Here is a 114,722-nt window from a genome sequence, read left to right as displayed (position 1 = left end):
TGCAGAAAGAACGCAGCCCTGTGTCAGGGACCGGTATGGAAGCCTCAGTAGGGCTGAAGCCCCATCATGCCCCTTCCGAGCAGATCAGCACAGACCAGCTGGTCAGGTGGACTCCATCCCTGCCCTGTCCTTCACGGAGTTGTAGGGAGAGTCCCAAAGGCAGGTGGTGGGGCTGGGGCCTCCAACAGCTGGGTCCTCTCATATCACTTAGGGCCCAACAGCGCACAGTCTCCCAAGTGTGCCAGGTGCCACAGCACGGCCATCCCTCTCTCCCAGCTCCACCCCGCCTGCCTGCCTGCCGCCATCTCCACAAACATATGCTGCAGCTCCACACCCGGCAAACACCACATGCTCGCTTTGGTGGGCAATGGCTCCCTCCCCGCTTGCTCACTTGCTTCCCAGGACCCCAGGCCCAGCACAGCCCCCTACCCCACCTCAAGCCCTGGGCTAGCCCAATTCCTAAGGTGGCCTTGGTCAGTCCCCAGATCTCAAGCTCCCAGTAGGTGACATCTGCTCATTCCTTGCCTGTCCCAGGCCTTCATTCATTCCACATAATGTGGTCTGGGCTCCCGTGGGCTGGCTCCAGAGACAGAGACAGATAGGAAGCAATCCTTTCAAATGTCTGCAACTTACTCAAATGAGTAAGAAAGAAAATATGTATGTCTATGCACACACACACACACACAGCAAACAGAGCACAATATTCACAGTAGTTGAACATATCCCCAAAAGAGCACGTGTGTCTTTTGTACTATTACTATTCTGACAACTTTTCTGTAAGTTTGAAATCATTTATAAATAAAAAATAAAGAAGAATAAGGAAAGAAAGAAGGAAGGAAGGTCCTTTCCCTTCTCCGAGCTCTAGGCTATAGGGAGAGACAGCTGGACAAGTGGCAGCCAAGTCACTGTACCCCTGCTGGGTGGGGCCAGGAGGGATTCCCTGAGGTGGTGATAACGGCTTGGGGAGGCAGGGTCTAAGGGGCACACACCTCTGACCCTTGTATGGAGGGTGGCACTGAGGGGCTGACTCTCTGGGAGTCTCCCTGTCACAGCTTTAGGCAAGCCCTCGCTCCCTCCCCTTCTCCTACTCTCCAAAGAACTTGCTCTGGGAGTCTGAGATGAGAAAGGGAACTTCCCTTGGTCACAAGGTGTGGGAGGGTGGCTGGAACTTCTGTGCCTTTGAGTGTAAGAGGAGGCTGAGCTGGCCCGGGGGCTGTGCCTGGTGGGGTGAGAGGGTTGGGACGGCCCTGCTCAAGGCCATCCTGTCCTCCCTCCCAGCGAACGCTCACACAGACTCACCGAGCTGACTTCCCCAGGCAGTGCCCTTGCCTGTCACAGCAGCACTTGGCAGCAGGAGGGCAGCAGCAGGGAAGTGGCTCATTATTTCATCCTTCATTAGCTCGGCATTAGGCAGCCTGAGAATTGTGGGGTGTGGAGTGGGAGCCTCTGGTTCGGCGGTCTTGCAGCTCCGCGCCCACCCCTTGCAGCCTCCTTCCCCCCACCCGCTCTCTCTCCCCTGCTTCCCTACCTCTTTCATCCCCACTTCTCTCCTCCCTCCCTGTGCTCCCTACCCTGCCCTCCTCCCTGGGATGGAGGCAGGGCACACACTCTCCCTAAGAGGGGGCTTCCCCTACCCAGTTCTCAGTCACAGGATAGGCCCCATCAACCATCCCCTTCCCGAAAAGACAGTGACACCAGCATCCTCATGTGTGGTCAATCATGGTGTGTGTCCTGGTTGTTCTGAGCCCTCAAAGAATGACTGGGACCCCTGCCTGGCCTCACAGCCCATCTCCTCTCCTCTCCACCTCAGGCCGCCACTTCAGAGCCTGGACCGCCCCAGAGTGGATCTGCCCCCCGCCCCCACTCCAGGAATCTCTGGCTGGGATGCTCACGGCTGGGGCACCCAGGGGTCAGCAAAAGCTGATTCCTCCATTCAGATGCCGTTGTTTCTTTTCACGTCTTTGTTGCCTTGCCACTGGCCGCGGTCCTCCCAGCCAGCCCACCAGCCCAGCCCCTTACCCAACGGCTGGCAGGTTCCCCTCCCTGCCAGTCCCCTTCATGCATGGCCTTCTGCCATTCAAGTCCTACTGGTCTCCCGAGTCCAGAGGCTGGCATGGGATGGGGTGGGGCCCCTCTGCCCAGCTCAGCCATCACCCACCAGCCCCCTGCAACCTGCCTTTCACCCTGCTCCTCTCCTGCCCACACCCCTCACTTGCCCTCCACCTCCTCACCCTGTCCCTGCTCTCCCGCCCCTCTAACAGTCTCCCCACTCTCAGTCTGGCCCCTCACCTCCCCTGCCCCCTCCCCATTTCCTCTCCCCTCCTCTACTGGCCCTTTAGTCCCTGGGTGTCATGCTTTATCTCTCGGTGGGCGGCAGGCTCGTTGTTCTCCCCTCCCCTCTCCTCTTCTCTCTCATCCTCTCCCTTCTCTCTTCCCCCTCCAGCCTCCACTCCTTCGCCCGCTCACTCACCCTCTCCCTCTCCCGCTGCCCCCCCTTTCTCCCCCACCTCTTTGTTTCAGCTGAGAACCAGCTCCTCGGGACAGTTCCCACACTGCAGTGCCTCTGGTGAGGAGACAGCGCCACTGAGGTGAGCCTTGGGGATCTGGGGACACAGGCACAGGGTGGCCGGAACCCTGGGGGGCAGGCAGGTGGGGAGAATGCTTCTCTGCCCCAGGCAGTGGGGAGCAGCAGTGGACTGCCAGCTTCAGGTCCCCCGGGGGTCAGCAGGAGTGGGAGGCAGAGGGGCGGCCAGTTAGCCGCGAGGGACAAGGCTGGCCGGGAGCTGGCAGGCTCCGTTCCTGCCTGGGTGCCTGGCTTCTGTGGGTGGCCCTGGGCTGAGAGAGACCCTCAGGGGGACCTGAGAGGGTGGGCAGGGGCTGGGCTGCCTGGAACAGTGTATGCCCAGTCCTGGAGTCCAGGGCTGTGACCCCGACTCTGACTGGGCTGCAGCTATGGGGTTGCTGGGTGCCAGCAGCGGCACTGTCCAGGGGACTGTGACCCTCACAAGTGCCTGTGCTAGCAGGGGGGTTGGCGGCTGGCTGGAATGTGCTGGGGCTACTCCCACCGCCCAGGTGGAGAGTCTGAGTGGAGGGAGAGATCTTCCCCCTGCCATAGGCTCACAGGTTTTACTCCAAGCTACTGATCCCCAGACCCAAAGACCCACATGGCAAAGACAGGCACTTCTCCCTCTCCTAGGGGTCTTTGACCAGCTCCCTCCAGACAGCATCCCTAGAAGAGCTTTGCTCAGAGTTGCAAACAGCAGGGTTTCAACCCAGAGCCTAGATATTCCTGCAGTCAGCTTCCTGGAACTGGGCTGGACAGGGAGGAACGGGGGCTCTGTGGATAGGGGTGGGGAAAGCAGGTGGAGACAGAGGCCTGGCTCCAATGAGGCTACAAGTGTGATTTTTGGAGACAACCAAGGGCCACAAGGAGATCTTGAGACTCTAAAGCTGTGCAGGTGGGTGGGAATGATTTGAAGGGGCAGAAGCCAAGTGCCAAGGGCCCCGCCCCCTTCTCGGCTGGTAGCGGGGATGGAGAGGCAGGGCTGGAGAAATGTATGGCTCACACCTTTCCAGGGAGGTGAGCAGGGCGGCTCTGCTGGCTGCTAGTGGAGGAAAAGAAAAGGCCAGCCCAGACGTGAGGGGACACCAGGGAAGACCTTCTCAATGGGATGCATTTTGGGGGTCTAGCCTCTGGCTCTCTGGTTGGGGCACAGCCAAGTCCTACAGCTCCCTGGCTCCCCAAGGAGGCAGTGGTGGACCAAATCCTGGTGAGTAGTGGTCCCATGAGGCGGAGCTGCTAAGGGCAGTGGCCTCATAGGACTGGGCAGATGGGGCACTTGTTCCAGGAGCCAACTGTTTTGCCCTCTTCCCTTGGCTAGAACTTCCTCATCTGAGCTAGGCGACAGCTGCACCTGCTCCCACCCCTGCCCCCTAGAAACCCCTGGATGGAAGCAACATGTCTAGAGGGGTGGAATCAGAGCTGTGGGCACGAGCTGGTGCCAGGCTGAGTGTCCACCCCCAGCCCACCCTCCTCCAGCCACTACAAACCAGCCTGAGTCAGGGGAAGTGGAGAGCAAAGCCTCAGAACTGGCCCTAGCGGTTACTGGGGAGATGTCTGGCCCACAGCCTTGGGGAGAAAGCCCATCTCTCCTGGGCTGGGCACAGCTCACGACAGCCCCATGGTCCTATAGCTCATGTGGTAGCCTGCCTAGGTCATTGGCTTCCCTATCATCCAGGGTGTGTGTGTCCCCCACCCCTGCATACCCCCTCCCTTCCCCTAGCATATCCCAAATCCTCTTACCTAGCTAGGGATTCTGGCCTGGGGTTAAGCCAGTCCTCCCTCACCTCAGTCTGGGCCTCTTCATGCCCCTCGCACATGACCCAGACCCAGAGGGAGGCAGGTTGCCCTACCCATTTTCCAGAGACATTAGGGGGCTCTCTTCCAGGCGGCTCAGCTCACTCTGACTCCAGGCGATCATCCATCAGCTCCGTGATCTCCCAGGGCACTGTACACCCTACTGGCCATTAAAGACTCAGATACCATGCCCTGCTGGTGCCTGCCTAGTGCCAGAGGCCAGCAGGTTGCTCACTCAGCCTCAGTCAGTGAGCACCAAGGTCCCGCTGGCTCTAACTCTGGTCCTACCATGGGAGAAGAGGGCCTCCCTGAGCCAAGAGCTCCCTGAGATTCCCCTTGGAAGAGGCCAACACCTCTACCTTCTTTCTCTCCCTCCCTGAGCTCCCCACTTCCACAGAGCTTTCCCGCACAGATCCACCTGCTGCTGATACCTCCCTAAAGAGATGATAGGGCAAGGATGTTTTCCCCATTAAACAGATGAGAAAACAGGCCTGGAGAAAGGAAGGTGGGAAGGCCAGGACTCGGACTTACCACCTGACTCCTACTCCAGTGCTCCTTCCAAGCCACTTAACTGCCACCCTCGTGAGATCCTACATGAGTGGGGTCCCTATGCCCACCAAAGTGTCCACTAGCTGCCCAGCCTCTGCCCCCACAAATCCTCAACACCCTGAGGCATTCCCAGAGACAGATGGGCTCAGTTACTCCCAACAGTGTTTGAGCCAGGGCTTTCGGCCTTGGTTCCAAAGCAGGCATCTAAAGGGTTCCCTGGGCTGGCTAAAGGCTTTGGAGCTGAGGCTGCATAGGGGAGGTGGGAGAGGGTCTCAGAGCCTGGTAATGCACCTCTCCTATCTGCAACCCCTTCCATCTCCTTGCATGCCCCCAACCCCCGCCCTCTGCTGTAAGGAAGCTGGCTCTCAGCATTAAAGTCCCAGAACAGCTTCATGACATTATTCCCTGCCAAAATCTTCATGAGGTTTGCCATTGATGTCAATGTGAAGTCAACTCCCTCGGCCAGGCACACTAGCCTCTGCCAGTCTTCTGGGCCTTCTTGCCCAACTTGCTCATTGTATCCCCTACACTCTAACTACACGTGTGTGTCTCCACCCTGGGATGGGGCACAGCAGAGCTCAGAGACTGGCTGTGGGCTGCACTACACATACACATGCTTATACATATATTCATGCACACGCACACACGCGTGCACACACACAGATGTGCATACAGATGCAGACACACATTTATGTAGAAGCCCACCACTCAACTGCGCATGGTTTTCTGCCAAATCACACACACAATGGAGCTGTCCCTCTGAGCCAAGAAGGGTCCAACACATCTGCTGTGTGGATCCCTGGAGAGGCCAAGCATGGTTGTGTCGCCATCCCAAGCCCTTGAGGGGCAGTGGGGAAGCAGAAGTAGATCCCCTGGATCTGGCTGAGCCCTTGCTTGGCCCCAGGGTATCTGAGCCCCAGAGAGTGGCAGAGGATAGTCAAGCAGGTTCCAACTAGGTTCTTACCCTGGTTCTGTGGCCCTTATGTGGGACTGTACAGTCCCCAATAAGCCACCTTCTCTCTCTGAATCTCCAACTATAAATCAAACGGTTGGGACTAGCTGACACTGAAGGGCTGCCCAGGCCCACTGCCCCACTGCTCTTGGCTCATGCCAAGTGCAGAGAATGGAGAGGCCTGTGAGGGTTGCTATAGCCAGCAGGGCCAGACACCCTCCATGGTGAAATCCTCCAGCTGGGCCAGGGGAAGCTTCAGAAAATGACGATGAGGTGGGCACAAGGGCAGCAGCAGCCGGAAGAAACAGAAGCCAAGAGCAAGGGAGGGGCACTCTAATGATCCAAAATTGACATTTATGGAGCAAGTAATGAATCCTATCAAAACATTCACTGTGCAGGGTTTATCTCATCTCAGCATCTAGACTGTGGCCAAATACATCCTTTCTTATCTCTGGGGTATCCAGTGAGCAAATCTAACGGGTTAGGCTCACAGACCATTTGGCCCTATGGGGTCCAATCCGGGCCCTGGCCTCCCAGCCCCTACAAACAGAAGTATAGGGAAGGGGTCAATGTAGAGCAGGGGGAACCTCCTGCAAGATCCTATCCATACCCAAAGCCCTCAGCAGGGATGCAGGGAGTCATGTGCCCTGTACTAAGTATCTATGTGTACACTCAGAGATGCATTCCCACTCTCAGTACGCCGACACCAACGTCTGTATACTCACACACCTACCACCCACACACACACTGGGGACATGGCTGCCAGGCCCTCAGCCCCTGCAGCCCCTGCCCCAGCTCTCCTATCCTGCTTTTGCCTGGAACTTGGAACCCAGTGCCAATACTCATGCTCCCAAGAGCAAGGACTGAGGCAGGAACAGGCTACATGTAGACGCTGCCAGAGGAGCACCACGGCACAGGATCATGCAAGGATCACCATAACCCCAGAGACTGTGACCCTAGTCAGCAGGAACTCCATGCCAGCACAGAAGGAAAGGAAGCAGCGCCTGCGCATCCCAGTGGGGTGCAAGCTCCCCTCTTCCTAAACCTCCCTGGTCCCCAGAGCCCGCTTACCATGTTTACCTCCCTCCCAATCTCCAGCCTGCCCTGTGTGAGCCAGGCCCCCAGGTCATGAACTGTCTGCAAGCTAGGCTGCCCAGAGCCCAGGTGGGGAAGGGAAACCCTTCCCAGGGGAAAGTCCTGCCAGCCCTGGCCCAGGGCCCCTCCACACCCTCAGGGAGGAGGGGAGGGTTGGGGTGGAAGAAGTGCCTGCAAGAGCAGCCCCAGGCCTCGCTGTTCTCTATGGCTTTTTATTCCTATGTGATTCTACTGCTCACTCATATAGGGATTGGAGCCGTGGCGCACGGCGGGGACAGCCAGCGGAGGGTTCTGACACTGAGCAAGGGGGCTCAAAAGGAGGCAGGACAGTGGCACCTCCCTCTCTCAACCCAGGCTGCTGGCCAGGCCAACACAGCCGTTCCTCTATTCCCACTTGCCTCTTCTCCCGCCAGTGGTCACAGGAAGGGGTGTTGGCCACTGGACCTCATCACTGGCTGGACCCACCATCCCAGTGCTAGGACCCCCACTGAAGGGCTGACATCAGGGTCTGGACTTGGTCCCCAGAGGAGTGGCTGAAGGAACTAGGGATGTTCAGCCTAGGACAAGGGCTGTCACAAGGAAACAGCACTGGGGGGTGGGACAAACTTCAGCTCAACCAGAAGTGCAGTATGTGGCTAAGGGCTGTCCAAAGACAAAAAGGACATCCATCCAACGAGGCCTACAAGCTGAGGCTGGAGAGGCCATGGTGACAGTGCCATGGCGGAGTCATGGTTGGGTGGGTGGGTGGCTGGTCACCCCAGACTGCAGTCTTTAGGCCTGTCCTCCCTGGGGTCTCTGCTCACGCACATCAAAGCTGTCAGGAGCCAAGCTCAACCCTCACATACTCCAGAGAGATGGGCACAGGCTCCTGTTATGTGAGGCACATCCTGCATGTACCCAGCCCAGCAGAGGGGTGTTAAAAGTCCTGCCAGGCCCTGGTACTGTGGCTGCAGCCGTGCCACGCTCCCCTCCCAGCGGCTCCCCCGTGAGGCCTCACTCTGAGGGAAGGCGCACTGAGAACCCATGGCATGGTCCTATTTATTTTCAGACATTCTCGCTTCACAGAAAGAAACAGGGTGAGGGGCTCAAGAGAGAGGCTGCCCAAGGGAGAAGCACGGGAACACTGAACTGGCCGAGGGGCTTGTCCTCATCCTCAGGGGTAGGGGGAAGCCCCCATCTGCCAGTCTGGCTGGAAGGGAATAGACATAGAGCAGAGGCCCTGAGTGGAAGGTGACAGTTAACGAAACAGCCAAGGCCAAGGAGAGGAGGGGCCCTAAGGCTTAGAGAGGCCCTGAGGACCAACCTTGCTCTGCCATCTGACCTTGCCCTTGTAGGCCTCCTCTGAACTCCCAAAATGTGACCTATGCCATCACCGAGGCCGCAGGAACAAGAGGTGGGTGTCCATGACATTGGTACCTGTCATCCCTGTGTGCAGCAGGTGTGCCCCACCCTGGAGGCGGCAGAAGAAGGTATGTGAGTCATTGTGGGCTAGGAAGGTGGCTATGTCCAGGCCCTCAGCTGCAGCCTGGCTGGCAAGCTCAGGTGTGACCCAGGCCCCAGCAGCCTCTGTGGGCCCATCCTGCCCATCGGTGCCACCGCTCAAAAACAGCACATCTATCGGCCCCAGCGGCCACCTTCTCAACTCTGCTCCAACACGCAGGGCCAGTTCCTGGTTCCGGCCACCCCTGCCTGAGCCCTGCAGCTGTACTATGGGCTCGCCACCAGCCAGCAGGCAGACTGGGCCCCTTCCCTGTGCCATGGTCTCCAGAGCCTCCTCCAGCTGCAGGTCTGGGATCTGAAGCTCAGCTGCCAGCTCATGGAGCTGTGCATCTTCCTCCACAGAAGCCCCAGCCATGGATGGGGTGAGGCGGGTTCTAGCCACATGGGCCAGCAGCCCGTAGAACTGGGCCATACTTTTTACATCACCTTGCATGGCTGCACTCAGCACCACAGCCTGGTAGCCCAGTGCCTCGGCCTGCCGCTGGGCCTCAGCTAGCGCCAGCACATTAGAGCCAATGATCACATTCAGGACATGGCCACAGGTGTGTGGCCCATGGGGGTCAGAGTCGGCCCGAGACAGCACAGTCTTCACGGAACGTGGCAGGGCTGCACGGAGGCCGTAGCGATTGAGGATATGCAGGCAATCTTGCACATTGTGGGAACTGGCCACGGTGGGGCCGCTGGCAATCACCTCCACAGGGTCCCCCACCACATCTGACAGGATGAGGCTCACCACCTGGGGAAGGGCCACCAGACAAGGCTCAGGCCCACTTCCTCCTCCCCTCAGAGCCCATAAGGACAAACTGTCCTTTGGGTATCCACATACCCTCCTCCAACTCAGTGCATTTCCTTACCCATGGTTAACTCCTCTCACGTGGGCTTGCAAAACACCTGGTCATGCAGGCACCTCCTCCCCGTCTCTGGCACCCCTCCCATGATGTCACCCAGCCGGCCCCATGGTCTTTCACACCATGCCCCTGCCAATTTGTATGCTGTTCCAGCTTTCACATCCCTGGCACATGTGGGCCTGGCTCCACCAACCCAAGGCTGCCTGGGGAAGAAGGGACTCATACCTGGGCAGGGTAGGCGGCCTGAGCCAGCCCCCCACCCTTGAGCTGGGACAGGGCCTTCCGAATGGTGTTCAACTCCTGGATGGTGGCTCCACGGGCTGCCAGCAGTCTAGTGAGTGTCTGCTTCTCCTCCAGTGTGACAGGTGGGATGGGGGCAGGCAGCAGAGCTGAACCCCCACCTCCCAAGACAATGAGGGTATCAGGCAGAGGGGCTATCCCAACCCAGGGAACCAGGCAAGCAGGGGTGACAAGCCCACATTAGAAAAAGGGGGCTGGAAAGGTGGGGTTAGGGTGCCCCCCTGTGGATATGCAATATGTGTACAGTCACCACATCCTGGCCACCTGAGGTTGCCCCTGCCTTGGGGTACCCCAGGTCCCAGTAGGCACCAGAAGAACTAACTACTCCTTAAGAGACTAGAACAGGAGGCAGGGCAGGGGGCACACAATGGAAGATCAAGGAGAGGACTCCATGAGGTCTGAGGGCCTAGCCCCAGGTGACATTAGTACAGACAGCAGCAATAGCAGTGACATTTTCCAAGGACTCTATGGATGTGTCAGGCCCTGCATTATGTGCTCCCCATGCACCCTCTCACTGTCACCGAAAAGGTCAGCTCAGGGGGAGGACTCCACAGCTCAGGGGAGGCCAGACGACTAGCCCAAGGCAACCCAGGAGTCACCATCCAGGCTCCTCATCACCTCCCTTGCTCCTAACTTTACCCCGTGACCCCGGGGGCTCAGACCTGATCTCTCGAAGACCTGATATTTGGTGCACTCCCCACCAACAGTCTTGGGCCAATGTGGTACCACACCTGAGATCAGCACAAGCAGCAGGTCATCAGCTGTGAGTCCCTCGGCCAGTTGCTGGATGGCCAGTGCAGCCCGCAGCGCATCGCGGTCCGGGAGGTTGTCCTCCGCACCCTCGAATACCTGGACACGGCTATGTGGCTTCAGCAGCATCTCCCTGGGGAGGGAAAGGTCAACGCGCAAGAGATGGGGTGGACTCCTCTCCTCCCACCTGATCTCTCAACTTTACAGGTGATGGGGGCATGAACGAAGATGCCCACTGACATGCATCCTGAGGCCAGGCCAGACCCAGGAGAAATGGGAAGCGGGTGGGGAGGGGAGGTCCGATTCAGCCTGTGTCTGGGCCCAGGTTTCCCTCCATAAAGACAGAGGGAGGCAGCCCCCCATGGCTCCTTACTGCTTGCCGGCACGCTCCATGGCAGCACGGATCCCCTTGGGAACGCTGATCACGCCCTGCACAAGATGCTGGCCCAGTAGTTCCTCAGCTGCAGCTGCCATGCCTAGCACAGCCTTGCCAAAGCCCACCAGGTAGAGGTTTTGCCTCAGCTGAAAGTTCCGGTCCCGCACCTTCAGCTGTCTGCCACCAGGGTCCAAGGATAGTGCCCGGTGCAGCATGGGGCCCGGCAGCACTGCACCTACAGCACTCTCAAACAGCTGCCTGGCCTGCTCTGCCAAGGCCATGCTGCTGGCCAGACGGGCCACTGAGCCCCGCCAGAGGAGTGGATGCAAGGGGGCTCGGGCCAAGCGGGGCAGGACCTGCAGGGCTGCAGCCATGCCCCACTGCTCTCAGCACTGCCTGGCACCCATGGCTGCCTAGAGGGAAAAAGCACAACTGAGGCCCTTGCAAGGCAAAAGACAGGAGGTCCCCCACGGCCGCCCCTCCGAGGGCTCAGGGGCAGTGGACCCCACAGCTGCTGCTACAAGAAGGAGCCATCTGATAGCCCCAGGAGACTTCCTGAAGCCCACAGCTGCAGGATCTTACTCGTCCTTGGAGACCAGCCCTGCCACCCAGCCACGTCCTCCTCTTCTGCAGACCACATGCCGGCCCTCTGGATACTCTGCCTCAAGTCCAAAGTTCCTATTAGCTGGGCCCTCCTCCCAGGTCACCCCTTTGGCTGGGAGTTAATCATTGACAGAGGGAGTAATTTCTACCAGTGGGCTCCCATCCCACCCCTTTTCCACCCCCTGCACTTCTGAGCTCTTACCCTGGGGCAACGCCCCTTTCTGGCACTCCTTCCTTGCCTCTTTACCACCTCTGCTGCCAGGAAGCTGTTGATTGTCCCACCAACTGACCCCGAGCCCATTGACCTCCAGTCTTCTCTATTTCATTATCTCATGAGACTGGGATTAGGAGCCTGGGAAGTCAGGGTCTATAGGAGGCTGCAGGTTTATCAGGTCAAACCCAGAACACATCCTCAGGGCAAGCAATCTGAGGAATCTCAGTATGCAGGACCAGTTCAGCAAGAGGTTTAGGTTCAAATCAGGAGTGAGGGCAAAGTCTGGCTCATGGTGGAACCTTAGAAAAGTCCCCAGGCACCATGTGAGGCCATGTGCCATGAAGCCCAATTGCAGGACAGAAAAGGATGCCCTTCTACCCACACAGTTGGCCAGACCCAACCCTGCCAAGAACACCCCTTCTGGTTCCAAGATAACAAAAACAAGTCCTAGGTCACACCACCCACAGTGGTGAGAGCCCAAGGGCTGAAGTAGGCAAAGGCCAGGCTCCCATAACTGAGCCCATAGCCATTTTCCCCACTGGGCAGAGTAAAAGCTAAAGAAGCCTTGGGGCGAAGGTCAGGAAGCTGTAGAGGGGTATAGGAACAATAAAGACCCAAACACCTCATCTGTACTACATATGTACTATTGCATCTACTTTAATAAATGCCTACCATAAATGCTGCAAGCTGACTTCATCAGCAAGTATGGACTGAGCAGGGTAAAGAGGCTGGGAATTGAGGTTCCAGCTCTATTATAGGCTTTCTGAGTGGCTGGGACACCTCCATTTCTCTCACTGGGCCTCATCCGCAAAATGAGACATGGGGTGAGATTAACACTACGCTCTCCCCTTAACAACCTCAGGCTCTCTGATACTGTCCACTGCAACACAGATCTCAAACACCGGTTTACCCCACACCCAAATATGGTGGTTACTTCTAGACTTTGACCATTTTGCTTGCCTAGTTCTCAGCCGAGCCTGACTTCTGTTGTGAAAGGGAACACAGAGGGCATCGTCATGGGGATTCCTAAAATGGGTCCAGTTTTGGCCAGGGGGACCCCTGGAGCTTGCCCATTAGACTTGGAGCTAAAAGCATCTTAGCAACTAAGACAGCCGGTCTTTATAGCCTGGATGAAATTAGTATCTATTTCCCAGATGGACAAGAGCCTAGAAGATCCCAGCCTTGCCACTGGGTATGAGCACAGGACAGGGGGACGCTCAATGCTAAGGCTGCCAGAGAAAATACAGGACGTCCGGTTAAATTTGAATTTCAAATAAACAAGTAATTTTTAAAGTATAAGTATGTGCATACAATGTTTAGGACTTAACAATTATTCGTCGTTTATCTTAACTCAAATCTAACTGGAAGTGGCCGGGCGCAGTGGCTCACGCCTGTAATCCCAGCACTTTGGAAGGCTGAGGCGGGCGCATCACCTGAGGTCAGGAGTTCGAGACCAGCCTGACCAACGTGGTGAAACCCCGTCTCTTCTAAAAATACAAAAATTAGCCGGGTGTGGTGGGCGCCCGTAATCCCAGCTACTCGGGAGACTGAGGCATGAGAATCATTTGAACCGGGGAGGCGGAGGTTGCAGTGAGCCGAGATCGCGCCACTGCACTCCAGCCTGGGTGACAGAGTGAGATTCTAACTCAAAAAAAAACATAACTGGACGCTTTACATTTTTATTTGCTAAGTCCTCCAATTCTATCCAAGACACGGTCTCTCCGAAACTCCGGGAGGCTCCAGAGCAAAACAACGGAAATAGAAAGACTACCGGTCTTGACTCCTCCCCGCCATCAAAGAGGGCTGCTACCATTTCCGGCTTTCCCTAGACAGTAGGGGTCCGGAAGTGACGTCATCCTAAGGTAGGGCCTTAGCGAGGGAAATGGCTGCCGCGTAATGCCCGGTGATGCGAGAAAGAAGGGCCTACTGCCACCAGGACCCGTCGTCGCCCAGCCCAGGGACCGCTTCTGAAGGCCATGCGAGCCCTGGCGGCGCAGACTTACCAGCCCACAGCTGCGGCCGCGGTGCCCAGCGCTGGAGAACGGAAGTACTAGGGGGTGGGCGGAGCGGAAGCCGGAAGTGCGGGCGGGTGGAGCGGCGCAGGCGGGTGCGAGCTCTGGCTGAAGCCCGTGTCCGGGAGGGGAGAGTTTAGCATATTGGCTCTTTGCTGGCCACTGACAGACCTGGAAGGAGTCACCTTCAGTCCTCATTTTTTAAATCTCTACATTGAGGGTAATAATCCCCGCCTCACCGATTGCCGATTTTTTTTTTGAGACGGGGTCTCACTCTGTCGCCCAGACTGGAGTGCAGAGGCGCGGTTTCGGCCCAATGCAACCTCCGCCTCCCGGATTCAAGCGATTCTCATGCCTCAGCCTCCCGAGTAGCTGGGATTACAGGCATGTGCCACCACTCCGGGCTAATTTTTGTATTTTTTAGTAGAGACGGGCTTTCGCCATGTTGGCCAGGCTGGTCTCGAACGCCTAACCTCAAGCGATCCACCCACCTCAGCCTCCGAAAGTGATGAGATTACAGACTTGAGCCGCCGCACCCGGCCTGTCCCTTCCTTTATCCTGTACGGTCAGTCAGCAGATGCACCCTGAGTGTCAGGCACTGGGCTGAGCAAACGAACTGAGAATCACTACTTCCCCACAACTCACCCCTTCCCCACAACTCACCCCTTCTGGAGCCAGATTAAGTAATTCCCGCTCCTCTCCATGGCTTTTATTCCACAACTTATTATTGTTCTTCCCTCTCCCACCATGGGCCACCAAATACAGCTCTGGCTTAGCAAGAGTTCCATTCTGCGATCCTCAAGCACATAAGCGGCATATAAACGCTAATGACTCTGGGCCTACCTCGCTGTCCCTCCTCTCATCCGGGGCCTACCCTGTGTTGGCTGGATGCCTTCCCACATTCATAAGATGAGTCTTGATCAGACTCCAAAAATACAAAACAGTTCACTGTTTTTACTGATGTTTTCTTAGGGAGATAGAGGAGAGAGTTGCATCACAAATCACACACTTGATTTCCTAACAATTTTATTGAAACATGTTTCTTTGCAGGGCGCAGTGTTTCACGCCTGTAATCCCAACATTGGGGAGGCCAAGGTGGGCCGATCGCTTGAGCCTAGGAATGCGAGACCAGCCTGGGAACATGGCGAAACTTATCTCTACCAAAAAAAAAGAAGAGCCAGGTGTGGTGGCATGCTCCTGTAGTCCCAGCTACTCGGGAGGCTGAGATGGGAGGATCACCTGAGCCTGGGAGGTAGAGGCTGCAGTGAACCTTGATCACGCCACTGCACTCCAACCTGGGCCCCTGTCTCAAAAAAAAAAACCAACTAACAAAAACACATTTCTTTCTCTTGGTTTTGAGGTGGAGTCTTGCTCTGTCACCCAGGCTGGACTGCAATGGCACAGTCTCAGCTCACGGCCACTGCACTGCAGCCTGGGCATGATGTCGGCTCACTGCAACCTCCGCCTCCCAGGTTCAAGCAATTCTCCTGCCTCAGCCTCCCGAATAGCTGGGACTACAGGCGCCCGCCACCACGTCCAGCTAATTTTTGTATTTTTAGTAGAGACAGAGTTTCACCATGTTGGCCAGGCTGGTCTCGAACTCCTGACCTTGTGATCCACCGCCCTTGGCCTCCCAAAGTGCTGGGATTACAGGCATATAAACAATTACAGGCGCCCGGCCTATATAAACAATCTTCATCTTTCCCCATGCTGGAGAACACTAATTGCCACTGCTTGGTGTCTGTGTTTCCCTGGATGGCTGCCCTCACACTTTATGCTTGAATAAATTCTTTTAACTGGATCTCGAACCTTTTGATGATTTTTAGGTTGACATTAGAAATGTGTTTTTGGGACAGGTGCAGTGGCTCATGCCTGCAATCCCAGTACTTTGGGAGGCTGAGGCAGGTGGGATCATTTGAGGTCAGGAGTTCGAGACCGGCCTAACCAATATGGTGAAACCCCATCTCTACTAAAAATACAAAAATTAGCTGGGCATGGGCCGGGCACAGTGGCTCACACCTGTAATCCTAGCACTTTGGGAGGCTGAGGCAGGTGGATCACCTGAGGTCAGGAGTTCAATACCAGCCTGGCCAACATGGCGAAACCCCGTCTCTACTAAAAATACAAAAATTAGCTAGGCATGGTGGTGTGTGCCTGTAATCCCAGCTACTGGGCGGGCTGAGGCAGGAGGATTGCTTGAACCTGGGAGGTTGCAGTGAACCGAGATTACGCGACTGCCCTCCAGCCTGGGTGACAAAGCGAGACTCCGTCTCAAAAAAAAAAAAAAAAAAAAAAGATTGTTTATATAGGCAAAAACAGGAGTGCTGACCGGAATTACAACATTTTCCAAAAAAAGGCTAACATAAATACAAGATTTGGTTGGCTACTATTGATTATACTGGAAGGAGTTTGCTTAACATTCTATTGTAAAGAGACAACAATCACAAGGGTCTCTATCTCCCACATCATCTAGTCTAAGTCTGAATGAAGAATAGGGAGCCTGGTTAATGTATAACATTTCAATACAAAGGTCAGGAAGCAGCAGTCATGCATCAGAGAAGAAAAAAAAAAGCAATGCCTGCTCAGTTTCCAGGGCTTCACTTTTCTCCTTCACATTATAAATTGAGAACGTCCTGAAATTTTATTTTCTTTTCACACCCCCTACCTGCTCCCTTTGGCAGTTGCTACATCTCTCCGTAGGTCTCCAAACCATGCTGTGCTCTTGTCATGAACCTTTCCCTTCCTCTGGCCCCCACTTCCATCCAGCTCTCTCCCTGGATTTTTCTTTTTCTTATATATACATATATTTTTATTTGAGACAGGATCTCACTCTGTCACCCAGGTTGGAGTTCAGTGGCATCATCTTGGATTATTGCAACCTCCACCTCCGAGGCTCAAGTGATCCTCCCACTTCAGTCTCCCAAGTAGCTGGGACCACAGACATGCACCACCACACCCAGCTAATTTTTTGTATTTTTTGTAGAGAAGTGGTTTTGCCATGTTGCCCAGGCTGGTCTCAAACTTCTGCGCTCAAACCATCTTCCTGCCTCTGTCTCCCAAAGTGCTGGGATTACAGGTGTGAGCCCCCACACCCGTCCTTCTCCCTGGATTTTTCCTTTTAAAATATGAGACTTTGTATTCCTTCTCCTAAATGATTTCCCACCACATCATCAAAACAAAGGCATCCGTAGGTGGAATTGCCCTCTTTAATGTGGGAGAGGTTGTAAATACTGAAAATTTTATTGTTTTTTCTTGGTTATAGTCAGCTATATTCCTTCCATGCATTTATTCCTTCCTCAGACATAATTCAAGACATTTCCTGAGTGCTTCTGTGTGGGCCGAATGCTGTAGCTGCTGGGACAGGTAAGAAGTGGTACTTTTAATTTTAATTTTTTTTTGTTTTTAGGAGACAAAGTCTTGCACTGTCGCCCAGGCTGGAGGACAGTGGTGATTACAGCTCACTGTAGCCTCAACCTCCTGGGTTGTAGCGATCCTCCTGCCTCAGCCTCTCAAGTAGCTGGGACTACAGGTGCACACCACCATGCCTGGCTAATTTTTTGTGAAGACAGGGTCTTGCTTTGTTGCCCAAGCTGGTCTCAAACTCCTGGGCTCAAGCAGTTCTCCTGCCCCAGCCTCTGAAAGTGCTGGGACTATAGGTGTAAACCACTGTGCCCAGCCTGGGCTTGCAGGGTTACTCCGTGGGAGGGAAGATCAGCTGTGTTGGAGGCAGGGTAAAGTGGAGCTGTGTCCTATGTAAGGGCTGTACAACACCTTAAAACTGGGAGGCCGAGGTGAGCGGATCACTTGAGGTCAGGAGTTCGAGACCAGCAAAACCCCGTTTCTACTAAAAGTACAACAACAACAACAACAACAACAAATTAGCCGGATGTGGTGTCACGCACCTGTAATCCCAGCTACTCGGGAGGCTGAGGTGGGAGAATTGCTTGAACCCAGGAGGTAGAGGTTGCAGTGAGCTGAAATCACACCACTGCACTCCAGCCTGGGTGACAGAGTGAGACTCTGTCTCAAAAAAAAAAAAAAAAAATTAAAAAAAATAAAACATCTTAAAGCTATTTTTCTTGGAAGGAGGAGTTGGGGAGAGTAAAACAAAACACTAGGAAGCAGTTCAGCATGACTCTAGGCAAGCACTGATGAGAGGCCACTAAAGCTGTGTATGTTGGATTGTTTGGGAGTTTTTAAGCCTTAGGAAACAGTGCTATAGTTTTAGAGACAGCGGCCTTGGCCCTGAGACTCTAGGCAGTTCCTCCTGGCTCTGAGCAGTCAAGGCTTATCTGGGAAGATTCCATCCTTTCCTTCCAGACTAAGAAGGTATTGTTTACTGACAGTGGTCTTTGTTAAATGTGAATGATTGCTTGTCCTTTGCCCTGGAAACAGAACACAAGCTTTCCAGTGCTGAAGCAGAGTGTGAATCCAGACTTCAGTGCTTATTGGTTAAGTGACCCTGAGAAAGTTAACCTCTCAGAACTTCAGAGTCTTCATCACAGTATGTTTCCAGTGCATGTAGAAAGGCTCAGTGTTGTTGCTGTACTAGTCCTGGGTTGAGCCAGCTTCATGGGTGTGTGACTTGTATAGTCAGAAGGACCCTGCACTTCATTTAATATTCTGTTGTTGTCATCTTGAGATTCTTAGCAATTTTTTAACAAGGGGCCCTACAAATTGGGTAGTTGGTCCTGCTGCCAGGGAAAGATACTTTCTTTTTATCCAGGCCCCCTGGTCCTGGAGTCTCAAGACCTCTCTGAGGAATTCCAGTAGAAGTGGACATACATTAGTAACTAAATTTATTTATTATTTCTAGTCATATTCATGTATATCCCACAAGATTTTCCATGCACACACTTATATTCTGTCTAAATAAAAATGGCTTACTTCATCCTTGTAATATTTATTTTTTTTCTTTCTTTTTTTTTTTTTGAGGCAGAGTTTCACTCTATCGCCCAGGCTGGAGTGTGATCTCGGCTCTGCAACCTCCGCCTCCCAGGTTCAAGCAATTCTCCTGCCTCAGCCTCCCGAGTAGCTGGGACTACAGGCGCACACCACCATGCTTGGCTAATTTTTGTATTTTTTGGTGGAGTCGCAGTTTCACCATGCTGCCCAAGCTGGTCTTGAACTCCTGACCTCAAGTGATTCACCCACCTTGGCCTCCCAGAGTGCTGGGATTACAGGCATGAGCCACTGTGCCTGGCCCTTATCTGAGGAATTTAGAAGGGAGCAAAGACCACCTGGTAACCATCTAACAGGCCATCCAGAGGCAAAACTCCTTATCTGGGGAAATTAGAAGTAATTAAACTTCCCTAGTATCTAAAGTGGGCATCTGGTTCCAGGCCTCTTTCAACTTTTATAAGTAACTAAAATTTCTAGGCATCTCTGGAATGTCATGCTGAAACTAATTTTACAACCCTAAGCTCCTGCCTGAAGGTCCATAAATGCACCTAAGGAAAATCCACCAAGGCCCTCAGTCCTCTCGCTGGGGTGCCCCGCTGCACTCTTCTGCAGCGTTCTTTCTAAGAAATTTTCCTTTTTCAAACCTATACTGTTGTCAGTAAATTTTTTGCCAACCTGTGAGGCGACCACTTCCTGGTGCTGGGGCTCAGACACCTCACCAGGCATTTTGTGTTCTAGTGTTCTGCGTTTCCTCTTTGGCAATTAAGCTCACACACACACACACTCAACTGTCCCAAAGAAGAGAGTCACCTGATTCTAGTTATTCCGAGGGCTGTGTAAGCACTGACACACACACACACTGTCACACTTACACACATGCAACTGTCCCAAAGAAGACAGTCACCTGATTCTAGTTATTCCAAGGGTTGTGTAAGACGTTAGTCAATCTCTAGGGAAGCCCTGCTGCTGGGCACTGGAGCTCAGAAATTTATCTCAAAGAATTAGAATTCATAAGAAGCTCTGTGTTTTGGAAAGAGGACACATTGTTTAGGACAGTTTCCATTCCAATTGTGCAGCATGAAATAGAAAAATTTAATAAATGGGCCAATCAAGTATCTGGAATCCTTTGGATAAATTCATTTATTCAATTAATCCATACTGAGCTCTGGCTGGGCTCTGGACAAAATGGGAAGCAAAATTACTTTACAGCCATATAATAGAATAGTTTGTAGCCATTCAAAATGATTGTATCGATATTTATTGACCTGGAATATGTTCATAGTATGGGTAAACTTACAAACAATATATTATGAACCCAATAAAAATATATTTCAGGGATTGGCTGGGTGTGGTGGCTCATGCCTGTAATCCCAGCACTTTGGGAGGGTGAGGCAGGCAGATCACCTGAGGTCAGCAGTTCAAGACCAGCCAGGCCAACATGATAAAACCTCGTCTGTACTAAAAATACAAAAATTAGCTGGGCCTGGTGGCGGGCATCTATAGGAGGCTGAGGCAGGAGAATCACTTGAACCCAGGACATGGAGGTTACAGTGAGCTGAGAGCACGCCACTGCACTCCAGTCTGGGTGACAAAGCAGGAAAAAATATATATATATATGAAAAAATTGGAAAGGTTCTACATCAAAATGGTGAATTTCATGTTATATATATTTCACTATAATAAAAGATTGTTGTAACAGTGGCTATCTCTGGATGCTGTTTTTATTATTTGTATTTTTTAGTTTTTTTGCAATGAATACGTGACAAGTAAAAGAATGACTACAAATAAAAGGAAATATAAAAAATTAAGTCTGATGCTCTTTTAAAGCCCATCTGATTCACTCCTGACTGCAGCTTTCTCTCCATCCACCCATCCACTGGAGCCGGCTTTCTGTGTCACTTTTTAAAGTCCATTTTTTTTTGAGACGGAGTCTTGCTCTAATGCGCAGTGCAGTGGTGTGATCTCGGCTCACTACAACCTCTGCCTCCCGGGTTCAAGCGATTCTCCTGCCTCAGCCTCCCAAGTAGCCGGGATTACAGGTGCCCGCCACTGTGCCCAGCTAATTTTTGTATTTTTAATAGAGACAGGGTTTCACCATTTTGGCCAGGCTGGTTTTGAACTCCCGACCTTGTGATCTACCCACCTCGGCCTCCCAAAGTGCCACCGCACCTGGCCTAAAGTCCATCCTTTAAGGCAACCATGCTGTTGGGCTGGAAGCCAGGAGACCCCCACTATAATAGGGCAGGGAGCTAGGCTAGGAATTGGAAACAGTAAGAATGTGAAACAGGATGAGGATTTGAAGACCCTCTTAAAAATGGGGGAAAAAAAAAAGACTGCATTCCAAAAATAATGCAGAAAGTCAAGTCTCGGGAGGAAGGTTTGGTCTTAACGGTGAAATCTGGAAAAGGTATAGGAAGTACAATACTTGAAAAATACCCTGCGAAGATTTCTTTTGGCTGGCAACATTCAGTAGATTACAGCTGTTTCTGTGGTTATTTTTGTAGATTAACATGGACCAAAATATGGCATCATCTTACTGGGTGTGTTCACTTCCCGACAGTTCTAGAACATGGTACTCGATCTGTCCTTGTTGCCTTCTAAACTATTCGAAGCAGACACTGTATCAGACTTTCTAGCTTCTGAAATAAAGGCACAGGAATTACAGGGAAGCAGAGCAAGTGATCTGGGACGTGGAGGGTTTTTCTTCCATTGCTGTGCAGTTTGGAAAGTTGCCATCTATTCAGGTTTCACTCAAACCGGCTTTTTCCAGACCCCAGAACAAATTGTAGCCAGAAGCTCTGCTCTTTGTCAGGAGGCAATTATACCCCAGACTTAGCCAGGAACTTGCCTCTTCCCTTAGAGAACAACTTCTCTTTATATATAAGGATCCTGGCTCTCCTTTTACCCTGGGGGTTGGGATATAGCCTCTAGTTCTTTCTAGAAAGACCCCAACTGTCCCAGGGTTTCCATTTTGTTTTTTACCATTGCACAGCTCTCTGGATATCACACCTTCCTAATAGCGACTGAAATGTCTCACAGCCTTTCCTCGTTTTTGTTTCTCTTTAGCTAAAGAAAGCAAAAATAAATAATCCCCATCTTCATTGTTGGAAACCCCAGGCAATTAACCTTTTGAGGAGCTTCACGCAAGATAGAGATCTGTGAAGCCACATAGGTTAGCATTGAGTTTAACCCCTTGCCCAGAAAGTTAAGGTTAGGAAGCTTGGTTCCTATTTTCTGTTCAAATACTGCTTTCCTTTGTTAGAGATAAACTTTCTTTTAAGGCAAATAATCACTTATATGATAGAACCTTTAAAATAATCCTGTTGACTACAAACAGGATAGTGCAACTCTTCCAAATCTTGAATGTGGTGGTGACTGCATGACTGTGTATGGGTGTCAGAACATAAAACTAGCCACTAAAAAGGCTAATTTTTGTGGGGAGACCGTCTGCTCTGTCGCCCAGCCTGGAATGCAGTGGCACGATTTCGGCTCACTGCAGCCTCCGCCTTTCTCAATTCTCGTGCCTCAGCCGCGCCATCATGCCCGGCTAATTTTTTGTATTTTAGTAGAGGTGGGGTTTTGTCATGTTGGCCAGGCTGGTCTCAACTCCTGAGCTCAAGCGATCATCCCGCCTCGGCCTCCCAAAGTGGTGGGTTTAAAGGCGTGAGCCACCGCGCCCGGCCTAAAAAGGCTGATTTTTACTGTACCTAAAGTCTACCTCGATTAAGAACACGAGGCCGGGTGCGGGTGAGGTCAGGAGTTCGAGACCAGCCTGGCCAACATGGTGAACCCCCGTCTCTACCAAAAATACAAAATTAGCTGGGCGTGGTGGCGCGCGCCTGAGCGAGAGACTCCATCTCAAAAAAAAAAAAAAAAAAAAGTAAAGAGGTCGAAGCTGTCTAAGCGGACGCTGCGGTGGACTAGCGGTCAAGCTTGCCTGCGAGCGGCTCACCTGAGTCACCCCCAAAACCGGCCTCCAGCGGCATACCCGACCCTGCAGTACCCCCTCCCACGCAGCCTGCGATCGGGGCGCCTGCAGGAGGCGCCAGAGTCTTCGTGGGGATTGCAATCCCGCGCAAGGGCCCCTGGCTCCCAAAGCACCCGCAACCTTCCGACCCCCTGGGAAGGCCCTGCACGTCTCGGCCGCTCCCTGCCAGCAGCCCGCCCCGCCACTACACTCCGCCGCGGCCGCGCTGACGTCACCACCCCGCCTCCCCGCCTTGCTCCGCCGTTCCCGCCCCGCCCCCTTTCCCGGCGTGCGCCGCGGCTGAGGCTCCTCGCCCTCAGCTTCTGCCTGTCGCCCCAAAATGGCGGACACAATGAGCCGGCGACCCGCCGGTTGTCCGTGAGGTGGCTGTGAGGACGAACGGTCGGCGAGGCTCCACAGTCCAGACAGAAGACCCTCGACCAAGCAGGAAGAAGAGGAGGAGGCGGCCCAACTGTTGGCCGACTTCCCGCTAGCCGCCGGCGCGGCGCCCGCCCCGCCTGGGTTGGCCCCTCGGCAGCCCGCCCGCTCGCCGCCGGGCCCCGCCCCGGCCCTGCGCCGCCGCTGCCTTCCCCAGCCGCCGCCATGAAGCTGACCGACAGCGTGCTGCGGAGCTTCCGCGTCGCTAAGGTGTTCCGCGAAAACTCGGACAAGATTAACTGCTTCGATTTCAGCCCCAACGGCGAGACGGTCATCTCGAGTAGCGACGACGACTCCATCGTGCTCTATGACTGCCAGGAGGGCAAGTGAGTGCGGCGGAGGCCCTGGGCCCGAGTCTCAGTGCCTCCCTCCCTCCGGTGGCCCAGCACAGGTCCCTCGGCCTGCCCTCCGTCCCGACTTCAGCCCCCAGTCTATTTTGCACGCGTTCCTGCCAGGGCCGCCTCAACCCCGCAGCCGTCCAGGAGACCTTTTATTTTTTATTCTTAAAAAAAAAAGATAACGATAGTCATAGTTTTATAATATTATTATTTGTATGTCTTCGGTCTCCTTTGAGCGCTATGCATCACTTGCCAAACCCCACCTTGACCTTGACCTTTAAACGCCCGGTCCGCCCACCCTGGGCCCAGCAGGTAGCGTTTTCAGCTCCTCAGGCTGTCAAAGGTGCTGGTCTGCTCCGGCCTCGACGCAGGACTGCAGGGGCTGCTTTTCTGCCTCCTTCGGCAGCGTCAGCTCTCTCTTGTGCTCTCTCCACTGTGACCTCGATTCCGCCCTGGCACTCCGCCCATCCCCTGCCCCTCAGCTTCCCGCGGCCTTTCTGCCGTCAGACCGCGTGGGTTGCACTTCTTAGCTGTCAGGATTTATTTGTTGTGCCCCTTTGAGCCCCCTTGCTTTTTCTTCCTGCTCCTAGCCTTTCTCTTACTCATTCAGATTTGGTGCCCACGTTCATAAGTGAACTTTTCAGCAACATCTAAAACTTCCTTTTTGCCACACACAAACGAACTTGGTCGTCCCATCCTGACCTGAATGTGAGCTTCCGTTAAAACAAAGCAAGCATCGTAGAACAATTTCAGGTTTCCTTTCATACTTTTTTTTTCTATTACACTTTTTGGTTCACTTTGAATTCCAGTTCTGATCATGAAACTTTTATGTTGCCACAAGTCATCTGGAGACCCACCATACCTGCATCTTTTCGCAAAATCTAAGCACAGCACTTTGCCTTTTTCCCTGGGGGTCCTTGTCAGCCCTCCTCACCGCACGCCTGTGGACTTGCAGCTCCTCGGAGCCAAAACTAGTTTAGATTAAATTCGTTTTACCCTTAGCCACCTTCCCCAAGAAGGCTTGCTGATGTTTGGTTTAATTCGGTGGCCCCTGGTTTTTTCAGACTTGATTTTGTTACCTAGTAACAGATCTTATTATTATTATTTTTTTTTTTTTTTTATTGAGATCTTGGGTTTTTCTCTACCTTCTCCAGCTGTTCCTTTTGCCTTTTTTTTTTTTTTTAAACTGGTGTCCTTCTTTTGGAACATCTCTCTTCATTTGTGAATTTGGTTATCTGAAGTAATGCTAGTTTGGACTGAGCTATAATGGTATCCCCCCAGTTTTTTTCCCCACTGGGGCTGTGAGAAAGTATTATGTAACTGGCTCTGGATCCGCCTGCAGTATGTGGCAGAGTGGTCTGCAGTGGTGGTCTTAAGGAAGAGGGAATTGTTAGCTGGACAAATACTTAGTTATTTGAGTCAGTGTTACTCATTGAGTAGATAGATTTCTGTCCTGGTCTGGTCACTTGAATCGTTTAGAAGACGAAGTAACATTTAAAGGTGTGGTAGTAGGGTCAGCATTGTGGGGTCCTGGAGGAGTAATTTGAAGCTGGCTTGCATGAAATGTATAGTGCTTATGCACAGATTAGAACCTCTTCCCAGAACCTGAGGGTGGAGATGTATATCCTCATTTAAAGGAAATGAAGGTTGTTACAGCATTTCTTTGCAGTTTGTCCCCAAATTTGGCGTAATTTTGATTTGGGAAGGATGACCTTGACATGAAGTCCTGTCTTTCTTTTTTTTGTTTTTTTTTTGGGGTGGGGGACGGAGTCTCTCTCCGTCGCCCAGGCTGGAGTGCAGTGGCGCAATCTTGGCTCACTGCAACCTCCAACCTCCGCCTCCCGGGTTCAAGCGATTCTCCTGCCTCAGCCTCACAAATAGCTGGGATTACAGGAGCCTGCCACCATACCCTAACTTTTTTATTTTTAGTAGAGATGGGGTTTCACCATGTTGACCAGACTGGTCTTGAACTCCTGAGCTCAAGTGATCCACCCGCCTCGGCCTTCCAAAGTGCTAGGATTACAGGCATGAGCTGCTGTGCCTGGCCAAATCCTGTCTTGTTAAAAGTAAAATGCTAGTTTTGTGACATAAGGCAGTTTATTTACTCGTAGCGTTTTTACATAATTACAAACTAACAAAGTTACAATGTTTCAGAGAACTCCCATGTGATTCAATAACTGGTTACATTTTCTGCATTTGCTTCATGACTGTAGGTAAATATTTATATGTACTGTGTGCCTCCCCCCACCTTTAGAGTTGGAGGTATTAAGCCCCTTTATCCCTAAACACTTCAACATGGATTTTCTTTCTTTTTTGAGATGGAGTCTCGCTCATTCGCCAGGCTGGAGTGCAGTGGCGTGATCTTGGCTCACTGCAACCTCTGGCTCCTGGGTTCAAGCGATTCTCCTGCCTCAGCCTCCTGAGTAGCTGGGATTACAGGTGCACGCCACCATGCTTGGCTAATTTTTGTATTTTTAGTAGAGGCAGGGTTTCACCATGTTGGTCAGGCTGGTCTTGAACTCCTGATCTCGTGATCTACCCGCCTCGGCCTCCCAAAGTGCTGGGATTCCAGGCATGAGCCACCGCGCCTGGCTCAACGTGGATTTTCTAAGCACAAAGACATTCTTACGTAACCAGAGCACAGTTATCCAAATTAGGAAATTTAGTACTGATACAATACTACAGGGCATGCTCTTTTGAGTTTTCTCTGATCAATTAATTGTGACCTTGTTTCATTATCTGTGGTGAAGGAGTGGCCTGGTAGTTAGGAGGGAACTGGGTACTAGTTTGGCCTGTGACTAGGTATGTGACATTGGTCAGATTACTTCTTTGGGTATTAGACAACCTCTTTAGTTTCCATTCTAGGCAATAATATGACGAAAAATTTTGTCACTAGTATAGGTCAAACCAACCTCAGAAGAAAAGAAGTATTTCCTTGGGAAGGCGTGGTACTGTATCTTTTATTTATTTATTTTTTTGATAGGGACTTTTGCTCTTGTTGCCCAGGCTGGAGTGCAGTGGCTCCATCTCGGCTCACTGCAACCTCCGCCTCCCGAGTTCAAGCGATTCTCCTGCCTCAGCCTCCTGAGTAGCTGGGATTACAGGCATGCGCCACCACACCTGGCTAATTTTGTATTTTTAGTAGATGCGGGATTTCTCCATGTTGGTCAGGCTGGTCTCAAATTCCCGACCTCAAGTGATCTGCCGCCTCGGCCTCCCAAAGTGCTGGGATTACAGGCATGAGCCACTGTGCCCGGACTTTCTTTTTGTTTGTTTGTTTGTTTTGTTTTGTTTTGTTTTGTTTTGTTTTTGAGACTACCTCACTCTTTCATAGGCTGGAGTGCAGTGGCATAATCTTGGCTCACTGCTGCAACCTCGCTCCTGGATTCAAGCGATTCTCGTGCCTCAGCCTCCCGAGTAGCTGGGATTACAGGCACCCATCAGTGTGCCCGCTAATTTTTGTATTTTTAGTAGAAATGGGGTTTCCCAATGTTGGCCATGTTGGTCTCAACATCTTACCTCAAGTGATCTGCCCACCTCGGCCTCCCAGAGTGCTGGGATTACATATGTGAGCCTCCGCACCCAGCCCGGTTTTTTTTTTTTTTTTTTTTTTTTTTTAAGACAAAGGTCTTCCCCTGTTGCTCAGGCTGGAGTGCAATAGCATGCTTATAGTTCACTAAAGCCTTCATCTTCTGGGCTCAAGTGATCTTCCCACCTCAATCTCCGAAGTAGTTGGGCCTACAAGCACTCGCCAACTTACTTGGCTATTTTTATTTTTAGTGGAGACAAGTTCTCACCAGGTTGCCCAGGCTGGTCTCAAACTCCTGAACTCAAGCGATCCTCTCACCTAGGCCTCCCAAAGTGCTGGGATTACAGGTGTTAGCTACTGTGACCGGCCGAAGGCATAGTATCTTTATTAGATGACCCTAGTGTTAGAATTTGGGAGTTTGAAAATGGCTAAAGCAAGATTTTGTGTGCTTAGTATTTTCCAGTTTACTGGTCATTTAAATTTTCTTTACAATGGAGTTCGCCCATTGAGTGATATTTCAATTTGGAAGAGTATAAAGGATATTGTTCGTGGTAGGTGAAGCAAATTACTCAAAGTGAAAGGTTAATATTATTTTCCTTGTTGATGGTTGATCACCAGAATTATAGTTTGAGGAAGGAAGCTTACCAAAATATTTGAAAAATGTTGTGCATGTATTTTGTAAGACCCACATGGATGCAGTACAGTATAATCTTGCTTTCAAGTTAGGAAATGAGTCCAGGTGTGGTGGCTCACACTTGTAATCTCAGCACTTTGGGAGGCTGAGGTGGGTGGATCGCCTGGGTCAGGAGTTCAAAACCAGCCTGGACAATGTGGTGAAACCTTGTCTCTACAGAAAAATACAAAAATTAGCTGAGCCTGGTGGCGGGGGCCTGTAATCCCAGCTACTCAGGAGGCTGAGGCAGGGAGAATTGCTTGAACCGGGGACGCAGAGGTTGCAGTGAGCCGAGATCGTGCCCCTGCACTCCAGCCAGGGTAACAGAGCGAGAATGTCTCAAAAACATAAAAATAATAAAAATCAAATCGGGAAATGAAATGAGGCAGTAGATTTCTGTTATCAGGAAAAAAAAATCTCAGGTTAGTGTTTTTGATAAATTTGAGACAAATAGACCAGATCTAAGTGGAACCAGAAATTTTCCTTACACTATTCTCTTTCAACTTGTCAAGTTAGAGTTGGCTCTTCATGTTCTGTCTTTTTTTTTTTTTTAAGACGGAGTTTCGCTCTTGTTGCCCAGGTCGGAGTACAATGGCGCGATCTTGGCTCAATGCAACCTCCACCTCCCGGGTTCCAGTGATTCTCCTACCTCAGCCTCCCGAGTAACTGGGATTACAGGTGCCCACCACCACACCTGGCTAATTTTTTAAATTTTTAGTAGAGATGGGATTTCACCCTGTTAGCCAGGCTGGTCTCAGACTCCTGACCTCAGGTGATCCACCCACCTTGGCTTCCCAAAGCCTGAGATTACAGGCGTGAGCCACTGCGCCCGGCCAGTTTCTGTCTTTGCTATTGTAGATGGGATGAAATAACTGATATAAACTTCTTCCACTGGTAGAAGCAAAGTCAACTATCTAGAGAGTAAGTATACAGCCACACACTGAGACTGCCTCACTGGTTACCTACCACACAGTAACCCCACATCAGAACCCCAGACAGTGGACTTGGCAAAGTAGCCTTTGCTGATCTTTTTAGGAGTGAAGTGTTATTTCAGTAAAGGTAAGAATGTGGAAAATCCAGTGTATTTGTAGTGAGAAGTCTGTTGGAAATGGGTTTCATGTAGGGAAGCCCTTGGCCTCACTTTAACAAAAATTGAAAGTGCAAATAACTGACTTCTTAAAGACTGCTTGAGTCATGTGATTGTTTAGCACCTAGATTCTGAGAGGATTTTACATTGAGAGGGTTAGCTTTCCTTTTCATAAATTGGAACTCTTGGTTAACATTAGTACAGGATTTATGAAATCTTTCTAAAGAACTAAATGTAGGACATTATGTTAAAGGCTTTCCTGTTTTTTCAGTTGATCGTATTGGAGAGTTATTTTAGCATTTGAATCTAGATTTACATAGATATTTAAGTCTCAAATTTTTCTTTTTCTTTTTTTTTTCTGAGATGGAGTCTTGCTCTGTTGCCCAGGCTAGAGTGCAGTGGCACGATCTCAGCTCACTACAATCTCTGCCTCCCAGGCTCAAGTGATTCTCGTGCCTCAGCCTCCTGAGTAGCTGGGACTACAGGCGTGGGCCACCACACCCAGCTAATTTTTGTATCTTTAGTAGAGATAGCCTTTCGCCATGTTGGCCAGGCTGGTCTCAAACTCCTGACCTCAGGCGATCCACCCTCCTCAGCCTCCCAAAGTGTTGGGATTACAGGCGTGAGCCACCACGCCCAGCCTAAAGTTTTTCTAACTTAACCAGTATGTGTTAGAGTTTTTGGTTAGAGGTTCTGCTGAGACCAGTTTTAGCCTTGCTCTTCAAGGTTCTGTAAAGGGAGACATTTAAGGAACTTCAACAAATGGAGATTGGTAACCTCTAGCTTGGAAATGTGTGATTTTTTGTCTGTTTGTTGTTGAGGTGGAGTCTGTCACAGAGGCTGTATTGCAGTGGCATGATCTTGGCTTACTGCAACCTCTGCCTCCTGGGTTCAAGGAATTCTCCTGCCTCAGCCTCTCGAGTAGCTGGAATTACAAGTGTGTGCCACCACACCGGGCTAATTTTTGTATTTTTAGTAGAGACGGGGTTTCACCATGTTGGGCTGCTCTCGAACTTCTGACTACAGGTGATTTGCCTGGCTCGGCCTCCCAAAGTGCTGTGATTACTGATGTGAGCCACCACCTTGTGGCCAGAAATGTGTGATTTTGCATTAGAGTAAAAGCAAAGGAACTATTTAACTGGTTTTGCTAGAGAAAGTTAGGCTTACCTTCTAAAAGGCTCAGCAAGCGCTTTTGACCTGTAGGATAGGAAGGATGGATGTCTTCTGCAAGAGCAGGTTACATTAGCAAAGGCAAGCAGTTTTGCATCTGGTTTCAGTTTTGAGAAATCACTGCCGTCTTGAAAAAAAAAAAGAGCTTCTTTCTAAATGGATGTCTTGAGAAGAAAAGTTTGGCCTCTTGGGTTTGACATATTCCCATATCCCTCTTTGTTGTAAGTTAAGACTTGTTTTGTGTGCCTTTCTTCCCAAGTAGATGTACAGCCATGCATCACTTAGATGGGGATCATCACGTGAGTTTTTGTTGCAGCAGCATCATAGAGTGTACTTACACAAACCTGACAGTATAATCTGTACACACCTAGGCTGTTTGGTATGGCCCATTGCTCCTAGGCTACAAACCTGTACAGCATTTTACAGTACTGAATACTGTAGGCAATTATAATATAGTGTTAAGTGTTTGTGTATCTAAACATAGAAAAGGTGCCGTAAAACAGTTTAAGGGATTTAAAAAATGAAACATCGGTTGTAGAGGGCAGCTCCATTATAATCTTATGAGACCATTACCCTATGTGCTGTCTGTTGTTGATAAAAATGTCATCACATGGCACATGATTGTATTTTTTCTCAAAGCTTTTGAACATTGTAGTAGAGACTGAATTGAATCCCCAGATTTACTTTTACTTCCCACCTAACCTTGCCGTTAGGTGTTCTAAGGTGGAAAGCTTCTTCAGATGGCTGTTGCTTGAGCGTTGTTTTTTCCCTTTTGGAAGAAGTTGTTTATTTCCAGTGTTAGAACTTACCAAAAATCCTCACCTTTGCCACATCATTCAAGTGCTTCTCTTTATGTGGAGATCCCAGATTTTGATGATGGAGAATGTTCATGATTTTCTGTCTCTATTTTCTTATCAGACCAAAGAGAACCCTGTACAGTAAGAAATATGGTGTGGACCTCATCAGATACACTCATGCAGCAAACACAGTTGTTTACAGCTCTAACAAAATAGACGGTAAGCAAGCCTTCTTTTTAGGAAGTTAAGGTCATGGTTTCCTTTGTTAAATAGTTCGGGGAATCTTTGTGACTACTTCTGCTTTGACTATAGTTACTTTAGTTTAAGTATTTTCATATAATGTTAGTAATGTTAATTGCATTGTTTTGACTGAAGGAATGCTGGAAGCAAGCCACTGGCACTTTTGAAGGACTTGGGACTGAGTATGAAAAGTCTTCAATTCAGAGTGGGGAGTGGAAAAAGGAAACAACTAATTGTGTTTATGATTTGTACTTCCTGAAACTTAAAAGAACACTTTTAAAGCCGGGCGTAGTGGCTCGCGCCTATAATCCCAACACTTCGGGAGGCTGAGGTGGGCGGATCACTTGAGGTCAGGAGTTCAAGACCAGCCTGGCCAATATGGTGAAACCTCGTCTCTGCTAAAAATACAGAAGTTAGCCGGGCACAGTGGTGCACGCCTATAATCCCAGCTACACAGGAGGCTGAGGCAGGAGAATCTCTTGAACCCGGGAGGCAGAGGTTGTGGTGAGCCAAGACACGCCATTGCACTCCAGCCTGGGCGACAGAGTGAGACTCCATCTCCAAAAAGAACACTTTTAGAACAAATAAAAGGAAAGAACACTTGATACACAGCAAGTGATAAACAACAGGACTTTTTCTTTTAAAATGATAGAGATTTGAGAAAAGTTTCACAAATGCTTGAACTATGATAGTTTAAGGGAAGTTAGAACAGTTTTGGTGTTTTCCCAACCTTAGTCACTTCTGATTCCAGGAACGTTTTTTGATCTAAAGAGTAAAGAGTTACTTTTAGAAACTGAACTTGTGAGTTTCTTTCTATAATAAACAATCTCTGTTTTTGCCTGCATTTCTCGAGATAAGTCCTAAGTTAACAGATTGTCTTGGTAACTGAACTGTAACACTTATTTTCATGTTAGAATTCTTTAATTTTTAAATTTTGTTTATTTTCTTTTGTTTGTTTGTTTTTATTTTTTGAGACAGAGTCTCACTCTTGCCTAGGCTGGAGTGCAGTGGCGCGATCTCAGCTCGCTGCAACCTCTGCCTCCCGGGTTCAAGTAATTCTCCTGCCTCAGCCTCCCAAGTAGCTGGGACTACAGGCGCATGCCACCATGCCCGGCTAATTTTTTGTATTTTTAGTAGAGACAGGGTTTCACCATGTTAGCCAGGATGGGTCTTGATCTCCTGACCTTGTAAGCCACCGTGCCCGGCCTATTCTTTATTCTTTTGAGACGGAGTCCTGCTCTTGTTGCCCAGGCTGGAGTGCAATGGTGCAATCTCGGCTCACTGCAATCTCAGCCTCCTGGGTTCAAGCGATGCTCCTGCCTCAGCCTCCCAACTAGCTGGTATTACAGGCGCCCACCAACACGCCCGGCTAATTTTTGTATTTTTAGTAGAGTTGGGACTTCACCATGTTAGTCAGGCTGGTCTCGAACTCCTGACCTCAAGTGATCTGCCTGCCTCATCCTCCCAAAGTGCTGGGATTACAGGTGTGAACCACCACGCCCGGCCAGGATTCTGTTTTTAAACTTATTTCAGTGGATTATTGATGATCATCTCACATTTTGCAGTAAGGTTTTTTTTAGGCCAGTGGCTAAATAGTGGCTCATGCCTGTAATCCCAGCACTTAGGGAGGCCTAGGAGAGTGGATCACTTGAGCACAGAAGTTCGAGATTAGCCTGGGCAACTTGGGAAAACCCCGTCTCTACAAAAAATACAAAAATTAGCCAGGTGTGATGGGACGTGCCTGTAGTCCCAGCCACTTGTAAGGCTGAGGTGGGAGGATTGCTTGAGCCCTGGAGGTCTAGGGTGATCACACCACTGCACACCAGCCTGGGTGACAGAGCGAGGCTCCATCTCAAAAAAACAAAAAAGATTTTTCTAATGTCATTCCACAAGGATAGCTTATACTGCTATTTTGGCTGTGCCTATCTCAGAGCAGAATGGGCAGAAGTCCTTTTTTTTTCCATTTCTTTTTTTTTTTTTTTAATGAGACTCTTCTGCCTGTAAGTATGTCATTTCTACTTTTCACGCCTGTATTTCAGAAGTGGTTTTCTAAGGAAGCAGTGTAGTTAATGATTTTGGAAAAGAATGTAAAACCTTAGGATCCTGAGGAAACATGTCTATGTGATCATCCGAATGACTGGTTTATTTCTTCTGTTGGGATGTTTTTCTGAGTGATTAAATGAGGATTCTCCAAATGTGGTGCAAGATGAGGCAAATGTGTGGCACTTGTAGCTTTGCTGCCAAGCCTCTGCTGTGAGGATGTTCCCTTTCCTGTCTCAAGTGCATCCTGAAGAGTTCCTCCAGCGCTCCGTTTCCTTTTGCCTGATTCCAGGCTGAGGTAGTAGTTTGTACAGTTTGAGGGTCTATGATACCACCCGGTACAGGAGATAACTGTACAGGCCACTGCCTTGCCAGGAACAGCGCGCCAGCTGCCAAGTGGGGCTGAGAGGATGGCGTCACCCTGCTCATCTCTGGGAAACCAGGTAATGGGGAGGAAGTCTTTTTCTTCTTAGGGCAGGTGAGTCATTGTTAGCAGTAGAATAACTAGAAATACTTTGTAGTTGTCATTCAAGAAGTTTGAAGATGTTTTCAAGGAAAATTGTGTAGTGTTCAAGTTATGGAATATACAAATATCCCTATTCCCCTATTCCCCCTCCCAAGTTAAATGCCCTCTTATTAGAAAGCACCCCTGTGAACCCCTGGGATGACTCGATGCTTTCAACCCCTTTATTCTTATGTTCTGTTTGCCTTCAGAATGTTCTTTCTATGCTTTTCTTTCTGCATTTTGGTACCATTTTCCCTTAGCTGTTTCTCAACAATTTTTCCTTATTCCTACTCTTTTTAAGGGGATAATACTTTTCTATTTTGCAGTTTTATTCTTTATGGCACTTCATTTCTCTACCGCCACCATGTTTTTTGTTTGTTTACTCTTTCAGATAGAATCATTTGGTTAAGAGTGTCTTATTTTTCCACAAGCACAAATCTCTGATTGTTCCTTTCTTTAATATTGTCAAAATCTCACTGCTATTACTCATTGGTATAAGAATTTGATTTTTTTAATGTCTTAAGATCTTTTTAACCCAGATCTTGACATCACTTCTCTGACGTTTTGTTTATTTTCATTGTAATTTGTGTGTCCAATTGAAGAATGTTCAAATGAGTTGAGGGTGGGTCAACATACTGATGGAGAACTCTAGACAAAACTTGCTGCCAGGGTCCAACCTGATCTTCAGTTTAACTGCCATGGCTGCTCACCTCTTTAAGTCTGTTAGCTCAACAGCCACATATTTTTCTTTAAGGTTTGCCATTCTGTGGACACTAGACCAGTATCTAAAATTATTATGTGTGCTTTACTTGTTTTTGTTTTTTGACCAGGGTATATTTGCAGGGTGGGAGTTGTATTGTAATTATGAAGAAACCAAATTGGTAATAAAAGGTCATTTCAAACATTGCTTTCTATGCTGTCAACTTAAGAACTCTGCTTTTGAGTTAGGTGAAATCTACATACCCACTCTTCAGCTGCAGAGTAGAATTATTCACCATTATTTATTCATGCCTTGCTTGGGATATAGAATACAATGGATTATTTGACCTTGTCTTTTTAAGATGAAAATGTAAAGTAAATTTCTTTTAAATAGTATGATATCATCATACCTTGTTTGTCTTTTTACAGATACTATTCGTTACTTGTCCTTGCATGACAACAAATACATCAGATACTTTCCTGGACATAGCAAAAGGTAAGACCCATGTATTATAGAAGCAGATAGTTCTTTTATCCCTGAGGTTACCCAGAGAATAGAAGGCTAGAGAGAGCTTATTAGTGAACTGAAGCTACTTCCTCACTACTGCTTGGCATTCTTCATCTTCTCTTAAATAGTCAACTCTTGATTTACTGAGGTTATAGAGGTGCAGAGGTAGGTGTTCAGAGATACCTCAGTTAAAATATAACTAGGCCCAGTGCAGTGGCTCACACCTGTAATCCCAGCACTTTGGGAGGCCGCGGCAGGCGGATCACTTGAGGCCGGGAGTTTGAAACCAGCCAGGCCAACGTGTCAAAACCCCATCTCTACTAAAAATACAAAAATTAGCCAGGTATGGTGGCGGACACCTGCAATCCCAGCTACTCGGGAGGCTGAGGCAGGAGAATCACTTGAACCCATGAGGCAGAGGTTGCAATGAGCCGAGATCGCGCCAATGCACTCCAGCTTGGGTGACAGAGTGAGACTCCGTCTCAAAGATATATATATATATATATTTTTTCTAGTTATAGATATATCTATTTCTAGTTAGATATATATATTTCTAGTTTTATATATACATATAAAACTAGAAAAAATGTGGATTAAAGATATTCAGTGAAAACCTATGTAGTAAAAATTAGATTTGGCATTTAGGAATACCAAATCTCACATATCCCTTAATAAAGGACTGTTTGTGTTTATGAGGCCTTCCAATATATGTGGCCCCCATTTCAGTGGGCCCCTATGTAAAAATGTTCCATTTAAAGATCATAATGAGAATGCAAAAGAAAGTCCTTTTTTTAAAATGAAGAAGTTTATCTCCTTTTTCTGTATTGTAATGCAGGTTGCTTCTCTCTGTTCTTCACCCCAATGCCCCTAGTTACTTTTTTCTCTAATTTTTCAACTTTTGTTTGAATGTTAAACACGTTTTCCCCTGGATAATATTTTAATCACTTGGGGGATTTTTTCCTGCATCCATTTGCAAATGTACAGTAACCCAGGATGGTTTCGATTGGTATGGAGCCCTGACAGGAGATGGCCTGAGAGCCTCCTGTTAGAAATTGCACTTCCAGGCTGGGCGTGGTGGCTTAATGCCTGTAATCCCAGCTCTTTGGAAGGCTGAGGAGGACAGATTGCTTGAGTACAGGAGTTCGAAACCAGCCTAGGCAACATGGTGAAACCCTGTCTCTACAAAAAATACAAAAATTAGCCAGGAGTGGTGGTGTGCGCCTGTAATTCCTACTACTTCGGAGGCTCAGGCACGAGAATTGCTTGAACCCGCGAGACAGAGGCTGTATTGAGCCAAGGTGGCGCCACTGCACTCCATCCAGCCTGGGTGACAGAGCAAGACCCTGTCTCAAAAAAAAAAAAAAAAAAAAAAAAAGTTGCACTTCCAGTTGGGCAGGCCATTTGTGTTGCTGAAATACAGGTGAAATAAGGTGGCAGCCGGTAGTAACTGGTTTCAGACAAAGGATGGTTCATGATAAGTAGATGTTTTGCTTGTTTTTATTCAAATTAATGTTCACAAATGTACTATTTGTAATTAAGAGTTGATGCAGTTGTTTGACGTGCTTTCCAGTCTTCCCAATTATTCAACCTCTTGACCTCCTGATTCTTTTTTTTTTTTTTTTTTTTTGAGACGGAGTCTCGCTCTGTCGCCCAGGCTGGAGTGCAGTGGTGCAATGTTGGCTCACTGCAGGCTCCGCCTCTTGGGTTCACGCCATTCTCCTGCCTCAGCCTCCTGAGTAGCTGGGACCACAGGCACCTGCCACCAAGCCCCACTAGTTTTTTGTATTTTTAGTAGAGACGGGGTTTTACCATGTTACCCAGGATGGTCTCGTGATCCACCCGCCTCAGCCTCCCAAAGTGCTGGGATTACAGACGTGAGCCACTGCACCTGGCTGGCCGACCTCCTGATTCTTGATAGATGACTTTGTCCCTCCTTTTATGAGAAAATCAAGGCTATGCAAAATGAGTTCTTTCAGCTGGGTGTGGTGGTTAAGGCCTGTTATCAGCACTTTGGGAGGCTGAGGTGAGAGGATCGCTTGAGTCTGGGAGGTTGAGGCTGCAGTGAGCCATGATTGTGCCACTGTACTCCAGCCTGGGCGACAAAGCAAGACCGTGTCTCCAAAAAAAAGAGTTCTTTTAAACATCTATCCCTTCCACCTAAATTCTGTCTTTCTTGGAATCCTTTCCTTGAGAAAGCTGTTCTTCTTTCACAAAACAAACCTTCCTCTTTCTGCTTGCTTCCATCTCCTTAATTGGCCTTTCCTTTGTTGCCTACAAATTTACTTGGTCTTTCTTATCTTAAATCTACTTATTGACCCTATCACCCACTCCTTTTCACTATCAAACTTGAAAGAAGAATCTGTACATTCCCATCTCCACCTCCTCACACATGTTCACTGTTGAAATCATTTTTGCACTAGTCCCAGAATCGTCTATGGGGCTTTATCCAAACCTTTATCCTTCATTCCCTGCTGCCTCTAGTTAAAAAGCCACTGGTTTGGGCTTTTCTTGGTGCTTAACCTCTCAGTAAAACTTACTTTCCCGTGGCAGGTGACTTTTCCCATGTCGGTTCTGTTCTTGTAGTTCTCAGCCTCTGTTTTGACTCTAAAATAAACAAATATTTTATCTGCTTTCTTATCTCCATCGCTGATTTCATTTACCTGCATTCAGGTGGCTTCCCAAATCAGTATTTTTAGCTCATGTCTGTTATCAGTTTCAGACCCGCCTTCCACCTACAGGTTTTGTTTGTTTTTTTTGTTTTTTGAGATGGAGCCTCACCGTGTCACCCAGGCTGGAGTGCAATGGCGTGATCTTGGCTCACTGCAACCTCCACCTCCTGAGTTCAAACGATTCTCCTGCCTCAGCCTCCCGAATAGCTGGGATTACAGGCGCGCACCATCATGCCCGGCTAATTTTTGTGTTTTTGTAGAGACAGGGTTTCACCATGTTGGCCAGGCTGCTGTCAAACTCCTGACCTCAGGTGATCCATCCGCCTCGGCCTCCCAAAGTGCTGGGATTACAGGCATGAGCCACTGCACCCAGCACCACCTACATGTTTTATACACGTCTTTGTAGCTGTCTCTTCTGTCCAATACTCTTTCTAATACTCAGGTCCAGTACTCTGTCCATCATTGTTACCTTTTTTGGGCCAGCTTCTCTCTATCTTCCTCATATTTATTCATCTCTGTCTCTTCCAATTCTGGCTCAAAGCATCTGTTGTTAGTTCACTCTTTTTCCCCTGCCATCATATTCAGTGAGTTGTTAAACTATTTAGTTCTCCCTAGGTTTAACCTCATGTGTCACTTTCCTCTGTGTTCTCTCCTTTGCTTCTGCCCTGGCTCATGCCCTGTGAGGTAAATTATTGTTAGCTCCTAATTAATCTTCCCATCTCTTACCATCCTGCTTCAGCTTCCTGGATTGCAGTTTGATTGCTTCACAATCTCTCTTAATGGTTCTCTACCTTTTCATTGCTCCTTCCCCTTGTAGTCAGGTTCTATCCCTTCTGGCTCTGACCCATTTTCCCAGCATTTTCTCCTACCATTCCCATTAAGGTGAACTCTGGGCTACTTCTTTGAAATCCTTTCTACCTCAGATGTTGTATCTTTCCAGAAGCCTTCTCTGGTCCTCTTGGAGTCATGTGGACTGGACAGTTAAAATTCCTTACAGTCGGGGTCTTACTTCTCCATGTGTTCCCTGTACTTCTCAGCATAGAGTCTTGTGCTGAGCTCTTGGGCTGAATGCCATGGCATAAAATAACATGTCCACAATGTGTTCTGCTCATTCTGATTTTTGTTTTTTGAGACGGTGCCTTGCTCTGTTTCCCAGGCTGGAGTGCAGTGGTGTGATCTTGGCTCACTGCAGCCTCCATCTCTGGGGTTCAAGCGATTCTTCCGCCTCAGCCTCTTGAGTAGCTGGGATTACAGGTGTACGCCACCAGGCCCGGCTAATTTGTGTATTTTTATTAGTGGTGGGATTTCACCATGTTGGCCAAGCTGGTCTCAAACTCCTGACCTCAGGTGATCACCCACCTGGGCCTCCCAAAGTGCTGGGATTACAGGCATGAGCCACCGCACCCGGCCTGCTCATTGTGTTTTATTACCTCCTCAGCATTCTCAGGAAATTTTGGCTTTTAACAATACCTTTTAAAATTTTAACTTGAGGAGCTGGTGCAGACGTTAGTTGAGTTACATTGGAAGAAAATGTTTTTAAGTGAGTGTCTCTTGATGGTATAACCACAAAAGGGAACCAAAAAAGGAATACAGTTGCTGTTAGCGTAGGCTTGTGGTTCTCTAGGTGTGGTGCCCAAAACAGCAGCCTCACCCATCACCTGGGGGCTAGTTAGAAACTCAGATTCACAGACCCCAAGTCAGGCCTACTGGATTAGAGGCTCTGGAAGCAGATCCTAGCAATCTGTTTTAACCCACCCTCCAGGTGATGCTGATGCCACTTAGGTTTGAGAATATCTGTGTAGTCCTCACACATCTTGATAAGGAATCATGCTTTTTTGTGTTTTTTAAATTGAGATACAGTCTACATACTGTAAATGATTCCTTTAAAAATGTACAGTTCAGTGGTTTTTACTATATTTGCAAAGTTGGACAACTATCACCATCATCTAACTTCAGAACATTTTTATCACTCCAAAGAGAAACTCTGTACCCATTAGTAGTCACTCCCTCAGCCCCTACCAACTGCTGATCTACTTCTGTCTCTATAGATTTGCCTATTCTAGATATTTTGTGTAAATGGATCAGTTAATATCTGATCTTTTGTGCCTGGCTTCTTTTACTTAGCATGGTGTTCCCAAGGTTCCTCCATGTTGTCACATGAGGCAGTACTTTATTACTTTTTATTGCCAAATAATGTTCCAGTGTATAGATACAGCACATTTTGTTTGTCCATCCATTAGTTAATGGACATTTGGGTTATTTCTACTTTTTGGCTGTTATGAATAGTGCAGCTCTGAACATATGTGTACATTTTTGTGTGGACATATATTTTCAGTTATCTTGGGTAAATACCTAGGAGTGGAGTTTCTGGGTCACATGGTAACTTTTTTTGGAAAAACTTTTCCAAAGCAACTGTACCATTTTTACATTTCCATTAGCAATGTTTGAGGGTTCCAATTTCTCTGCATCCTCACCAACACTTGTTATCTCTCTTATAGCTATGCTAGAGGGTGTGGAGTAGTATTTCATTGTGGTTTTGATTTGCATTGGAATCATATATTTTTATTTTGTAGCTTTAAATTTTTTTTTTTTTTATACTAGTTGCCTTTGTTCCAGATACGGTTGTGGTATGTGTGTTTTATTGTGTTTCTTAAAATGGCAATTTGGGGAGAACAGGTATATATATAGGTAGGCAGAGTGGTTTAGAATTCACATCCAATTTTTGCTAATATTTCGCATCAACTCCTATTTATCTCGATGTATTGCAGGGTGGTGGCCTTGTCCATGTCACCTGTGGATGACACTTTCATTTCTGGGTCTCTTGATAAGACCATTCGACTCTGGGATCTCCGGTCTCCTAACTGCCAGGTAATGGTACCTCACAGTTATACTTTTTGAGCATTTTCTTTGGTAGGCACTGTAATGAACTCTACCTCTCAAAGAAGGGAGAAAACAGTGGTTCCATTCTGGGATCACAGGATCTTTTTAAACTTTGGAGAAAATCTGTTTTTTTAGTTGGTAGCTGCTAAGCACATACCCTAATCTAGTGCAGATTGCATTGTACTCTGTGGCTTAATTGTTGTGGGTTTTTTGTTGTTTTGTTTTGTTTTTGTTTTTGTTTTGAGACAGGGTTTCGCTCTTGTTGCCCAGGCTGGAGTGCAATGGTGCAATCTCGGCTCACCGCAACCTCCAACTCCAGGGTTCAAGCGATTCTTCTGCCTCAGCCTCCCAAGTAGCTGGGATTACAGTCATGCACCACCATGTCTGGCTAATTTTGTATTTTTAGTAGAGACAGGGTTTCTCCATGTTGGTCAGGCTAGTCTCCTGACCTCAGGTGATCCTCCTACCTTGGCCTCCCAAAGTTCTGGGATTATAGGTGTGAGCCACTGCGCCCAGTTGGCTTAATGTTTTTAAAAGTGTTCCTAGAGCTTTTAGCTTCAAGGGATTTATTTTTATTTGAATTCTGTGTCTGTAATATTGTGCAGTTAGAGTTGATCAGAAATTGTTGTCTGGAGACCTGTTTTTTAAAAGCTTCATTTTAGTTTTATGTTTTTTTGTGTGTGTTCTGTAGGTAGGCTGATATTTGTCTGTATGCCTTTCTTAGTTTTAATTGGGAAAAGTAAATTATATAGTGGTAAGGTCCTGGATTAATTTTTTTTTCCCCATTGTACCAGCAGTCTTTGGTTATTCCAGGTATGGTTGTGGCATGTGTGTTTTAGTGTATTTCTTATTTCTTTTCTCTTAGGGCCTCATGCATCTGCAGGGGAAGCCAGTTTGTTCTTTTGATCCAGAAGGGTTAATTTTCGCTGCAGGTGTCAACTCTGAAATGGTCAAGCTTTATGACCTTCGTTCTTTTGATAAGGTAAATCTTTGAATCTTTGAGATCTTTGAGCTGTTTTTTGTTTTGTTTTGTTTTGTTTTTGAGACAGAGTTTTGCTCTTATTGCCCAGGCTGGAGTGCAGTGGTGTAATCTCAGCTCACTGCAACCTCTGCCTCCCATGTTCAAGTGATTCTCCTGCCTCAGCCTCCCAAGTAGCTGGGATTACACGTGTCCGCCACCACGCCTGGCTAATTTTTTGTTTTTAGTAGAGACGGGTTTCACCATGTTGGTCAGGCTGGTCTCAAACTCCTCACCTCTGGTGATCCACCCACCTCGGCCTCCCAAAGTGCTGGGATTACAGGCGTGAGCCACCACGCCTGGCCCTGTAAGAGCCTTTTCTACAAAAGGAAAAATATGGTAGATATTAGAGAGTGGCAGAGAAGTAGCTCATTCTCTGCTTTCCTTAGTCAAAAAGTAATCTAAAGGAATAGGATGGGAATTGGCTCTAGCAGAAGAAATTATTAATATGCCTTGGGCCTGGGGCTACTGTTTTTTATCTTTTGCAGGGGCCATTTGCTACCTTTAAGATGCAGTATGATCGAACTTGTGAGTGGACAGGACTTAAATTCAGCAATGATGGCAAGCTCATCCTCATTTCCACCAACGGCAGCTTCATTCGTCTGATTGATGCATTCAAAGGAGTGGTGATGCACACGTTTGGGGTGAGCTGACAGCCTTCAAGCATGGCTATTTCCATGCTCATACTTCCTATGCTAAGAATTATGTTAGCTGGTTGGTGGAGACCAACAGTTACTCTTGACTTACTCATGAAGGCATGCACTTGTATTTTCTTCCTGCTCATGAACTTACCTCTCTTGGATTTCGTAGATGTTCATTTCTCACCAAGTGACCCAAGTTTGGTATTTAGATATAAAATAATTTCCTAACAATAAAGTTTTCTTGCCCCCTTGAGTATACCTTGAATACAGAGTTGAGGGTGGGAGTGGATTGTCAAGGATGGCAACCACATTTGGAAGCTTGGTGGTGTAGTACATGACAAGGAAAGGGTTTCATGGAAAGGAAGGTGATGCATGTGCTGAGTCAGTGTTGGTAGGCAGCTGTTTTTATTAATGGCTCTGTAACAACAAAAGAACTGCTCTGTTTCGTTTTAGGGTTATGCCAACAGCAAAGCTGTCACACTGGAGGCTTCATTTACTCCAGACTCTCAGTTTATTATGATTGGTGAGTTTTCCTTTATCCCCTGTGGGGGTTATTTCTCTGGTACTATGCATTTCTTTGTTTAAATTATTAACTGAGACATTATTATCTATTTGATAGATGTTCTTAGATTTCTGTATAGCACATTATGCCAAGGACATAGTGTCTTTTAACTGCCCTGACTGGACCAAAATTTGAATTAAACTCCACAAGCACTACCTTATTAGTAATGCTAATGTCCTGGTGTAATCCTACATTCAGTCATCTTAGTGGCTGCCTGTTGGTAGGGTAATGGTATTTGGCCCCTTTTTTAGATGAGAAAACTGAAGTTAGAGCGGAAGTGACATGCCTGTGAACAAATAGCTAGGGTCGAGATCAATTTCCAAAGTGTCCTTCCTTCACTGCCTCTCCTCCCTCTCAATTTTGCCTGAGGGATGGGTCCTAAAGCTTGGCGTATCCTCAGATCTCAATCCATGTCTCATTTCCAGTTGTCTTTGTGTTGCGCCTTGAGCTGTTACATTTTCCATGAATATCCTCTTTAGGTTCAGAGGATGGCAAGATCCATGTCTGGAATGGAGAGAGCGGTATAAAAGTAGCTGTGTTGGATGGTAAACACACAGGCCCGATTACCTGTTTGCAATTCAACCCCAAGTTCATGACTTTTGCCAGCGCGTGTTCCAACATGGTATGTGAACAGTAAGAGGTATCTGCTACTCAGGGACCCTTTCCAGTTGGGGTGGTGGGTGCCTCAACAAGCACAGCAAGCTGTGTTCCACATAGGTACATTACAAGCATCCAAGTACATGTTTCTCAACTGGTGGTTTCCCTATTTCATCTCCTATTATTTGATCTCTGGCTGGGCTGGTCTTGTCTTTCATTTTTATTCTTCCTAGAGGTGATCAGGAATCATCTTTGAGCTCCAAGGAGATCATAGGCCAGTTTTTGCTCTGGACCCTAATTTTAGGTCCAAACTACCTGGGCTTCGCTTGGCAATTTTTTTGCTCCTTAAAATACTCTGAACCGGCCTTTTGTGGTTTCAGTTTTCCATTCCTGTTGGTTTACGCCAAATTCCCAGAAATTTCTACAGTTGGTCATAACTCACCACTTAGAATTAACTCCAGGCCCTTGTCTCTTCCTAGATAATACTAACAGAACAAAGGATCAGTGAGTCTCAGCCCCGATTTTCCCTTGTGATCTCCTAAACCTGCCTGGGTATTCGGGGATGAGACATTTCATTACTAGCCTACCCAGAGCACATTGCCACCTTGCTTTTTTTTTTTTTTTAACCAAGAAAAAAATGTTAGAAAAAACACAGCAAAACCATCCAGTTCCTTACTTTTTACAGCCCAGGAAGGTGGGGGCCTGTTGGAGGTAACCTGGTGGATTAGCAATGAGGACAGGTTACTTATTCACCCACCTCCCAGGCAGCACTCCTTTTTTTCCCTTCCTTTAAAAAAAAAAGGGCGGGGGGTCTGCTCTGGTGGAAGGTGGACAGTGATCATTGGAGAAAAACAGAACCATTTTACTTTCACATAGAGGAAAGAGTGTTTGTGTCTCCTTAGAGCATCGGGGTTGGTTGGTTAGGAGAGAGGGCTACCAGAGCCACTGGGGTTGGGCACATTTTTGCTGTGGGGTGGGATGTGAAGAACCTTTGGCAGTGAGGAGATGCTTGGCTTTTTAAAGTTGGTTTATGTTCTCCTTCTAGGCCTTTTGGTTGCCCACCATTGATGACTGACCCTGTTGCTGCTCGGCTCTTTCTGTACAGTGAGGGCGGCCAGCAGGAAGAAACTCAGAGGGAACTGAGATAATAGTGGGATTGGATCATTTGACTGGGCTGGAGAACATCCTTTTACATGGCCTTCCCATGGATTTGCTGTACATCTGCTCAAAAGAAAATAATTACTTTGATGAGCGTCTTCAAAAGGACTCTTGGTGCAACAGACTCAATTGGAACTCAGCTTTTCTAACTGTCACTGCACCAAGCTCTGCTGGAGGAGTGACCAGACTCACGATTTGGTATAGTGGGGCTCTCAAGCATCTTCAATTTGAATGTACATGCTGCTGAGGAGCCGGTGAAGTCATCAGTTCCGCACATCCCTTCTCCTACCCTCCAACTGCATGGGAAGCCAAAGTCCTGGTTTTGAAATGCTTGGGCAGCTCAGTCGCTTGCCCTCACCCTGCATGTCTTGTTACTGGGTCTCCCTGTGTACTTGTGGCATTATCCACAACCATCATGTTTCTTAGGTGCCAAACATTTACAGAAACATTTTCATATATCTTGGGGTCAGAGAAAGGGACAGATACAGAAGGACCTTGCTTGCAGGAAGCCATGCAGTTAGTTTCTGCAGTTAGTCGTGTGAGGCTAGGTGGTCGGGCAGGCCTCGGGCTGTAGGTGTTGGGTGGGAAAAAGACCCAAGGGCCTGAAAGGGAGGGAAAGGGGAGGGTAGTGGGAGGGTAGCAGGTGAGTTCCTAGGGCTGGAAGGTTTAGCAGCAGCCTGGTGCAGTGCCCTGTCATCAAGACAAACCCACGGTCCTCCTGGGTGCCTACCAAGCTTGGTTTGTACAAAAGCAAGGTGGGAGTCTATTTTTGTACATGAGATACATCACACTTACCTGTGGGCCAGTATTGTGAAGTGAGTCTGAGTTGTTTACACTGATGCCTTCCCTGCCCACCACAAATTGTGTACATAGTCTTCAGATGATACCACCCCTTTCCCCCGCTCCCAACCAAGAGCTGGTTCTAGGCCTGTGTTATATGTCATATTTAGCCTTTTTATATATGACCTTTGATTTCTGTTGTTTGTATTTTAGCACAGTGTATGCACCTTCATTTAAATACATCTGTGTGCATACAGATAGGCATATATGTGTGTGCGTATGCATATATCTCTCATCTGTAGTTTCTGAGAGTTCAGCTGAAGCAGATGGAGTCCTGCAGCCCAGGAGACACCCTGCATCCCTGCTAATAGTGTTTGCCACAAGTATTAGTGAGTCTTCCTTATTAATATTTTCATTTCAGAAGACTGAAGCAAAGCTTATAGTGTTTGCTGTTTCTTTGGCAGCTAAGTGAGGGTCTTGGGATGACTTGCTGTGTTCCTCAAGCTGCACTTTGGGGCCATCTCTGCAGTATTAGCCCCCTTTTTGCTTGGTGGTACTCTGTCTGTGCCTGTGTGTGTGTGTGATAGTCACTCTTGCATGGCTTACGTGTCTGGTTTGTGGCATTTGGGGATAAGGTGCTGAAGCCAGAGCATTTGCAGTGTGTTTGAGGCCTCGTTGCCAATGATAGATCACTCCCGTTGACCTGGTATGTCTGCTTGCTTGCTGCTTTTCCTTGCTTTCTCTTGGAAGAGGAAAGGATTCTGGTCAGGCCCAGGCTGAGTGAGATGAGCTGCAGCTGGCTCATGGCCTTCTTAGAGCAGAGAGAGGAGTATGTCATTTTACTAAGTTCCTAAACAAACATTTATGCAGGCAACACTCCTTGCAGATCCAGAAACTGAGGCACAATAGGGTTATGACTTGCTCAAGAATATGTAGCTGCTAGGGGGTAAATCAAGGCATCACAACTTCTGTTCAGCGGGCAGGAATAGGCTGTGAATTGCTAGCACTTTTTTTTTTTAAGCAATTACTTTTTGACTTGTTCCTCCAACTGAAAGTGCAACAGGTGTACACCTTTCCCAAATGTAGACTAGAATCTGCAGGATGCCACCCACTGTATAGCTCTGCTTTCCCAGAGAGGAAGAACTTTTAGAAACCAAATGATCTTAATTGTTATTGCCCACCCCTGGCTTTTCAGGGTAGAAAATTCACAGTAGGAATGATTGTTAAGAGAGAGTGCTTGGAACCGTGGGTTAACAGGAAAGGCTACCTAACTCACATATCTGCAACCAGAGCAGCCACCAAGCATTACTTAGCAGCAGGAAAATGATTGTATTTGAGTTCCTGTGTGTCCAAAACTGAGGCACCATGTTCTTTGAAAACATGCCACCTCAAGGCCAGGCGCGGTGGCTCATGCCTGTAATCCCAGCACTTTGGGAGGCTGAGGTGGGCGGATCACTGGAGGTCGGGAGTTTGAGACCGGCCTGACCAACATGGAGAAACCCCATCTCTACTAAAAATACAAAATTAGCCGGGCGTGGTGGCATGCGCCTATAATCTTAGCTACTTGGGAGGCTGAGGCCAGAGAATTGCTTGAACCCAGGAGGCGGAGGTTGCTGTGTGTTGAGATCGTGCCATTGCACTCCGGCCTGGGCAACAACAGCAAAACTCCGTCTCAAAAAAAAAAAAAAAAAAAAAAAAAACATGCCACCTCACGGTCTCTATCGTTGGGCCCTGTGGTTGCAAAGCTGCCTCCTGAATTAAGAAGGAAAGGGAAAAGATACAGCTGGAAGCGAGTGGAAGAGATGCTGAGGGCTGGGGCTGCACAGACGTGCTCAGCAGGGCTAGAGGTGCTCAAGCCCTATTGGGGATGGGTGGGGAGTGGGGCAGCGGCGTTTGCCACCTTAGGAATCGGGGCCAAAGCCACTGATGTTGATTTGACAGTGACACTGCACTGGGTACTTAAAGAAATTATTTCCCGTTGTAATTATAATTACTGCTTATTAAGAAAAATTTGGGAATTTTAGAAAGAATCAAGTTTGCCACCCAAATGCCACCACTGTTAATCTTTTGGTGTTAAATGTTCCCCCTAGACATTTCTGTGCATAGATTTTTGGTGTGTTTACATAGTCGTTATTCTGTATATACAATTTTATGTCCCTTTTGTACTTAACGTATAAACATTTTTTCCATGTTACAGTCTTAAACAGAATTTTATGGCTGCAGCCTCTTCGATTTGAGTTTCTGTAGCATGATTTGCCTGGTTCCCAGAGCTGGAGGGAGGCTTGGGTTGTCTCCTGTTAGTTCTGGCTCACACTGCAGCTTGCTGTAATGCTGTGTGGACGGATTGCTGGGCTCCCTGGGACTGCCTCTGACTGCCCCTTGGTAACTAAGATTTATGGGCTGGTGGGAGGAACCCCTAGAACCAGCCTTCAACCCCAGGCTGTAATAGCCATAGAGCCAGCAATGACTGACTGGGCAAGGCAAGCCTGAGCCAGCCTGAATCTTCGGAGACTATCTGGCACTTACCTCAGGCTGCCTTGCATCCTCTACTGTTTACCTCAACCGTTCACCAGATTGACAACCTCTAGTTGGAATATGTTTTGTCCTGCTAGGCCCTGGTTTCAGGAGGGCAAGAATACTGGAGTCTCTCTGAGGCCCCAGCACCCAGTCTGGCAGAAGGCAATTGCTTTGGTAACCCATTTGCCTGGAGGCCGCTGCTCTAGCTCAGCATTCTCAGAGCTGTAGAACCTGCTTCCTGCTCTTGCCTCGCCCTCTCTGGACCAGAGAAGAAAACCTTGGGCCTGCCACATTTTCACATTGCTCATGGGACTCTGCAACAGTGGCGGAGGGAACATCCTAGCTTGTGTGTGACAGGCCATGCACAGGCTCTTCTGACACAGACTACGTACGTAGGAAGAGACCCCCTCCTGGCCTGGTGGGAGGACTGCTGCCGTGTTCAGCTCTCCTGGGAGACATGAACAAGTAGGTGAGCATGGCTGCCCTTAGAGCAGCCACTCTGGTCTCTGGCCTGCTCGCAACTGAAAGACCCACTTCACCCATCCCTCAGGCTTCATTCAGCCTTGTGATGTGAGGAACAACAGCAGGCATGGTAGCAAGCTAGGCAAGCAGGCTGTGGGGGCGAGCTGGCTCAGCAGTTGATGTGGGTAAGAGAAGCAGGCACAGGATGCTGCCCACACTTTTTTTTTTGCTCAGGCGGAATGGTGAGGTAGTGGGGGCTGTGGTGAGGAAAGAGGAAGTGACACTCCTACAGGCTGGTAGGACAGCACTCAAGCTGCCTGGCTAGAAGAGTCCTGGCGAGACTACCATAGGGCCCAGCTGTGGACAGGTTCAACCCTGAAGTCCTGCACTGTGGAATATAGCAGTGGGAAATATCTGATGCAGTTTTTCCAGTCTTCCCTGGAGAATGTGTAGGAAATGAAATCTAGAGTTAATGGGTAGGAAAGGGGGTCTGAGGCTGGGCACAGTGGCTCACGCCTGTAATCCCAGCACTTTGGGAGACTGAGGTGGGTGGATCACCTGAGGTCAGGAGTTTGAGACCAGGCTGGCCAACATGATGAAACCCCATCTCTACTAAAAATATTGGGTGTGGTGGTGTGTGCCTGTAATTCCAACTGTTCAGGAGGCTGAGGCAGGAGAATCACTTGAACCCAGGAGGCTAGAGGTTGCAGTGAGCTGAGATGGCACCATTACACTCCAGCCTGGGCGACAAGAGCGAAGCTCCATCTCAAAAAAAAAAAAAAAAAAGCCGGGGTGGGGTGGGTTCTGAGAGCCTCTCAGTTGAGTTAAGTTAATTATACAGGTTTTACCATTGGCTCTGCGACCTGTTGGATAGTATTCTTGGCTGCAATTTTGGGCTGTCAGTTGCCTGGTGAGAGAATTCACCTAAGTTATAAAGTAGGAGTAAATCAGAGAAGGGTCAAGTAAAGCTGAGGTCATGAAGGTGGTTTGCCTTGTAATTCAATAGATACTTCCTGAGCACTTGAGCTTTGGTACGTTCTAGTTGACAGCATAGCTGTTTTTGTTTTGTTTTGTTTTTGAGACAGAGTTTTGCTCTTATTGCCCAGGCTAGAGTACAATGGCGCGATCTTGGCTCACTGCAACCTCCTCCTCCCGGGTTCAAGCGATTCTCCTGCCTCACCCTCCCGAGTAGCTGGGATTACAGGCATGTGCCACCACACCTGGCTAATTTTGTATTTTTAGTAGAGACAGGGTTTCAACATGTTGGTCAGGCTGACAGGGTTTCAACAGGTTGGTCAGGCTGGTCTCAAACTCCGGACCTCAGGTGATCTGCCTGCTCAGCCTCCCAAAGTGCTGGATGACATACGTGAACCACCATGCCTGGCCCCGTTTTTTTGTTTTGTTTTGAGACAGAGTCTCACTGTGTTGCCCAGGCTGGAGTGGAGTGGCACAATCTCCCCTCACTGCAACCTCCACCTCCTGGGTTCAGGTGATCCTCCCACCTCAGCCTTCCAAGTAGCTGGGACCACAGGCATATATCACCATGCCCTACTAATTTTTTGTATTTTTGATAGAGATGGGGTTTCACCATGTTGTTCAGGATGGTCTCAAACTCCTGAGCTCAAGTGATCTACCTGCTTCAGCCTCCCAAAGTCCTGGGATTACAGGCATGAGCCACTGTGCCCCAGCCAAGATGACAGCATAGTCTTTTTGGAGAAGATGAACTAAGCTGCTTATTAAACAGCAAGCCCTAAGGCCCTAACTTTTATCCAGCTAATTCTAGCTTTATAGAAATCTGCATTCAAAAGTAAGTGAAAAAGTCACAGTGTACATCTGTAATTCCAGCTACAGGCTGGGAGGACTGCTTGAACCCAGCAGTTTGAGACTATCCTGGGCAAAACAGACCCTGTCTCATTACTTTTTATTTTTAGTTTTTTGAGACGGAGTCTCGCTCTGTTGCCCAGGCTGGAACGCAGTGGCACAATCTCAGCTCACTGCAACCTCCACCTCCCAGGTTCAAACGATTATTCTGCCTCAGTCTCCTGGGCAGCTGGTACTACAGGCACGTGCGACCATGCCCGGCTAATTTTTGTATTTTTAGTAGAGACAGGGTTTCACCATATTGGCCAGGCTGGTCTCGAACTGACCTCATGATCGGCCTGCTTCGGCCTCCCAAAGTGCTGGGATTACAGGTCTGAGCCACCATGCCTGGCCTTACATTTTTTTTTTTTTTAAGTGAAAAGACCACCCTTCCAGTATCTCAAGCCCAGAGCCTACAAGTAGTGGAGGCTGGGCATGGTGGCTCACGCCTGTAATCCCAGAGAGGCTGAGGTGGGATTATCACTTGCATCCAGGAGTTTGAGCCAGTCTGGGCAACACAGACCCTGTCTCTACAAAAAATAAAAAGTTGGCAGGGTGTGGTGGTGCATACCTGTGGTCCCAGCTACTCGGAGTGCTGAGGTGGAGGATCACTTGAGTCCAGGAGGTCAAAACTGCAGTGAGCTGTGATCACACCACTGCACTCCAACCTGGGTGACAGAGTGAGACCCTGTCTCCCAAAAAAAAAAAAAAAAAAAAAAAAAGCTAGTGCGGTGGCTCACACCTGTAACCCCAGCACTTTGGAGGCTGAGGCAGGTGGATCACTTGGAGTCAGGCATTCAAGACCAGCCTGGCCAACATGGTGAAACCCTTTATCTACTAAAAATACAAAAATTAGCTGAGTGTGATGGCACATGCCTTCAATCCCAGCTACTTGGGAAGCTGAGGCAGGAGAATGGCTTGAACTCTGGAGATGGAGGTTGGAGGTTGCAGTGAGCCTAGACCATGCCACCGCACTCCAGCCTGGGCAACAGAGCGAGACTCCATCTCAAAGAAAAGGAAAAAAAAAGTGGTGGTAGAGACTTTTCTGTTTCCTGGCCAAAAATTCTCTCACTGGGGCTCACCCAAGCTGAGAACTAGGGAAACTGCAAAGAAAACATAGTCCTGATTATATGCAGGCTTACAAGGTGGAGCTAAAACTAATCCACTGAAAGGTAACAAAAATTAGCAATAGGTATCCTTAGTCCAAGCTGTACAGCAATTCATGACTCACAAGGCTCTTCTGTAGAAAACATTTAATAATAGGGAGGTGACAGGGAAAACAAAGCAAGGGCAGTGTTGGGGCATCAGACCAGGGCAGGGCTGGAACTAGGGAGAAGCAACCAGTTAGGAGGCAGGCTACTACAGGTAGCAAATGGAGAGCCCTCTCACCCAGCCAACTCCAAGAGTTCCTCTTGTCCCTTGTGCTCTACCCCAAACTTTAGCCCCAGCACCTGTTCCTCATCTCCAGCAAAGAACAGCAGGGTAGGACCTGAACTGGTCTCTTTTCAGGGGCTGTCTTGAAGATGGCTGTTTTAGCAGACATGAGGCTGCCCAAAGGTTTCTACAAGCCACCTGCGTGGACTTTGGGGGTTGTTGAACACATGCCCTGATAACCATGAATTGGAGACCTGGATCTAAACATGGGCTAGCTGCCCATCCTGGCATCTTTGGCTAATACCCTTAGCCTGGGTGCCCCTATCTGAGAATGATACTTTGGGCTGTTGAAGGTCCTGTCTGAGGAGCCTCACATGGGTTTCCTAGTTAAGTTGTAAAGTCACTCTGCCAGAGAAGGTTATCACCGCAAAAGGCAGGACCTGGTGGGCTGGGCTCTCCATACACTTCCAGCTCTGACTGCCTGGTATAAATGTTCCTCTTGAGATGGATGTGTGTTGAGGTGGATAGTGAGAGCACTGGGCGGTGGCTAGGGATAGGGCAGGCAGGATTTGCTCTTGGTCACACTGGAGGGATGCCCAGACCACACCCGGGCCCTAGAGCAGTTCTGGGATACAGTGTCTGAATCCTCAGTGGCCACTGCTCTCTTGGCCCTGACTGTGCAAGGGAATCACGAACACAGAGACGTCATCGTAGGACACCTGCCCTTCCTCTGTGAGACTGTCTTCCTTTCCCTGTGTGCTGTGTATCAGCATCTGGGCCAGCTTTGAGAACCTGTGAAGACCATCCTGCAGATAGACTTCAGGGGCAGAGCAAAGGGGCAAGGCCAGACCTTAGGAGAACTCACTGCACAAGGCTGGACATGGGGACCCAAGCAATGCAGTCCGACTGTGGACCAAGCAATCAGCACGTCTGGGAGGGCCACGGGCTGGACCATGAGAGTCTAAATCCAGGGATTTTTGGAACCCACGGTCTCCCTGCCTCCTCCAAGAAGCTTGAGACAGCCCTGATTCTGGCCAGCTGCCAGCTCATTGTCAGTGCTCTGTCTTCTCAGCCATAACTACTTGGGCTTGCTGCTGGCACCAACCCAGGCCCAGGCAGGTCCCCAGCAGCTACAGTACCTGTGTGGGTCCTCTTGGTTCCCAGGGAGGAAGCTCCGCACCAGCCATGCCACCTGCTCGTTGGACAGTACATCCCAGAGTCCATCAGTTGCCATGACAACCACATCATCCTCCTGTAGCTCCAGCTGGTCCACATCCAGCACAGTCACCTACAAATTAAGCCTGAGGATCCTGCACACTCCCTTCCTGACTCCCACCAGCCTCACTGTCTGCCTTTCTGGGCAGATGGAAGCTGGGTTGGACAGCGTTGCCCCCTTACCTGTGGGACAGAGAGCAAGAAGGGCTTGAGCTGGATGTTTGTGTCCAGGACTCTGAGCTGATGGTCTCCCAGGCCCCGGGAGACAGCCAGTGTTCCTAGTAACCGAGCCTGAGGGAAAGTGAGGTGTGAGGCGATGGCAAATGGCTCCAGCAAATGCACAAGTACCAGGCCCTAGCACTGCAGAGCACACAGGGAGAGCTGGACTGTGGCCCTTGGAAGCCTTGGACTGAGAGAGAAAATTCCTAGTCTCAGAGCAAATCCCAGGCCACCAGCCACAGCTACCAGCAAGAGGCAAAGGAGCTCCCACCTCTGCAGGGGACAATGAAGAGGGATTCTTGGGGTTGAGGAGGACCAGGCACTTACCTGCCTACCCTGTCCATGGATCAGTGGGTACTTGAGATCCGATTTCTCCACACGTTTGTAGCTCCTACCAGGAGCAGAGCCAGCATCAACCCAAGCCCTGTGCCCCATCTCATCTTTCCCCAACTCAGGGCCCAGCTGTCACACCCTCACAGTGCCACCCTGCCAAGGTGGAGGGGGGCCCCAGGCTATACGGCTGGGCCTGGATCCCAGGGGTCTCCCTTCCTACCTGTCCCCCATCCCCACTCACCAGCCACTCATGTGGTGATCCCTGAACAAAACCTTCTGTCCCAAGTCATCCCCCTTCAGCCGCCGAGGGAACTCCAGTCGGGTGAACTCACCAGCCAGAAGCTCAGGATAGACAAAGGCCTGGGGTGGGGAGGCTGCGCTCAGGTCATACTCCTTCTTATGGCCCTGGACCCAGGAGTTGGAGCTTCACAGCCTCCATGCTGCCAAGGGCACCTACCAGCTGCTGGATCCGCTGCCGCTCAGTCTCTGGGGTGAACTCGAAGCTCAGTGGCCGTATCTCATCTCTCCGCACCAAGATGGCCCTGGATTGAGGAGAGAAGGGAGAGGTCTAGGAGGGGGCCTCCACCCTCACCCATGGCCACCCTCCTACCAGTCCCTCCTCCAACCACCAGGATCCAGCTCTGTCCATGATGATCCCTTAAAGCCCTCCATGACTACCTAAGACCTGCAAGGGTGAAGGCTTAGCCCTTTAGCGGGGCCTTTGAGGTCCCTGCCCTCCCCGGCAGCCACTGTCCACACTCGACACATAACAAATGCACACACAATTCAGCCAGTCAATCCTTCCTACTATCCCTCCACTTCCAGCCACCTTTGCTTGTCCCCATTGCTGCTTATGCCCTCCCCACCCCGCCCTTGCCCACCCTCCAAGGGGTGACTCACCTGCTATCCCCAGCATTGGCCATGTACAGCTTTCCCTGCAGGGACACAGCCACCAGGGCTGTGCAGCCGCCCATCTGGCCTGAGGCCTCCAGCTCCCGCCCGATCACCTCATCCTGGGGCAAACCGAGGCCACCTTAGCTGCTGCCTGTTCTGCCACCATACTACTTTGTCTCTCAATCCCCACCCTACCCTACAGTTCACTTCCACCAGGAGGCCTGACAGTCCCAGCCCAAAGTCCAGCCATACCTCCAAGATCCCTGCAGTCGGGAGATCTAGACAAGGGAAGTGCTACTCAAAATAGGAAGAGAAACCAGCCCCTGCACCAAGGACCAATAGGGTATTCAATTAGATGATGCAGGTAAAAGCAGTTAGCACACAGTAGGCGCTGGATAAATGAGAGGGGTTATGCTGATAGTGATGGCTGTTAGTAACAATCCAACCAACCCAATCTCATCCTCCCTATCCAAGGATCTGGTGTGATGACCATGGGTATACAGAGATGCCATTTCCTGAGATCCCCAGGGGCAAAATCTCCACTTCTTCCCCAGCCAAAAGCCACACACTCACACATTCCTGAAAGGCACTCTCCAATGCCCCGATCACCAAGTCTTCTGCCCTGATGCCCTTTTCCTCCACAAACTGAGGGTCACTGGGGCAGATGCAGCGGCCATTGAGGTGCATGGGGGGCTGAGTGGCCACCAAGCCTTCCACCACGGCCTCCAGCTGCCGGCGCAAGCAGGAGTGCAGGGTGTTGGCAGCCAAGATGGCTGCTGCAGGACCGCCGTGCCCATCAAACAGTGCCCAGTAATGGCCTGTCAGGAACTGCACAGGAAGGGCTCAGTGTCAGCCTCTGCCTGACTTCCCCACTTGTCCCTTGACGCAACCTAACTAGGACCTGGGGCAGCAAGGGCGAGCCTGCAGGTCGTGGCCCCAGCCTGTCGGAGGGATTCCAGCCAAGAACTCAGACTGCACTCACCTCTTCTGGGCACAGGGTCAGCCACTCTTCTTCAGCCCCAAACTCACATCTCCGGATGCACAGCTTCCCACAGGCGGCTTGATCCTCATTGAATTCAGATTTCTCTGCATTGATAATCCTGAGGCCGGGAAATGGTAAGCGACCCTCCAGGGGCACACCTATGTCCCCATGGGCACAGGGACCCGAGCCAGCACAGGGAGAAGACCCCTCCCTCTGGGGCAACAGCTCCCCAGTGCTGTCCCTAACACACACTTAGACAACCACGATGTAAGCTTCCTAACTTCACTGGCCTCATGGCTAAGGTAAAAGTCAGGGCCCAGCTCCTCTGGAGCCTACCTGGTGACCCAGGGCTAGACGGTAAGGTAGGTTGCCGTTCCTGTCCCCTGTCCTGTCGCAGCCCAAAGCCCTGTCCCATACAGCGCAGGTCATACCCAGGGCGAGATGGTGGGGGTAGGGGGCGAGGAGAAATCTCCAAAGCCCCGAATGCTGGAACTCTACCGAGTCTCTGGGCCTCATCTTGGAAGCCCCTGGGCTGCAGGTCCTTCCCGACCTCCTGTCTTCTCTGAGGGGGAGGTCGGAATCCCAAGGAAAACGCTGGGTCGGGATGACCGGGAAGTTGTCAGGATTCCGAGGTGAGGGCAAGAAGGGGCTGTCCACAGGTGGGTGGGGGCTGTCACTCACTCAGCTCCTCCCGCTTTCTAGGCGGGCGCAGGACCCGAAGCGGGCTCAGGCCCGGGCCTGAGCTGGGGGTCGGGGAGGGGCACTCACTCGGCGTAGCCTGCATTCCAGGGTAGCGTGCGTCCTCGTGCGGGGCTGCGCACGGGCCGGGAGTCTGGGCGGCGCGAGGCGTCGGCGGCCCCGGGGCTGGAGCTGGAGCCGCGCAGGAAGCGGGGCCGTCGGTAGGGCACGGGGCTGGCACGCGGCCCAGGCGGCCGCGGCGCGGGGAGCGGCTCCCCAGGCAGGAAGCGGCGCCGGAACCAGCCGGCGGACATGGCGCGGCGGCAGGGGGCTGCCCGCGGAGCGCGGGGCGCTAGGGCTGGGCCGCCCGCGGGAGGAAGAAGCGGGCCGCGGGCGGAGCCGAGGGAGGGGTGCGCCGGCAGGAGGCGGGGCCGGGGGCGCGCAGACGGGAGGCGACGCCCCCCAGCCCCGACCTCCGCCCGGGAGTGCGTGCGCGGCTAGTTCGCTGACTCCAGGGGTCAACGCTCGCGACAGCCCGAAGAAGCCCACGCCGGCATCAGCCCCATTTGACAAGCAGGAAAACCGAGGCCTAGAGAGGCGAAGTCGCCTGCCCAGCGTCCCACAGTAGCCAGGGAGGACTGTTCACCCACGCTTGCGGGGCACTGGTGGTTGAGAGGAAAAGTCCCCCACACTCCGCGGGGCCAGCGTCGCGCAGATCCTCGGACCTCCTCCTGCTGGGTGGGGACCTGACGCAAGGGGAAGATGGGGACAAAATGAGCTGGGAGGTGTCAGACCCCCACATTGAGTAAATGCCACCGAGCACAGGTTCCTTCAGGCGGCCTCCAATCCTCTCCACCCCGGCCTGCCACCCTCCACCCCAGACGGGCTTAGTGGGCACCTTGGCTTTCCCCGTCCTGAGAGGCTGCTGCCACCCTCGAGGACAGTCTTCCAAATGGCTATCCCTGCATTCAAGATGTCTTCGCGGAATAGACAGCAGGATCCTTACTGGACTGTGAGTGAGTGACGGACAAGAGAAATCTGTATGAGTGTAAAGGGGAATCCGTGGTCCCCCAAAGGCTCCAGGCTGGTCCGAGTTCAGACCTGGGACGGAGGGAAGTGAAAGACGAGGAACCATCTTGCGGTCTCTCAACCACTGGCTAGCTGTCACCAGGCGGTCAGCCGCAGTGTCCCCTTCACATCTGCGAGTTAACAAAGCACTTTGTCACCCATTTGTCACTCAAGTCCAACTCCCTGTGCAAAAGTGTTACTTTGGCCGGAGGCAGTGGCTCACGCCTGTAATCCCAGTGCTTTGGGAGGCCGAGGCGGGCGGATCACTTGAGGTCAGGAGTTCGAGACCAGCCTGGCCAACATGGTGAAACCCCGTCTGTACTAAAAATACAAAAATTAGCCAGGCGTGGTGGTGTGCGCCTGTAATCCCAGTTACTCAGAAGGCTGGGGTACAAGAATCGGTTGAACCCAGGAGGCAGAAGTTGCAGTGAGCCGAGATGGAGCCACTGCACTCCAGCCAGGGCAACAGAGCGAGACTCAGTCTCAAAAAAAAAAAAAAAAAAAAAAAAAGAGTGTTACATCATATGGACGATTCTGAGGCCCATGGAGGGGAAGTCTTGGACACCCAGGGCTGTACTATTTCCATTATGACAATGCAGCTGACTCAATCCTCGCCCCCAGGGCACTTCTCTTCCCCTTTCCTCCTCCAGGAAGCCAGGGCTTGCCAATTAAAAGCGGCTAAGGCTCCACAGCCCAGTGCCCGCATATGAGCTGTATGAGGAGTCCACCTTCACCTCCACTCCCTAGCCCAGGTAGACGCTCAGTAAGCCCCACTTCCTCCCCAGCAGCTAGTCCTGCCCCAGTGGGAGTTCCTCGGGCCCAAGAAGGAAGGTTCTTAGGGCAGGGAGCTGTGCCCAACACCCACTCCCTCCGATGACTCAGTCCCAGACCAGCCTGGGGGCTGATTGACTGAACCCACAGTGTCTGCTGGGGCCACACTGGGCACAGGAACGCAGTGCTAATGGAGACAAGCCAGGCCTCTGCCCACCAAGCCCCCTGCAGTGATGGTAGCAGTTCTGGTGGATGCTGCTTCATCCAGCTGGCAAGGGGATAGGGGCGATGTCAGAGAAAGTTTCCCAAAGGACCTCTGAGCTGTGAATTGTCACTGTGACAGAACAGAAAGGTACCAGGGTGGGGCAGGCCCAATTCAGTCTATGGGGCCACTTCCTCACCCTCACCAGTTGATGCCTCAGAGGATTTTAAAGTCTAAAACTGGACAAAACAAAGTGCATACACTCTATTCCCCAACCCACCCCTGGGTGGGGGAAAGCCTTGTCCTGAAGTATTTTCACAGAAGCTCTGGGCAACCAGATGTCATAGGCAGTCTGTTGCACAACTTAGCCATTGTCTATTTTCAGAGCCATGTGGAACCACATGGCAATCCCATCCTCTCTGTTCCAAGGTGGCCTGAGTGTTCCTTCAGTGCTACCAGGCTCTTCTGGCTTCCGGGACTCCTAAGCGCCTCACTCTTGCCTGGATCTTAAGCCTATGTCTCTTGGTTTACTCCCTCATTTTGCTGAACTGCATCCTTCAACAACTTTCCAACAAAGGGTGACTGGGAGGTACTTTCCTGAGAGATGTTGTTTATCTATCTTTTTCTGTGAATGGTCTGTTTGTATCCTTTGCCACACTTTCTACTGGGCCATTTGTCTTTTTCTTTTTTCTTTTTCTTTTTCTTTTTTTTTTTTGATATGGAGTTTCACTCTTGTTGCCCAGGCTGGAATGCAATGGCGTGATCTCGGCTCCCCACAACCTCTGCCTCCTGGGCTTAAGTGATTCTCCTGCCTCAGCCTCCTGAGTAGCTTACAGGCATGTGCCACCACGCCTGGCTACCATTGGTCTTTTTCTTATTGACTTATGAGAGCTCTTTATATATTAGAGAAATCAGCTCTTTATTTTGAAATGAGTTACAAGTATGCTGTTTGTAACAAGTTACAGTTTGTTATTTGTGTTTTGGCTGTGATGGTGGCTTTTTCCATATAGACTTTATTTTTTATGCAAATGGATTATTGATCTTTTCATAAAGGAAAATAAAAATTTCAGGACCCCCAAATTTGTTATGCTAAAGGGAGAGTTAAGCTTGGAGACTGAGCCACACAACACTGGCATTCCTTTTTTTTTTTTTTTGAGATGGAGTCTTGCTCTGTCACCCAGGCTAGAGTGCACTGGCGCGATCTCGGCTCACTGCAACCTCTGCCTCCCAAGTTCAAGCAATTCTCCCGCCTCAGCCTCCCCAGTAGCTGGGATTACAGGCACCCGCCACCATGCTCAGCTAATTTTTGTATTTTTAGTAGAGATGGGGTTTTGCCATATTGGTCAGGCTGGTCTCGAACTCCGGACCTCAGGTGATCCACCCGCCTTGGCCTCCCAAAGTGCTGGGATTACAGGCGTGCTAGGATTACAGGCATGAGCCACCACACCCAGCCTTTTTTTTTTTTTTTTTAATTTTATTCCGGCAACACTTCATTCTATGCTGCAGAACTAATGTTCTCCAAAACTGTCATTCTTTTCCCAAATGGATACCTGTTACCTTGCAACCTTGTGTCAAAATATTATGCATTAACCAGATCCCCACAAAAAGGCAAAAAGCCTCATGAATCTCCAGGTGACTGCATTCACAAATTGCTCAGCAGTAAATTCTTTGCCAGTCCCTAAAACTTTCAGGATGTATATCCTCCTATAAAACAAGGACATGTCAACTGCAACTTTAGGTCTGCAGCCTAAACCTAACTCCTAAAACCAAAGTCTGTTAAATTTCACACTGACAATGTCAATTACAAGTTTATCTGCCGAGGTGCAGAACAAGGATCAGATGAGATCAATCATTCCTCCACCTAACCTGAGACCTCTGCATAATTGGCTCTTCTGTTACTCCCTGTTCTTCCAGTGTTCACCGTATCTTCCATATAGTTTAGATTTACGGGACACTAATTAAGAGTCTCACAAAAACATAACCATTTGCCTCACTGTCTTCTCCCCTTTAAAGAAATGTGCAAATATTGAGCCTCCTGAAAACTTCTTGGGAGAGCACAGGCCACAGACGTTTCTGTGACTTGTGTTGCTTTCCTGGGCACGCTCCAACTCTGGCTCAGTAAACCTCGATTGATTGAAGCTCTTGCCTCAGTCTCTTATTTGGGTTAAGATTTTCTTTTTTTTTCTATAGACTAATTTTGGAAGTGAAAGATTTTCTTTGGTGGTTTCTGTGTTTGGTGACACAGAAGTTTCCTCCACTCCAAGATTCTACAAACTCCTCCCTTTGTTTCTTCAGTATTTTTAAATTTTTTAAGAGAGTCTCACTCTGTCACCCAAACTGGAATGCAGTGGTGTGATCACGGCTCACTGCAGCCCTTAACTCCTGGGCTCAGGTGATCCTCCTGCCTTAGCCTCCCAAGTAGCTGGGACTACAAACATGTGTGACTGTGCCTGGCTAATACATATCTATCTATTAATCTATCTATCTATCTATAGATATGTATATGTAGAGATGGGGTCTTGCCATCTTTACCAGGCTGGTCTTGAATTCCTGGCCTCAAGCAGTCCTCCTGTCTCAGCCAAGTAGCTGGGACTACAGGTGTACATCACCATGCCTGGCTAATTTTAAAATAATTTTTTTTTGTAGAGATGGAGTCTCACCATGTTGTTGTCCAGGCTGGTCTCAAACTCCTAGGCTCAAGAGATCTTCCCACCCTGGCCTCCCAAAGTGTTGGGATTACAGGCATGAGCCCCTGCACCTGGCCCCCAACTTCTCGAATAAAATGAAACTATGATTCTTGGGCTCACTCACTACCATGTAACATTGATCAAATCACTTCACCTCTCCAAACCTCAGAGTCTTTATCTGTAAGATGGAAAAAGTAACACCTACTTCAGGGGCTGTCATGAGGATTAAATAAATGTGCACAGCAGGTAGTAAGTATACAACACAAAGCATCTAATGGTTCATTCATACATTTGCTTATTTTGCAATTATTGGCCACCTGCCAATGTTGGGCACTGTTCTAGGCACAGGGGATACAGCAAGGGCAAACACCTAACTACTGGTGGAGGGAAGACGATAAACAAATACGTAAAGATTTGTGCCAGGTAGTGATGAAAGCAAAGAATGACCCATGGAGAGGGTCAGCTGGGGAGACCACGCAGTACCCTACCTTGTCACAGTTCATCCAGTGAGGGACATTTTTACAGGGCACATGACCTTAATCTTTTTCATTAATCTTGGTTAATTCATTTCCAGGAGGTCAAGTCTCTTGTGGTTCTGTGGAATCACCAGATGCTCCTGTGGATGTGGCTTAGTCTGAGCTGATGTAACAAGTAGCTCTGTGTTGCTGGCACCATCTGGCTGTAGCAAGGTTCAGTGTGGGAGGCCTTGCCTGTGAACTGTTCTAGAAGGCAAGCTGCAGGGCTGCATAACACTCCATTTTCCACTGTGAGTGCTGGGGGGACAGTGGTTAGCAGATGACATAGGCCCAGTCTTCAGGGTGAGCACAGGAAGATGAATGAGAAAACCCTTCAATTCTGTGTAGCTGGGCTCTCTGGGGATGAGAAACTCAGGGGTTGGGGGGCACAGAGGAGGCCTCAATGCAGGCTAGTGAGGGTGGGGAGCAAGACAGTAAACGGAGCTGAAGCTGGGGCCAGATGCCAGGTAGGCCACTCAGTTCATCATCACATCTCTCAGCAACCCCAGCCCAAAAAGCTGGCCTCCTTTCTAATCTTCCCAGCCAAAGTCCCTGGACAAGCTGATTGGACCAACCAGAGTCAGATGCTCATCCCTGACTCATCACAGTGGCCTGGAAGATGCCACATGTTGACTAGTTGGTAGCAGCAGGCAGGTACTGGTACCAGTAAGGCAAGGCTGCTGGATATAGACACAGAAGGTCATTAGGACATGGGAAGTTCCTCACCAGGCTCTGGCCCTCTTTCAACCTCTGGGCCTTTGCACATGCAGTGCCCTCTTCTCAGAAAACCTTTCCGGCTGGGCCTAGTAAGTGGCTCACGCCTGTAATCCCAGCGCTTTGGGAGTCCGAGGCGGGCAGATCACCTGAGGTCGGGAGTTCGAGATCAGACTGACCAACACAGAGAAACCCCGTCTCTACTAAAAATACAAAATTAGCCAGGCATGGTGGTGCATGCCTGTAATCCTAGCCACTCGGGAGGCTGAGGCAGGAGAATCGCTTGAACCCGGGAGGCGGAGGTTGCAGTGAGCCGAGATCGCGCCAGTGCACTTCAGCCTGGGCAACAAGAGGGAAACTCCATCTCAAAAAAAAAAAAAAAAAAAGAAAAAGAAAAAGAAAGAAAACTTTTCCCTCCGCTCTGCTGGGCTGTTTCATTCTCCCCTCTAGGTTTCCAATCTTCGCCTTCTCCTGGCAGCCCCTCACATTGTCTCGGCGGGCTCTCACCACCATACACTCCATCTAGTGGGTGAAAGCGGGCCTAGGCCCGTGAGGGCAAAGCCTAGCGGCCATGACCACCCCGAGGTGCCCAGGACCCCACGGGAGGCGCTCAAGAAACGGCCCCTGGGGAAGAGCTGGCGCGCCCACCCACAAGCAGACCCCTTCCTGGGTGCAAACCCGTGTACGCTGGGACCCACTCCTATTCGGAGACCCACCTGGCTTGGGGCGCACAGACCGGGCGCGCGCGCACGATCCGCCCTACCCACAGACCACTGTGATCAGGGCGCACAGACACACACGCGCGTCCTCCCACGCACCCTCGGTCACACGCAGGCCCCCCTCTCCTGCCACAGAGGAACGCGCTGGCGTGCGCACTGCGGATCAATCATCATCCTTAGACCCACCCGGACCGAGGCGCAGGCTGCGCGCACGCGCGGCCCCGAGTCCCCGCCTCCCTGCCGCGCCTGTCGGGGGCGGGGCGCCGCTGGGGGCGGGTCCTGCGGCACCGCCCGGGAAGCTGCGCGAGGCTCGACAGCCTCTGCCACATCCTCCTCCTCTCTTGGTCCAGCGAGGGTTGCCGGGCCAGGGTCAAGCGGAGGGCTCCGACGGCGCGGACGGAGCGAAGCGCCGAGCCATGGCGCACCAAACGGGCATCCACGGTGAGGGCGGATGGCGGGCGGGCAGGGGGCCTCGGTCTCGGCTCTCGGAAGCGCCCCCTCCCCGGCTCTCGGCCCCTCCCTCCACCCCACACCAGCCGGGAGAAAGCTTCCTGTTCTCATTTGCAGCCGCGGGTCGCCTGGGGTGGGCACATCTGGGGGAGTACGGACGTGGTGTGCATAGCTGGGAGTGGGTGTATGTGTACGTACACAACCGGGGTGGAAGTATCTGTGTGCCTACCTGGAGATGAATGTGGCTGTGTGTGCCCATCTGTATATTTTTGTTCCTTTCCGGGAGTGGGTGTACACGCATGTGCACACGTCTTCCGTGTACAGTCCTGCCTGTGCACCTCTGGATGTGACTCGCTTGTGTACATCTAGGGTCATTCATGCACTGGCAACTAGTGACTGTTTGAAAGGACACTGTAGGTCGCATAGGACCCTCTTTAGACATCAGTGTTTCATGGCAGTGTGCACATGTATGTGGGTGTCTGTGTGTGTGCACAGTTGGAGCGCGTCTCAGTGTGCATTTTTGCCAAGGATGCATATACCGCATGTGTCTGACTTGGATGGGCTTGTGTATGTGTGTTAGGAGAAGGCCCTGACCTTTGCTCCTCCCAGAACACTCACTCTCCCCAGGCTAGGGAAAACCCAGAACAGAGACTTCTACGTGGGATGGAGAAAGCTGCCTATCTGACCTTGACCTCTGACCTCCCTCCCATTTTCCACTGTGACTTTCTGAGTCTGCCTCAGTTTGGTTGGAAGATCCCAGCTCCAGGCTGCAGACGGGGAAGAGGTCCAGATATGGGGTTTTGGGGGGAGAGTCCTGGCCCTAAAGAATCCAGGCCAGCTCCCACCCACAGCCCCCATCCCTAGGAAGCTTCACCATTCCCTAGCATCACACCCTCCCCTCCCCTAGGGGTCCCAGTTTCCTTCTTGGACTGGCTGTGAGAGAAGCAATGGCTGGGAGCCAGGTGCCCTGACTCTACCTGGGGCTCAGTGTCCTCCTCTGTCACTGGCCTGAGAGAGCTGCCTGGCCTGTGGGGAAGGCCCGGGCTGTTTGCCCAGACAGCCTGTCGGGTTTGGCCATCAGCCACCCCTCCCACCACACTAGGATCCCCTGCCTGGGGCTGCCACCATCGACCTGCCTGACCACCTGAATCCTGGTGCGGTTGTGGCCACTTGGTGGCTGGGCTGCCCTGAGAAGGTTTCCCTGGCCCCGTGAAAGCAGGGGCCTGGGTCAGGGCCAGGGCTCCCAGATGGGCCAGCCTTTCTCCAGGAGGAGCTGGCGGGCGGGCTTCATGACTCAGCCCCACAGGAGGGAACTGCCTCCTGGCCAGCTTCTTCCTTCCCCTTTGTCTGGTCATAGCTGCTGCCTCCCAGCCTCCAGCCCTGGTGGAGGAGATCCCAGGAAGTTAGCCACCCCTTACCCCTTCCCTGCTGCCTCACTCCCTCCTTTCCCATAGTGAGACAGGCCCACCGAGGGGGTCACTGGGGACTGGGCTGCCCCTAGCCCTCCTTCCACCTGTGAGCAGCCCACTTCTTCCCATTTCTGGCCTGGGAAGTTGGCAGCAGAGATCACCCTGGAGGACCAAGTGCCAGCCCTGTCCTGACCATAGGTGTGGATCTGCTGACCGCAGAGCAGGCAGGAAAGGGACCTGTAATGTGAGGCTCACTGGAGTTGGAGGGAGGGTGTTCATGAATCATTGATAATAGAGGCTCAGGTGTCCCAGGCCTGGCCTCTGGATTATTGATGGTGGCTGGGCAGGCATTGGGGCTGGGGTGGGCAGGGATGTGCCTTTCCCTGTGGGGGTGTCAGTTTGCCCTGGTAACACTAGAAGGGGCCAGTCGGCCTGTCCCTTAGGGGAGCTTCTTGGCCTTCCTTCTGGGAAGGTCTGGGCAGGTAGAAGGGGCAGCTCAGCACAGTCAGCTTGCTGTTATTATCATAATAAAAGATTAATTGTTATTAATAGAGGCCACCATCGCCAAGCCCTTTCTCCCATTTACCCCTCACCACAGCCCTGCCAAGTTTGGGGCTATTATTTCCATTTTATACACTGAAGTTCAGAGAGGTCAGGAGTCACACAGCTGAGGGAGAAGTGGAGACCCAGAGGCCAGGCTTGGGGCCTCAGGGACCTGCTTGGGATCTGCCGATGGAAAGTTCTGTCCTGGCCCAGTGGGACAGTGTCCACCTGCCTCCAGTTCCATGCCATGTTTCTCTGAGCCCTAAGGGTCTGCTGAGCTCAGCTGGGCCCCAGCCCACCCAGTGGCCTTGGAGGGTGGTGCATAGCCTGAGGTCTCAGATTAATGGTCACTCTGCAAAAGGGGGGGCACCTGAGGACATAACCAGAGTTTGTTTTCCTAAAGGCCCCCCCGCCCCTGAGTTGCCCAGTCCTGGCCCTATAAATATTCTCTGACCTCAGGCCTCCAGCTGTGTTCCTGACAGAATTCCCCTGACCCTTGGGCAGCCTCAAGGTCACACTGGCCTAGTCCTGCTCACCCAGGGACCCAAGCAGGGCCCTTCCCCACATGGGCCGTGGTGGTTTCCCTGTCCACTAGTAGATCCACCACTTATGGCTCCCCAGCTCTCACCATGGTCCTCACCTCTGCCCTGGGGTCCTTGGTCACTCACTGGCTCTCACCTTACAGCTCTACAGCCCAATGACCAAGATGGAGTCTCTCTTTTTTTTTTTTTTTTATTCTGAGGCAGAGTTTCACTCTTGTTGCCCAGGCTGGAGTGCAATGGTGTGATCTCAGCTCACTGTAACCTCCGCCTCCCGGGTTCAAGCGATTTTCCTGCCTCAGCCTCCTGAGTAGCTGGGATTACAGGTGCGTGCTACCATGCCTGGCTAATTTTTGTATTTTTAGTAGAGATGGGGTTTTGCCATATTGGCCAGGCTGGTCTTGAACTCCTGACCTCAGGTGATCTGCCCGCCTTGGCCTTCCAAATTGCTGGGATTACAGGCGAGAGCCACCGCACCTGACCAAGATGGAGTCTCTTAGTGAGTTTCGGGGAGCCATTCCTTCTCCTGGAAGCTGCCCCGACTGCCTGAGGGTTAAGGGCATGTTGTCCCCCCACCCCCCACAGGGCTGTATCTGTGCTGGCTGTGGCTCCTCTGGGTCTCAGGGTTAGACAGCCTGGCTGGAGGGCTGGGACTGGGGCTGCACACATGGGTGTCATGCGTGTCCATGTGCTTCTGTGTACACTTTGATACATCCTGTTGCCTGCACACACGTCTCAGCCAAGCTCTGCACTTGCCTGCCTGTGTGCGTGTTAGCAAGCCGGGGACTATATCTCTGTGTGTGTTTGTGTATCTAAACATGCGTGGCCATTTGTGTTTGAGCAACTGAGCATGTGTTCATGTATGAGGGTGTTTGAATTTCTGCTCCTCTGTCACACATGCGTGTTGTGTGTTACATTCACACATGCTGAATTGAGCTCTGTGTGTGTGTGTGTGTGTGTGTGTGTGAATGGGCATAGTGGTCATTGCACAGTGGGGGCATTTGTCTGTGTTCTTTTTCCTGTGTATATGACCGTGCTGAGTGTGTCCAGGCCAGCCCAGAGCTCGGCCATCCTGGGGGGCAGGGGGCAGATGGAGGCTATTCACTGTGGCTGGCCTGGCTTATGCCAGAGCCTGCCCATCTTCTGGTGGGTTGTTCCATCCCTGCCCACCCCGCCCCATCACCAGACCTATCCCAGCCAGCAGGCCACTCGCCTGCCACCTCTGCTGGCTAAATTTGGGAGCTTGTGTTCAGTGGCTGTCTCAGGTTCCCAGTCACATGGGGGGCTGTATTTAACCTGGTTCCCAGCTCAGCCACCAGACCCTGTGGGACAGAGCAGGCCCCATACTCGTCTCTGTCCACTCTGCCCACTCATCCCCCACCATGTTTCTTGTTCTTATAGCCACGGAAGAGCTGAAGGAATTCTTTGCCAAGGCACGGGCTGGCTCTGTGCGGCTCATCAAGGTTGTGATTGAGGACGGTGAGTGCCCCTCACAGGCCAGGGTATAGGCTTGGGGGTGGACTCTGCTGCCTCTGTGGGTGGGGGAAGGAGGATGTTGGCCCCTGGCCTGCCAGGACCTCAATTTCCCACTCTGGAAATGGGTGTGAGGCCATCCTGACAAAGGAGAGCCTCACAGGGCAGCATCAGAGGTGGGCATGATTGTCACCTCTGTTATGCAGAGCAGGAAGCCGAAGCTGGGGTCAGCAAATAGAGCTGTGTCCTGGGGTCCTGCCACCTCCCAGAGGCTGCATGGATATTCAGATGGGCCTGGCCAGGATGCTGAGCTGGGCTGGGCAGAGGGGCAGGGGATAAGTGAATCCAGCACTGCCCCTTGTGGCTGGTGCCACCTGCCCCATTTGTTTGTGGCCTGGCCTGGCTCAGCTGCTGTCCGAGGGGAGACCTAAGGAGATCCTGCACCCTTCTCTTGGAAGTGCCCCCATGATGGGGAGAAGGGATGAGTGTCTGGCTCATCTGAGAGTAGGATGGGAGGGTTCTAGGCTTGGCTGGGCCTTGGCCTTGCCCCTGAGGACCTGGGAGCTGTATAGAGGGCAGTGCTGGGGACACTGGGACTTGAGCTGAGGCCTGAAGTGGGGAGGGTTTGGGGAGGCAGAGGATTAAACTGAGGAGGATTGGGAGGTCAGAGGCCAGAGAACATTTTTTCACCTTTCCTCCATGCCAATGGACTGTCCCTTTGGGTGAGGGGTACAGACTTTGGGACTGGGGTGGGCCAGACTCCCCGGAGGTCCTCCCAGCTCTTCTCAGTAGCCATTCAGCAGCAGGCATTTTGGATGGCTGCCTGAATGGGCCTGGTGCTCAGCTGACTTTCCACGCGTTGTGTTGGCTCAAAGCAGGATCTGCCATTCCAAGTTTTAGGGCCTTGGCAGTGCTTTGCCCAGGGAGTCCAAATTCTGATGCCCTCAGAGACTGGGCAGGGGTCACTGTGGCAGAATATTAGTGACGGCTTCCTGGAGTGGCAGGCCACAGCCACCCCACCCTTAAAAAGGCAGTTGCACTCATTGACCCCAGTCCTCGGCCCTCCCTGTTGCCTCCCAGACAAGATGTCCCTGCAGACTGTTGTTTTTTTTTTTTTTTTTGAGACGGAGTTTCACTCTGTTGCCCAGGCTGGAGTGCAGTGGTGCGATCTCGGCTTACTGCAAGCTCCGCCTCCCGGGTTCACGCCATTCTCCTGCCTCAGCCTCCCGAGTAGCTGGGACTACAGGCGACCACTACTGCGCCCGGCTAATTTTGTATTTTTAGTAGAGACGGGATTTCACCATGGTCTCAATCTCCTGACCTCGTGATCCGCCCGCCTTGGCCTCCCAAAGCGCTGGGATTACGGGCATGAGCCACCGTGCCCGGCCGTCCCTGAAGATTTTAAGCAGGAGGACTCTCTGGATTGACTTTTATCTCAGTTCTGCATGACAGTTGTTGGGGTACCTGGGAGTGCCCAGGAGGGTCCAGGCCCCCGATGGGCAGCCACTGTCCATCTCCAACTGAGGATGGCTCCAGTGTGGCCAGAGGGCCTGATTTTTCTAGAGAGGCTGAGAATTCTACTTCTTATGTAAAATTTCCCAGTTTGAAAATGTTAGCAACAAATTAAGCAATATTGACAGTGCTGTAGGGGCCAACACAGGCCGTGACTACTCAAAGTCACTGTGACTGTGATCGTGTCTGAGTTCTGGGTGGGCAGGTGAGGAGGCCGAGGCCTCAGAGGGCCTGGTCTGTTGGGGCGTCCAGGCATCGGGGCCCCTGCCCAGATCAGGAGAGTCTGGTGGACTGACACCAGGACCCCCAGCCAGGCTGACTGCCCGTTTGCCCCAGTTATTGCTCCAGGCTAGACCTGTGTATACCCAGGCTGGTGTCTGGTGCCCAGATGAGGTCCCAGTCTACAAGTGCAGCTGGATGCCCCATTTCAGCCAAGGAGCTGGCAGGCCTGTAGGGCCTAGGCACTTAGATGGTGGCTGCTTTGGATCTGCGACGTTTTCTTTCTTTTTTTGAGACGGAGTTTCGCTCTTGTTGCCCAGGCTGGAGTGCAATGGCGCCATCTCCTGCTCACCACAACCTCCACCTCCTGGGTTCAAGCGATTCTCCCACCTCAGCCTCCCGAGCAGCTGGGATTACAGGCCACTACACCCAGCTAATTTTGTATTTTTAGTAGAGATGGGGTTTCTCCATGTTGGTCAGGGTGGTCTCGAACTCCCAACCTCAGGCGATCCGCCTGCCTCTGCTTCCCAAAGTGCTGGGATTATAGGCATGAGCCACCGCGCCCGGCAAGGATCTGTGACATTTTTGAGGGGACTGCAGCTGGCAGGTAGCCGCAGGGTGTCTGTTTATGCAGGGTCTGGTAGGAGCCCCTGCTCCTCCTTTCCAGAGGCTTTTGCCCCTGCAGGTCCCTGTGGCCTGGGGCTGTGACCTGCCCCTCAGCACATTTGTCCTGAGGGGAGTCTGCTGCGGTTCTTCTGCTGGAGCCCCAGGGGAGGAGGCGAGCAGGAGGCAGTTTCGTGGGAACTGTGGGCTAAGCAGCTGTGAGGTGGGGATGGGGTCCAAGGGAGCACCCAGGGGTGTGGTGTCCGTGAGGGGCTGACGGCTGCGTGTCTCTGTGTAGCTGTTTGTGTTGGTGATCTGCGCACGTGTGTGTGTGTTGGGGGGGGTGTGGGGGGGTGTGTGTGCATGCGCTGGGGATGTGCAGGGGGGCAGCCCCCAGGTGGCAGCTTTGTGCCTTCCCGTGCTCACTCATTCAGCCACACAGCCTCACACTTCTGGGACCTGGGGGCTCCAGGGAAGGTGAGGGGCAGCCGGCGGCTCTGAGCCAGCTGGGCAGCCACGGCGAGGCTGGAGGTCTGCAGCGGGAGGCGCAGTGGGAGCTGGGAGCGGCTGCTCATCCGGCCTCTGCCCCCAGAGCAGCTCGTGCTGGGTGCCTCGCAGGAGCCGGTGGGCCGCTGGGACCAGGACTATGACAGGGCCGTGCTGCCACTGCTGGACGCCCAGCAGCCCTGCTACCTGCTCTACCGCCTCGACTCACAGAATGCTCAGGGCTTCGAATGGCTCTTCCTCGCCTGGTCGCCTGATAACTCCCCCGTGAGTCCTGGGCCAGTGAGAAGTGAGGAGGGGAGCTGGGGCTGAGCCAGGCAACAAGGCCTTGCCCTGGGGGATCTAAGAGGGGACACAGGCCTGCCCCTGGAGGGTGGGGGAGGAGCTGTCAGGCCGTGCCCTAGGGAGTCTGAGAGAGGGTCAAGTCCCTGTGCCCGCAGCCTGGGTACCTCTCGCTCTCCAGGCATCAGCCTGGCTCCGGAGGCTGTGATCAGGCTGGACAAGGGCTCCCCCTGCTGGTGGGGGCCACCTGCTGCGTCCTGGCCCCGGGCTGGCCCTCTGCCAGGTGTGCCAGCTCAGTGAGCCCACCGAGTTCCTCCAGAGGCACCTGTCTGTTCCGGGAGAGGCAGCCCTGCCCAGAGGCCTCTCACGGTTTGGCCCTTGCCCTTCAGGTGCGGCTGAAGATGCTGTACGCGGCCACACGGGCCACAGTGAAAAAGGAGTTTGGAGGTGGCCACATCAAGGATGAGCTCTTCGGGACTGTGAAGGTAACCCTAAGCCAGGACTTACTGGGACACAATCCTGGGCCCACAGAGAGGGGTCACTGTGCAGGGTCAGAGAGCAAGCTAGTGCCAGCTTTGGGAGGAAGATGGGGGCGCTGGGGGAGTCCAAGGGCTGCAAGCTGGCGTGCTCGGGGGGCCTCCTCTAGCCAATCCCCAGGTGCCCATTTATGGCTCTGCATTCACCCCCACCCCTGCAGGATGACCTCTCTTTTGCTGGGTACCAGAAACACCTGTCGTCCTGTGCGGCACCTGCCCCGCTGACCTCGGCTGAGAGAGAGCTCCAGCAGATCCGCATTAACGAGGTGGGTGGGGAGCAGAGGCCCTAGCCTTGAGCCCTCAGGGTCATATCGGCCCAGTGGCAGCCTGTGCTGCCTGGGAGCCACACCCTGCTTTGGGCCGGTGAGGGCCTCCCTCACCATTCCCCTACCCACAGGTGAAGACAGAGATCAGTGTGGAAAGCAAGCACCAGACCCTGCAGGGCCTCGCCTTCCCCCTGCAGCCTGAGGCCCAGCGGGCACTCCAGCAGCTCAAGCAGAAGATGGTCAACTACATCCAGATGGTGGGTGCCTGCTCCCTACCTTGGTACACGCTGCCACCACCCCTACTCCTGCCCATGCACATGTGCATATGTACATGGAGTCCCCACTCCACCAGCCTGCAGTCTGTCCCCTTCAGCTCATCCATGTGCTCGTGGGAACACATAGTCCACCCCACCCCTCCCTGATCCCTACCTATTCCGCCTCGGGCACAGACACTGTGTGCACATAGATGTGTTCTGGTCCCTTGTCCCCAGGCCCTGCTCATACACAGGTACACCCGTGAGCACACTGCCCCATTCCGCCCTCCACCCATACCCCTGGGGTCACACTGACCCCTCAGCCCTGAGGCCCTTCCTGTCACAGATCCCCTCTGTTGTCTCCTTGACCACCCGGTTTCCCTAGGCAGGGTCCTTCTGCCCTGGCTGTTCCAGCTGCCGCTTTCAAGCAAAACGGCTCCTCCTTTCCAAGATGCTTCCGCCAGAGGCCTTGCCTCTGAGGATGGGCTGGCCCAGTGGCAGTATCTCCCTGAGGTTGTGACCCTCCACACCATCCTGTCCCAGGAGTCACTACCGTTGACTACCCTTGGTGGGAGTTCCTTGTCTAGCACAACCTTCAAAGGGGCAGAGTTGGGGCTGGGCCCAGGACTGGCCTCTTCAGAGGGACCCCCATAGAGGGATGGCCATTGCAGGGGAGTCTTGGGAGAGGGAGGTCACATCAGGCTCCTGCCCACCAGCTAATCCTGTTTGAGGGCTTTCTGGGGAGAGGGGCCTGGGCCCACCCCGACCTGGTGCTCTCCCATCTTCCCTTGGCCCTGGGCAGAAGCTGGACCTAGAGCGGGAAACCATTGAGCTGGTGCACACAGAGCCCACGGATGTGGCCCAGCTGCCCTCCCGGGTGCCCCGAGATGCTGCCCGCTACCACTTCTTCCTCTACAAGCACACCCATGAGGGCGACCCCCTTGAGTCTGTAGGTGAGTGGCCATGGCAGGGCTCCCAAGCCTGTGGCTGGGTGGGAGCAGGGCTGGTCTGCAGTGGGGCAGGCCTGCTCTGGGTGCGAAGGTCAGCAGGTTTCCCAGGCTCACCTCCTGCCCCCCAACAGTGTTCATCTACTCCATGCCGGGGTACAAGTGCAGCATCAAGGAGCGAATGCTGTACTCCAGCTGCAAGAGCCGCCTCCTCGACTCCGTGGAGCAGGACTTCCATCTGGAGATCGCCAAGAAAGTAGGTGCCCTCCCCAGGGCCTCACCTCCCCAGGCCCTATCACCCCAATCTCCATGTGGGGCGCTGGGGTCCTGAGATGACGGCAGAGCAGGAATCGTTGCTGTCGTGTTGATCATAGGGCATCTGAGGCCCAAGGGGCAACACGCATGGCCCAAGGCTGCCCAGCTGATCGGTGGCTCAGAAAAGTCCAAGTCCTGGCTACCATGTTATGTCCTTTCCCTGGGCCTGGAGACAGGGAGGAGGTGACCCCAGCGAGCAGAGTCCAAGGCATGCAGGGCGGCAGGCCCTAAGCTCTTGCTTTCCTGGGAGTGGCATTCCAGGTGGGGAATCAAGGGGAGACCTCAGGAGACCCCAGGGCTAGGATGTGAGAGCAAGGGGTACCCCAGGAGTGGGGGCTACCAGGGGTGGTGTATGTCAGAGCCCCTCCCACTGGGGTGACCACTGCCTTGCCCCATGCAGATTGAGATTGGCGATGGGGCAGAGCTGACGGCAGAGTTCCTCTACGACGAGGTGCACCCCAAGCAACACGCCTTCAAGCAGGCCTTCGCCAAGCCCAAGGGCCCAGGGGGCAAGCGGGGCCATAAGCGCCTCATCCGCGGCCCGGGCGAAAATGGGGATGACAGTTAGGAGGCTGGAGCAGGGCCGGCCACGTGTGGACTGTGGGGCTGCCCACCTTCCGCTCCCTGCCACCATCCTCCTTCCTGGGCTCCAGGAAAGTGTTTCTGGGAGGTCAGGAGGGCTGGCAGCTGAACGCACTTGCAGCGTCCGAGGGCCACCGGGCTGGCATTTTGTGACCCTTCCCTGTTGCTGTCCCTGCATCTCATCTGTGTGCCCAGGGTGTCCGGGGACCCTGCCTGGCTGGCTTAAGGGGGCTAGGTCAGGGGACTGGCATGAACCTGGCCTCCCGGGGAGCTGAGACTAGGGTCCCAGCACAGCCCAGAAACCTTTGGCCACAAGAAGTGGGGTCAGTCAGGGCTGGGGCAGGGGTCACTGCAGTTTGGGATGGTTGAATGCTGTATTTTCTAAAGAATAAAATATTTTTAAATCAAGACTTGTGCTTGGCCCTGAGAGACCGCCTCTGGCCCTGGGAATTGGGCAGTCTTGTGCATATAACTGTCCTTTCCCAACAGGGGAGAGGGGAGTGCCGGCCTGCGAGGTGGAGCCCCAGCACTCCACCTCCAGGTGTGTGGGAGAGGCTGTGCCTGTGAGCGGGGGTGCAGCCTCACGTGGGTCTCCCAGTCAACAGGAGCCCTGCTGGAGAGGCAGGCGCGCCTCCGCTGTGACATGAGGGATCTGCGTATGGTCATTTGCTGAGGCTGCCGTAACAAATTACCACCAACTTAGTGGCTTCAAAGAAACTCAAGTGTATTCTCTTACAGTTCTGGAGGCTGGAAGACTGAGATGGGTCTCACGGCCAAAGCTGAGGTGTTGGCAGCGCTGGCTGTCTGGGCCCCTCAGAAGAACCCATCTCCTGGCCTTTTCTGGCTGTATTCCTTGGCTTGGGGCCCCTTCCTCCACCTTCAAAGCCAGAGGTGACATCTCTGATTCTGCTTTCCTCGGCCTCTAGGCTCCCATGGCCTTTTGTAGTCGAATCTCCCTCTGTCTCCATTTCATAAGGGACATTGTAATTGCATTCACCCTCCCTGCCCCCACCACCTACCCCCCTCAAGATGGGTAACTTATTCACATCTGCGAAGTCCTTTTTGCCACACTGTGGGGCGTTGGGGTCACGTGTTTGCAGGTTTGGGGAATTAGGACAAGGATCTCTGAGAGGGACTTTATGCAGCCTCCCACATGGGATAAGGGCTCCTCCTCGAAGGCTTCCCAGCCTCCCTGGGCTGAGGCCAGGACAAGTTTTTCTGTGGACATCGGTATCAGTGTCTCCAAGCTGAGTGTGTCCATGTGCGTGGGTCTGTACCTGTGTGTGCAGACCCCTCTGTCAGCCTACTGGCCTCTCTGGTTTTCTGCCTCCAAGGAAGGCAGGGCCACCGCTGGGTATGGGGGTCTGGGTCCCTGGTCCAAGGGACTCTGGGAAAGTCTCAGGCTTGGGGCTCCACAGGAGCCCGAGCTTTGGTGTATCCCTCTGAGAGGTGGACGGAGGGAGTGAATGCAGGTGCCTTCCACCCCAGGCAGGCAGGAGTGGAAGCATGGGGTTGATGCCTGCAGCCCAGCTACTGAGTGGGCACTGCTCTCCTTCCTGGCTCAGGGCAACATTCTATCCCTGGCGCCTTTCTGAGCCCCTGCTCAAGCCCCTAGAATTGTAGAGAGGAGAGCCAGACTAGCTAAGACCCAGAGGAGGCTTGTCCTTGCCCAGCTGAAACATTGGCTCCCAGGTGGGCAGGAAGACGATGCCATCGCCCCCTGCTGCTGAGCCAGCCGGATGCCTGGCACTATGGAGCCTGCCTGCCATGATACCACCCAGAGTGGGCCTGGGGGGAGCAGGCTGGCAGATGTGCAGCCTTGCCTCCTCCCAGCAGCAGCCATTCATTCATTCATTCATTCAGCCTTCACTCAGAAATACCCTCTCTGTGCCTGCCCAGAGCTGACTGCTGGGTGTACATAATTCAGCAGATATCAAGCACTTACTATGTGCTGGGCACTGTACTGGATCCTGGGGATGCAGATAAAAGATCACTGCCCTCAAGAAGCTGACATTCCAGCAGGGGAATAAGACGATATACAATAAACCATGAAAGATCAATGATCCGGTGTGCTAGCAGTTAAAAAATGTTAGGACAAAGAGAAACAGAGAGCAGGCAAAGGAGCTCAGGAGTGCCAGATCTGGGGTTGGAGGTTTGTAAGAAGGCTGGATGGCCCTGTTGAGAGGGTGACATGGGAGCAGAGACATAATGGAGGCAAAGGAGGGGTCATGTGAGACTTGGGGGAGTTTCCAGGCAGAGGGAACAGCACATCCCAAGGCCCTGAGGCAGGAAAATGCCCAGGGGCTACACAGTCAACTGCAAGCAGGCCAGTGGGCCTGGAGAGCACTCAGGGGAAGAGCAGGTGGCAAGTCCCATAGGGCCTTGTTGGCCATCTGTGGACTGTGGCTTTGACTCCAGAGTCAGCCAGGGAGGGGTCTGAGCACAGGAGGGACCCAGTGTGACTTAGGTTTGAACAGGTCCCTCTAGGGGCTGAATGTGACCAGCCCCTGGAGGGTGGAGAGCAGGGCAGGACAGCCAGAAGGGAGGTGGCACCTGCATGGGTCTAGGAGAGAGGATGGGGGCTGGTGGACATGGGGACGGTGGGCTGTGGGCACACCCTTCAGCATGGTGGACCCAGCAGAACTTGCTGAGGGGCCCGGGGTCACCCAAGGCTTTGGGCCGGAGGAATCTGAGTCTTGTCACCTAGGTCAGAAGGAGTGTGGGAAGAACTGATGGGGAGGACTGGCTGGCGGCCCCGCTGGGCCAGCGCACACCTGGCCTCTAGGAGCTCCATCTGGAGTGACGTGGTGTGTGCTCTGATGGGGCCCCAGGGGCTCTGGGAATGTGGAGGAGGAGGTCTTGTTTCCGGAAGATGTTGCAAGGCTGTGGTGAAGGCAGGTGCAGCCTAGCCTCCTGCTCAAGCTACACCCTGGCCCTCCACGCATGAGGCCCTGCAGAACTCTGGAGATGGTGCCCACAAGGGCAGGAAAGGACAAGTCGGCAGCCGCTGTCCTGAGGGCACCAGCTGTGGTGCAGGAGCCAAGACCTGAGGGTGGAAGTGTCCTCTTAGAATGGGGAATGCCCAGCAAGGTGTACCCGCTACTGGTGCTACCCCGAATTCCCATCTCTTCCTGCTCTCTGCCTGAGCTCTGGGCCTTAGCTCCTCCCTGGGCTTGGTAGAGGACAGGTGTGAGGCCCTCATGGGATGTAGGCTGTCTGAGAGGGGAGTGGAAAGAGGAAGGGGTGAAGGAGCTGTCTGCCATTTGACTATGCAAATGGCCTTTGACTCATGGGACCCTGTCCTCCTCACTGGGGGCAGGGTGGAGTGGAGGGGGAGCTACTAGGCTGGTATAAAAGTCTTACTTCCTCTATTCTCTGAGCCGCTGCTGCCCCTGTGGGAAGGGACCTCGAGTGTGAAGCATCCTTCCCTGTAGCTGCTGTCCAGTCTGCCCGCCAGACCCTCTGGAGAAGCCCCTGCCCCCCAGCATGGTAGGACAACAGCTCTCAGTCCCCTGGGGAAGGGGATATCCTGGGAAGGGGTGGGGAAAGAAGTGGGCTTGGCAGCTGCAAGCAACATTGACGGGTTGTCACCCACATGGCCCTGGGGACACTCACTTAATCCTGAAGACTTCAGAGCCGAAGCCCTCTCCTTTTTTTTTTTGAGACGGAGTTTCGCTCTTGTTGCCCAGGCTGGAGTGCAGTGGCTTGATCTCAGCTCATTGCAATCTCCACCTCCTGGGTTCAAGTGATTCTCCTGCCTCAGCCTCCCAAGTAGCTGGGATTACGGCTTGCGCCACCATGCCTGGCTAATTTTGTATTTTTAGTAGAGCCAGGGTTTCTCCATGTTGGTCAGGCTGGTCTTGAACGCCCGACCTCAGGTGATCTGCCCACTTCGGCTTCCCAAACTGCTGGGATTACAGGTGTGAGCCACCGTGCCCAGCCACTGAAGCCCTCTTCTGAGCAATGAGACCCAAACCCCCAGAGTGGACGAGGAGGCTGAGGCACTGATGGAGCTGGGGCTGGAGCCTGGGTTTGGGTCTCACTGGGCCTGTAGCTTGGGGCTGGCTCTGTCTGGGACTTTGCTGGCCACCCCTCTCTCCATCTGTTCTGACCCATAAGGCAAAGTCTCTTGGGCTAGGTGAGGCAGGCAAAGAGTGATGGAGCTGTGCAGTGCCCGCTGGCCAGGGTCCCTGGGAGGCAGCCAGCCTGGGCCATAGTGGGAGACTCTCACACCTGCCTGAATCTTGGCCGAAGGAAAAGGAAGGGGTTGTGGGGTGGCTGGTGGAGGGCAGAGAGCGGATTTCAGGGCAGCTGGAGGGGAGGGAGCCAGCTGCCACCTTGCTCAGGAGCAGGAAGGGAAAGTCGGGGAGAGACCGGGGGGGCCGTGGGCCACCTTGCCCGGCCTGGTATAGCCAGGGATTGGTTACGGTGAAAGCTCCAGATCATAAGTCTGGATTCTAGGTCTCAGTCCTGGTTCTGAGGCCTAATTCTGAGTCCAAGACTGGGTCTGAGACTAAGTTCAGGTTCCCCACAAGCCATGGAGGATGGGATTGGGGCTTGGCAGCCAGGAAGAACTTCTGCAGGTAGGGCTTGGAGACAGGGGTTGGAAGATGCTGGAAGATGCCCATGAAGTGGAGTGGGTGGAGGAGGAGCTGGGGGCCGGCCACTCACACAGCCCTCCCACCCCCACAGGGTTTCTGCCGCAGCGCCCTGCACCCGCTGTCTCTCCTGGTGCAGGCCATCGTGCTGGCCATGACCCTGGCCCTGGGTACCTTGCCTGCCTTCCTACCCTGTGAGCTCCAGCCGCACGGCCTGGTGAACTGCAACTGGCTGTTCCTGAAGTCTGTGCCCCACTTCTCCATGGCAGCACCCCGTGGCAACGTCACCAGCCTTTCCTTGTCCTCCAACCGCATCCACCACCTCCATGATTCTGACTTTGCCCACCTGCCCAGCCTGCGGCGTCTCAACCTCAAGTGGAACTGCCCGCCGGTTGGCCTCAGCCCCATGCACTTCCCCTGTCACATGACCATCGAGCCCAGCACCTTCTTGGCTGTGCCCACCCTGGAAGAGCTAAACCTGAGCTACAACAACATCATGACTGTGCCTGCGCTGCCTAAATCCCTCATATCCCTGTCCCTCAGCCATACCAACATCCTGATGCTAGACTCTGCCAGCCTCGCCGGCCTGCATGCCCTGCGCTTCCTATTCATGGACGGCAACTGTTATTACAAGAACCCCTGCAGGCAGGCACTGGAGGTGGCCCCGGGTGCCCTCCTTGGCCTGGGCAACCTCACCCACCTGTCACTCAAGTACAACAACCTCACTGTGGTGCCCCGCAACCTGCCTTCCAGCCTGGAGTATCTGCTGTTGTCCTACAACCGCATCGTCAAACTGGCGCCTGAGGACCTGGCCAATCTGACCGCCCTGCGTGTGCTCGATGTGGGTGGAAATTGCCGCCGCTGCGACCACGCTCCCAACCCCTGCATGGAGTGCCCTCGTCACTTCCCCCAGCTACATCCCGATACCTTCAGCCACCTGAGCCGTCTTGAAGGCCTGGTGTTGAAGGACAGTTCTCTCTCCTGGCTGAATGCCAGTTGGTTCCGTGGGCTGGGAAACCTCCGAGTGCTGGACCTGAGTGAGAACTTCCTCTACAAATGCATCACCAAAACCAAGGCCTTCCAGGGCCTAACACAGCTGCGCAAGCTTAACCTGTCCTTCAATTACCAAAAGAGGGTGTCCTTTGCCCACCTGTCTCTGGCCCCTTCCTTCGGGAGCCTGGTCGCACTGAAGGAGCTGGACATGCACGGCATCTTCTTCCGCTCACTCGATGAGACCACGCTCCGGCCACTGGCCCGCCTGCCCATGCTCCAGACTCTGCGTCTGCAGATGAACTTCATCAACCAGGCCCAGCTCGGCATCTTCAGGGCCTTCCCTGGCCTGCGCTACGTGGACCTGTCGGACAACCGCATCAGCGGAGCTTCGGAGCTGACAGCCACCATGGGGGAGGCAGATGGAGAGGAGAAGTTCTGGCTGCAGCCTGGGGACCTTGCTCCGGCCCCAGTGGACACTCCCAGCTCTGAAGACTTCAGGCCCAACTGCAGCACCCTCAACTTCACCTTGGATCTGTCACGGAACAACCTGGTGACCGTGCAGCCGGAGATGTTTGCCCAGCTCTCGCACCTGCAGTGCCTGCGCCTGAGCCACAACTGCATCTCGCAGGCAGTCAATGGCTCCCAGTTCCTGCCGCTGACTGGTCTGCAGGTGCTAGACCTGTCCCACAATAAGTTGGACCTCTACCACGAGCACTCATTCACGGAGCTACCGCGACTGGAGGCCCTGGACCTCAGCTACAACAGCCAGCCCTTTGGCATGCAGGGCGTGGGCCACAACTTCAGCTTCGTGGCTCACCTGCGCACCCTGCGCCACCTCAGCCTGGCCCACAACAACATCCACAGCCAAGTGTCCCAGCAGCTCTGCAGTACGTCGCTGCGGGCCCTGGACTTCAGCGGCAATGCACTGGGCCATATGTGGGCCGAGGGAGACCTCTATCTGCACTTCTTCCAAGGCCTGAGCGGTTTGATCTGGCTGGACTTGTCCCAGAATCGCCTGCACACCCTCCTGCCCCAAACCCTGCGCAACCTCCCCAAGAGCCTACAGGTGCTGCGTCTCCGTGACAATTACCTGGCCTTCTTTAAGTGGTGGAGCCTCCACTTCCTGCCCAAACTGGAAGTCCTCGACCTGGCAGGAAACCAGCTGAAGGCCCTGACCAATGGCAGCCTGCCTGCTGGCACCCGGCTCCGGAGGCTGGATGTCAGCTGCAACAGCATCAGCTTCGTGGCCCCCGGCTTCTTTTCCAAGGCCAAGGAGCTGCGAGAGCTCAACCTTAGCGCCAATGCCCTCAAGACAGTGGACCACTCCTGGTTTGGGCCCCTGGCGAGTGCCCTGCGAATACTAGATGTAAGCGCCAACCCTCTGCACTGCGCCTGTGGGGCGGCCTTTATGGACTTCCTGCTGGAGGTGCAGGCTGCCGTGCCTGGTCTGCCCAGCCGGGTGAAGTGTGGCAGTCCGGGCCAGCTCCAGGGCCTCAGCATCTTTGCGCAGGACCTGCGCCTCTGCCTGGATGAGGCCCTCTCCTGGGACTGTTTCGCCCTCTCACTGCTGGCTGTGGCTCTGGGCCTGGGTGTGCCCATGCTGCATCACCTCTGTGGCTGGGACCTCTGGTACTGCTTCCACCTGTGCCTGGCCTGGCTTCCCTGGCGAGGGCGGCAAAGTGGGCGAGGTGAGGATGCCCTGCCCTACGATGCCTTCGTGGTCTTCGACAAAACGCAGAGCGCAGTGGCAGACTGGGTGTACAACGAGCTTAGGGGGCAGCTGGAGGAGTGCCGTGGGCGCTGGGCACTCCGCCTGTGCCTGGAGGAGCGCGACTGGCTGCCTGGCAAAACCCTCTTTGAGAACCTGTGGGCCTCAGTCTATGGCAGCCGCAAGACGCTGTTTGTGCTGGCCCACACGGACCGGGTCAGTGGTCTCTTGCGTGCCAGCTTCCTGCTGGCCCAGCAGCGCCTGCTGGAGGACCGCAAGGACGTCGTGGTGCTGGTGATCCTGAGCCCTGACGGCCGCCGCTCCCGCTACGTGCGGCTGCGCCAGCGCCTCTGCCGCCAGAGTGTCCTCCTCTGGCCCCACCAGCCCAGTGGTCAGCGCAGCTTCTGGGCCCAGCTGGGCATGGCCCTGACCAGGGACAACCACCACTTCTATAACCGGAACTTCTGCCAGGGACCCACGGCCGAATAGCCGTGAACCGGAATCCTGCACGGTGCCACCTCCACACTCACCTCACCTCTGCCGGCCTGGTCTGACCCTCCCCTGCTTGCCTCCCTCACCCCACACCTGACACAGAGCAGGCACTCAGTAAATGCTACCGAAGGCTAGATGGCTAACTCTGAGCTCACTGGAGGCATGGACAGGAGGAGGGAAGGGAGAATTCTCCAGGCCTCCACGAAGCAGCTTAGGGAAAATTGCCATAAAGACGGGACAGAGGTCTGCAGGGGAGGAAGCTGCTAAGCTCTGTTCTCTGGGGAGTCTGATGATGGTCACTGGATGTGGTCTTGGTCCTTCCCAGAGAGTAGGGGCCTCTTTTAGCTCCTCCCAGAATGCCCTGCCCTACCTTTCCCATGCAGAACCGGGCAGCCCCTGACAGACTTGGCAGCACCCCTTTGTTGTGTATGGGTCTCAGGTTGTCTGTCTCCCTCACCTACTGGACTGGAATGCCTTGAGGGCAGAGAAGCTGCAGGCTTGGTTCCTTTCTGGCGCTCAGCAAAGTCTTGAGTGGCAGCAGCTATGGGGACTGTTCATTCCAAAACGGGAGAATGAATTGCAGCAAGGGTGGAGGGGTGATTGCGCCCTCTGGTGGCCATGCCTGTGCCAAGCGGAGAAGGCTGGCTCAAGGTCGGGAGGGTAAGGCCTGTGGGTGCATCCCTGCAGCAGGGAGCTGGGAGCCACAGACAGGAGAATCCACTCCTTTCTCTTTCCACCTACAGGTGCTTGCTGGGTCTCTCCATTCTGATATTAAAGGGACACCTAGGCAAGCCACCTCCCTCCCTCCCTCCCTCCCTCCCTCCCTCCCTCCTTCCTTTCTCTCTCTCTCTCTCTCTTCTTTCTTTCTGAGACAAGGTCTCACTCTGTCACCCAGGCTGGAGTGCAGTGGCATGAACACTGCAGCCTTGACCTCCTGGGCTCAAGCGATCCTCCCACCTCAGCCTCCTGAGTAGCTAGGACCACAGGGGTGCACCACCATACTCAGCGAATTTTTTATTTTTTTGTAGAAACAGGATCTCACTATGTTGCCTAGGCTGGTCTCAGACTCTTGGATGCAAGTGATCCTCCCACCTCAGCCCCACAAAATGCTGGGATTATAGGCGTGAGCCACCAAGCCTGACCTTTTTTTTTTTTTTTTTTTTTTTTTTGCCACAGTCTTGCTCTGTCACCCAGGCTGGAGTGCAATGCAATGGTGGGATCACAGCTCACTGCAGCCTCAACCTTCTGGGACCAGGTGCTCCATCTCACCCTCCCATGTAGCTGAGACTACAGGCCACACCCAGCTAAATTTTATATTTTTAGTAGAGACCAGGTTTCACTATGTTGCCCAGGCTGGTCTTAAGCTCCTGGGCTCAAGCAATCCTCCTGCCTCGGCCTCCCAAAGTGCTGGGATTACAGGTGTGAGCCACTGCACCTGGCTTCTATATGTGATAGTGTACATTTCAGGATAGAGCTGGGAGCCCCAGTGACCAGTGTTTGGAGATGTCAGGGTCTGTCCTCAGCAGGATCTCCTCCACACTCTGTGTGGAGCCATGAGGAGCGTCAGGCCTGGAGCCCCTGAGGGGCCCTCTCTTGGGCTGGCAGCCTACACCATTACCACAGCCAAAACTGCCCTTTGAGGAGCAGGGGAGAAATATGCAGGCTGACAGGTTGGAGCTGGGGCCCAGTTAGGCCGGTCCAGGCCAGTTTGAGATCTGCTCGTCCACTCAGGGCCTCTGGAGGGGAGAGCTGGAGCTGGCAGCAGACAGCTAACTTGGTGGGCTGATCATGGCAGCCCTTGGAGGGTTGCTTTTGCCCTACTCCCCAGGGCATGGCTGTGGGGGAAGTCTAGGCTGCCGTCCTCTTCCTGACTTGGGTACAGGGGCTCCTGTGGTGGGCTGTAGATACCTGTTATCTGCTCATCTGAAAGAAGGAGGGTCTCTGACCTACCAATCGGAAGCCCTGTGCCCCACGTGGGCTCTGACCTAACCTGTCATCCTTCCTTGGCTGCCTGCAGAGAAAAGAAAACAAGTCTTTTCCCCCAGGCTGGAGTCTAGGGATGTCCACTGTTGAGTGGCTCTGAGACTATTCTGGCCACAATCAGGGGCAGGGACAGGAAGCTGGAAACAGAATCCCATTCAGGGAACCATATTTTGCATGTGGGAGGCAAGGCAAACCTGCCTCTCTTGGGATTGCCAGGCCCACCCTCCGGCAGTTCCTGGTGGACCTTCCATCTCCCCACCCCCCACCCACGCTCACAGTCCTGATGCTTTTGGGGCTGGAGATTCAGGAGAGCATTTGGAGAGGAAGCACACGGGCCATGGTGGGGGGCTGTTGGGCTCGGCTCAGGTGAGTCTGGGGGTCTGTGGCACTTGGCTCTGTGCTGTCTACGTGATCAGAGAAGCCGCGCACCACTATCTCAGGTCCTGCAGGAAGTGGTTGGAGCTGGGCCAGGGTGGGGCTGGGTGGGAGGCAGCGCCCTCTGCATTGTAGTCAGGAAGGGTACTCAGAGATGGCTCCAGGTTCTCTCCTCCACACGGCGGCTATCCTTGCCCATCAGCACGGCCAGGAAAGAGACAGGACTCAGGCCAGATTGCCTGGGCTTGCCTGCCAGTTCTGCCATTTGGGTTGTCTCAGGCAGGTGACCTCCCCTACTGGAGCCTCAGCTTGCTCGCTCTATAAATGGGAATGAGCAGCGCCACTCTGCAGGACGTTGGAGGGATTCGTACACTATGGGTAAAGGTCTGAAACGCTGTGCAGGGCCTCAGTCAGTTATTATTAGGTGATGGCATTTACACGCAGGACCCTCAACTGATATGGCTTCAGTGTTTCTCTCTCCACCCAGTGCCTCCCAGGGCACTGACAGGGTTCAGATGTGGTTGCATCAGAGGCACATGCAGCTGGGACAGTAGCTGTCTCTGGGAGCAGGACCAGGGCTCCTGGGAAAGTCCATGGACCTGGCATTATCCCCTCGTGTTGGGGAGCAGAGAGTGCTCCCCAGCACAAGGAAGTAGAGGAGCAGGCATGAGACTCAGGCAACCTGATAGAGGAAAACTTCAAGGAGAGGAATGTCTGTTCACTAAGATTTCAAATACAGTTTGCCCTTTTCCCTTTAGGACACCTTATTTAATGCCGTCAGCTTCTAAATATCCTTAGAGAACTTTCATGACATCGTAGTTTCACACTAGAGTTGCTTATAAAAGCCAAACTTCCTTTCTTTTCTTTCTTTCTTTCTTTCTTTCTTTTTTTTTTTTTTTAAGACGGACTCTCGCTCTGTTACCCAGGCTGGAGTGTAGTGGTGTGATCTTGGTTCACTGCAATCTCCGCCTCCCGGGTTCAAGCGATTCTCCTGCCTCAGCCTCCCAAGTAGCTGGGATTACAAGTGCGCACCACCACGCCTGGCTAATTTATTGTATTTTTAGTAGAGATGGGGTTTCATCATGTTGGCCAGGCTGGTCTCGAACACCTGACCTCAAGTGATCCACCTGCTTTGGCCTCCCAGAGTGTTGGGATTACAGGCGTAAGCCATGGAGCCTGGCCCAAACTTCCATTTTTAAGCAGTTCACGAATCCCGCCTACTTCCTGCAGATCACCCGGTCCTTCGTTCTCATAACCCCAAGAAGCAGGGAGGGGCACATGCACCTGAGGGCCTTGCTTCTGCTGGCTCTGGGTCTTACAAAGGAAGAGTGGATCTTCCTAAGCATTCAGGTAGCAACATTACCCCAGCTGGAGGAAAACAATCCCACTTGAAGGAAGGGAGGTGATGGAGTCCTGGGCGTGGGAATGACAGGGACAATGGAAAGCCCTGAAAGCTCCTGTGAGGCAGCAGAGCCAGGAATGCTAAGCAAGGCTCGTTTCCTGAGCAGGAAGGAACTGAATCATGATTCCGAGGTGATGTGGTTTCCATCAAGCCCTGTAGCCTGCCTAGGTGTATGGTTTTATCTGATGGGAGTGTGACTCAGCCGAGCTCTGAGGGTGTGTGCCCCAGGCCCACTGCCAGCTTCCTGGGAAGGGGTGCCAGCCCAACTCTGTACAGAGAGGAGAAAACACAGCTGCCGTTTCTAGAGCTACGAGAAGGGAGTCGAGGTCAAAGGACTCTGCTCAACTCCAGCTGCTTGGTTTTGCTTCAGCTGTCTCAGTCTTTCTAGTAAACTTGACCTGTTGCCATTGGGTTTCTTTTTCTTTCATTCAGTACACATTTGTTTAGCATCCACTATGTATTAGGCACTGTGCTGGACTTTAAGGACACGGAAGTGAGAATACAGGGCACCTGTCCTCAGGGAGATGACATTACAACAGGGCAAATGGCCAGCAGGGGAAAAGTCATTGTGGGTGGTGACCAGAGCTCTGAAGGGCATCATGTCAGAGGCCAAGCAATGGTGAGACTGCAAGACGGTCTGCCTTAGCCGGCATGCTCAGCATGGTCTCCTTGGGGACCCTTGTCTGAGTGAAGAGAGGCAGCCACACCATGATCCAGGGGAGAAGCATACTGGCAGAGAAAGAATGGCTCACACCAGGGCCTGGAAGTTGCAGAGAACCTAGGTATTTGAGGCCCACAGTGAACAAAGGAGGGTAGGATGGGAGACGGGTCTGGAGAACTGGATGGGACCTTGATCCCAACTTTGTCAGCCTGTGTGAGGAGCTTAGGGTTTTGTTTTGTTTTGAGATGGAATCTCACTCTGTCACCCAGGCTGGAGTGCAGTGGCATGATCTCGGCTCACTGCAACCTCCACCTCCTGGGCTCAAGTGATTCTCCTGCCTAGCCTCCCGAGTAGCTGGGATTACAGGTGCATGCCACTACGCCTGGCTAATTTTTTGTATTTTTAGTAGAGACGGGGTTTCACCATCTTGGCCAGGCTGGTCTCGAACTCCTGACCTCAAGTGATCTACCTGCCTTGCCTTCCCAAAGTGCTGGGATTACTTACAGGTGTGAGCCACCATGCCTGGCCTAGGGTTTTTGAGTCAGGGTCTCGCTCTGTCTCCCAGGCTGGAGTGCAGTGATGCAGTCTCAGCTCACTGCAGCCTCGATTGCCTGGGCTCAAACGATCCTCCCACCTCAGCCTCCCGAGCAGCTGGACTACAGGTGTGCACCACCAAACCTGGCTAATTTTTAAATTATTTGTAGAGAGAGGATTTCCCATTGTTGCCCAGGCTGCTCTCACAAACTCCTGGGCTGAAACAATTCTCCCACCTCAGCCTCCCAAAGTGCTGGAATTACAGGCTGGGATTACAGGCATCAGCCACGATGCCCACCATGCCCAGCCTGAATTTAGAATTTAACTGGATTGTGACTGGAAGACCCAGGAGTTTTCTGCAGGGTAGGGACATGATCTGATTTTATTTTTAAAAGATCTCTCCGGCTGCTGTTGGGGTGAGTTGGGCAGATGCCATATGGTGGCATGACGAGGGTGGCGGCAGAGGAGGGGATGAGACGTGGCCTGGCCTGAGATGTACTTCAGAGGTGGAACTTACAGGACTTGCTAGTAGTGTGCTTGTGAGGGAAAGGGCTGATTTCCACAGGAGAGGTCTGGGTGCCTGGGCAGAGGATAAGGCAAGAAGACTAGGCAGGGAGGGGCAGCAGACCCGGGGTGCCCTCCGTGCCTGTGTGGTTGGAGGTACCTGTTTGACACCCAGGCAGAGATGGCAGTGCACAGATGCAGCTTAAAGCCCAGGCTGCGACAGATTCTGTGGGGTGGGGGAGTTGAGTACAGGTAAGAGATGAGCCTGGTGGGGCCGTCAACATTCACAGGAAGACCCACCCAAATGGAACAAGAACCAGCTCGTGGGGTAGGGGGAAAACAATCGGCAGAGGTTAGTGGCACAGACGCTTAGAGGAGAAGCTTCAAAAAGGCCAAGGACAACCACTGCAAATACCACTGAGATCCAACAAAGGAAGACAGAACTGGCCACCGGACTTGGCAAGATAGAGACAGATGTGAGAGACGAGCAGCCTTCCTAGAGAACAGGGATGAAAGGGCAACTGCTTAGAACAGGGGCAGTACAGAGGGGCAGGGGCAGCAAGAAGGGGGTCTAGACAGAGAGAGCTTATTTTTCAGAAGGAGGGCAAAGCCTCTGCAGGCCAAGGAGAATGAACCAGCAGAGGGGGAGAAATTCTGCAGCAAAGAGATGGCTGCAGGACCATGCAAGAAACAACAGGACCTGAAATACAAATGGAGAGAGGCAGGATGAGGAGCACAAACCCCTCTGCTTTTGCTGGATGGGACACAACTACAGATGCAGGAAGCTAACAGGCTGGAGGACAGGGTGGTGACAGACAAGCCAGTCTTCTGACGCCCAGACTTTCACAGGGAAGAATGGGGTCGAGGCAGTAGCTGAAAGGGAAAGTCAGGGGTAGGCAGCTGTAGCAGGACTGCTGGGCAGCACTGACTGTCCATTGAAGATGTGAAGTGAGAAGTTTAAAGTGAAACCGGCCGCCAAGGTGGTGTCACTCTTTCAAAACTGTTCAGTTGCTGGGTGCGGCTGGGTCAGCCACTGGATACGGTAGGCATTAAGGAGGTAGCAGGGCTCAAGCAGTGGGAGGTTCTGCCGCTCCTGCTCTGAAGCCATTACCAGAGCTCCAGTACTTGATTCAGTTTATTCATTCCTAGAATACAGACTGAACTTAAAGGGATGATGACAATTATTATTTTTTTTCAGAGGCGGTCTTGCTCTGTCACCCAGGCTGGAGTGCAGTGGAGCAATCATGGCTCACTGCAGCTTCAAACTCCTGGCCTCAAGTGATCCTCTTGCTTTGGCCTCCCAAGTGTTGTGATTACAGGTGTTAGCCACTGTGTCTAGCCAATGAAGAATTTTATCCAGTAGCCAATATAGCAGAAAGAACCACCATTTAAGCAAGAATTTATTTCCAGGACTATGTTTTTACTATAGATTAAAATTTAATATAACTTAATTCACATATAAAGACAACTCTGAAGACTATCTGGATATGATAATGGCCTGGGGTTAAGTGAAATAATTGAGGTCATGCTCAGGCCTGAGCAGACACCAACTTGCTCAAGCCTGAGAAATAGGACTTCTCTCTTTCACTCATCACTTCAAAATGCAGTGGCCTCCTGCAGAAGTTGCACTCAGCTGAGGAATGAGGCTTCAGTTCCAGCCCCACTTGCTTCCATGTGACTAGCAGATTCTCTGAGGAGAAACAGTTTTTAAATATTAAAGGGAGTAATATACACAAGAGAAATGAAAACATATGTCCACACAAAAACTTGTACACAAATGTTCATAGCAGCATTATTCATAACAGTTAACAAGAGAAACAACCAAATGTCCACCAATAGACAGATAAACAAAATGTGGTAAATCTGTACAATGGAAGGTTATTTGGTAACAGAAAGAAATGAAGTGCTGATGAATGCTACAGCATGGATGAGCCTTGCAGACATGATGCTGGAAGAAGGCAGACACAAAGGAGCACAGGCCGTATGATTCCACTTAGACACAAGGTCCAGAAAAGGCAAATCCATAGAGACAGAAAGAGCAGTGGTTGACAGGGGCTGGGGATGGGGAAAAGAGGAGTGACTCCTAATGGGTAGGGGCTTCTGAGGTGATGAAAATGTTCTAGAATCAGATAGAAGTGATGGTTGCATAACACTGGGAGTGTACTTAAAAATCATAGACTTGGATACTTTAAAAGGGTGAATTTTATGGTATGTGAGTTATATCTCTATTGAGATAAGGCTTTTATAAAAATTTTAAGGCTTTTATAAAAATAAATAAAGAGAAAAATAAAACCCAGAGTTGGGCTTGATTTCACAGGCCTGTAGGGAAGAAGCTGCTCCAACACTGCCACGTGACGGTTTAAACCCAGCATTTCCAACAGAACAGAGAGCCTGTGAGGAAGCTGAGCCACGCTGGGCGGGCTTGGGAGGACAATGTACCTTTGAGGCAGAGGTGACCTGTGGCTAATAGCCCCCTTCCGTCTCTGCCTTTAGGTTGGACATGGGTGGAGCAGTATAGAACCACGGGGCAGTTGAAAATATTGAGCAATTCCTCTTATCAGAGGCGATTAGGTGTGGGGTTATTCAAGGATTATACAACATCATGGAGTAGAGGGCAGTGGTGAAGACAAATGTGAGGTGGACTCCGGAGGGCCAGCGGGGACTCAAGCCTTCAGAGGCCTCTTCTCCCTGCAAGTCATTACCGTGCATCCTTCAGCCACGTAGACAAGGGGGCACTGGAAACACTGAGCGGATTCCCAGGCTCCCTCAGAGCTCCCAAAATGACTCTCCACCCTCTTGATGTGAATCAGACAATAAATACCTTTTAGGGTTTTGAACCATTTGAGGGCATGCTTAGTTACTTGGAAAAAGAAGAAACAGGCCGGGCACCATGGCTCACACCTGTAATCCCAGCACTTTGGGAGGCTGAGGTGGGTGGATCACCTGAGGTTGGGAGTTCGAGACCAGCCTGACCAACATGGAGAAACCCCATCTCTACTAAAAATACAAAATCAGCCAGGCGTGGTGGCGCATGGCTGTAATCCCAGCTACTCAGGAAGCTGAGGCAGGAGAATCGCTTGAACCTGGGAGGCAGGGGTTGCGGTGAGCCGAGATTGTGCCATTGTACTCCAGCTTGGGCAACAAGAGCGAAACTCTTGTCTCAGAAAAAAAAACTAAAAAAAGAAGAAGAAACAAATCTGAATGCCTCTGAAGGGCTTCAATTATAAACACTGCAAAGACAGCTTTATGCAACTCCTCAGTGAGGCACCAGCAGCTCCCCAGGTACTCACCAAGGAAGTAGTTCATCATCTGGGGTGTGTGGTGAGGGGTGGGGGCAATCCGTAGGAGCTCTTCTCCCCGGGGCACCGTAGGGTAATTGATTGCTTGCACGTAGATGTTATGTCTGCTCATTAGTTCATCACAGACTTCTGTGTTTTTAGCAGCATCTGCAACCTAAGTTCAATGAGAGCAGAAGGTAAGGTCACAACAGGAAGGACTACCTCTTAGCAGAGATCCTAACGAATGCAGTCCCCACAACGCTCAGGCTCAAGACCAGACTGTAGCAACACATGCAAGCTTGGGGCAGAGGGAAAGCGCTGCCCAAACACCTGTCATTTAAAAGGAGCCAGTGTTGTTTCGTGAACACCAGGGAACCAAAACCTTATTAAAAAGAAATACATTTTTAATCAGAAAACACTGGTTCTGTTCGTACCAGCAGACTCTCATACCCAGGATGTATAATCTAGATTCAGTTATACTAGCTGTATTCATTACACTAATTCAACTGTGACATCAACAGTGCTACCATTTGTAGTGGGAAGGGCAAAACCTATTTTGAAATTTACTAAGTAGAAAGCCATACTTCAAAGCTGGCCAAGCTCAGGCTTCTGGAGCTTTCTAGATACAAGCTCTGTGTTTACCCTGTTAAGGTCAGTGCTCCGGAGAGGGAACTTCTGCCCCAGCCTGCTGGGTTCAAAGGCTTTCTTCTCTTGGTGAAGTCAGCCAATGGCGGAAACATGACAGAGGGTGGCTGGCTACAACCCCTGCCCTGGCAGTCACCCCGCTCAAGCCCAACTTCAGGAAGGTATGAAGCAGAACATCCGTACATCATGTGTAGAGGCACACCCCACGGCAAGTCCAATCAGAGACAGGCCATTACCCGCACAGGGATGATGTGGCTGGGGCAGTGGACAACAGGGAGGCCGGCATCCATTAGCATCTGTCTCATGAGTTTGACGTTGCGCTGGTGCTGGCGGCGAAGCACCCGTCCCTCAGCGCTCTTCAGGATCCGCACAGACTCCAGGGCTCCAGCCAGCAGCATGGGTGGCAGAGAGGTGGTGAAGATGAAGCCAGCAGCATAGGACCGTACGGTGTCAATCAGAGAACTCGTGCTGGCGATGTACCCTCCAACACAGCCAAAGGCTTTGCCTGAGAGGAGATAGCTTCATTAATTACAGCAACAGCTGTAAATTGCTCTAAATGGACACAGCAAGGTGTTGTGGAGCCTCAAAGCACTGACTTTTCTCCTTATCTTTTTAATTTGTTCCTGGACTGATTGGAGTAGTCATGCACCACATTAATGATGTCTCAGTCAATGACGACCTCATATATGATGGTGGTCCCATAAGATTATAATACTGTATTTTTACTGTACCTTTTCTATGTTTAGGTATGTTTAGATACACAAATACCAAGGTGTTGCCAACAGTATCCAATACAGTAACATGTTGTACAGGTTTGCAGCCTAGGAGCAACAGGCCATACCACAAAGCCTAGGTGTGCAGTAGGCTATATAATCTAGGTTTATGTAAGTACACTCTATGGTGTTTGCACAATGATGAAATCGCCTAGTGATGCAATTCTCAGAACACATCCCCCATCGTTAAGCAATGCATGACTATAAAAGGATATCTAATCTTCCTTTTTTTTTTAGAGACAGGGTCTTGCTCTGTCACCCAGGCTGGAGTGCAGTGGCATGATCGTAGCTCTCTGCAGCCGCAACCTCCTGGGCTCAAGTATTCCTTCCGCCTCAGCCTCCCAAGTAGCTAGGACAGGTGTACACCATCACGCCTGGCTGATTTTTTAAATTTTTATTTTGTATAGAGAGGAGGCCATGCTTCGTTGCCCAGGGCTGGTCTCAAACTCCTGGGTTCAAGTGATCCTCCTGTCTCAGCCTCCCAAAGTGCTGGGATTCAGGTGTGAGCTATCGTGCCTGGCTACTCACTTTTAAAAGGGTAAAAAAGCTAAGGAAAGTTACAAAAGGGTCTTGCCCAAAGTCATATGGCCAAGCTGGTGTCTAACCAGGATCAAAATGCAGGTCTTCCAATCAGACCTGACACCTCAGTGATTGGTCCCAGTGTGCCCAAATACCCTGCTGCTGCCTCCCTTCCCACCATCTTATTCTCCTTTCCCTTTCTCACCCAGGCTTGCTGCTCTGACAGCCAGCACAGCTCCACTCCCCATGTCTGCACTGCATGTGCTCTTTGGAACAAGACTGGCTCTGCAGTGCTTGCACCATCCTCCCACAGGGAACATTATCCCAGAGGCTGGAATTTTACCCAGCTAAGGCATTAACTGTTTTGGTGTGACTGGTGTTATTTCCTACTTAAGAACGAAACTCTTGACAATTAATGCATTAGGATTTAGGGCCAGACTTGGTTTTCAATTCTCATTGAGTCCTTTTGTGTGATCTACATCTCAAGTTTCAGGATTAAAAACTCCAGAAGAGGCTGGGTGCAGTGGCTCACACCTATAGTCCCAGCACTTTGGGAGGCCGAGGTAGGCAAATCACTTGAGCTCAGGAGTTAGAGACCAGCCTGGCCAACATGGTGAAACCCCGTTTCTACTAAAAATACAAAAATTAGCCAGGCATGCTAGTGCACACCTGTAGTCTCAGTTATTCAGGAGGTTGAGGTGGGAGGATCACTTGAGCCCAGGAGGTGGAGGCTGCAGATGAGCTGTGATCACACGTGGGTGACAGAGTGAGAGCCTGTCTCAAAAAACAAAAAGAACTCCAGAAGAGTCTTCATAGATCTTAACACTACATTCTATAATTAATGTTTTTGCTAAAACCACATGCAAAGCTGGGTTGGTTCAATCTCCTATGGTATAAAGTTTCTCTCTCCAGCCTTTTCCATCTCACAATGACCATACCTTCAAAGAGCCCACATCAGGAGACATCCTTAAAAGAAAAGAGCTCCTGGCCGGGTGTGGTGGCTCACGCCTGTAATCCCAGCACTTTGGGAGGCTGAGGCGGGCAGATCACGTGGTCAGGAGATTGAGAACATTCTGGCTAACACGGTGAAACCCCATCTCTACTAAAAATACAAAAAATTAGCCAGGCATGGTGGCGGGTGCCTGTAGTCCCAGCTACTTGGGAGGCTGAAGCAGTAGAATGGCATGAACCCGGGAGGTGGAGCTTGCAGTGAGCTGAGATCGCGCCACTGCACTCCAGCCTGGGCAAGAGAGTGACACTCTGTCTCGAAAAAAAAAAAAAAAAAGAAAAGAGCTTCTTGAATTAGGACACATGATCAGGTGTTTTTCTCCTGGTAGGGGTTCCACCCTTAGAACTCCCAGGCTTTCTGGGTCTGCACTAGGTTCTCATACCCCTTGACAGTGCTGAAGGACACTTTCTAAAAAGCCTGCCCTTCCTTTACCAAGCACAGGCTATAAACCGGCATTTTAGCTAACTGCTAGATGGGTTTCCAACTGCCTTACCCACTTCTGAAGGCTTAAAAAAAATTCTTCAAAATTACAAAGATTCTTCAAATTTAGGTAATTTTCATCTCTTTAGGGTTCTCATAGGTTCTCAGAGGGAATGTGTATAATAACTATTTGCATTCAACTTATTTACCTTCTCCACATAAATTTTGATTTAGGTCCTATTGTTTTCTCCATTATATTGATGATGAAACTGAGGTATAGAAAGGTTAACTACCAACTCAAGGTCACACAACTAGTGAGGTGGCAGGGCTCCAAAGTCTAGCTCCCATCTACCACGAGACATAGCCTCTGTATGAGGAAGAGCAGAGGAAAACCAGGATGAATTAGAATGTTCCCACGTGGCAGGCACGGAGTTCAGCACTTCGCAACACCTGAACCTAACAAGTGCTCCAGGAGAAAAGTACTAGAATTCCTTTTTCTTTTTAATTAAGAACAGCCTGAGGCACAAAGAGTACAGGCTCTTGCCATGGCATGGGGCTAGACCCACAGCTATGTCTGAAATGAGCTCAGATGGCAATAAATGGTCTATCTGTGTGTTAGGCTGTGGGATTTACTTTGATTCTAAGAGCCATGCCTCCATGACCCAAGGGATTCCACTAAGCTGGGCCAAAAGAAAGAGTGGCCCAGGCTTCATATGCTGTCAGGCTGTCTCCTCACCTGATCCCAGTTAGACTAGTTAGTCCTTGGCCTTGTTACGATAATGGAATGTTAGTGTATGTAATGCAATGTATACATACCAAGTGTTCCAGAAATGATGTCCATTTTTGGCATGACTCCATCCCGATCCCCAATCCCTCCGCCTCGAGCCCCATACAGCCCCACTGCGTGGACCTCATCCACGAAGGTGATTGCTCCAAACTCATGGGCCACATCACACAGCTCTTCCAGTGGGCACACTGCCCCTGAGGAAAGACCAGAGACTGCTCTGAAGAGCTTTTGCCACTTCAGAAATTTCTGTTTTGGTTAGAGTCACAACAACGTAAACTTCTATTCTAAGGTATCATTTTCAATATTGGAAAGAAAATGAACTTCCTCCAATTTCTAGGCTACCTGGGGTCCCAGAGCCTAGTAAAAGCCAGAATAGAAAATCCACTTTCACCCAAATCTATTAGAAAAAAGTCCACCAATTACAAATCTTGGCAGAATGCAATACTACACAGCAATAAAAAAAGAATGAGACCATGTCCTTTACAGCAATATGGATGGAGCTAGAGGCCATCCTAAGTGAATTAATACAGGAACGGAAAAACCAAATATCGCTCTCACTTATAAGTGGAAGCTAAACATTGAGAACACATGGACACAAAGAAGGGAACAACAGACACCAGGGACCGACTTGAGAGTGGAGGGTAGGAGGCGGGTGAGATCAAAAACTACCATTGGGTACTATGCTTATTACCTAGGTGATGAAATAATTGGTACACCAACACCCTGTGACACATAATTTACCCACATAATAAACCCGCACATGTACCCACTGAACCTAAAAGTTGGAAGAAGAAAAAAAAATCCTGGCAGAAAGGAAAAGAAAATTAAAAAACACAACAGGCCAGGCGCGGTGGCTCACGCCTGTAATCCCAGCACTTTGGGACGCCAAGGTGGGCGGATCACAAGGTCAGGAGATTGAGACCATCCTGACTAACACAGTGAAACCCCGTCTACTAAAAATACAAAAAGTTAGGCCAGGTGCGGTGGCTCACACCTATAATTCCAGCTCTTTGGGAGGCTGAGGCAGGCAGATCACAAGGTCAGGAGATCGAGACCATCCTAGCTAACACGGTGAAACCCTGTCTCTACTAAAAATACAAAAAATTAGCTGGGCGTGGTGGCAGGTGCCTGTAGTCCCAGCTACTCAGGAGGCTGAGGCAGGAGAATGGCGTGAACCCAGGAAGTGGAGCTTGCAGTGAGCCGAGATCACGCCACTGCACTCCAGCCTGGGTGACAGAGCGAGACTCCGTCTCAAAAAAAAAAAAAAAAAAAAATTAGCCAGGCGTGGTGGCAGGCGCCTGTAGTCCCAGCTACTCGGGAGGCTGAGGCAGGAGAATGACGTGAACCCAGGAGGCGGAGCTTGCAGTGAGTCGAGATCGCACCATTGCACTCCTGCCTGGGCAACAGAGCGAGACTCGGTCACACACACAAAAAATTAAAAAACACAACAAAACACCATACTTTTAAAGAGTTCAGGCCTAGTTTTTCATCTTAGGTTTCAGAGGAACCTCTATCCACACTTACCATCCATTGAATGGACAGTTTCAAATGCCACAATCTTGGGGACTGAGGGGTCAGATCTTTGCAGCAGTTCTCTGAGATGGCTGACGTCATTGTGGCGGAAGATGTACTTTGGCACTCGGCTGTTTCGAATCCCTTGGATCATGGAGGCATGGTTCCCAGAATCAGAGTAAATCTCACAGCCTAAGACAACAAAAATGCTATTTATTGCCATGTGCATCGAAGACAAATTATTTCCTAGAGAGAGACAACAGACTTTTCCTTGGAAATGATGCTTTGAAAATGCCTAGTAGGAAAAAGACACTGTGTGCCAGTTTCTTCCTGGCAAAATAACTAGTTAGTGCTTCCCTTGTGAGAAGGCCCAAAGGTGTAGAATAACCTTGTGGCAGGCAATTAATCTGCTCTTAAATCTGACTGCCTCACTCCAAACTCAATCAAGAGCTAACTAAATGATTAAGAGACTTCTCCAAAGGATCATCTTAGAATACAAAACATATTTGAGGCAATTAGCTCAAGGATGAGACGTTTCAAGTTTGAATTTTCACTGGTATCACGTTCTCCTGGAACCCATAATGTACAGTTAGCATTTCATGCTTGACCCCAAAACAAATGCCCAGATAGGATTATGATTTTCAATTGAGAGGTTCTGGTAAGCCTTCTTTGTTGCCAATATTCTTGTTATTACTAAGAAACCCAAAAAACTCGAAGGCACCCATGCCAGGCTTCCTTACCTGGCATCATCTTAGCCAGGGTGAAGAGGGTTGAGTCATTGGCCACAAAGCACGAGGAAAACAAGAGTGCGGCATCTTTCCCATGGAGGTCTGCCAGCTCCCGCTCTAAGTCCACATGGAATTTACTAGTTCCAGAAATATTTCTAGTACCACCTGCCCCAGCACCATGTTGTTTCAAAGTGTCCCTGTTTAAAAATACAAACAAACAAAACCAGAAAATAAAGCTCATGGTTCTAAACACCATGTGAATTTTTTCCCCTTTCTAGGATCCAGGAGACTGAAACATGTTGATGTAGCAACTCTCTCACTGTGAAACCTGGGGTCAGAAATTTCAACTGATTTCATCTTCAGACTAGGTGGGAGAAGGTGTCAACGCTAGGGTGATGATACCTCCAGGAATCATCAAGAACAAGTGTTCATTTAACAGTCAGTAAGTGCTTGGTATTAGCTGAGTTTCTTTTCTAAGAAACTAAGGTTTATTTTCTGAGAAACATTATTCTTTCCAATAACATGTTAGCTTAAGAAAAAGCAAACTCTAGAGGGACATCCTGGATGGTGGTTACCCTCTGCAAGCCAGTCATGTAATGTTTGGATATATCACTATCATTAAACCTCAAACCGGGACCCTCTTTAGCAAGCCTTTGGAGAATCTGGCAAGCAACTCTCTCCAGCATCCCTAGGATGGTGAGCCTCCTGAAGGACGAGTGATGGGATCTACCATCCTTTTTAACATGTCTTTTGGAGTAGCTTTTTCTCTAGCGCTGCTAGATTCGTATTTCTCCACTCACAGCCACAACCAAGGATGTCTCTGTGAAAGACTGCCTGGTGTTAAAGGTACACTCACTTGCAGAGTGATAGAAAGTGGACTGACATGTGTGGTCATTGAGCCTATAAGCTTGAACCCTCACAAGTTAAGTGGCTCCAGCAGCTACCTGCATATTAGAGTTCCTTTAAAAGTAATCTGTAGATATTTTTCAGAAGCTAAGAATAGTATTTCACTATGGCACACTTTCAGCTACTGAATGTTCCCTCCATAAAAGATCCAACCCCTATACATCATCATTGGCTTGCCAAATAACAACAGTAATATTTGAAAGCCAAGGGCTACTTACATAACTGCCCCACACACCCGTGGGTGGCGACTCATTCCTAGGTAGTCATTACTGCACCAGACTGACACTTGCTTTTTGGTGATGAGGGAGTCTGAATAGTCATCTGCCATGGGGAAGATGTGTGCTCGCCGGTTCACAGTTTTAAAAACTCGATAGGTGTGGTCATTCTTTTTCTCATCAATTTTTTTCTCAAAGAAACGATCATACTGAAAAGTGGAAACAGCTAAAAATTGAACAAAAGACAGTACAGAATGATGGTTGTGAAACAGCTGCATTTTGGTGAAAGACAACAAGTCTCAGCTTGGCAACTGAGGGAGATCCTGGGCAGGTTATTTGATGTCCTCATCTTGTAAGTAAATAAGACTGTATGTCGTGTTTGGCTCAGTGCCATGTGTAGACGGTAAGTATTAAAGGACAGAAGGCAGGCTACCAACAGCACCTGTAGTCACCACAACCAAAAGCACCTGCTCACGCAAGCAAGGGATATGGATTTCAAGCCTCAACTCACCATACATTTTTTTGTTTTTCCTAGAGACAGAGTCTCTGTCTGTCATTCAGGCTGGAGTGCAATAGCGTGATCATAGCTCACTGAATCTTGAAGTCTTGGGCTTAAGCAATCTTCCTACCTTAGCCTCCTGAGTAGCTGGGACTATAGATGCAAGCCATCATGCCTGGCTAATTAAAAAAATTGTTTTTGTAGAGATAGTGTCTTGCTATGTTGCCAAGGCTGGTCTCAAACTCCTGGCCTCAAGTGATCTGCTCCCGCCTCAGCCTCCCAAAGTGCTGGGATTACAGGTATGAGCTACTGTGCCCAGCCTCACCATGCAATTTTATATTTAATCTAATGTACATTTAAATTATAAATTCTCTTCTACATCAGGCAAATAACAATGAGACTTACATTTTGGCAAGTTATCTTGAAGAAGATGAGACACTCTTTCTGGTCTTTGCTTTTGCATGATGTCCTGGAAGTTCTTCAGCAGTCCACTGGGATCCCCTCCATCAGTTTTCACACTAACCACACTGGGGCCTGCTGAGGTTTCAGCAACCTCTGGAACAAAAGTAACAAGAAACAAATGGGACCAACTTTCTATTCTGAGTTCACAATATCTTCCAAACATATTGTCAAAAATGGCTTATGGCCTAGTTCACAAAAAAGGCCAAGCATAACCAAAGTTAGTTATAACTGAGTGTACAAAGCATCTCTTCTATTTTAGTTACTGTAATGGCAGACTCTTGGTGTTGTTTTCAGAGCTACTGGCCAGCTTTAATGAACAATAAAGTCCAGAGCTTTCTTGCTGGTTGGCATGTCTTATTCACTCCACTACATCCCCACCCCAATCCTAATCTCAATTTTCTGTTTGTTTTTTTTTTGAGACAGAGTCCCATTCTGTCACCCAGGCTGGAGAGCAGTGGCACGATCTCGACTCATTGCAACCTCTGCCTCCTGGGTTCAAGCGATCCTCCCTCCTCAACCTCCTGAGAAGATGGGACTATAGGCATGCACCATCATGCCCAGCTAATCTTTGTATTTTTGGTAGGGATGGGGTTTCCCCATGTTGGCCTGGATGGTCTTAAACTCCTGGCCTCAAGTGATCCACCTGCCTCGGCCTCCCAAAGTGCCGGGATTATAGGTGTGAGCCACTGGGCCTGGTCCTAATCTCAATTTTCTTCATAGAAAACAATTTTGGCCATATGCATAATTTCTGCCGGTTAGGCTTTTGGGGAGCCTTGAGTTCTCTGCAGATATAGCCACACCTATATATTGTGGAGTTAAGGTTGCAATTCAATGACCATCAGTAAGACACACAGCTTGGGAGCCCTAGGACCAGCACTTACTGCAGTAAAACCATTGTTTTCTATCTTTATCCTAGCAGATGATGGGAAAGACCCAAGGGACAAAAGGCAGCTGGTGGCAGCTCAAGACTGCAGGTTATTTTCAGAAATTAAGTAGTAACTATAAAAGCTGGTCACATCCTACACACGCACCAGAAAGAAAGTCCCACTTTCGCAATACAGTCCCTTGACTGTCTATCTTGAAGACCTTCCTCTCTGGCCCTAAAAGAGGAAGGTGTTTCCATAAATACTGCCATAATAATAGCTCATACACAAATCTGAGGGCCCAAAAGAACTAAAAGGACCCCTTCACTACCACTAATGGTTCACAACTCATCTCTTACCTTTCCTCACGGCATTCATTTCCTGCACATCCTCCTGAAGCTCAAGACTGGCTTTGCAGAAGACACTGCTGCCTCTCTGATTCATCTGTGCTGCCAGGAAAGGGCATTTGCTTGCAGTGCCCTGGCTTGTGGCAGGCAAGGGGTGTCCAGACGGAAGCTGTGTGCCATCTGGACTCTGCTGGGATCCATCAGGAGTCTGTTGGACCTTGGCCTTAGCAGTTTTGTCTTCTGAGGGATGAAATGGAAAAAGTGAAGCATCAGATCTGGTTGCACAGTATGTAAGAAAACCACTTATTTCTTTCTTTTATTGCCTCAAAGATAAACTTAATACTTACTCTACCCCACCATCCAGACACAAGTTTTTTTTTTTTTGTTTTGTTTTGTTTTTAAGATGGAGTCTTGCTCTGTACCCCAGGTTGGAGTACAGTGGCACAATCTTGGCTCACTACAACCTCCACCTCCTGGGTTCAAGTGATTCTCGTGCCTCAGCCTCCCAAGTAGCTGGGGTTACAGGTGTGCGCCACCATGCCTGGCTAATTTGTGTATTTTTAGTAGAGATGGGGTTTCACCATGTTGTCCAGGCTGGTCTTGAACTCCTGACCTCAGGTTATCCACCTGCCTTGGCCTCCCAAAGTGCTGGGATTATAGGCGTGAACCACTGCACTCAGCCACAAGCTTATTTTTATTAGGTTCTGCTAATCTCTCTAGTTTTTCATCTGCTTCACCGGAAACAATGCGTCTATGAAGAGTTAACTGGCACATTCCAGTTGCCTCTTAAACCCACAGTATTTCTCGTCATAAATCCAAAAAAGTACCATTTTCTAGTTTTAGACAACCCGGAATCCTTGAGTTGGATCATTTCCAGTAATTTCTACCCCAACTACACTCAGCTTATTTTATGAGAGGACACACTCTGTAAGGTAACGGGAAATATTCACACACATTTTTTTCTCTGCTAACATTTTCCTTTCCTTTTTTTTTGAAACAGGATCTCACTCTGTCAACCAGGCTAGAGTGCATGGTGCAATCATAGCTAACTGCAGCTTTGACCTCCAGGCTCAAGTGATCCTCTCACCTTAGCTCTCCAAGTAGCTTGGACTGCAGGTGTTCTACTGAGCCCAGCTAATTCTTTTTTTTATTTTATTTTTTATTTTTTGTAGAGACGGAGTCTTGTTATGTGGCCCTAGCTTCTATCAAACTCCTAGGCTCAAGCAGTCCTCCCGCCTCAGCCTCCCAAAGTGCTGGAATTACAGGCATGAGCCACCACATCCTGTCTCTGCTGACATTTTCTAAACAGATTCTTGACAAAGAGGCTTGCTGTTGCTTAACATAAAAGCTATTGGTTTTCATCTAAACAACAGAAATTAGACTAAGACTTAGGTCTTTAGATTGCTAATAAAGTAAGAAAAAATAGGGGTATATCACATTCACATACCTCATCTACTTTCTCATCTAAATTCATCAAAGTCTGCTGACTAAACACAGTTGGCTGGTAATTATCCTTCTAGTTACAGTGACTTCCCTCTCCCCTTGAGCAAATTCATTCACCTTCTTTCTAGAAAAGTCTTTCTTCATCATTCTGGAACACTCCTGTGAGTCACTGGCTAGCCTTTCCTATAACTTGGGTAAAGTGTCTCAGTACAGTTTCCATTAAAATCTTCTATAACGGAAGGCCAAAAAAATTATTTTGAAGTTAATTTCATTTATTATAAAAGTAATACATATTCATTAAAGTCTAGAAAAAGAAAAAAATCCTATCATTTAAAACATAGCCATTGCAAGCATTTTGGTAAAAAAGACATAACTAACTCTTGAAAATAAACCCTACAAAGGATTAAATTCTTTCTGCTTAAAGAAAAAAAAACTTATTTTCTTACAAGCCCACACCCAGAGAACACGCCTAAGAAAAACTTGTAAAATATTCTCTAGGATTAAGTGGAACCTGAAAAGCTTTGTTCTCTCCTATCAGAACCAGAGCAAACTAAATTCAACTCTAGTCTCTTTGTTAAAAACAACAACAACAAATGTATATACAAATAAAGATACATGGCATGATCTCAGCTCACTGCAACCTCTGCCTCCCGGGTTCAAGCAATTCTCACGCCTCAGCCTCCCAAATAGCTGGGATTACAGGCGTACACCACCACATCCAGCTAATTTTTGTATTTTTTGTAACAGTGGGGTTTCACCATGTGGCCAGGCTGGTCTCGAACTCCTGGCCTCAGGTGATCAAACCACCTCGGCCTCCCAAAGCGCTGGGATTACAGGAGTGAGCCACTGCACACAGCCAAGATAAATTTGTTTTTAAAAATCACTAATAAATACTGTACAATTTCACTTATATGAGGTACCTAGAATAGTCAAATTCATAGAGACAGAAAGCAGAATGGTGGTTGTCAGGGGTTGGGGAGAGAGGAATGGAGAGTTACTGTTTGATGGGTATAGAATTTCAGTTTGGGAAGATGAAAAAAGTTCTGTAGATGGATGGTGGTGATGACACAACAATATGAATGCACCACTGAACTGCACATTTTTAAGTGCTTAAAATGGTAATTTTTCTTGGGCATTTTACCACAATAGGACAAAAACTTTTAAGAAAAAAAAAATCACTACTTTAAAAAGCCAAAGGGGCTGGGCACGGTGGCTCACGCCTGCAATCCCAGCACTCTGGGAGGCTGAGGCAGGTGGATCATTTGAGGTCAGGAGTTTGAGACCAGCCCGGCCAACAAGGTGAAACCCTACTAAAAGTACAAAAATTATCTGGGCGTGGTGGTGCATGCCTGTAATTCCAGATACTTGGAAGGCTGAGGCAGGAGAATCACTTGAACCTGGGAGGTGGAGGTTGCAGTAAGCCGAGACTGCATCACTGCACTCCAACCTGGGCGACAGAGCAAGACTCTGTCTTAAAAAAGAAAAAATAAATAAAAAGCCGAAGGCCAAATGTTTAATGAGGGAAATTAGAAGGCTAAATGTTTAATGAGGGAAATTAGAACATTCCAATTTAATATTTATGTGAACGAGGCACTGAGGAAACACTAAAACCCCTATAGACACTAACATGCAATCCAAAAACCTGTAATGTGCAACACTGGCCACTGTTTCACCTTTAAAGATGGAAAAGCTAAAAGTGCCCACCCTTGGGGTGACAATCATATGAGATAACCTGTGCTCAGAGCCCAGCCTGCACATAGCAGCCCTCTGTGAGTGAGTGTGACCCTCACCACCACTGTGGGGACTGCTTCTAGTCTACCAATGAGCACAAACACCCGTACCTGCTCCTTCATTGTCAATGACACTTACTCTCACTGGCCGGAGGGGTTTCTTTGATCTGTTGGTAGTGTACTGCTGCAGTGGACAATGCCCGAGGGGCTGGCTTGGCCCCAACTTCCATCATCTTGGGGCAGTTTTGGGCATAGAACAACAGAGATTTGCCTGCTTTCTGCAGAAAGGCCTGGGGGACTCGGGATAAGAATGGGCAGCGGCGAACAACAGTGTCCATGTTCAAGAAGTATGCTGGCTCCTGTGGAAAGACTGATGATGAGTGACATCAACAGTTGTTAATAATCAGGCAAATACCACCACAAGCTCACTGGATTCAGGTGTCAACTGCAGTTTATATAAAGGGTACCCTGGAATACTAACACTTCTCCCTCAAAAATGCCCAAGGACAGCACTGATGTGAGCTAAGGAATGGTGACCACACTTTACCCGGGTCACCAACTTCTTCATTCCCCAGCGCTACACAAAGGCACCTGCAAAGCAACTTCACCAAATGAAGTAAATACTGACAGTACATAATCAAGGGGGCGGAAGGATGAGGGAAAAGTCAAGAACAGGTTTGGGAGGCCAGAGGTTTCTTAGGGAGATGCACAGTGCAGATAAGACATCTTGGCTTACATCTAGGTGGAGAAGGGATGGTAGGGAAGAAGCCACTCATCCATCCAGGCAGGGAAGACTCTTAGGGATCCTGACTTTCTCCTGGTCCCCACATCCCCTAAACCCGAGGAAAGGGTCCAGCAGGGTCCCGAGTCCCTGAAGCAAGGATTCCTCCGTGGTCGTGTCCCCACAGCGGGAAGAACTGGGCATAACTGAGAAAGGAGGGGCACAAATGAGGGTAGGGGTATGAGGGCCAGCGCCTTGGGCCTCACTGGGGACGCGCAGGGGCTTATAAAGTCGAGGGAGTTGAGTCTGGAGAAAGAAGGCAGTCCTCCGGCAGTGGGGGTCAGAGGTGACCCGCGGTCGAGGTCTCGAGAATGACGGGAGGGGTACGAGAAGGGAATTCTAAAGCGGCGGGTTCAACCGGGAATAGCCGGAAGGGGCCGAAAGGGGGAAACTGAGGCGGCCGTCTAGGCAAAAGATCTGGAGGATAAACGCTGACCTCAAGGCGGCGGGTGACTGGGACAGTGGGGGATGGGGTCCCAGCACCCGGGGCAGCGGTGCCACGGCTGGCAGGACACCCCGGGGCTTCCTCGGCCGGCGCCGCACCTACCGCGCGGGCCCTCACCTGCGCTGAGGACTCTGCGGAGGCGGCGGCGAAGGAGGCAGGCACTCAAGTCGAGAAGTCCAAACGAAACGCTCGTTGCCCTTGTCCGGGAGCAGCCTCAGGCCGCGATCGCCGGCGCCTTAATATACCGCGGGAATGACCGCTGCGCATGCGCCTTGGGCGCTGCCTTCTTCCGCGCAGGCGCGCCGCGTAGCCCTCGGCGAGCCGGGGGGGCGGGGCAGAGAGGCCCACTTCTTGGGCTCTGCGGATATCGATGCTGCCGGGGATTCCCCGGCTCGCCTGCAGGGAGGAGGAAGCGCTAGGCGGTGGGCGGACGAGGTCTCTTTTCCCGACCTCATCCTGCACCCTCGTGCTGCCTCCCCACCAACTACCCTGGGCTTCAGAACCCTACGCCCCAATTGAGTATAAAATGGCAAGGTCGAGGCGAGGTGCGGCTAGGGCCAAGTTGGGGGCTACAGGGTTGTTAAGCTGGGTGTCTTGGACATGGAGGAAGAAGGAGATCCAAGGGGTTCTGGGCCGGGGTGTTAAGCAGGATCCATCCCACCTGCGGCTTGCTTTGAAAACTGTGAACAAGGGTTTCCCGGAGGAGGTGGAGCTGGCTATATCGCCCACAAATGGAGTGGTCCTGGCAGGATGCGGAAGAAGCGGGACACTCAGCTGTGGCACTTTCTGGTCTAAGATGATCCAGAGGGGACAGAGGAACAGGGCTAGGGTGGAACCCATCCACTCCACAGCTCTGAGCACTTGGGGAGGAGGGGAAGGCACAGGGCCTGACAACAGTTAGTGTGTAACAAATATTAGCCACTATTTTTATTTTCCATCCAGGGTTGTTTGAAGCCCCTTGCTGGCCACCCTGAGCACCAGCAGGGTGGCTTAGGCCTCCATGCCAAAGGTCAGCGTTGGGCCATACCTCCATTGAGTTTCCCGGGTACAACACATAAAGTGTAGGGCTTGGCAAACCCGTCTCAGGAATGTCAGTCTGGCTTCATTGCCCCACACCCTTCCCAGCTTGGCTTGGGCTGTGTTGGGCTGGGCCTGTGCCAGGCTCAGAGGTACTCTCCTCCATTCTTGAGGAAAGGGCCTTTGAGGGTATTCCTTTCCCAGCTGAGCATTAACAAGAGGGACAAAGTCCAGAATGATGGTGACCAGGGTGTGTCCAGGTACTTTGCATTTCTGTCTCTGAGCACCCAGCTGGCTGCAAGGCAGGTGAGGTGAGTCTCCACCTTCAGAGGAGGCACCTGGGTTCAGAGTGGCAGTGGGACCAGTCCAGGATGAGGGCTTTGGTCTGAGAGCTCGAGACCCAGTTCTGTGCCATTCAGCCAAGAGATCCTGGGCAGTGCCCATCACCCAGAGAAGATGAGAGAGAAAAGGTTAGCACTTGGACTTGGACCCAAGTGCAGCTGGAAGTGGGAACAGAATAAGGATGATATTGAGTGCTTTGCTCATCTTTGGGCCTTGCTTTCCTTATCTGGGCAATAGGATCATAATCCCTGAAATGCCTGCCTCACAGGTTGTTTTTGTTGTTGTTGTTGTTATTTTGTTTGTTTGTTTGAGACAGAGTCTCCCTCTGTTGCCCAGGCCGGAGTGCAATGGCACAATCTCGGCTCACTGCAACCTCTGCCTCCCAGGTTCAAGCGATTCTTCTGCCTCAGCCTCCTGAGCAGCTGGGATCACACCACCACGCCCAGCTAATTTTTGTATTTTTAGTAGAGATGGGGTTTCACCATGATGGCCAGGCTGGTCTTGAACTCCTGACCTCAAGTGATCACCCTCAGCTTCCCAAAGTTCTGGGATTATAGGCATGAGCCACTGCGCCTGGCCCTCACAGGGTTTTTTTGGGGGTGATCAGAGGCAAAGCCAAAGCAGAAAGAACTGGATAGTGGAGTTGGGCATGGGTTTCAAACCCAGCTCTGAATCTTACTTGGCCATAGACTTGGGCAGGCCACAACCTCTTCAAGGCTTGGTTTCCTGATTTGTAAAGCTCTCCCAGCCCTGCCACTTGTGGCTGGCAGGAGGGTCAGGTGAAGTCCTGTATTTCAGAGGCTTATTGTTTAAACCAGCCAGTCCCTAGCCCTCTGGGAGTTTCCTGTTTAATATAGAGAAAGATTGGGAAACAAGGCCGACTCACATAGAAAGTGAAATAGAGTGTTGTAAGCAACTCCAGATGGAGGAAGAGGAGGAGGCTATTACTCCAACAGGCGCTGAAAGAGGAGGATCCCAACCACGAGGAAGGCTTCCAGAAGAGAAGAGGGTGCTGGTTGGAAGGGTGGATCTACATGTGACTGGGAGACTGTGGGTGAAGCCTTGGATGGAAAAGGCTCAGCCCTGTGGGGGTGGTGGTTGGGGGGTCAGCGTGAGTCAGCCCAAATAGCTGGGCAACGGGAGTACAGTCAGGACCTGGCGCCAAGAGGTCAGACCAGAAAGGCCCTAAATGAGCCACGGGGTTTCCCAGTGTCAGGGCCCAAAGAACCACCCCCAGGGTACCGGTCAAAATGCAGATTCCTGTGCCACACTCCTTTGATTTTGACCCAGAAATCTGCATTTTAACCAGCTCCCCTTTCTGATGAGGTAACGGTGAGGTATCTTGGAATATGTTTCTTGAGTGGTTCAAGGTTTGAGACCTTGAAGAGCAAGGCGTAAGCCATGAGTTCTAGTCCTAACTCTGAGATCTTGAGCAAATTGTCTCATGCCCTAAATCTTAGTTTTTGTGTCTGTGAAATGAGAATGACCCCACCTGCCTCAGTGATGAGTCTGGGTGGGCACTATTCTGCTCCAGTTGTGATCCTTCGGGGCCTCTTCTTCCCCCCTCCGCCCCCTCCTCCTCTTCTTCTTTCTTTTTCTTCTTTTCTTTCTCCTTCTTCGCCTCTCATTCCTCCCTTGTCCTTCCCTCCTTCCCCATCTTCTTTTCCCTTTCTCTCCCTTTTTCTCTCTCCCTTACCCCTCCCTCCCTTTTCCCTCCTTCCCTCCTTCTCCCTCCCTCCCTTCCTTCTCAGAGCTACAGTATAAACTCATCTTATCACTCGCTCTGGCCCTGGGCAGCTGGAGTTGAGGCAAGGTCAGGCCCCATCCCAGGGATGACGCTGGGGACTTTTTTCCCTCCCACCCAGTCTGCATCATGGTTATCATTATCATCACTATCACCGTCAGGGGCTGCTGCACATAGTACCCACCCAATGGTCAAGGCAAAAGGAAAATGTCAACCCCAGCCCCTAGAATTCCCCCTTTTTATTCTGGGCCCCAGGAACTATTTTTATTTTTATTTTTATTTTTTCTCCCTTAAATAGCTGTTTATTAGCAATGTGCTAGAAAGGGTGATGGAGTTAGCATTCACAGACAACACACACCGCTGTCACGAGGGAGGCAAGAGCGCGGGCAAGCCAGCCTGGAGCCCCGAGGAGGAGTCCCCCTCTTCAAGAGAGCGTGGGAGGGGACGGGGCCTGGGGTGTTGGGGGGCAGCCTGGGAACACCTCCACTTACTAGGCATGGTTAAAGATGAAGAGGGACTCACTGGCAGCAGCCCCGGCCTGACCGCTTGGAGTATACTTTCCTTGACAGGCATGGCTATTTGCCAGGGCTCACTTGACATACTCCTTCTGCACAGCCTTCAGATTCTCCTTCTTCCTGCCCCAGGCCTTCAGGGCAGAGGCCTGCAGGGCTCAGCTATAGGAGAAGGTCAGGCCCCAGGGCTTCAGGAGGGGGCACTTGTTAATGGCATTGAGGTTGATGGACACTTCCTTGCTCTGGCCTCCAGACAGGAAGGTGATCCCAGGGACAGTGGGGGGCACTGTGCAGTGCAGCACTTAGTTTCTGTGTCTGTGAAATGAGAATGACCCCACCTGCCTCAGTGATGAGTCTGGGTGGGCCCTGTTCTGGCCCAGCTGTGATCCTTCTAGGCCGCTTATTCCCCAGAGTGTAGTGCTTGTGACAGTTGCCATGGCAATCTCCTCATGAGAAAACTTCTGGATGCAGGCATGGCCTGGGGTGACCATATTGGACTTCAGCAAGGTGCCTTCCAGGTAGATACCATGGTCACTCAGAGCCTTGTAGAGCAGCCACACCTTCTCGGTTACATACTGGCAGTACTACAAGTCATGGTCCCCACTGGGGAGGATCCTCAGGCTCCACGATGAGCACAATGCCATTCTGCTGGCAGATGCTGGCATAGTGGGCCAGGACATTGACACACTGGCATTTTCTCTTTTCTTTCTTTCTTTCTTTCTTTCTTTCTTTCTTTCTTTCTTTCTTTCTTTTTCTTTCAAGACAGCGTCTCACTCTGTCACCCAGGCTGGAGTGCAGTGGTGCAATCTCAGTTCATGCAACCTCCGTCTCCCAGGTTCAAGCGATTCTCCTGCCTCAGCCTCCCGAGTAGCTGGGACTACAGGTGTGTGCCACGACGCCTAGCTCATTTTTGTGTTTTTAGTAGAGATGGGATTTCACCATGTTGGCCAGGCTGGTCTCGAACTCCTGACCTCCGATGATCCACTGACCTCAACCTCCCAGAGTGCTGGGATTACAGGCGTGAGCCACCGCGCCCAGCTGATGTTGGCATTTTCAATGATGGCGAGGGCTGAGGGGGTGTGTTTCCCAATCTTCAGCACATGATGCCACTTGGCAAAGTGGGCTCCATCCTTCTTGTATGGGGCACAGCGCTCAGACAGCCCATCCAGCCCTTGGGTGGTGGTTTCACCATTTGCCCTTTCCAGGGGTACCACCCCCTTGTCTACCTTGATGCTCACAACATTGCCCTTGGATTTGATAACTTGGGGGAAGGGACGCCCATCATCCGCCTTTTGGTACAGCGTCTCATGGAAGAGGATGACACCCTTGATGCAGGGGTTCACGCGGTTGTCAGCTGTCAGCCACAGCTGGCAGTAGAAGCACCGGTTCTCCTCGGTATTCTCGGTGCCAATGGACTTCAGCCACTTGGCAGTGCTCCCAGTGGACTCATCTGCAGCCGGGATGCCCTTGCCCAGAGCTATGATGCGATGAGTGATGTCAGACAGCTCCTTCTGCTCTGGGGTCAGCAATGGATATTGGTAGGGCATGGTACTGGTGTTAGCAAGTTCTGGCACAGGAGAGGGGTGGGTTTGCAGGGTGCGACGGTGGAGGGTGGCAGGCGGGCGAGTGGACTCAGGGAGAGAACGCAGCACTCGTCACCAGGACCCCTTCTCCCAGGAACTATTTTTAGCAGCACTCCTCCAAGAAGGTGAGGTAGCACAGTCTTGGCAAACCTGCTGCTTTCTTCTGGGCCTCAGTTTCCACATCTGTCAGTCAAGCAAGAAATCCTGCATCCTTCTCAAAGAGACCCCAGGTGGACATAGGACAGCTCCAACCTGTGCTGCTGCTGCTCCTTGGGATGTCAGTACCCTTCTATACAGTGGTAGATGGGGGCCAGCCGCACACAGTGGGTAGAGGATCTGGAAACAGCCCAGCTCTGCCCTGAACAGTTGGAGGCATGAGCTCCAGTTTACTGTGATGGAGCCCAGGAGCCACCATGTGAGATGGAATTTCGGGGTTGGCAGAGCAAAAGGGTTCTGAGGTCTCTGGCACTGGCCTTGTCCTAACCCTGTCTTTGGAATCCCGTTAGACTGTGGTTGCAGAGCAAGGGGTGAGCTCTGGTTTGTGAGAAGAGAGAGAGGGGCTGGAGTGGAGCAAAGCCAATAAATGCTTCAGGAGATAGGTCTGGAGTGGGGTGGCTTTGCAGGGAGCAGCAGCCCCCATCCTAGAGAGCAGAAAATGCCCAGAGAGCCCCAGAGGACCCCTGAACCCAGCCCTCCAGCCTAGCACCCACAAACTGTGGCCCAGATAAGTTCTGTGTGGCCCACGTAGTTTTTGTTTGTTTGTTTTGTTTTGTTTTTTGTTTTTTTTTTTTTTGAGACAAGAGTCTCACTCTGTCGCCCAGGCTGGAGTGCAGTGGCACAGTCTTGGCTCACCGCAAGCTCTGCCTCCCGGGTTCATGCCATCCTCCTGCCTCAGCCTCCCAAGTAGCTGGTACTACAGGCGTCCACCACCATGCCCGGCTAATTTTTTGTATTTTTAGTAGAGACGGGGTTTCACCATGTTAGCCAGGAGGGTCTCAATCTCCTGACCTCGTGATCCGCCCACCTCGGCCTCCCAAAGCGCTGGGATTACAGGCGTGAGCCACTGCGCCCGGCATTCTTGTTTTATAATAAAATGTGAATGCATTGTCAACATTTAACCAGCAGGAGATTTCTCATCAAGCCTCAGATGTTCAGCTTCTTTTGAGGAATCAGTAGACCTGGAGCCCCTGCGCTAGCCCAGGCAGGGTGTGCTCTCTCCACTTCTCTATCAGCTCTCCCTTCAGTGCGTCCCCAACCCTGAGGAATGTAATGTCCAAGCAGCGACACCTCCCTGGCCTTGTAGGCATCAGTGTGTGTTCCCAGCCCTAAGCCATTTTACAGCCAGGGAGACTAAGACTTAGAGAGGGGAGAGGACTTGCTCGAGGTCACACAGAAAGTGATGTTGGGCTGCAGGGGGACCCAGGTGTCCTGATTTCTATGTCTTCCACACTACACTCACAGCTTCTGGAGGAGGGTCTGGGGTCAGTGGCTAGGGGAAGTATCAGGCTAGCTATAAGGGGCCCCCTGGAAGGGACTAGCCCAGAGGTGGATTCCTCCATGCTTGTCATCTTCCCCCCAAGCCCCTGCATGTGGATCAGGCAGATCAGGGCCCCTTGAAGATAATGGGGCAGGGGCAGGCACAGGCTGAGCCCTCTCCTATGGCCGGCTGTGCCTGCCCCTGCCTCATCACCTTCAAGGGGCCCTGGTCTGCCTGATCCACATGCAGGGGCTTGGCGGGATGAGGATGTGCAGTGCGGGGAAGCCTCCCTCCCTGTCCTCCTGAGCTGCTGGGCAGACAGATATCAGCAAAGAAGCCATAGCAGGCTGTGACCAGTGTGGACAAGGGTGCTGGATTAGAGAATGGCGGGATGGGAAGGGGGACCCACCTCAGGGCTGCACCCTGGTGTCAAGCAGATGCCACCTAGGACAGAGCGACCAGGCTGAGGGGCCCCCAGTGAAGGCTAGAGGGAGCCTGATATGGAGAAGGAGCATGGAGGAAGACAGGGAGGCTGGAGTCAAGAGAGCGGGGCGGGGTGGGGGGTGGCAGAGCCAGGCCGGGAGACATTAGAATCTCGCCATCATCAGCAGTGCAATTATCCACCAATTCAGGGACCTTATTTCTCTCTGGCCCTGTTGGCATTTAAAGGCCTACCCAGCACCCCTTCTGCCCGGACACAAGGGAGCTGGAACAAAGGGGAGGAGGAGTGAGAAGAGAGTGAATGTGGATCGGCTGGGCAGGGCCAGTAAGGAGAAGGCCAGGGAGCATGAGAATCTGCTGAGCAAAGATGGTAGCAGCAGCCGCTGTGTGCAAATGTTTGACCTGGCTCTGTGATTAAGTGCACAACCCCAGACCCCCCACACAGTGCACCCTACAGATGTCAGTCCCATACAAGGAACAGAGGCTCAGAATGGTTAAGTTGCACAAGGTCATACAGCCAGCAAGTGGGGAGCATGGCTGACCTCCTGGCCCTTCTGGCTTCTGGTCCAGCACTCCACCCTGTGGGGGCGGGGTGAAGAATCTGGGAGGAATGAGGCTGGGGCAGCTTCAAGGGTCTCGGGTCTCAGGGGAGGCATTTCTCTGTTTCTGGGTGACAGGACCAGTTCGGGCAGGCAGATGGGAGCACTTAGCCAAGGAGGCTGGCCTAGGCTCTGGCCAGCTGCCGGCCACCCAACTCAGGAGAGGTTGCCCACTTCCGGGAACTTCTGGGCAACCAGCCACATCCTCAGAAGGCAGGACTCCTTCCAGACCCCACACACTGGTGGACACTGCTCACTCTCTCCCCTGGACCTGGCCAGCTGCTCTGGGCCCAGTTGCACAGCACCCAGGGCCCACAGCCTGGCAGAGGCCTCCCACCCTCCTTGGCTCTCTCCTTGGAGGTTCCTAGAAGGAGGAAAGCGGGCCCTTCTGGAAAGAGGAAAGGGTTTTCTGTCACCCTAAAACCCATCTCCAATGGTGGGGAACAGCAGCCCCCTCCTCCCTGTCTCCTCTCCCTGCTCCCACAGCCACTCCCTTATTGAATGATCTGTGTTAACAGCAGTAGTAATAACAGTCACTACCAAATTGAATTGTGTCTCTACTGTAGTGTGGTACCAGGTACTGTGTGTTTCAACTCTCACAGGCCCCCTGTGAAGCAGCTACCTGCAGCCCCATTCTCAGAGTGTGGAGGCAGTGCGCTGCCTGGGTTCAACTCCCCGCTCCATCCTCTGTGTGCTCTATGTCCTTAAGCGGTTGGCACAGCCTTTCTGAGCTTCAGTTTCCTCATGCACAGAAAGGGAGTGATATTTTCTGTACTGGCTAAATGCTGTGTGTCAACTTGGCAAGGCTATGGTGCCCATTGTTTGATTAAATACTAGTCTAGGCCAGGTGCGGTGGCTCATGCCTGTAATCCCAGCACTTTGGGAGGCCGAGGCCCTGGCCAACATGGTGAAACCCCATCTCTACTAAAAATACAAAAATTGGCCGGGCATGGTGGCATGTTCCTGTAATCCCAGCTACTCTGGAGGCTGAGGCAGGAGGATCACTTGAACCCGGGAGGTGGAGGTTGCAGTGAACCGAGATCAAGCCACTGCACTCCAGCCTCAGTGATAGTGAAACTCCATCTCAAAACCAACAACAACAACAACAAAAACAGAACAAAACAAACAAAAAACCTAGTCTAGATGTTGCTGGGAAGGTATTTTGTACATGCAATTAATATCTAAAACCAGTTGACTCTAAGTAAAGGAGATTATCACCAGTAATGTGGGCCTCAATCAATCAACCGAAGGCCTTCAGAGCAAAAACCAAGGTTTCCTGGAAAAGGAGAAGTTCTGTCACAAGATGTAAAGTAGAGATATTGTCTGAGTTTCAAGCCAGCCAGCCTGCCCTACCAAGTTCCAGCTTATCAGCATCCACGATCATGTGAACCAATTCCTTAAAATCCATCTCTCTCTCTCTCTCCTATTGGTTCTGTTTATCTGGAGAACCCTGACATACTTTCTACTCAATGAGTGGAAAGGTCAGTGAGACGCTGCTGCTGTGATTGGTAGAGGCACCTGTTCCTGGAAACAGCATGCAGGTAATATTAGCTGTGGGTTACAGATGAGGGAACTGAGCATTGGGAAGGTGACTTGTTCAAAGTTTCAGAGCTGGAGTCAGGATGTAAGCTGGCCTGCCTACCTGCAGCTGCACCTCAATCACTGGGTTCTCACCTTGTCATCCACCTCCTTGTCAAGACCCTCGGACCAAGCTGCCCAAGGGGCTGCTGGTGGCATCCTCTCTCCAGGGCTTGCCTTTGAATTTAATTAAAACCCTCAGGCCCTGGTATGGGAAGTGAGACCAGAGGCCATTGAGTCCCCACTGACACTGAGTTAACAGATTCTTATGCAAGATTAGCTGGCTTGTGGTGTCAACACCAACGTTCACCTGCCTTAGAATTGTCATGGCCTTGATGGGGCCTTTGGAGTTGAGAGTGAAATCAGCAAAGGAGAGCTAAGTAACAACCCCTTATCTTGGGGAAGCCTTTGAGCCCTGCTCCTCACTCTGCAGACCTAATAAGCCTTAGCTTTTCAGCATAGACCTGGGATCAGCAGTGCAGAGGCCTGTAGGGTCCAGATAGGTGAGGACAGTGGGCACCTTGGACCCGTGGGCTGAAGGACAGACACATTTCAGCTCTGGCCATTGTTATCCCTAGAAACAGGGCCTGGTGTGTCCAGGGCTGCTTCTTGTATTTCTAGAAGAGACTCATAGCCAGATTTTTTTTTAAGAGACATGGTCTCGCTCTCTCCCCCAGGATGGAGTGCGGTGATACAATCATGGCTCACTGCAGCCTCAACCTCCTGAACTCAAGTGATCCTCTAGCCTCAGCCTCCTGAGTGGCTGGGACTCAGATGCGCACCACCATGCCTGGCTAATTTTTTATTTTTTTGTAGAGATGGGGTCTCATTATGTTGCCGGGCCCTGGCCTCAGGTGATCCTCCCACCTTGGCCTCCCAAAGTGCTGGAATTACAGGCGTGAGCCGCTAGGCCTGGCCTAATCATATCCAGATTTTTATATGAGCACTTTGAATTTTAATTGTTTTTTAAATAACAAAAGCTTATTTATTTGAATAGATATTTGCATATGATAATGCAAATAGTGTAACAGAGTAAACAAAGAGATTTCCCTTATCCAGGTCTCTTTCCATACACAACCACTGCCCCTGAGTTCTCATAGTTCTTTTCAGAAAGATTCTACTTATTCATTCAACATTTATCAGTTGATCACCTACTACAAGTCCAGCACTGAACATATAAAAAAGTCTTTCTTGTTTGCTCCTTGCTTTTTGCATTGAATACTACACCTTGAAGAGGGCTGCATCCTTTTTGACAGCCGCATAGTATTCCGCTGTGCTGATGCACCATGATTCACTTGTCTAGCCTCTTACTGTTCATTTGGTAGTTTCCAGTGGGTTACTCCTATCAGTGTCCTTGAACCTGCTTCCTTATGTGGGGTGAGGACTTCTGTGGGGTATTTAGAAACAAAACGCAGCCTGGCCAACATGGTGAAACCCTGTCTCTACTAAAAATACAAAAATTAGCCAGGCATGATGGTAGTCGCCTATAATCCCAGCTACTCTGGAGGCTGAGGCAGGAGAATTGCTTGAACCCGGGTGGCAGAAGTTGCAGTGAGCCGAGATCACGCCATTGTGCTCCAGCCTGGGTGACAGAGTGAAACTCCTCCATCTCAAAAAAAAAGAAGAAACAAAACCACCAGGTCAAATGTCAGAATCTTTTTTTTTTTTTTTTTGAGACGGAGTCTCTCTCTGTCACCCAGGCTGGAGTGTAGTAGCACGATCTCGGCTCACTGCAAGCTCCGCCTCCCGGGTTCACACCATTCTCCTGCCTCAGCTTCCCGAGCAGCTGGGACTACAGGCGCCCCACACCACGCCCAGCTAATTATTTTTTGTGTGTGTATTTTTAGTAGAGACAGGGTTTCACCATGTTAGCCAGGATGGTCTTGATCTCCTGACCTCGTGATCCCCCTGTCTCGGCCTCCCAAAGTGCTGGGATTACAGGGGTGAGCCACTGCGCCCGGCCAGGTCAGAATCTTTTATTCCAACTTTATGTTTTTTTTTTCTTTTTCTCTCCTCTTGAATTCAGTGTGTTCTTGTGAGTGGCCTCAGATCCTTGATGGAGTGAGGCAGCTTCCAGGAAATGGATCAATAGGCTTTTTTTATTCAGCAAATACTTACTGTGTACCTACTGTTTGCCCAGTGTTGAACTAGGTTCCGGGATGGCAGCTATGAACAAGGTAGATGTAGTCCCTATTCTCGCGGAGTGGACACTCTGGTGGGGGAGACAGATGTCCAGAAGGACACGCCATCCAGACACATAATCTTGTGAGGGTGAGAGCTCACATGGTGCTCTGAGTGACAAGGACAGTGGCTGCTCTGTTTGGAGGCTTGGAGAGGCCTCTCTGAGGAGAGGATGTTTAGGGTGAGTCCTGAAGGAGAAGGAGCCAAGCTGGCAATGATTTGGGGTGGAGCAGGCCAG

The 114,722-nt window shown here is 51.2% G+C and overlaps 5 protein-coding genes, 1 non-coding gene and 1 pseudogene across 23 annotated transcripts; 3 read left to right on the top strand and 4 right to left on the bottom strand.

Annotated features, from left to right (window-relative positions):
* Positions 1-7,972: 7,972 nt before the first annotated feature.
* GLYCTK (glycerate kinase) lies at positions 7,973-13,621 on the bottom strand. Of its 5 annotated transcripts, XR_002005225.4 has the most exons (7): positions 13,548-13,609; positions 10,725-11,140; positions 10,333-10,484; positions 9,527-9,702; positions 8,880-9,189; positions 8,257-8,403; positions 7,973-8,142 (listed from the first exon to the last, which is right to left on the bottom strand). XR_002005225.4 is itself a non-coding variant. In XM_004034276.5 (5 exons), exons 2-5 carry the CDS (start codon positions 11,099-11,101, stop codon positions 8,323-8,325), a joined length of 1,572 nt encoding a protein of 523 aa, XP_004034324.1. In that variant the 5' UTR covers positions 11,102-11,140; positions 13,548-13,609; the 3' UTR covers positions 7,973-8,322. The 5 variants fall into 5 exon arrangements, 3 of the variants coding, with proteins under 3 accessions (XP_004034324.1, XP_018878875.1, XP_018878879.1); XR_002005224.4 differs by having other exon boundaries at positions 8,257-9,189; XM_004034276.5 differs by having other exon boundaries at positions 7,973-9,189.
* On the top strand, positions 13,372-46,976 carry WDR82 (WD repeat domain 82). 4 transcript variants are annotated; one of them, XM_055382579.2, is made up of 11 exons: positions 13,376-13,591; positions 14,607-14,737; positions 16,857-16,919; positions 30,579-30,676; positions 34,371-34,437; positions 39,887-39,986; positions 40,864-40,980; positions 41,505-41,660; positions 42,111-42,180; positions 42,699-42,841; positions 43,862-46,976. In XM_055382579.2, exons 1-11 carry the CDS (start codon positions 13,451-13,453, stop codon positions 43,889-43,891), a joined length of 1,116 nt encoding a protein of 371 aa, XP_055238554.1. In that variant the 5' UTR covers positions 13,376-13,450; the 3' UTR covers positions 43,892-46,976. The 4 variants fall into 4 exon arrangements, with proteins under 4 accessions (XP_055238555.1, XP_055238554.1, XP_055238553.1 ...); XM_055382580.2 differs by lacking the exon at positions 14,607-14,737 and having other exon boundaries at positions 13,372-13,591; XM_055382578.2 differs by lacking the exons at positions 13,376-13,591; positions 14,607-14,737 and adding an exon at positions 16,248-16,632.
* Positions 33,012-33,122, top strand: MIRLET7G (microRNA let-7g). Its single transcript, NR_106289.1, has one exon. It is a non-coding gene; the product is annotated as a microRNA let-7g (primary transcript).
* A 3,855-nt stretch (positions 46,977-50,831) lies between the features above and the next one.
* Positions 50,832-62,138, bottom strand: PPM1M (protein phosphatase, Mg2+/Mn2+ dependent 1M). 5 transcript variants are annotated; one of them, XM_063703477.1, is made up of 12 exons: positions 60,505-62,138; positions 56,187-56,298; positions 55,379-56,034; positions 54,611-54,728; positions 54,202-54,456; positions 53,635-53,747; positions 53,192-53,276; positions 52,976-53,094; positions 52,729-52,792; positions 52,366-52,473; positions 52,107-52,255; positions 50,832-51,759 (listed from the first exon to the last, which is right to left on the bottom strand). In XM_063703477.1, exons 3-12 carry the CDS (start codon positions 55,600-55,602, stop codon positions 51,615-51,617), a joined length of 1,380 nt encoding a protein of 459 aa, XP_063559547.1. In that variant the 5' UTR covers positions 55,603-56,034; positions 56,187-56,298; positions 60,505-62,138; the 3' UTR covers positions 50,832-51,614. The 5 variants fall into 5 exon arrangements, with proteins under 5 accessions (XP_063559547.1, XP_063559549.1, XP_004034322.1 ...); XM_063703479.1 differs by having other exon boundaries at positions 56,187-56,487; positions 61,962-62,138; XM_004034274.5 differs by having other exon boundaries at positions 61,962-62,138.
* Positions 62,139-62,192: 54 nt separating this feature from the next.
* LOC101154047 (twinfilin-2) lies at positions 62,193-80,321 on the top strand. Of its 3 annotated transcripts, none has more exons than XM_019023327.3 (9): positions 62,193-62,405; positions 66,307-66,384; positions 69,305-69,483; positions 69,888-69,983; positions 70,196-70,300; positions 70,432-70,557; positions 71,357-71,507; positions 71,636-71,757; positions 77,091-80,321. In XM_019023327.3, exons 1-9 carry the CDS (start codon positions 62,381-62,383, stop codon positions 80,184-80,186), a joined length of 3,978 nt encoding a protein of 1,325 aa, XP_018878872.3. In that variant the 5' UTR covers positions 62,193-62,380; the 3' UTR covers positions 80,187-80,321. The 3 variants fall into 3 exon arrangements, with proteins under 3 accessions (XP_018878872.3, XP_004034321.3, XP_004034318.1); XM_004034273.4 differs by lacking the exon at positions 77,091-80,321 and adding an exon at positions 72,217-72,806; XM_004034270.4 differs by lacking the exons at positions 62,193-62,405; positions 66,307-66,384; positions 69,305-69,483; ... (3 more) ...; positions 71,357-71,507; positions 71,636-71,757 and adding an exon at positions 74,084-75,887.
* A 6,726-nt stretch (positions 80,322-87,047) lies between these two features.
* ALAS1 (5'-aminolevulinate synthase 1) lies at positions 87,048-103,283 on the bottom strand. 5 transcript variants are annotated; one of them, XM_063703476.1, is made up of 11 exons: positions 103,128-103,220; positions 101,924-102,154; positions 98,624-98,851; positions 97,345-97,494; positions 96,444-96,666; positions 95,332-95,516; positions 94,604-94,783; positions 93,109-93,273; positions 89,808-90,076; positions 88,939-89,101; positions 87,048-87,338 (listed from the first exon to the last, which is right to left on the bottom strand). In XM_063703476.1, exons 2-11 carry the CDS (start codon positions 102,120-102,122, stop codon positions 87,178-87,180), a joined length of 1,923 nt encoding a protein of 640 aa, XP_063559546.1. In that variant the 5' UTR covers positions 102,123-102,154; positions 103,128-103,220; the 3' UTR covers positions 87,048-87,177. The 5 variants fall into 5 exon arrangements, with proteins under 5 accessions (XP_063559546.1, XP_063559545.1, XP_063559542.1 ...); XM_063703475.1 differs by lacking the exon at positions 103,128-103,220 and adding an exon at positions 102,521-102,712; XM_063703472.1 differs by having other exon boundaries at positions 87,048-89,101; positions 103,128-103,283.
* A 3,320-nt stretch (positions 103,284-106,603) lies between these two features.
* On the bottom strand, positions 106,604-108,184 carry LOC129532587 (fructose-bisphosphate aldolase A-like; annotated as a pseudogene).
* Positions 108,185-114,722: the final 6,538 nt, after the last annotated feature.

Source organism: Gorilla gorilla, chromosome 2 (assembly GCF_029281585.2).
Source record: "Gorilla gorilla gorilla isolate KB3781 chromosome 2, NHGRI_mGorGor1-v2.1_pri, whole genome shotgun sequence".
Classification (NCBI taxonomy): domain Eukaryota; kingdom Metazoa; phylum Chordata; class Mammalia; order Primates; family Hominidae; genus Gorilla; species Gorilla gorilla.
The sequence above is the reverse complement of the archived record's forward strand: the minus strand, read 5'-3'. Positions and strand labels throughout refer to the sequence as shown.

Coding starts and splice junctions, on each gene's coding strand:
- LOC101154047 (XM_019023327.3), top strand. CDS start 62,381: ATGGCGCACCAAACGGGCATCCACG. Junction 62,406..66,306: donor GCACCAAACGGGCATCCACG/GTGAGGGCGGAT, acceptor TTGTTCTTATAG/CCACGGAAGAGCTGAAGGAA. Junction 69,984..70,195: donor AGCTCTTCGGGACTGTGAAG/GTAACCCTAAGC, acceptor CCACCCCTGCAG/GATGACCTCTCTTTTGCTGG.
- GLYCTK (XM_004034276.5), bottom strand. CDS start 11,101: ATGGCTGCAGCCCTGCAGGTCCTGCCCCGCTTGGCCCGAGCCCCCTTG. Junction 9,703..10,332: donor GCTGCTTGTGCTGATCTCAG/GTGTGGTACCAC, acceptor TTGTCTTGGGAG/GTGGGGGTTCAGCTCTGCTG. Junction 9,190..9,526: donor AGGCCGCCTACCCTGCCCAG/GTATGAGTCCCT, acceptor GCCCTTCCCCAG/GTGGTGAGCCTCATCCTGTC.
- WDR82 (XM_055382578.2), top strand. CDS start 16,268: ATGCTGTGCTCTTGTCATGAACCTTTCCCTTCCTCTGGCCCCCACTTC. Junction 30,677..34,370: donor CAGCTCTAACAAAATAGACG/GTAAGCAAGCCT, acceptor GTCTTTTTACAG/ATACTATTCGTTACTTGTCC. Junction 34,438..39,886: donor TTTCCTGGACATAGCAAAAG/GTAAGACCCATG, acceptor GATGTATTGCAG/GGTGGTGGCCTTGTCCATGT.
- PPM1M (XM_063703477.1), bottom strand. CDS start 55,602: ATGTCCGCCGGCTGGTTCCGGCGCCGCTTCCTGCCTGGGGAGCCGCTC. Junction 54,457..54,610: donor TGACCCTGTGCCCAGAAGAG/GTGAGTGCAGTC, acceptor CTTCCTGTGCAG/TTCCTGACAGGCCATTACTG. Junction 53,748..54,201: donor AGAGTGCCTTTCAGGAATGT/GTGAGTGTGTGG, acceptor GGTTTGCCCCAG/GATGAGGTGATCGGGCGGGA.
- ALAS1 (XM_063703472.1), bottom strand. CDS start 102,122: ATGGACACTGTTGTTCGCCGCTGCCCATTCTTATCCCGAGTCCCCCAG. Junction 95,517..96,443: donor CGGGTGTGTGGGGCAGTTAT/GTAAGTAGCCCT, acceptor ATTTTTAAACAG/GGACACTTTGAAACAACATG. Junction 89,102..89,807: donor GCCACATCATCCCTGTGCGG/GTAATGGCCTGT, acceptor CATTGAACTTAG/GTTGCAGATGCTGCTAAAAA.